This window comes from Gordionus sp. m RMFG-2023, chromosome 3 (assembly GCF_954871325.1).
Source record: "Gordionus sp. m RMFG-2023 chromosome 3, tfGorSpeb1-WG-v2, whole genome shotgun sequence".
Taxonomy (NCBI): Eukaryota; Metazoa; Nematomorpha; class Gordioida; order Chordodea; family Parachordodidae; genus Gordionus; species Gordionus sp. m RMFG-2023.
The window spans coordinates 35,317,503-35,461,681 of record NC_088777.1 but is presented as its reverse complement, the minus strand read 5'-3'; the positions used below and the strand labels follow the sequence as shown (position 1 = coordinate 35,461,681).

At 26.4% G+C, this 144,179-nt stretch overlaps 4 protein-coding genes and 1 long non-coding RNA gene across 9 annotated transcripts; 2 read left to right on the top strand and 3 right to left on the bottom strand.

Annotated features, from left to right (window-relative positions):
• Nucleotides 1–33,249: 33,249 nt before the first annotated feature.
• On the bottom strand, nucleotides 33,250–34,032 carry LOC135926929 (histone-lysine N-methyltransferase, H3 lysine-79 specific-like). The gene has a single exon (XM_065462861.1). It carries the CDS (start codon nucleotides 34,030–34,032, stop codon nucleotides 33,250–33,252), a length of 783 nt encoding a protein of 260 aa, XP_065318933.1.
• A 15,990-nt stretch (nucleotides 34,033–50,022) lies between these two features.
• On the bottom strand, nucleotides 50,023–51,996 carry LOC135926928 (ATP-dependent DNA helicase pif1-like). Its single transcript, XM_065462860.1, has one exon. It carries the CDS (start codon nucleotides 51,994–51,996, stop codon nucleotides 50,023–50,025), a length of 1,974 nt encoding a protein of 657 aa, XP_065318932.1.
• Nucleotides 51,997–58,075: 6,079 nt separating this feature from the next.
• LOC135927320 (E3 ubiquitin-protein ligase ZNF598-like) lies at nucleotides 58,076–119,266 on the top strand. 2 transcript variants are annotated; one of them, XR_010572039.1, is made up of 10 exons: nucleotides 58,076–58,257; nucleotides 58,572–58,841; nucleotides 75,703–75,878; nucleotides 81,910–82,002; nucleotides 84,273–84,370; nucleotides 84,677–84,983; nucleotides 86,647–86,938; nucleotides 87,112–87,390; nucleotides 114,939–115,068; nucleotides 119,109–119,266. XR_010572039.1 is itself a non-coding variant. In XM_065463284.1 (9 exons), the coding sequence occupies exons 1-9, from the start codon at nucleotides 58,195–58,197 to the stop codon at nucleotides 88,713–88,715; spliced, it is 2,025 nt and encodes a 674-aa protein (XP_065319356.1). In that variant the 5' UTR covers nucleotides 58,077–58,194; the 3' UTR covers nucleotides 88,716–89,067. The 2 variants fall into 2 exon arrangements, 1 of the variants encoding a protein (XP_065319356.1); XM_065463284.1 differs by lacking the exons at nucleotides 114,939–115,068; nucleotides 119,109–119,266 and adding an exon at nucleotides 88,269–89,067 and having other exon boundaries at nucleotides 58,077–58,257.
• LOC135927321 (small ribosomal subunit protein uS4-like) lies at nucleotides 113,696–114,506 on the bottom strand. The gene is made up of 3 exons (XM_065463285.1): nucleotides 114,236–114,506; nucleotides 114,005–114,191; nucleotides 113,696–113,957 (listed from the first exon to the last, which is right to left on the bottom strand). Exons 1-3 carry the CDS (start codon nucleotides 114,450–114,452, stop codon nucleotides 113,780–113,782), a joined length of 582 nt encoding a protein of 193 aa, XP_065319357.1. The 5' UTR covers nucleotides 114,453–114,506; the 3' UTR covers nucleotides 113,696–113,779.
• A 5,377-nt stretch (nucleotides 119,267–124,643) lies between the features above and the next one.
• LOC135926206 (uncharacterized) lies at nucleotides 124,644–128,789 on the top strand. Of its 4 annotated transcripts, none has more exons than XR_010571804.1 (10): nucleotides 124,644–124,789; nucleotides 124,842–124,901; nucleotides 126,260–126,334; nucleotides 126,378–126,489; nucleotides 126,534–126,696; nucleotides 127,438–127,717; nucleotides 127,763–127,925; nucleotides 127,971–128,146; nucleotides 128,386–128,440; nucleotides 128,483–128,789. It is a non-coding gene; the product is annotated as an uncharacterized LOC135926206 (long non-coding RNA). The 4 variants fall into 4 exon arrangements; XR_010571803.1 differs by having other exon boundaries at nucleotides 127,763–127,969; nucleotides 128,019–128,146; XR_010571802.1 differs by having other exon boundaries at nucleotides 127,763–128,146.
• Nucleotides 128,790–144,179: the final 15,390 nt, after the last annotated feature.

Sequence of the window (144,179 nt, the reverse complement as noted above, 5' to 3'; positions counted from 1 at the left end):
AAAATATACTGTATCAAATGTGCAGCCCATACGCTACAATAGGCTATTAATGATTCCCTAAAAAATAGTCACTTTAAAACTATAATTGATAAAGCAAGGGATGTTGTAAAATATTTAAGAACTCCCACAATTGTTAGAATATTAAAATCCATGAAAAGGCAAATGGCAATTTTAGATTGCACAACACGTTGGTCCTCTATATGTATGATGCTAGAGCGATTATTAAGTTTGAAAGATTTCGATTTTTAGGAGCATGTAAAATCATTTTGTCAGAAGATGATTGGAATCAAGTAAAAGAGCTTACTAGTGTGCTGGTTCCTTTAAAAATAACAACATTAAGATTCAAGCAGAACAATTATGTTTATTGGATTTTTATGGCATATGGTTAAGATGTCGATTAGAGTTAGGGAGATTAACAAGTTCTTTTTCAAATGAAGTATTAGAAAATATGAAAATAAGAGAGCAACAATATTTACAAAATAGTGTTGTATGTGCTTCGATATATTTAGACCCGCGATATCAGGTTTTATTAAGTAGTGAGCAAAAACAAATGGCTATAGACGATCTTGAAGATTTACCCAAAACTCTATTATTTACAATATATTGGAGGCTACAACAATATCTACTGGTTGTAGCGATAACAATGATAATGATAATGATATTGATGATCTGGAAATTTTACTATTAGATAGAGAAAAAAAATTTATATAATCATCTGATAGAAAGGAGCAAAAAATATCTATTGTATCTTTAATAGAAAAGTTCTCGGAAGTTAAGAGAATAAATAGAGATGCAAACAATATAAAATTCTGGGAGGAAAATTCTTTAATATATCCAGAATTATATACCTTGTCTAGAATCATCATGGCTGTACCGGCCACACAAGTACAAAAATTTATGTATTATAAAAATGACTATCTATTTTAGGTAAGCGTAGAACGTGGATTTTCATCGTTGAAATATATTTTGTCTAATTTACATAGAAATCTGAAGGATTATATTTTAGAAGATATCATGATTGTGCGATTGAATAAAATATTTAAAATATAAATTATCTCATTTCGAATTATAAATGTGTATATATTGAAGTATAATAAATAATGAATGAAAAAAAGTCTTATTTTGAGTCATTATTTTTATGTTCCCTCTGAACCCGGACCCGGACCCTTTTTTTTGTCGAAGGGTTCACATCCCTGGTATATTGCATTAAATAAAATGATGATTAAATGAAAGGATAACTACAATATTCGCAATAACGAATCTTTTGATATTTTAAATAATCTTAACGGTACGTTTTCCTTGATTTTGCTAGCAGACCTGTGACTTGTCCGCCACTTTTTAATACATAGGGAAGAATTCCAATGACAGGCCCGTTAACAGGGGCGTCACTAACACCATTACAATCTGGAGCTCAAGAAATTTTTTTAAATTTATTTTCAAAATTACCTTTTATTTTAGTTAACATTATCCAAAATTACCTTCTTTTTTTTAGATAACTATATCCTGAAATACCTTTTCTTAGTGTTATAAAAAATTCAAAAAATTTTGAGGCGGCTCTTCAACTTTTTCACAGAGCTCGAGCCCCTGCGTCTCCCCCCTAGTGACGCTATTGTCCATTAACGTTCATTAAACTGAAAATATATTTTATAATAAGACTTGCACCCAAATCTGTCATAATGGCATTCATAAGTTGAAGGTCGCGCTTACATTCAGCAATATTACACGGAATTGTGTTAATACAACTTTCTCTGTTTTTAAGAACCAATTGAAATAGGAAAAGGTTAGTTTTTGGAATTATAAATATATTACTGTTATGATTCCAGAAACATAGATTTATTTAAATGTAACCTATTTTTTTAAGGACATTTAATTTAAAAAACTATTTTATACATATTGTCATGAAACATATATTATTCATTCGTTTATTTATATTTTAAAAAAATCTTCTATGATTATTTACATTAATATATAAATTTTATTTATAAAATATTTTATAATGATTATTTCATGATAAAAAAATATTAAAATATGCTAAAATACGATAAAATAAAATAAAATTTTTTGGAAAGGGGATGACACTAATTTTTTTTATGCCTTCCACGATTACAGCCCTATAAATAATGAAGGTAATAAAATCTGATATACAACAGATTTTATTAACGCTCACTAAAGTGATAACACTTTTAATAATTGTCACCTGTATAAATGACTATTTTAATGAAATAGCCACTCAGACAACATCTGTATTTTATTGGGTAATAATTTTTTACTTATACATTTATTATCCATTATGTCAAACACTAATACAAATCTAATTCGATTTAAAAACGGGTGCTAACTTCGTTTTTGACAAGTTCTATATCATGTAATTAATTTTTTTTATTATAAGTAAAATAAATGTGTAAATGTATATTTAAAAAATCTTTCATCAATAGATTATCAAACTTTAAGGTTTTTCCTCTTGAAGTGTCTTCGAAATCCGATCCTACCATTTTATTTTTTTAAGTAAAATTTTATATGATTAGTAATTAATTTGTGTGGCATGATTAAGGAATAGCAAAAGTGTGCTCAGCACGCATAAAATTTTTTATATTCGGGCAATTGAGCTCTGCCTGCAATTTGGGGGTCTGAAATTTAAAAAATAAAGCAGTTCCGAGTTTAAATAGATTTATGTTTTTGAATTTTTTGTCAAAATAGAAATTAAAATGGGATTATGAAACAATAATTAAGGCTTCATATCTCATTTATTCTGGTAAGTAAACTATAAGGTTACGTCTTGTCAACAATTAAGATAGCGCACTTTTATTCGCATTAATTATTTTCAAGCGAAAATGGGTTTGGTGTGAGGTGAAAATGATTTGTAAAATAATTTCATAATTGTTTTACTTTTCTTACCAACTATACCTTGCTTCTTTTTTTTAAACTAGAAAATCGCGCTCTTTTAATTTCTTGCTATAACATAAGCTAATAAACATTTGTTTTTATACTATGATTTTTATAAGAAGATATATTAAAAGCTTAAAACATTTATTTTCACTATAAAAAACGATTTCATACAATCATTTCCAACTACTAATATATACATATAATAATCCCTTTGCTAAGCATTAGAGTAAAATATAAATTATATGTATACAAAAATTATCTTATTCACAAGCAAGCTTATACCTGATTCACATAGATTCGGATGATATTTCAGCTTCTCTATTTTTTATATAGTCACGTTATTTTAATCAATAAATCAATATCTGTTTTGAAATATTTAAACGTAAAATCTTTGGTACAGGAAAGAAAAACGAAGTCATCAATTCAAATTGTCTTAAAAAGTCTGTTGTGATGTTATATGGCCAGGTATATGCTAAGGAAATATGTGTACAATCAATAGAATTAATATTGATTAAGATATTCGCAAGTATTATAGGAAAAACTTCTAAATCATTCGAGCGTGATTTGCATATAAAGAATTAATCTTTCAGAAGAAATTACTCCATGCCAATCATCGAAATTCGTATTGATTTTTAATATTAGGGTTATGGAATAGTCTGCTTTTAATTCTAAGTTAAATCCGATATATCGGGAATTATAAAAAATAAAGAATCGTTCTACAAGCAAAGAAATAAAATAAAAGAATTAAAGATTTTCCAAAAAAAATATTCCAGGCCTTGATTCAATTAATTTTTTAATAAGTTATAAATGTTCAAAAATGCTTCTATTTCATATATTAATAAGCAAATTTTTATGTAGTTCATTTTATAATTCCTTTTTAACAAAGAGTTGCGTATCTAACATTTTGTTTCGGTGGGTGTGAAATAATAAATCACTAATATTTTAAATTATTTTTTAAATATTTTAGATATTTTATTAATAAAATCCCATTTCTATTTTTCAAGGGGGAGGGGCGCCGATTTCACACCCCTGTATATAGGCCCATTGGTAGCAAATATGGGAAAGCGGGGATCTTATGAGCCCCAGGTTCTTGCAAGCCTTGAGGTTTTTTCAAGATTATTCAACTCTAATGGTTTTAATTTTTTAACCGAATAATTATACATAGGCGGGTATAATTATTTTAATATAGGATCACATATAAAATTTTTATAACTATATGATTTATACCCTCAAAAGTAACTTTTTTAAATGCTGCACTTTATAAAAAATAAAAAATAATAAATAATAAAGGTTTAATTATCCAATAACCATCTTATATAAAAGAACCCTATTCTATAAAAAAATATTCTTTATTTGAACAAAAAAATGTGTCATATAATAATATAAGATATTGATGGTCTGGGACTACTTTTCAGAAGTTCATATGAGCTTTTTAAGCGTTATTTTTAAAATTTATTTTGCTTATTGAAATTTTAATATGTTAAGAAATCATATTAGAAAGAAGAACTAATAAATGAGGAAATCATTAATAAAATTAATTAAAATCTGTCATTACTAGCCTTTATGGAGAAAACAAACTTGGGTTAGACAACAGTTAAAAGATGTAAATCAAGATTAAAGAAACAACTTTATGTCTAAATCAAGATATTCAAGAAAGTGAAAGAAAATTATCTAATTAATGCATCTTTATTGGTCTTTGTCCCACATAAATGCACTTTTTGGGCCCATGGATCCTATTACAATTTTAACCTTTCTTTATTTGTTTAAATTGTCAATAAATTTCACTAATTTTTATAATTATTTTCCATTATGCCTTATTATTATCAATAAAGTAGTTGCAATAATATATATCATTTTTATATAATCAATATTAGAAGCTCAATAGCGCCTCAAGCTCATAGTTCTCCGGGTGTAGCTCATCCTTTCCAAAATATATTTTTCGGAAAGATTTATATTGTTAAAAAAATTATTTTTATGTATAACATAAAAGTAGATAAGTGGAATAACGAGATATTATTAGTCAATATTATCAAGTCATTTTAATTTTATTGTCGTTTGCCTTTGAGGGTTGGCATGTTTCCCTACCCTATTATAAAATATTAAATAAAGAATAATATTTTTTTTTATTTTGAAAATATATAGCTTAGAAAAATAATTGTGCTTGATGTTGGGTAATATGCTTATTAGTGTTTCGAGTCATTAAAAAAAAGTTCAGCCTCTAGGTGCAATTCTAAAATGGGTCTAGTCTTTAAGGGCGCTAGTCAATTTTTCTAAACCATTTTAGAGTAGACTAGAGCGGAGTGATTTATCATACAGCAGTTATTTAGTGTCCTTCTTAACCAAATTGATATGGCATCTATAAAATATTATAAATTCTAAAACAAATCTCACGGTATTTGATCTCATACAATTGGGTCATGAGCGCTTCGAAATTGGATTCCTTACCTTCCAACATCTTTCTTCGTTCTCTGACAATATCTACACTCTCTGATGCCTCCCTGTTGACTTTCTCGTATTTCATTTTCGCTAATTCAACCTTGGCATCTAAAGAAACCTTCTCTTCTTTCTGTTTTTGAATGTGGAGCTTAAGTTTGGCGTTCTGCTGATCCATGCCATTTATCCTATTTTCTGTGATTTCGATCTTGGCGCATAACTTATTTAGGGAACTTCTTAAGTCAACTATATCTTTGTTCAAGTTCTTTACTCCATGATTTCGTTCCATCGCTGTCACTTGTAATTGGTTGAGCCTAAGTATTTTATTTTATTGTAATTTGTTTGGTCGATTAAAAAACTTTGTTGAAAAATTAATGGAATCAAATATATATATTTAAAGTTGTTACGTATATTATGTATGACTTTTTAATTTTCCTAATTTTTAAAAATAAATTGATAAAAACTTTATCTTCAATTCATCGTTTAAAGCCGATAGGTTTTTGATAGTTGTTTCTAAATCCTTCAAATCCTGTGAATAATCGATTTTGATTATCGCCTTATTATTAACATCCAATATATTATCCTTAGACACCGTAAAAAAATCATCCCCTCCCTCTTTGATACATTCTGATGTACTGGTACTTTTTTGTTTACCTTTGTTGTGTAATAAATTTTATAGAAATTAGGAAAATTTCAATTATCAAATAAAATAAATTTATACGAATACCATATATGTGACTCTCATTAATTAGCTTATATAGTTGAATTTTAATAACGCAAAATTAAATTTTATTACGTTATAATTAATATATAAATAAAATTATATTTGAGAGGCCAATTGTTGCCCGCAGTGCCCCGTTGATCTTAAAAATAGCATGGATATCCCACCATGAGTGTTAGGAAGATGTCTGTTCTATCTCTGGGAGATCGTATTAAAGATAAAAGACAAAAAAACAAATGTCCTTAAAAATTGGTTGATTATCTAATAATACTATATTAGTTACTATATTCTTGTTTGAAAACCTATTAACAACCAAGAGGTTAAATAGAGAAACACTCTAGAATATCCAATGTTTTTATTAGAACATTATTTTGAAAGATTTCCCATGCCTAAGCCAATTGATTTTGTCTTGCGTATTAAACTTGAAACAGGCTTTTTAGCTGAAAAGCAAATGCTCTATAAAATTTTATTTATTATATATTTTTCAAATTTTTTATGGAATGATGTTTTGTATAAAAATAAGACTAAAATTTGCCTGAGGTTAAAGAAATTATAAAATATCGAACTATTTTTGTCATTTTTGAAATAGGATTCATGAATAAGCAGCTTAGAATATGAATTAGACAATATTCACGCATTATATTATTTAAAAAAATATAAATTGGTAATAACTAATAAGTGACTGAATTAGATATTCTTAAGTATAATTTGTGTAATATCTATATACCTTTCTAAAATTATAATTCACTTTTAAAATCATAATAAGCAAAATTTGGCAGCCACTATAACTGTTTAATTTTGGCTCTCTAAGCTGCTGCCCTGCTCACTTCCCCATATTCATGAGTCTGAATATAGCTATTGGAATATTTTTATTTATTGAAATGTTATATATTTTCAATCTACAGTGCAGTCGTGATTTTCAAAATTAATATTTTAAGATTATAGGTTTTAGTTGATCATTAAACTTCAGAATTATTGTAAATTAGATCACTGAATAATTTTATCCCAAATATAAATAAATACCCATCCTCAAATCTCTGATACCCTGATGCAGATCGACAGAAGACATTATCAAAATAAAGAGTATAAGGGCATCATAAATTAATTAGAATTAAAATTTAACTAACCAGTTATTACTATAATATCCATTTTTTAAAAAAATGAAGAAAAATATTTATAAGTTTGGTATGGCTTATTCAAATAAAAAAAATTATTGAAATTTTTAAGTCATTTTTCCTTGCGGTTATTGTGTTCCATCCCCCCTCATGATATCATTATAAAAAAAATTAAATATGTAATACAAATAATTTTAAATAGAGATAAAAAGAAATAGTTTGTGACGTCTAATTTTATTTAAAAAAATTAATTCAGCTTTTTTTTATAGTTTAAATATAAAATCGTCATATGAATACTTAACAAATTAGACGAGAAAAAGTGTTAACCTTTAATATCCTTAGAATTATTAAAGAATAATGGCATGTTGAAATTTTAAAATAATATTTTTAAGATAATATTTAGTTAAATATATTAATATTACTATATTCTAAAAAGGAAACTTGTAATTTTTTTTAGAATATATTAAAACAATTGCTTGATAATTTTATTCTTGAAAAAAATTTTAGAGTTGGGAGGGCGAAATAATAATTATTGTATTTATTCTTAAATAAACTTTAAATTGTAAAGCCCATTACTATTTTTTTCACTAGTGTTAATCAAAGCCCCCCCCCCCCCATCCTTTCCTTCTTTTATATTGTCTTATCTGAATTCTAAACAGATCTGAAAAGTCCCTAAACATAAGTTTAAATAAATAAAAAAAGTAGCTGATTCTAAGCCATCCTTTTTCTGTCATAGTCTTTTTTTAAAAAAAATAGATTAACGCCAAGGAGTGAGCTGTGCTAAAATTTCACAAGTGAATCCAATGCAATTTTGTAGCTCCAAATACTTCTTGAACTTATTTCAAGTCCTTAAATCAATGTATTATTCCACTGTGAGCATTGTAAATTACATGACTAGGGTTAAATTAATTAAAATGTTAAAAAACCCACAATTTCTTAAATCATATTCCCTACAATTGGAAAATCTATAGAGTTAAAAATATACATTTGGAAAGAATATAGACCAAAATAATTATTCATAATAGAAGAATGTTTTACAAATTGATAAAAATTATATAAAAATATGACTGATTTTTAATGCCCTATATTAATGAGTATTCACTAATTATAAATAAAGAATTTTTTTGTTTTTCTAGATTTATAAAAAATCGAAGATTTTTGCCAAATAAAAAAATTTGATTAATTTTGATTTTCTTAGGATTAATAAAGCATAGTTGTTCTATCTATTTTTTTTTAAATTTATTAAATTTTTTACCTTACTTTGTAACTTGAATAAATAATTTTTAATTAAACTTTTTTTTAAAGGTTATATATAATTAAAAAAATAGAAAATTTCAATATCTAAAAAAATAAACCAAATTTTTTTTATAACTAGATATGGCTAGTCATGTCAAACTTAATATTTACAAAAAAATTTATAAAATAATTATACAACAGTTCCACGTCAATTAGGCGTGGAAAATTCAGTGCGGCGTCTCGGTGCCTATAATACAGTTGCAATTTATTATAAATTTATCAGTATAAAACAAAAGGATCATTAAATAGAAGTCATGTTGAGGGTCCGTCCCAGGGATGCGAACCCGGCAACATTTTTGCCCGGGTTCGGTTCAGGCTCAGTTTAAGGTTAAAAAATAGGTGGGCTCGGTTCGGGAAATTAAACCCAAGTTTGGTTCCGGGTTCAGCTCGTGTTTTAAGAATTTTTGAATTGATAAAAAAAATTTATATTTAAATCATAATTAAAAAACTAGGCATAAATTTGGTATATAAAATTATTTTTTATTTCATTTATAGGCAAAATATAATTAAAAATACAAAGCATAGTCATGTATAGATTTTTAAAATTTTATTTATTTCTATAAATTAACAATATCCAATATAATAATTTTTACTTTGCCTTGTTTACTTTCATTTTCCTCTAATTAAGAATCTTTGAGAATAAGTTAAAATTTAAAAATAAATGTCGTAAATGAATTTAATTATTTAAAATTTATTGACATTCCAATAGGAATCTTTGAAAATAAATTTTAAAAATTTAAAAATGGAGTAAAAGAATTAAGTTGTTTAAAATTTATTAACACTTCATTTAATTTGAAATTTGAAAATATTATAAAATGTCAAGTAAATTATTAATATCTGTATTTACAATTATACAAATATCTTATATTAATTTAAACAATACACTGAACCCGGTTGAACTCGGGTTCAAATAAAATTCCCGGATTCGGTTCGAGGTTTTGAAAATTTTATAAACGGGGTTCAGGTTCGGTTCGGGTTCAGATTTTTTCCGCAAAACCCGGGTTTTCTTTTCCAGGTTCGGGTTTGGTTCAAACCTCTGGTTCGTCCTATTATTATATTTTTCTTTTTTTTTACAAAAATTTCAATTTTATTTACTAATTGTGTAATATCAATAAAATATTTAATAATATTTTAAAAAATTAATTTAATAAACAAATATTTATACCCAGATTTCTATGGTGGACCAATTTGCCATGTTATAAGATATGCTGATCCTTAAATTAATCTTGTTTTATTTCTGGTTTTTTGAAGAAATTTATATCGATTTGCTGTTTAGAATTCATAACGGTTCTTTTCGGTTCGTTCTGGTTTTTATAAATTTAATTTTTGGGAAAAATTAATCATAAAACATATATATATATATTTTAATCTTAATCTTTTTAATTTATATTTTTATAATTTCTTATTTAATTTAACCATGAAGATTATTACTAATTTAATTAACTAGTAATTTGCCTAATCTATATTAAATTGTGTATATAAAAGTAAAAACAATAAACTTGGTATTGATTGATATGAAGATAATTAGCGATATAAATCTAAAAAAATTTTAATTTTGAAAAGAAATCACGAATTTTAATTGCCCCCAAGGAAAATTAAAATTTCAAATTTAGGTTAATAATATAAAATTAATTATTTTTAAACCGTTATGAACCGGGCTAAATCGATTCAAAATATTTACAACAGTTCGGTTCACTCTTTTTATATTTTCATTATACGGTTACGGTTGAGAAAATTATAACGGTTTGTTACGGTTCACGGTTGTGTTCGAAACCCTGATTTAAACATAATATTTATTTTTTTAAATGATTAATAGTTATTTTAAGGATTCTTAATAAGGAAAAATAATTTCAAGTTAATAATTATTTTCTAAATTGATAAAATTGATAGGTATGATTGGAAAATGCCAACTCTAGCATGAGCCTTCTCTTTTGTTAATACTTTACAATAATTCTAAAAAATAATTTAAATTTTTTTTGTATCAACATTAATGTTTTTAAAAAACCGATTAAGATTTTAGCCAAAATAATATGTAAGATTCGATATAGAGATACAAACCTTTCTGCTATCTATGCACAAAATCTCCAGACTTACATAATATTATTTTGGCTAAAATCTTAATCGGGCCGTTTAACAATGACTATAGAAGGTAGTTATTTTTTTTATGTAATACTTTATTATAATTTTTTGATTAATTTTGACAAATTTTGAGTTTATAAAGTTGTGAAGAGCAAATTCTAATAATCTAAGACCAGTTGATAATTAATATTCATTAACCGTTATATTTTTTTGTTTAATGCAATCAAGGAACAATATAATTATCTAATAAATCTCGAATATTCTGGCAAATTACTAATGGATTAAAATATCATTCTTATTTAGTGAAAATTAATTATGTGAAAACACTATTATCAAATACTTATGTATTCTTTATCCTTCTTTATCCTTCGTTAACTTGGCGAGGTTTTATACGACCCCACCCCACCCCACTTTCTTTAAAATTACATAACAATCAAACACTTTATTATTTTGATCCGGTTTTGTAAAAGCTAAATATTTTGTTTAAACAATATTCATTCAAAATTTGGTCTATTTTTGATAAATCTTTGAGATATAAAGGTAATTTTTTAGTTAACATGATTTATATACATTAATATTTTGGTTGTGATGGACTCTTAGTTGTATATATATTTTTTACCCATGTCGAGGGCTAAATTCTAAATCTTTTATATATTAGATAACTAAACCTGAGGACAGAATATTAAATATAAATATATATTTTTATCTTAATTTAATTAAAACTAGATATGGCCTATGGTCAAGTTATAATATATAGTGTTTAGGTATATGAATGTCTTTTATAAAATAATATTTATTTATATATTTTCTTTGTTCCGAGTGCATAACCTTAGGGGATCGAAAAATATAGGCAAATGGTATCATTATCTGTTAATATTAATACTTTATTTGTTAAATAGTACATAATGTCATATATGATGACATATGTGATGTAGAATAGAAAGAAGAAAGAGGAAATGGAGAGCATTCATTCATGATAATCATGCGAAATTTTTGATAATTTTATAATGATGTTAAAAGAATTGAATATAAATTTTTGACTTACATTTTTTTATTTTTTTGGATGATAATTATAAACAATAAAGAAACAATAAAGAAACAATAAAGAAACAATAAAGATTAGTTTTGTTTTAACATTATATTAATATACTGTTCTTTATTTTCTTATATGTATATACACCAAATTGGTATATACATATAATAGATATTTAAATACTAGATAACTAAGCTGAAGGGCAGAATATTATTTATTGTATTTAATTTATCAAAATAGAAATGAGCTAAGTCCAAGATTTAATTTTTAATCTTAGTGGCTAGGTATATGGGGGTTTATGAAAAAATATTTATTAATATATTTGTCTTCGTATTCCCGTGTAAGGGGAGTAAATTTAAATATTGGCTAAATGTACTGCTTTGCGGTTCATACTAAAACTTGATGCAGATTAGGGTTAATCTATAAAGAAAAATAGTATATTTTATTAGAAACCTAACCCACCACAATATAATTAAACAGATTTGCTTTATCTTGCCAAACTACCCATTTAAGCTAAAACCTGTAACCAAGATTCTGGACTGCATTAGCGGTTATTTAAGGACTAAAGTACAAATATACGGGGTATAGTTTATATTAGATTATAAGATATACTATATTTTATTAATTCCAAAGTTTAAAAGTTGCCAGGTTCTCCATAACTGGGTGAAATAGAAAGAAAGTAAAAATCTCCCATAATTTCTTTCACATTTATGATCTAAATTTTAAGAAATTTAAGGTTATTAAATAAGTTTATGAAAGATATGTAATGGTTTTTTAAATTCTGAAAGAAATATTAAGAGTTTACCAACTAGATCCAATTCGTAGTTTGAAAGTTTATGATAATTAAATTCTCTAGAAAGAATCATGCAACCCCGTCTAATTGATCTTTGAAAACGAGTATATTCTCCTCGATATATAATTTTTTAAAAAGAAAGTGGCCTAAGAACCAAGATGCACGATTTAGCGAAAGGCAAATATAAAGAATCTCCCAAATATTCAGATTAAATGATTATGATAGGCTTCGGCTATATAGTGTTTTAAAAATTAATTAACTGCGTAAACATTTTATCCCTCAGCCGAATGTGAAAAGGACTTTTATCTTATGATTTTGATCATGGCAAATATACGAACGAGTTTAGGAGTAAATAATTCCTCATATTTAATCTTTGTGATGGATTCCAGATCCATGCATCAAAATATTTTTAAAAAAAAATACACCCCAAAGTAAACGAAGAAATGAAAGATTTATAAAATTTTTAAAAAATTGTATTTATATATATTTTATTTTGTATAGATATCGATGGTATTAAATTTGTTAAATTATTTTTAAACTATATAAAAAAATGGATTTATTCATAATTGTAATAAAAAAAATATATTTTATTATTTTTTGATAAGCTACGTGAAGTTGGCCAAACAATTGGAAGCACTAAAGATGAATCATATGAAATTTTTTAGTGCTTAGTTAGTGCTTATTAGTGCTTCAATCCGTATAGTAGCCGAATTTAAGGAAAAAAAGTTATAAGCAAAAATAAAAATTTGTGGCAACTTCACGCTTAAAAGTCGATTGGAAGCACTAACGATGAAACTTATATCATTCTTTAGTGCTTCGTTAGTAGAGGTTAGTGCTTCGTTAGTAGAGGTTAGTGCTTCAATCCATTTTGTAGCCAAATTTATGAATAAAAAGTTATTCACGAAAAAAACAAAAATAAACAAATATTGGCGACGTGCCAAAACAAAAACTAGAGTAGTACTTAACATCCGGTTTTCGCCATTATTTAGTGCTTAATTAATGTATTTAAATTCCATTATTAATTTAGTTAACCGCCATATGGAAAAAAAGTTATTAGCTAAATATATGACGTCACGATTTAAGCGTGAAGTTGGCCGAACTTTTGGAAGCACTAACGATGAAACTTATATCATTCTTTAGTGCTTCGTTAGTAGAGGTTAGTGCTACAATCAGTTCCGTAGCCGAATTTAAGAATAAAAAGTTATTCACGAAAAAAATAAAAATAAACAAATAATGGCGACGTGCCAAAACAAAAACTATAGGAGTACTAAACATCCGGTTTACGCCATTATTTAGTGCTTAATTAGTGAATTTAAATTCCGTTATTAATTTACTTAACCGCCTTATAAAAAAAAAGTTATAAGCTAAATAAAAACTATGACGTCACGATTTAGGCGTGAAGTTGGCCGAACTTTTGGAAGCACTAACGATGAAACTTATATCATTCTTTAGTGCTTCGTTAGTAGAGGTTAGTGCTTTAATCAGTTCCATAGCCGAATTTAAGAATAAAAAGTTATTCACGAAAAAAACAAAAATAAACAAATAATGGCGACGTGCCAAAACAAAAACTATAGGAGTACTAAACATCCGGTTTACGCCATTATTTAGTGCTTAATTAGTGAATTTAAATTCCGTTATTAATTTACTTAACCGCCTTATAAAAAAAAAGTTATAAGCTAAATAAAAACTATGACGTCACGATTTAGGCGTGAAGTTGGCCGAACTTTTGGAAGCACTAACGATGAAACTTATATCATTCTTTAGTGCTTCGTTAGTAGAGGTTAGTGCTTTAATCAGTTCCATAGCCGAATTTAAGAATAAAAAGTTATTCACGAAAAAAATAAAAATAAACAAATAATGGCGACGTGCCAAAACAAAAACTATAGGAATACTAAACATCCGGTTTACGCCATTATTTAGTGCTTAATTAGTGAATTTAAATTCCGTTATTAATTTACTTAACCGCCTTATAAAAAAAAAGTTATAAGCTAAATAAAAACTATGACGTCACGATTTAGGCGTGAAGTTGGCCGAACTTTTGGAAGCACTAACGATGAAACTTATATCATTCTTTAGTGCTTCGTTAGTAGAGGTTAGTGCTTTAATCAGTTCCATAGCCGAATTTAAGAATAAAAAGTTATTCACGAAAAAAACAAAAATAAACAAATAATGGCGACGTGCCAAAACAAAAACTATAGGAGTACTAAACATCCGGCTTTCGCCATTATTTAGTGCTTAATTAGTATATTTAAATTCCGTTATTAATTTTGTTAACCGTCATATGAAAAAATTGTAAAATGCTAAAGAAATTTTTAGAGGTCAAATTTCGGCTAGAAAATTATGAAAGCACTAACGATGAAACTTATATCATTTTTTAGTGCTTCGTTAGTAGAGGTTAGTGCTTTAATCAGTTTTGTAGCCGAATTTAAGAATAAAAATAAACAAATAATTACGACGTGCCAAAACAAAAACTATAGGAGTACTATACATCCGGTTTTCGCCATTATTTAGTGCTTAATTAGTATATTTAAATACCGTAATTTATTTTGTTAACCGTCATATGAAAAAATTGTAACACGCAAAAGAAATATTTAGAGGTCAAATTTCGGCTAGAAAATTATGAAAGCACTAACGATGAAACTTATATCATTTTTTAGTGCTTCGTTAGTAGAGTTAGTGCTTTAATCAGTTTTGTAGCCGAATTTAAGAATAAAAAGTTATTCACGAAAAAAACAAAAATAAACCAATAATGGCGATGTGCCAAAACAAAAACTATAGGAGTACTAAACATCCGGTTTTCGCCATTATTTAGTGCTTAATTAGTGTAATTAAATTCCGTTATTAATTTGGTTAACCGTCTTTATAAAATATTGTAATACGCTAAAGAAATGTTTAGAGGTCAAATTATTGCCAGAAAAATATGAAAGCACTGACGATGAAATTTATACACTTCTTTAGGGCTTCCTTAGTAGAGGTTAGTGGTTCAATCACTTTTGTAGCCGAATTTAAGAATAAAAAGATTTTTACCAAAAAAACAAAAATAAACAAATAATGGTGACGTGCCAAAACAAAAACTATAGTAGTAATAAACATCCGGTTTTGCCATTATTTAGTGCTCAATTAGTAAATTTGAACCATAATTAATTTGGTTAACCGTCTTTATAAAAAATTGTAATACGTTAAAGAAATGTTTAGAGGTCAAATTTTGGCCATAAAATTATGAAAGCACTAACGATGAAATTTATATCCTTCTAGAGGTTAGTGCTTGAATCATTTTGTAGCCGAATTTAAGAATAAAAAGTTATTTGCGAAAAAAACAAAAATAAACAAATAATGGCTACGTGCCAAAACAAAAACTATAGTAGTAATAAACATCCGGTTTTGCCATTATTTAGTGCTCAATTAGTAAATTTGAATTCCATAATTAATTTGGTTAACCGTCTTTATAAAAAATTGTAATACGTTAAAGAAATGTTTAGAGGTCAAATTTTGGCCAGAAAATTATGAAAGCACTAACAATGAAATTTATATCCTTCTAGAGGTTAGTGCTTGAATCATTTTTGTAGCCGAATTTAAGAATAAAAAGTTATTTGCGAAGAACACAAATAATGGCGACGTGCCAAAACAAAAACTATAGTAGTACTAAACATCCGGTTTTGTAATTATTTAATGCTCAATTAGTAAATTTGAATTCCATAATTAATTTGGTTAACCGTCTTTATAAAAAATTGTAATACGTTAAAGAAATGTTTAGGAGGTCAAATTTTGGCCAGAAAATTTTGAAAGCACTAACAATGACAATTATATAATTCTTTAGAGCTTCCTTAGTAGAGGTTAGTGCTTCAATCAGTTTAATAGCCTAATTTAAAATAAAAAAGTTAACAAAATAAACAAAAAATCTATCAGCGACATACATTTTATTTTTACCATTATTTAGTACTTATTTTGTAAAATTTAAACCCTAATTAGTTTGATTAAAAACCTCAAGTAATTAAAAAATGCATATTGTAACCAAGTCACAAAATATTATTTCCACTACTGTCTTAATAGGTCCATTGAACCCCATTCTTGTGTAATAATTATATAATTTTTATTATTTTATTGTATCAACTACATTTTTTCTCCACCATATAATATTCTGAGGTGTCATTGAATGATATGGTTTAAAACATTCTCAGAAATTTTTTATTCTTAATTCAAATTGTTCTTTTTACATAGTTTTATTTTATTCGAAAAAATTACGCATATATTTATTTCTATCATAAATTTTAGTTATATTAAGATCACAATATTATAAAGTACCCGTCGAACCGTGCTCAGACCTAATTTTTTTTAAATAAATCGGGTTCGGGCCTAATATTTTTTAAAAAGGGCCGGGTAGGGTTGGGCCTAGAAATTTTATTAAATATATCTAAATTTATCAATTATATATTAAATTTTTTTTGTAAAATAAAAATATTTTATTTTATTTATAGAAACTAGACAACATATAACATATGTCTTTTATTTTGAGTAATTTTAAAAATTATTTGCTATATTTAAATAAATTCGGGGATGACCGTGCCGGGTCAAATTTTTTTAAAAAAATTTCTGGTTCGGGCCAGACAGGCAAAACTTTTTTTAAAAAATTTCGGACCGCGCCGGGCTTGAAAAATTAGGCCCGGCAGATCACTAATACTTATGTAGGAATTCTGAGAGTTCCTGATTCGATAAATTACTGACATATTAATCCTTCAAATTTTCTGACACCTTTCTCGACGCCTAAGAAAATTTTAGAGCAAAACATTAAAAAATTATATTCGATTCGTAAATTTGACCTTCGTCTTTATTAAAGTTTTATTAAAAAATTTTCTTAAAAAATTATATCAAATCAAAATGTTTTTTACAATAATTATGGAAAGTTATTTAACTATATAAGAATGTTTCACATTATGGAAATGTGTTACATACTATAAAAATTTACAAGTAATCAAAATTTTTTGAGTAATATAAAAAATTAACCACAGAATTCCCCACATGTGATTAATAAATCAACACTCCGCTGTGAACCATATAATAAATAAAAGCCTAACAGCTGCACACATTACAAACAATCTTGAACCATCAAATTTATCTCAAGTGGATGGTTTAAGACCTGATGGTATGACAATCATACCTTGGGCCCTCGGCAAATCACTCATTGGGACTACACGTGTGTCTCATCATTCCCTTCAAACATAAATTTCAATTTAATAACACAGGCAGAAATTAAAAAGACAAACAAATACAAAAATTTTAAAAACTTCATATTCACTCCAGTAGTGACTTCTACTAACGGGCATTTTTTGCCTTCAACATTTATGTTTTTAAAAAATCTGCGAAAAAAATACGACTTTTCACAAATGAACCAAGAGAATTCCTTTTTATTCGACAAAAAATTAAAATAGAAATTTTTAGACACAATTATGGTTCATTTTTGAGGACTCAATTATAGAATTTTATTTTTAATTATATAATTATAAATTTTTTAATTAGGTTTTACATATTTTATTATTTTATATATTTTCATAATCCTTAGTGTATTACAATTTTTTATAAAGACGGTTAACCATATTAATTATGGAATTTAATTTACTAATTGAGCACTAAATAATGGCAAAACAGGATGTTTATTACTACTATAGTTTTTGTTTTGGCACGTCGCCATTATTTGTTTATTTTTGTTTTTTTCGCAAAAATCTTTTTATTCTTAAATTCGGCTACAAAAGTAATTGAACCACTAACCTCTATTAAGGAAGCCCTAAAGAAGGTTATAAATTTCATCGTTAGTGCTTTCATAATTTTCTGGCCATAATTTTACCTCTAAACATTTCTTTAGGCTATTACAATTTTTTATAAAGACCGCTAACCAAATTAATTACGGAATTCAAATTTGCTAATTAAGCACTAAATAATGGCGAAAACCGGATGTTTACTACTACTATAGTTTTTGTTTTTGCACGTCGCCATTATTTGTTTTTTTTGCAAATAACTTTTTATTCATAAATTCGGCTACAAAAGTAATTGAACCACTAACCTCTACTAAGGAATCCCTAAAGAAGGATATAAATTTCATCGTTAGTGCTTTCATAATTTTCTGGCCATAATTTTACCTCTAAACATTTCTTTAGCCTATTACAATTTTTTATAAAGACGGTTAACCAAATTAATTACGGAATTCAAATTTGCTAATTAAGCACTAAATAATGGCGAAAACCGGATGTATAGTACTACTATAGTTTTTGTTTTGGCACGTCGCCATTATTTGTTTTTTTCGCAAATAACTTTTTATTCTTAAATTCGGCTACAAATGTAATTGAACCACTAACCTCTACTAAGGAAGCCCTAAAGAAGGATATAAATTTCATCGTTAGTGCTTTCATAATTTTCTAGCCGAAATTTGACCTCTAAAAATTTCTTTAGCATTTTACAATTTTTTCATATGACGGTTAACAAAATTAATAACGGAATTTAAATACACTAATTAAGCACTAAATAATGGCGAAAGCCGGATGTTTAGTACTCCTATAGTTTTTGTTTTGGCACGTCGCCATTATTTGTTTATTTTTGTTTTTTTCGTGAATAACTTTTTATTCTTAAATTCGGCTATGGAACTGATTAAAGCACTAACCTCTACTAATGAAGCACTAAAGAATGATATAAGTTTCATCGTTAGTGCTTCCAAAAGTTCGGCCAACTTCACGCCTAAATCGTGACGTCATAGTTTTTATTTAGCTTATAACTTTTTTTTATAAGGCGGTTAAGTAAATTAATAACGGAATTTAAATTCACTAATTAAGCACTAAATAATGGCGTAAACCGGATGTTTAGTACTCCTATAGTTTTTGTTTTGGCACGTCGCCATTATTTGTTTTATTTGTTTTTTAGGTGAATAACTTTTTATTCTTAAATTCGGCTACGAAACTGATTGAAGCACTAACCTCTACTAACGAAGCACTAAAGAATGATATAAGTTTCATCGTTAGTGCTTCCAATCGACTTTTAAGCGTGAAGTTGGCACAAATTTTTATTTTTGCTTATAACTTTTTTTTCCTTGAATTCAGCTACTATACGGATTGAAGCACTAACAAGCACTAACGAGGCACTAAAAAATGACATATGATTCATCGTTAGTGCTTCCAATCGTTCGGCCAACTTCACGGAGCTTTTTTAGCAACATAAAAATCATAGCTCCCCCCCCCCACCACAAAATTTTTAAGCAATATACCTCTACTCTATATAAAGAAAAAATGGTATATGTATTTAAAATGATACAAATAGTCAATATAAAACCGTTTTTAGAATAAATTATACTCATATCTTATTTCATTCATCTTCTAGCTGTAAATGTATACCGGTCTTTTGGATATATTCAATTATATTAGACACCTCAGCAATATTTTTTAATTTTTACTACACAAACTTTCTCATTTTGACCTACGTTTTTTTAGTAGCCTCCTATTTTATGCCAAACTATATTCCTGAAAAATTTCATGCATTTTTATTAATATTGAAGATACATATTTTGAAGGCAAAAAAGGCGCATTTTAACTCTAAATTAAAAATATTTTATATTCCATGCTTTAAATATATATTTTTTTAGTAAACATACTAAATTTAGTTTTAAAGCAATTTACGATATTTTCATCATTCTTTACGAATCTCATAAAAAATTTTATTCCATAGTAAATCTTCCAAAATTTAAAATTTATAAATCAAAGGTTAACTTAATAAATGTCTAAAATGTAAAAGTTTAATATGGAAATTTTAGCTAGATTATAACCTATCGCGTTATTCATATATGTTTCGAGGTAAGATGGAGTATGAAGAGAGTAACTTTTTGCAAGGTTAGAGGAAATAGTGGTTAGACATGATAGCCTATGTTAGATACACGTGGTGAGGACATCGCTTATAGAATTTAGGTGAGAATATAATCTTTTAGAAAGGTGATAAACTGGTACTAATGGATGATGATTGGGATTAGTATTTTTTTTTAACAAGAAAATACTTTAAAAGATCGTGGACAAATTAACAAAACTAAATTTCGATTAAATAATTTAATTCTCTTTGTATGCATCATGTTGGTCCATCAAGAAATCAGAAAAGAAACGTTAAATATAGGACAAACATGAATTAAAAATAATCCATTTTATAAAAGAAATCAACTCTTTTCAAAAAAAAACGTTTTAGGCCATTTTCAGGCAGAACTTTTTATAAAAGCTGTTAACAATGCATCCTTTTCAAACATAGTATAATAATTTGTCAAATTAATTTTTTTGTATAATATAAAAAACTTATCTTGGCGCCATTTAATAGTTAATAAAAATTATTTATATTTTATTAACGATTAAATGGTGCCTGAAAAGAGCCAACTAAAGTGTTTTTTAAAAAATATTACATTATACTAAAAATTGATTTAACAGATTTACATCTTCATTTGAAAATTTAAACATATTCTTGGAAACACTCTTAGGAAACACTTTTGTTAAACGTTCTATCTTAGGCTATTTTCTAAATATAAAAAAAATTAGTAGTAATATATATATATATATATCAATTCACTCCCCGTAAATTAGACATTAGTGAATGAAATAAAATTCGAGGTAAAGGGCCTCTAAAGAGAGAAGATTCAAACAGATAGTTTATAGGATATATTAGACATTGGTAATAGTAGTAAAGCATTGAGGTTATGGTCCTTCGATAGGTTTATTGGTTCATGGGTGGTGGTGGAATCAAGTAAAAAATTTTATCTCCAGATAGTCCTTGCTACAAGGATTTGCCATTTTATCAAGTGAAGATATTATTAAAATGGAGTTGTTAATAATGAATTATTTTGAATAAAAAGTATCTGTATTTTTATACAATTAAAATCAAGTTGGGTAGATCCTCCTGAAAAAGAATCTAGATACAGATACAGATACAGATCTTTGTGAAAATATTAATCTTAGATACAGATACTATATCTTTTCCAAAATATAAAAAAGATACAATTTAAAAGTATCTTAGATGCAATTATCTTTACCAATTAAATTAGAATATTTATAAAATACAGTTTTTATTATTTATTTATGAAGAAGATAACATACGCATATAATAAGAATGAATATTTACAATAAATAATAAAATATTTAATGATGAGTTAATTATAATAATCAGACATTTTGATATAAGTAATAACCCATTCTTAGCATAGATAGGGCAGTGAGACTAGTATTTTTAATGGGAGTTGAAATATTAATTTGCAAAAAAGTATTTAAAATAGAGTCATTATTTTATAAAATAATCAAATTTTTCAAATAATTTATCATTAGTCCTTTACGGCCATGACTAAAATACATATTGCTATAAACTACGAATTGCCAGGTAAATTGCGAATTGTCATACTAAACTACGAATTGCCGTATATAATGATAAATTATCATAAAATTCTGTAAAATAGGATGACTAAACTACGAATTGCCGTATTTAATGTTAAAATAAAGTGACTAAACTATAAATTGCCGTATTTAATGTTAAAATTAAGTGACTAAACTACGAATTGACGTATTTTATATTAAATTAAAATGACTAACCTGCGAATTGCCGTATTTAATGTTAAAATTAAGTGACTAAACTATGAATTGGTGTATTTTATGTTAAATTAAATGACTAAACTGCGAATTGCCATATTTAATATTAAAATTAAGTGACTAAACTACGAATTGCCGTATTTTATGTTAAATTAAAATGACTAAACTGCGAATTGCCATATTTAATATTAAAATTAAGTGACTAAACTACGAATTGCCGTATTTTATGTTAAATTAAAATGACTAAACTGCGAATTGCCTAATATAATGTTAAATTTAAACTACGAATTGACATATTTAATTTTAAAATAAAGTGACCAAACTACTAAGTGCCGTATTTAATGTTAAATTAAAATGACTAAACTACGAATTGCCATATTTAATGTTAAAATAATGTAACTAAACTACGAATTGCGGTAAATAATGTTAAATTAAAATGACTAAAATACGAATTGTAGTAATTTAATTTTAAAATGAAGTGACTAAACTACTAATTGCCCTATTTAATGTTAAAATAGAGTGACTAAATTATAAATTGCCGTATTTAATGTTAAAATAAGGTGACTAAACTACGAATTGCCGTATTTAATGTTAAAATAATATGACTAAACTACGAATTGCCGCAATTAATTTTAAAATTAAGTGACTAAACTACGAATTGCCGTATTTTATGTTAAATTATAAAAAGGTTGCAGAAATCAAAAGCAGAAAATAAACGGTGTAAACGTATATTACGTGAATTTATTGATATTTAAATTAAAAAAATATAATGATCACATATTCAAAAATAGTTTGCTATATATATTGACAATGTAATTTATCATAAATTGATCTTTTTTTAAAAAGTTAAAAATAAAAAATTGAACATTAGTTTGTTAAGTAAATTGATTTATAAAATATAAAATTTAATATTAGTTTATAAACAAATTGATTTAAAATAAAAAAAGTTGTTTTTAACAAAAAGAAAGAAACAATTTTTATTACATTTGAAATATTTAAGTTACGCCATAAATGACTTAAGGATAAAAAAAAAATAATTTTTTAAAGTTAATATTATTTAACATTTCACACTTTTTTTTTATTTGCCCTCTGTCTATAATTTAGTTGTATGTCATTCTTGCTCGTTAACCCCTTCGTTGATCTTTTGTACGTTTTATCTATTTAGTTCATAAAATCTTTCATAGTTTCGTCTTGATAAATGATAGTTATTTTGGTTGTAAAATCTTATCTTGCCTTGCTCCCTCCAAATCTTTAAAAAAAACGGTTTAGTATGTGATTCGACTTTGTCATCCTATTGTTAATTATTATCATAATTTGTTATTGAATAATTTTAGAATATATGTAATATTGAATAAGAATCGCCAAATAATCGAAATAGAATTAATTTAACGAATATCGAATTTTGAATAAGAATAATTGAAGTAGAATAAATTAATCAAATGTTGAATAATCGAAATAATATGAATTGATTGGTCGCGTAATTTTTAATTTATTATATTATAAATATCGCGTTTTAAATAATAGCGTTTGATATAATAATTTTTATCGATATTAAATTTCAATTTTATTTATTTATTTTAAATAATTTTTTATTAATATTAAATTTCAATTATTTTTATTTTATTTTTTTTAAATTTTACTCCCTTGTTTTTTAAATCAAAAAATAACTCAAAATTACTGTTTTCTTTTATCTTCAATAAAAATAATGTTTTAAAGTGTTCAATATAACTTACACATGTTTTGTCCTTAAAACATAATTTAGATTTCATTGTATTTAAAATTTTAATTTTGAAAGATTCGTCCACTTTATCATTAATTATATAAGGTAAATGTTTATTTGTATTGTCTACTCTCTTGATTTTTTTTAAATAAATAAGTGTCAAGCTTTAATGATTTGGATTCTATTTTTTTTAAATTTTTGTGTATGGGAATTTCAACTATTACAGTTTCATTAATTTTTTCAGTACTAAGATTTATATCATTATTTTTACAATCATAATACTCTTTTAAAATTTCACCATGTGATCTTATGGGTATATTTATATTTTCATCATTTTTTATAATCACAAATGTTTTAAATTTTATTATATAATTTATTTCTTTTAGTTTATAAGGTTTTAATTCAATATCTAATTTTTTTATACTAAAAGATTTATAATTATAATTTCTTTTATAATAATGTGTTTCTTTATCCAATTTTCTATTTTTATAACAATTCTCATTACTAGATTTACTAAAATTTTTATTAGAACAATTTTCTTTTATTTCTGTAGCCGATTTATAATTACATAAACACTTTAATGTATATAATGTTTTATCATAACTCGAATTTAACTCTCTTGGAAACACTGCTTTCATGACTAAATATAATTCATCCGGTAAATTACCTATTAAGCTTAGAGTATTCTCACTATCATGAAATTTTAAATAATCATCTAACTTGTCAATGGACTTTGTTTTATTATTAGTATCCCAAATTGGTCTATTCATGATTTAGAAAAAAAAATTTTTTTTTTTTTATTCTTCACTTTTTTTAAAATTAATCATATCTTACGTGTTTTTAGAATAAATTAAATATTACATTCCAGAAATATTTTTTATCTAGTTGTCTACATTCTAGTAGCTAAAATCAATCGTGTCTGTGGATTTAGAATAATTTGTAAGTCATTATATCATAATTTTAGTAATCATTTCCATTATACATGATAGCTCCGTAGTTTGATGTCTAGGTTAACAATTCTCCTCATAGTTGATTGATCCATTTGATCTAATTTATATTTTATTTTTTTGAAAATAAATTAATTTAATTTAAAATCGTATATCCCACCGCTGCCACCATAAAAAGGTTGCAGAAATCAAAAGCAGAAAATAAACGGTGTAAACGTATATTACGTGAATTTATTGATATTTAAATTAAAAAAATATAATGATCACATATTCAAAAATAGTTTGCTATATATATTGACAATGTAATTTATCATAAATTGATCTTTTTTTAAAAAGTTAAAAATAAAAAATTGAACATTAGTTTGTTAAGTAAATTGATTTATAAAATATAAAATTTAATATTAGTTTATAAACAAATTGATTTAAAATAAAAAAAGTTGTTTTTAATAAAAAGAAAGAAACAATTTTTATTACATTTGAAATATTTAAGTTACGCCATAAATGACTTAAGGATAAAAAAAAATAATTTTTTAAAGTTAATATTATTTAACAAATTAAAATGACTAAACTACAAATTGCCGTATTATTATGTTAAATTATAATGACTAAACTACGAATTGCGGTAAATAATGTTAAATAAAATGACTAAACTACAAATTGCCGTATATAATGTTAAATTTAAACTACGAATTGCAGCATTTAATGTTAAATTAAAGTGACTAAACTATAAATTGCCGTATTTAATGTTAAAATTAAGTGACTAAACTACGAATTGACGTATTTTATATTAAATTAAAATGACTAACCTGCGAATTGCCGTATTTAATGTTAAAATTAAGAGACTAAACTACGAATTGCCGTATTTTATGTTAAATTAAATGACTAAACTGCGAATTGCCATATTTAATATTAAAATTAAATGACTAAACTACGAATTGCCGTATTTTATGTTAAATTAAAAAGACTAAACTGCGAATTGCCATATTTAATATTAAAATTAAGTGACTAAACTACGAATTGCTGTATTTTATGTTAAATTAAAATGACTAAACTGCGAATTGCCTAATATAATGTTAAATTTAAACTACGAATTGACATATTTAATTTTAAAATAAAGTGACCAAACTACTAAGTGCCGTATTTAATGTTAAATTAAAATGACTAAACTACGAATTGCCATATTTAATGTTAAAATAATGTGACTAAACTACGAATTGCGGTAAATAATGTTAAATTAAAATGACTAAAATACGAATTGTAGTAATTTAATTTTAAAATGAAGTGACTAAACTACTAATTGCCCTATTTAATGTTAAAATAGAGTGACTAAACTATAAATTTCCGTATTTATTGTTAAAATAAGGTGACTAAACTACGAATTGCCGTATTTAATGTTAAAATAATATGACTAAACTACGAATTGCGGCAATTAATTTTAAAATTAAGTGACTAAACTACGAATTGCTGTATTTTATGTTAAATTAAAATGACTAAACTACAAATTGCCGTATTATTATGTTAAATTAAAATTATTAAATCGAATTGCGGTAACTAATGTTAAATTATAATGACTAAACTGCGAATTGCCGTATATAATGTTAAATTATAATGACTAAACTACGAATTGCGGTAAATAATGTTAAATAAAATAACTAAACTACAAATTGCCGTATATAATGTTAAATTTAAACTACGAATTGCAGCATTTAATGTTAAATTAAAGTGACTAAACTACGAATTGCCGTATTTGATGTTAAATTAAAATGACTAAACTACGAATTGCCGTATTTAATGTTAAAATAATGTTACTAAACTACGAATTGCGGTAAATAAGGTAAAATTAAAATGACTAAAATAAGAATAGCCGTATATAATGTTAAATTTAAACTACGAATTGGCGTATAATTTCCAAATATAAAGTTAAATTATAATGACTAAACTACGAATTGCCGTATTTAATGTTAAAATAATGTGACTAAACTACGATTTGCGATAAATAATGTTAAATTAAAATGACTAAAATACGAATAGCCGTATATAATGTTAAATTTAAACTACGAATTACCGTATTTAATGTTAAAATAAAATGACTAAACTACGAAATGCCGTATTTAATGTTAAATATAATGACTAAACTACGAATTGCGGTAAATAATGTTAAATTAAAATGACTAAATTACAAATTGCCGTATATAATGTCAAATTTAAACTACGAATTGCCACATTTAATGTTATATTAAAGTGACTAAACTACGAATTGCCGTATTTAATGTTAAATTATAATGACTAAACTACTAATTGCCTTATTTAAAGTTAAAATAATGTTACTAAACTACGAATTGCGGTAAGACTAAAATACGAATAGCCGTATATAATGTTAAATTTAAACTACGAATTGGCGTATTAAATGTTAAAATAAAGTGACTAAACTACGAATTGCGTATATAATGTTAAAATAAAGTGACTAAACTACGAAATTGCCGTATAATATTAAATTAAAATGATTAAACTACGAATTGCGGTAACTAATGTTAAATTATAATGACAAAACAGCGAATTGCTAAATATATTGTTAAATTATAATGACTAAACTACGAATTGCGGTAAATAATATAAAATTAAAATGACTAAAATACGAATAGCCGTATATAAAGTTAAATTTAAATTACGAATTGGCGTATTTAATGTTAAAATAAAGTGACTAAACTACGAATTGCCGTATTTATTGTTAAATTATAATGACCAAACTACGAATTGCGGTAAATATTGTTAAATTAAAATGACTAAACTACAAATTGCCGTATATAATGTTAAATTTAAACTACGAATTGCCGTATTTAATGTTAAATTAAAGTGATTTAACTATGAATTGCCGTATTTAATGTTAAATTAAAATGACTAAACTACGAATTGCTGTATAAAATGTTAAATTATAATGACTAAACTACGAATTTCGGTAAATAATGTTAAATTAAAATGACTAAACTACAAATTGCCGTATATAATGTTAAATTTAAACTACGAATTGCCGTATTTAATGTTAAATTAAAGTGATTTAACTATGAATTGCCATATTCAATGTTAAAATAATGTGACTTAACTACGAATTGCCGTATATAATGTTAAATTATAATGACTAAACTATTAATTGCGGTAAATAATGTTAAATTAAAATGACTAAACTACAAATTGCCGTATATAATGTTAAATTTAAACTACGAATTGCCGTATTTAATGTTAAAATAAAGTGACTAACTACGAATTGCGGTAAATAATGTTAAATTGTAATGACTAAACTACGAATTGCCATATATAATGTTAAATTTAAACTTCGAATTGCCATATATAATGTTAAATTTAAACTACGAATTGCTAATATTTAATGTTAAAATAAAGTGACTTAACTACGAATACCGTATATAATGTTAAATTATAATGACCAAACTACGAATTGCGGTAAATATTGTTAAATTAAAATGACTAAACTACAAATTGCCATATATAATGTTAAATTTAAACTACGAATTGCCGTATTTAATGTTAAAATAAATTGACTAAACTATGAATTGCCGTATTTAATGTTAAATTAAAATGACTAAACTACAAATCGCCGTATATAATGTTAAATTTAAACTACGAATTGCCGTATTTAATGTTAAATTAAAGTGATTTAACTATGAATTGCCGTATTTAATGTTAAATTAAAATGTCTAAACTACGAATTGCTGTATTTAATGTTAAAATCAGGGTTGTGCATTTGACCGGTCAAATACGTTTCGGTCAATTGACCGATATTTGACCGGTCAAATATGGTCAAATGTGGTCAAATTCAAATATATATTTTTTTAAGTTAATATTCACTTTATTTTGAATATAATAGTAAAATGAATCTATAATATTAATTTTTTAAATTCATTCAATAACTAACGTATAGCTATCTGTATCAGAGTCTTGTTCTGATTCATATTCAATATTATCATTTTCTTTAATATTTTTTAAACAATTTTCCTGATATCTTAGATCTTAAATCGGGTCAAGTGACTGAATTTGACTGGTCAATAGACCGACTTACCAACCCTGGTTGAAATAATGTTACTAAAGATACGAATTGAGGTAAATAATGTATAATTAAAATGACTAAAATACGAATAGCCGTATATAATGTTAAATTTAAACTGCGAATTGGCGTATTTAATGTTAAAATAAACTGACTAAACTACGAATTGCTGTAATTAATGTTAAATTAAAATGACTAAACTACAAATTGATGTATTAGTGTTAAAATAATGTGACTAAACTACGAATTGCAGTAAATAATGTTAAATTAAAATGACTAAAATACGAATTGCCGTATATAATGTTAAATTTAAACTACGAATTGCCGTATTTAATGTTAAAATGAAGTGATTAAACTACTAATTTCCCTATTTAATGTTAAAATAAAGTGACTAAACTACGAATTGCCGTATTTAATGTTAAAATAAGATGACTAAACTACGAATTGCCGTATTTAATATTAAATAAAAATGACTAAACTACGAATTGCTGTATTTAATGTTAAAATAATGTGACTAAACTACGATTTGCGATAAATAATGTTAAATTAAAATGACTAAAATACGAATAGCCGTATATAATGTTAAATTTAAACTACGAATTGCCGTATTTAATGTTAAAATAAAATGACTAAACTACGAAATGCCGTATTTAATGTTAAATTAAAATGACTAAACTACAAATTGCGGCATTTAATTTTAAAATTAAGTGACTAAACTACGAATTGCCGTATTTTATATTAAATTAAAATGACTAAACTACAAATTGCCCTATTATTATGTTAAATTAAAATGATTAAACTACGAATTGAGGTAACTAATGTTAAATTATAATGACTAAACTGCGAATTGCCGTATATAATGTTAAATTATAATGACTAAACTACGAATTGCGATAAATAATGTTAAATTAAAATGACTAAACTACAAATTGCCGTATATAATGTTAAATTTAAACTACGAATTGCCGCATTTAATGTTAAATTAAAGTGATTAAACTACGAATTGCCGTATTTAATGTTAAATTAAAATGACTTATCTACGAATTGCCGTATTTATTGTTAAAATAATGTTACTAAACTACGAATTGCTGTAAATAAGGTATAATTAAAATGACTAAGATACGAATAGCCGTATATAATGTTAAATTTAAACTACGAATTGGCGTATTTAATGTTAAAATAAAGTGACTAAACTACGAATTGCCGTATATAATGTTAAATTAAAATGATTAAACTACGAATTGCGGTAACTAATGTTAAATAATAATGACAAAACTGCTAATTGCCGTATATAATGTTAAATTATAATGACTAAACTACGAATTGCCATAAATAATGTTAAATTAAAATGACTAAACTACGCATTGCCATATATAATGTTAAATTTAAACTCTGAATTGCCATATTTTGTTAAAATATAGTGACTAAACTACGAATTGCCGTATATAATGTTAAATTATAATGACTAAACTACGAATTGCGGTAAATAATGTAAAATTAAAATGACTAAAATACGAATAGCCGTATATAAGTTAAATTTAAACTACGAATTGGCGTATTTAATTTTAAAATAAAGTGACTAAACTACGAATTGGCGTATTTAATGTTAAAATAAATTTACTAAACTACGAATTGCCGTATTTAATGTTAAAATAAAGTGACTAAACTACGAATTGCGGTAAATAATGTTAAATTGAAATGACTAAACTACGAATTGCATATATAATGTTAAATTTAAACTACGAATTGCCATATTTAATGTTAAAATAAAGTGACTTAACTACGAATTGCCGTATTTAATTATTAGAAAACTGTACGAAGTAGTAGAGTTAAATACGAAAATATTTTTAACACTTTTATTTTTCAAAATTATATAGATTTTTCACGATTTTAAACAAAACATACAATAATCAACGCCGATTTTTACAAAATAATATATATTTCTCTTTAATATTATTTTTTATCAATTATTTTTTATTAATAAATAAATATTTATTATAATACAACATGTACCCCTTTTCAAGGTACTAAATGCCACATTTAACCATAACTATAATTTAAGAATATTTTTTTTTTTAGATTCTATTGATTCAAAACTTCGCATCATTAAAATTCACTTGATATCGACATTGAGCTAAGCTTCATATCGCTGATAGATTGTTTTGCTTCTCATCATTGAAATTATCTTGATATTGACATTGAGCGGAACTTCATATCGTTGATAGATTGTTTTGGTTGTTATCAAAAATTATCCTGGTTAATAAGTCATAGCTTGATCTATTCATTGCATCATTGGTCAGTCATGATCATTCTATTTTAAACTTGGTATCTTTATCCAGCATTATTGATTATCAATAACTTTTAATGGTCAATATATCATAGATCTATTGCATCATTGTACTTTATTGAGTTGATTACACAGAATATTACACAAAATAAGTAAGTCAAATTTTTTTTTTTTTAATCGCTTTATCATTTTTTTTACATAATGAACCCTTACCCAAACAACAACCTTATTATTTTCATTTTATTATTTTTTATTCTCTTTCTTCTTTTTTTTATAATGAACCATTACACCAAACAACAACCTTATTATTTTCATTTTATTATTTTTTATTCTCTTTCTTTTTTTTTTACATAATGAACTATTACGCAAAACAACAACATTATTATTTTCATTTTATTATTCCTTTATTCTCTTATCCTTATATTTTAAATGATTTCTCTATTTCACTCCAGTTGCTTTTCCACAATTTACGTTTCTTCTCTTCTCAATACCGCTCACATTTTATAAATTTTTACTTCTTAATTCTTTAATAATTAATTACTTTTTAAAGCCAACAATTTTAACAAACAATCCGAACTCAGATAAATATTTTATCTTCCCAACCTTTTATCATAAATAATCAAAAAAATAAAACACGTTAAACTTCAATACAACTAATACCATAATCAATTGACCCACATATTTTACTTCATGATTTTATTACTATAACATTTTTAAAAAAATAAAACAACTGCACGTGTGCATCTATTTTTTTTTTACAATTTTCTCATTGACAATAACATTAATCCAATTCTACAATTCCCTCAGATAATTAGTGTTTATATTCCTTATATACATATTCTTAAATTTTTCCTTTAATTCTTTCATTCCCCCTTTTTTTTTAAACTACATTTTCATACCCTTTTTTGTAAAAAATACTTTTTGACCTCCTTTATTATCCTCCACTCTCTTTTAAACAAATATCAACCTTATAATCTATGAAGCAACCCAATTTTTCATCAAATAAATTTTTATACTTATTCCTTAAATCAATCATATAATTCCTTAGTAGAACCAAATTCTCTTCTCCTTCTTCTACCACACTTTCATTTTTTAATTTTTTTCTCACAAATTTCACCGGAAAATTTTTCGATACAGGTAATTTTTCCCTCTCCAAATTTGAGTCTTTGTAAATCTCATCACATTTTATATAATTATTCACCATCCTCAATTTCCCTGAAATTATTTTATTGTCTATTTCCAAATTAAAATTTTCATCATCAATTCCCAAAATACTTTCCACTTTCAGATCAACCGAAATATTTTCAATTTCCAAATCACTATTTTTCTTAATTTCTGAATTTTTCAAAATATTATCAACTTCCAAATCAACCTAAATATTTTCAATTTCCAAATCAATATTTTTTTTAATTTCCGTATCAGGTTCAGGTATTAAACTTATATCAATTTTATTATCCAAAATATCAAGTTTTTCCTGACCCATTTTATCACTTATAATTTTTTCATTTTTCTGAACTTCCTCAGAATTATTTAATATATTTTTAATTTCATCATCTTTTAGTATTTTACTTTCCACAAATTCATTTTCTTTATTATCCAAAATTTTTTTTTATTATTTATCATCTCAATTTTATTATTCTCTAAAATTTCTTTCTTTAATTTATTACCCGAGTTTTTAACATCCACCTCTTTTACAGATTTTTTTAATACTTCAATATTTTTATTTTCATTTTTCCCCTGAAATATATTCAACAAAATATTTTCTAAACCAAATTTTGATATCCAATTCCATCCCAAAACTGTATCAATTTTTTCTTCTAATACCCACAAATCCAAATTTATTAATTCATTATTTATTAATACCGGTAAATTTACTTTTCCCAATGCCATAATTTCTGAACCATTCAATTGTTTTACCCTCATTCTATCTTTAATTATGTGTTCATTCGGCCATAACTTGTAAAATTCTTTATACCCTATCACAGATATTGTTGCCCCTGTATCCAATAACATCCAAATCTCTTTATTTCCTACATTCACTTTTACTCTGGGACATTGATCAAAATTTTTATTATCTTCCAACTTAAAGATAGGTAAATTACTAATATGTGTATTCTTTCGTGTTTCATTTTCCAACATATTTTTATAAATCCTATAAGTGTTATTATTTCCTTCATTTTTTCTTACTATTTCAATATGATCGTTTATCTTATTTTTATATATATTTTCTTTTAATAGATCCAACTCATTTTTTGATGTAACTCTTCCAAATGTTTTTATTTCACTATCATACAGTCATCCTACTGTACAATCCTTCGCATAATGCCCAATATTTCGACACTTATAACAAGTTATATCCTCTCTATTAATTCTTTTAACTATATTTTTCTGCTCATTTCCTACGTATTCCACCGCTGGAAACGCTTTGCAAACACCTTGTTCATTTTTATAACACTTATCCTTAGTATGTCCTAAATTCCCACAATTTTCACAATATATTTCATTTTTTTGGTTCCCATTCACTAATTTGTACGCTGGAACGTAACATTCTTCCGCATTATGACCCTTATTTCCACATCTTTTACATATCTTTGGTATAACTCCTGGATTTACCCTGGCATTACATTCTCTTTTTAAATGCCCAAATTTTCCACAATTATAACATTCTTTTTGACCTTTATAATTTTGTTCTATTCTTTTATTTACAATTTTCTCCTCCAACTCCTTTATTTTTATTTTCATTTCTGCCATTTCTATTTTCTGTATTTCCTCTTCTTTTTTCTTTAATTCAATCTTTTCCTTTTCTTCTCTTTCCTTTATGGCCATTTCTTCTATTTTATTCCTTTCCTCTTCCCATTCTATTTTCATTTCTCCTTTCAATTTCTCAATTTTATTTTCTTCTATTCTTTCAATTTCCCTTTCATATTCTTTTTTCTTATTTTCAATTCCTATTTCTTTTTTTTCTTGTTCTATTCTTTTAATTTCTGTCATTTCCATTTTCAACTTTTCAAATTCTATATCTTTTTTTTCTTGTTCTATTCTTTCAATTTCTTTCTTTTTTTTATTTTCAATTTCCATTTCCTTTTTTTTTTGTTCTATTTTTTTAATTTCATCATTTTTTTTTTTTTATTTTCAATTTCCATTTCTTTATTTTCTTGTTCAATTAGTTTTAAATACCTTATTCTATTCGCTTCTTTATTTCTATTTCTTTTATACCATAAATATCCCCCCATCCATAACACTATTATTACCATTAAACTTACATATATCTCTCCTTGTCTCAATTCTTTGAATTCAAAATAATTTTTCGTGGTAATAATTTTTTATTCCACATTTTATCAAAAAAAAATTTTTTTTTTTAAATATTTTTTAACTGTTTTTCTTTTTCTTTCAATTTTTTATATTAAAGTAGACTTATCAACTTTTACTAAAAAAATTTTAACTATTCTAAAAGAAAAAATTAAACATAAAGCTATAATTATCAATATAAATAAAAAACAATTCATTTAAATATATCTAAATAAATATTTTTACCTTTTTTTTTGAATTTTTTTTTTTTTAATACTTTTTGGCCTTTAATCTATATAATGGTAGTCAATGGTTTTCCACCTAACCTTTTTATAAAGTAGGTATCTTTAAATATTCACGGCACCACTATTAGAAAACTGTACGAAGTAGTAGAGTCAAATACGAAAATATTTTTAACACTTTTATTTTTCTTTATTATATATATTTTTCACGATTTTAAACAAAACATAATAATCAATAATCAACGCCGATTTTTACAAAATAATATATATTTCTCTTTAATATTATTTTTTATCAATTATTTTTTATATAATAAATAAATATTTATTATAATACAACAATAATGTTATATTATAATGACTAAACTACGAATTGCGATAAATATTGTTGAATTAAAATGACTAAACTATAATTGCCGTATATAATGTTAAATTTAAACTACGAATTACCGTATTTAATGTTAAATTAAAGTGACTAAACTATGAATTGCCGTATTTAATGTTAAATTAAAATGACTAAACTACGAATTGCCGTATTTAAAGTTAAAATAATGTTACTAAACTACGAATTGAGGTAAATAATGTATAATTAAAATGACTAAAATACGAATGGCTGTATTAATGTTAAATTTAAACTACGAATTGGTGTATTTAATGTTAAAATAAACTGACTAAACTACGAATTGCTGTAATTAATGTTAAATTAAAATGTCTAAACTACAAATTGCTGTATAGTGTTAAAATAATGTGACTAAACTACGAATTGCGGTAAATAATGTTAAATTAAAATGACTAAAATACGAATAGCCGTATATAATGTTAAATTTAAACTACGAATTGCCGTATTTAATGTTAAAATAAAGTGACTAACTACGAATTGCCGCATTTTAAATTAAAATGATTAAACTACGAATTGTGGTAACTAATGTTAAATTATAATGACAAAAGAGCGAATTGCCAAATATAATGTTAATGTATAATGACTAAACTATGAATTGCGGTATATAATATAATGACTAAAATACGAATAGCCGTATATAATGTTAAATTAAACTACGAATTGGCGTATTTAATTTTAAAATTAAGTGACTAAACTACGAATTGGCGTTTTAATGTTAAAATAAACTTACTAAACTACGAATTGCGGTAATTAATGTTAATTAAAATGACTAAACTACAAATTGCTGTAATAGTGTTAAAATAATGTGACTAAACTACGAATTGCTGTAAATAATGTTAAAATAAAATGACTAAAATACGAATTGCCGTATATAATGTTAAATTAAAACTACGAATTGCCGTATTTAATGTTAAAATAAAGTGACTAAGCTACGAATTGCCGTACAAAACTGAGAATTGCCGTATATAATGTTAAATTATAATGACCAAACTACGAATTGCTGTAAATTATGTTAAATTAAAATGACTAAACTACGAATTGCCATATATAATGTTAAATTAAACTAATTGCCATATTTAATGTTAAAATAAAGTGACTTAACTACGAATTGCCGTATATAATGTTAAATTATAATGACTAAACTACGAATTGCGGTAAATAATGTTAAATTAAAATGACTAAACTACAAATTGCCGTATATAATATTATATTTAAAGTACGAATTGCCGTATTTAATGTTAAAATAAAGTGACTAAACTACGAATTGCCGTATATAATGTTAAAATATTATGACTAAACTACGAATTGTGGTAATTAATCTTTAATTAGAATGACTAAACTGAAATTGCTGCATCTTATGTTAAATTAATATGACTAAACTATGAATTGCCGTATTTAATGTTAAATTAAAATGACTAAACTACAAATTCCCGCATTTAATGTTAAAATAAAATGACTAAACTACGAATTGCCGTTTTAATGTTAAAATAATCTACGAATTGTGGTAATTATTGTTAAATTAAAATGATTAAACTACAAATTGCCGTAATGAGTGTTAAAATAATATGACTAAAAAGTGTGAATTGCACTATATAATGTTAAAATATAATGAGTAAACTACGAATGGCTTTTACCGCTAATATATCCGATATGACAAATTAAGATATGAAATATTCGGTTTCTAAATCTTTACATGAAAAAGATAAATTATTAAATAAGTCTTTTGAAGATATGAAGGTTAATAATAAAATAAAGCACGATGCCATAGATGATAAATATACTGATAATGTAATATAAAATAAGAATCATTGTAAAGGTTTCACATTTACAGAACTATTGAACATGTTGTTGAAACCAGAAAATATTGTAGAAACTATTCCACAAAGGACTAAAAATAATACTTTTTTTATTGTAAACAATAGTATTAATTTAAAAAGGATGGTTTAAAAAGTTGTTTCCCACATGATTGTGGAGCATTGACAGGTAAAAAAACGGGAGGCAGTAACCCTTATTTTGATTTAGAGAATGACCAAAGAAAAGGTCCATATATAATGATAGACACAGTATTTTATATACTAAGAAAAATACATAGTTCCAATCATATATGTACAATAAGCCCTCAACCAAATTTGAATAATGTAGTTTGCTTAAGTCAATATAGTTGTACATTAATTTAAAATATAGAAAAAAAGCATCATATTTGAAGATATTGCAAGATGAAAGTTCTTTAAAAATAGAACCTAATTTCTTAGTAGAATACATAGGAATATATCCTGGCAAACTAACATGTAAATAGGAAATATGATAATATTATATATATTCGTACCACCTAGTGTTATAAAGAAAATTAAAAAATATGTTATAGATAAACCTACTAGAAAAATATACATGGAATTTATAGTTTCAAAAGATATATATAATATACCTAGAAATACAAAACAAATACGAAACTTAAAATTTAACGAATTACACAAAAATGATACCGATTATAGTAGGAATTTTGCAGAACAGGTTTTGTTAATTTTAAGCAATATAAAAGATTATCCGATAGTCAAAAATATATGTATACGACCTGATAAAGTTATAACTATAGAGCTTTATACTCCTTTTGCTTGAAAATATTAAATTTTGTTGTACGGGTAAGTAACGAAGTATTCTTAGCGTTGATAAAACCTACAATTTAAGCGAACTCTTTGTGACGCCTACTGCGTTCAAGCATATAGCTCTTTGTAAAACAGGTTTGTAAGATAAATTACATCCATTATTTTTCGGTCCAATATTTTTGCACGGTAATTCAGACTACCGGACATATAATATATTTTTTTCTGAAGTACAGGTTATTTTTAAAAAGCATCAAATTAATGTGGATAATATTATTTTCGGATCGGAAGAAGAATTTGCCATGGTATCGGCTTTACTTAAAAATTTTAATACTTCCAAACATTTATTATGTACTCTTCACATGAGAAGAAATTTGTCAATCTCTTTGAAAAATAGCCAAGGTGTCCCTATGAAATTAAGAGAATATATAAGTAATATGATTTGTTGTGAAAATGAATTAATACATTCCACTGATGACATTATGTTTAGAGAAAAAATGTTAAAATTTAGAAATATTTGCATAGTTAATAAATATGATAAATTTCTTAAGAATATGTTTAAAAGTTTCGAAAAAAAACTTTATGAATACGTGTATACACCTTTAAAGAACAAGTTTATAGCACAAGTTTATACTAATAACAACAGTGAATTAATGAATAGTGTCCTAAAGATGATGATAAAAAAGGTTGTTCCTTTGCATACATTTATAACCATTATAATCGACCAAGTCTTTTACTATGAAAAAGAATTAGAACGAGCAGTAATTGGACTCGGAGATTATTATATCGATTCTGATTTAAATAAACATGATATGGTATCCCTTTTAAAATTTATAAAGGAATATACAGCTGTAGCAAATAATCATAAATTAACACCAATCTCTAAATATATAACATCGTCATATGGTAAAATAACGCTGATGAGACCTAAAGGTTTGAAAAAACTATCTCAATTTAGATCTAGAAAAAAGAAAAAAAATTAATAAGGTTATATGTATTACTAAGAATTTGTTTTTTGCTAAAATGCATAATATGGCGTGAAGGATCACGAAAGATATATGTGCTTTTCATGGCGTGATAGGTCATGAGGAGAAAAAATAAATAATTTCCATGGCGAAAAAGGTCATGAAAGCACTAAAATATATTGTATGGCGGGATCGATTATTGGGACACCAAATAAATGCTTCTATTGGCGAACTATGAGGATAGAAAGATGACATAGTTTCGATATCTGTCGATTGACCCAGGCTGATTATGGCAATTAAATCTTGGTAAATTACAATTCTTATTTATTTTTGAATTAATTGAATAAAAAAAATATAGCAAGGTCAATATGACTTAATGGGCAAATTTTTAAATATATATTACGCCCACTAAATATTTAAATATATTGTAACCTGCCAGTAATAGAGTTCTATAATTATATGATTGATTTAATATTAGATTCATAGTTTAATTTATAAAATATTTTGAGATAATTTAATTATATATAAGATTACAGATGGTCCACAATTACGTAATCGTAGTAGCACAATATATATGTTTTCTATGACATATATGTATTCCATAGCGGTATAGATCAAAGGGACATCAAATAAAAGCTATCATAGTGAAAAAAAAATATGATAGGAAGATAGGCCATCGTGAATAGTTATAATATCTTGCACTAATTGAAATTTATGTGGCACTAACGATGATGGTAAATTAATTTTTAGTATTATCTAATATATATAATTTTCATAATCAAAACATGATCATTTTCCTATCTTCCTAATGTATTTAAAATTTAAGGAGACTATATAGTTGAAAAGAATAAGGCAACTAACGATATGGCGCGAGGTGCGAGTCAGTAAAAATATATTTTATTAACTAACTTCTTTTTTTTTTCTTAAGGTATATATACATTTTCTAAAATATAAATTAGAATATATATAAAAACAAAAAGTAAGGTTACAAAAAATAATAAGTAATATAAGTTGAATTACAAAAATAAAAAGTTGAATTGAAAAGATAAATTTGAATTCATAAAAAGTAATACAAGTTGAATTTGAATTCCCAACAAAATAAAAATATAATGAATGTATGCTATATAAATTAAAATATATTACTATTCAATAACCAATATTTTAATTTATTAATTCCTATAATATAACAATAGTGTAATGTTATTTTTTGCTTTCTACGAGAGTCGAACACAAGCCTCCCGTTTCAGAGTCGTATGTCTTTTGAATGCACCAACTTGAATATAATTAGATTTAAAATATGCTTATTTTTATAATTCTGCCGTTTATTACCATACTAGCTGACGATTAATTATTTAGTTTGTGTGTATAGTACTAAATATACTTTATTAATAAATTTTATATAAATATTAAAATTTAGGAGAAAAAGAGGTAAAATTGTTGCAATATATACCGTGACCATGTATTAGAAATCAAAATTTAAATTTGTGATGGAAATCATATTGTGTAAAATATAAAATAGAAATGCTTGAAATTTTTTTTATTTTAAATATGGGCTAGACATTGGCCTGAAATTTTTTTTTGCAGGAATCGCCAGGCCCGATTAAAAAACCAAGCCCATGCAACTTTCATATTCTGATTTTATTTTTATATGAATTATGACTTTTCTATATTTTATTTCAGTTCCAACTAACAAAATTATTATGGTCTTTGGCGGGCTTGAGAAAATTTTCCAAATAATATGGTTTTCAGAGATTTACCTATCTCCAGGCTTGGGAAAAAATTACAAAATTATTATGGGTTGGCCAGGTTTAATGTCTGGTCCATATTTAAAATTAAAAAATTTTCAAGCATATCTATTTTAAATTTTACCCAATATGATTCCTATCACAAATTTAAATTTTGATATTTCTAATACCCTTAATGCTCACGGGTTACATTGCAACAATTTTACCTCTTTTTCTCCTAAATTTTAATATAGAGCATATTTAGTGCCACATACACAAACTAACTAATTACCCCTCAACTCCGTCATTCTTGAAGAATTAGTAAATAAATATATGATATATAAAATCAATATAGTGAGGTTTATTATGATCTCCATCAGAGGTATTCATTGGGATAATTTCTAAATAAACCGGCTACCCCTCCCATAATATAAAAAGATAAATTATTCATATACATATAGGTTTAAATTATTTTACAATAATATTACCCGAACGGCTCACCGAATTTAATTTATTTTAACATTCATATTATCTATATAATTGATTAAATGTTAAATGCAAAGTATATTTCACAAGTAAAATATTTTAATAATTTGAGATAATTTATCAGGTTTATAGATATTAATTTATAATAAAGGAGAAATAAGGGGATTTTATTTACAAATCGTTCATTTCTATAGTAAACTATTTAGATTTACTAATTTAATATTTATAAATATAGATTGAGATAGAATATTTACATTTATGATTATAACTTTTTAATATGTTTATAGAACTATAGATAACCTGAGCTCACAACATGAGAAAAATTGCTATCGTAAAATTCCTCTTTATGAAGTTGATGGAACAAAATTATGAAATATCTAAATATATTACTTTTGTAATTTAGTCATAATTTAATGCATGTATATTTTGTAAGTTTATGAACTAAATAAATTATTTATAATATATATATATATTGAAATTAAATAAAATTAATTTTCTAAATATATATTTACATTTTTTTGATAATTAACTCTAATATCTTATTTTTAATAATGTCAATTTTTTTGAATAAATAGAGAATGATAATAATTGCAGCCTATATTATAAATAAGATAGAAAATTTATTATATACTTTATAATAGGTGATAATGATAAATTTTGTTTTCAGGCAAATATAGTAGGAGAGACTGGGGTTAGGTAAACCCCGGGGCTTGGCAAATCACTCAATCTCATTTTAAATTAAATACACCAGAAGGTTAAAATTTTATCCTAATAAAGTTTTTATTAGTTTATATCTATAGACAAAAAGATATAAAATTTTCAAAATATTACTACAGAATTTTAATTTTTATTAAAATATATAATCATTTATATGTAAATTAAATTTTAATGTCAATCTCTATAATTTGGGTAGGTTTTATGAGTATTTATCAAATCTAGATATTATTTCAATCATCATTTGCAATTTAGAGTTAGCGGGGTTTGCTAAACCATACATGTAAATTATGGCAGTTAATAAAAGAAAAATTTCAAAGTCTTGAAAAGGCAATTTCATTATGATTATATTTAGGATTTATATCAAGAAATCACAATCTTTCCTTATTTTTATATGTCCAAAATTATATATAATTAACTTCAATTTATAAATATTATGATTTTTTGAACAATAAAATTATTCTATACGTAGGTTTGGGAAACCCCTTGAAGTGGTTCCAATACCTTTTAATCAAATCTCACATCTTGAGAATTAATATATAGTTATATTAATTGTAAAAATATTTAGCTGTGATTAAATTTCAAATGCAAAGTATATTTCACAAATAAGATTTTTTAATAATTTGAGATAATTTATCAGGTTTATAGATATTATTTTATAATAAAGGAGAAATAAGGGGATTTTATTTACAAAACGTTCATTTCTATAGTAAACTATTTAGATTTACTAATTTAATATTTATAAAATCAAATCGAGATAGAATATTTACATTTATTTCGTAATTTTTGAATATGTTAGTAGAACTATGGATAACCTGAGCTTGCAACATGAAAAAAAATTGCTATCGTAAAATTCTTTTTTTATTTAAAAAGTATGAGATAAAATATATAAATTTATAAATGCTGTATTTAACATTTAGCGAAACCTAAGAAGTCCCCTATCAAAAATCGCAAGAAATCCAAATAATTAATGATTTTAAATTTATAAATAAAATAATTTATGTCTATAAACGATAATAATTGTAGCAAATTTTATAAATATAATAATAAATTTATTATGTATTTTATAATAGGTGTTAATGTTTAAATTTTGTATTGAGACAAATATAGTATAAATGTAGGCTAATATAGTTGATAAAATCTAATATTCAGAACCGATTAAAGCGATTAGCAGTTTAGTGATTATCATCATTTCTTTATATCCAAGTTAAGTTATCTTAATGTAATGTTAATTAAGTAAATTCGAAGTTTAGTCACTTTATTTTAACATTAAATACGGCAATTCGTAGTTTATATTTAACATTATATACGGTAATTTGTAGTTTAGTCACTTTATTTTAACATTATATATGGTAATTCGTAGTATAGTCACTTTATTTTAACATAAAATTAGGCAATTTGCAGTTTAATAATTATAATTTAACATTAATTGCCGCAATTGGTAGTTTAGTCATTCTAATTTAAGATTAATTACCGCAATTCATAGTTTAGTCATTTTAATTTAAAATAAAATACGTCAATTCGTAGTTTAGTCACTTTATTTAAACATTAAATACATCAATTCATAGTTTACATTTAACATTATATATGGCAATTCGTAGTTTAGGCATTTTAATTTAACATTATTTACCGCATGTTGTAGTTTAGTCATTATAATTTAACATTATATCCGGCAATTCGTAGTTTAGTCACTTCATTTTAACATTAAATACGGCAATTCGTAGTTTAAATTTAACATTATATACGGAAATTCGTATTTTAGTCATTTTAATTTAACATTATTTACCGCAATTCGTAGTTTAGTCATTATAAATAAACATTATATACGGCATCTCGCAGTTTAGTGATTATAATTTAACATTAGTTACAGCAATTCGTAGTTTAATCATTTTAATTAACATAATATACGGCAATTCGTAGTTTAAATTTAACAATATATACGGCAATTCGTAATTTAGTCATTTTAATTTAACATTATATACAGCAATTTGTAGTTTAGTCATTTTATTTTAATGTTAAATAAGGCAATTTATAGTTTAAATTTATTATATGCGGCAATTCGTAGTTTAGTCATTTTAATTTAACATTATTTGCCGCAATTCGTAGTTTAGTCATATTATTTTAACATTAAGTACGGCAATTCCTAGTTTAGTCATTTTAATTTAACATTAAATACGGCAATTCGTAGTTTAGTCACTTTATTTTAACATTAAATACAGCAATTCGTAGTTTAAATTTAACATTATATATGGCAATTTAGTTTAGGCATTTTAATTTAACATTATTTACCGCATGTCGTAGTTTAGTCATTATAATTTAACATTATATACGGCAATTCGTAGTTTAGTCACTTTATTTTAACATTAAATATGGCAATTCGCAGAGTTGGGCAGTACCGCGAATACTTGTATCTAAGATACAAGATCCTTTTGTATCTTCTACTCAGTATCTTATTGACATTTTTAATAAGATACTAGTATCTGTATCTAAGATCCTTTATTTTGAAAAGAATCTTGTATCTTTTTCATTTTCTTTAAAAAGATACAGATACAGATTCTTTTTAATATTCATATTTAATACTTTACATATCACACAATCTAACTTTATATTCTTCGTGAAATCTTGTATTATTTTCTGCTATTTAAATATATTGATAACCAAAATTAGTTGGAAATTTTACAGATCACAAAGATAGATAGATTAAAAATAACAACACCTAAACTAAATAAGTAAAGGTTATATTTTATATGTAATATTTTTTAATTTGTAGAATGTTTAACATTTATAGTAGTGAAGATGAAATTATGGAAATAGGTTCTCCAAATCCGAATCTTAAAATTCTAGATGGAAAATTTTATAAAGTAATTTATGTGAAAAAGGACAAGGTACAAGCCGAATGTCAAAATTGCACAAGTAAAAAAGTTATTAAAGGTTGAACAAACTCCTCTACAAACTTTGTTAAACATATTAAAGTATATTATACATTTTTATTTTATAATTATTAACATAATAATACCTATACTTATGTCCCTCTTAGATAATTGTTATTAAAATTTTTTATAGAAGATGGTTGATTATCAAATTAAAATCATTTTGGATATATAATTTTTAGAGGTGTACCGATACCACTTTTTGGAGGTGGATCCGATCCGATATCATATCTTATTTTGTATTCTGTAAAGATACCAATGGTTTTAATTTTTAATATACTTTTTATTAGTATAACAACTATAATTTAACTATACCATAACTTATGTCATTTAAATATATTATAATGATCAGTTATAGTTTATATTCAATTCAATTGCAATTCTAAAAGTATATAAAATATTTTTATTGTTAAATCACTTTTATATAACAAGTAATAACATTAATCTATATACATATTAATTAATAAACAATTATATTATGAAATTTGAAATAAATATTTAAAGTAATATTTAACATTAATATAGCGAAGATTTCTTTTTAGTACTACCAATATTTCCAATTTATCAGAGGTCAGCTTGCGGCGATATTAACTGTCAATATCACCAGCTTCACTAAAAACAGATTCTAAAAAGATTATTGCACACTTTTATAAACAGAATGCGCAAAAAAATAACAATATGGTAGAATGTTTATTAATTAAATATTATTATTAAAAAAATATACATAAAAATGGATTTCGATTTTATTTATAAAAATAAATGATTTTAGATATAACTATTTTTTTAAATTTTATAACATTTTATTTTTGTTAAAGAAGCAATTTTATATCGGATCAAATTTTATAATATTGACCGATAATTGATATTTTATAATGGGTGAAATATCGGTTCGATAAAAAATATCGGCACATCATTAATATATTTTATATTTAATTATTTTAGCAAGTTCTTATTAGAGGAAATATTTAAGCTACAATTGATATATAACATTATATAATTTTAAAAGGCTCTTAATAAAATAATTATAATAAGGTAGAATTTAACTTTATTAGTTACTTTTATTTATTTATAATATAAGTAAAATTATATTACAGTATTTATCTACAAAATTTAATCAATTTAAAATGCATTAAAAAAAATTGTTATATATTTAATAATTAAATAATATAATGTTATACATTATTTTCATATTTTTTATATATAATTAATGATTTTGCAAGAAATATATTAAAAAAATTTGAAAAGAGATTTAAATGATATTTATATATATATGATATTACAAATGCAAGAATTAATAAGTCATACTAGAAAATAAAACTAATTTAAAAAATACATAAATATCACAAACAAGTAATGATAAATAATTATTAAAGATAATGAATAAAATAAAACTAGTATTATTTTTTTTTAGAGATGCCATTTAGCCATATACTCCAAATATAAGCTATATTTAAAACAACATAAAAAATAACCTGCAAATTCTAATAAATCATTTGATTTAATTTTTTTTCTTATTTGCACATTTTCAACTCCCATTAAATATACTACTCTCCCTTCCCTGTTTAAGCTATTAATGGACAAAAATTAATATTAAAATCCCTGGTTATTATAATTAATTCATCAATAAATATTTTATTAATTATTGCAAATATTCATTATTATATGTGTAATACTATGTTCTTCACAAATAAATAATAAAAATTGTATTTTATAAACTATTCTAATTTAATTGGTAATGATAATTTGAAAGTATCTTGTATTTAAGATACTCTAATTTAGTAAAAGATACAAGTATCTTTTATCTTGTATCTTTTTGATATTTTGAACAAGATACTAGTATCTGTATCTAAGATTCATTTTTTATAAAGAATCTGTATCTGTATCTAGATTCTTTTTCCGGAGGACCTGCCCAACTCATTCGTAGTTTAAATTTAACATTATATATGTCAATTCGTAGTTTAGTCATTTTAATTTAACATTATTTACCGCAATTCGTATAATTTAACATTATATACAGCAATTCGCAGATTAGTCATTTTAATTTAACATTAGTTACCGCAATTCGTAAATTCATTTTAATTTAACATTATATACGGCAATTCGTAGTTTGGTCACTTCATTTTAACATTAAATATGGCAATTCGTATGTATAATTTAATATTATATATGGCAATTCGTATTTTAGTCATTTTTAACATTATTTACCGCAATTCGTAGTTATTTTAACATTAAATACGGCGATTCGTAGTTTAGTCATTATAATTTAACATTATATATGGCAATTTAGTCACTTTATTTTAACATTAAATTTGGCAATTCATAGTTTAAATTTAACATTATATATGGCAATTCGTAGTTTAGTCATTTTAATTTAACATTATTTACCGCAATTCGTAGTTTAGTCATTATAATTTAACATTTTATACGGCAATTTGCAGTTTAGTCATTATAATTTAACATTAGTTACCACAATTCGTAGTTTAATCATTTTAATTTAACATTATATACGGCAATTCGTAGTTTAGTCACTTCATTTTAACATTAAATACGGCAATTCGTAGTTTAAATTTAACATTATATACTGCAATTCGTATTTTAGTCATTTTAATTTAACATTATTTACCGCAATTCGTAGTTTAGTCACTTTATTTTAACATTAAATACGGCAATTTAGTTTAGTCACTTTATTTTAACATTAAATACGGCAATTCGTAGTTTCAATTTAACATTAAATATGGCAATTCGCAGTTTAGTCATTTTAATTTAACATAAAATACGGCAATTCGTAGTTTAGTCACTTAATTTTAACATTAAATACGGCAATTCGTAGTTTAGTCACTTTATTTTAACATTAAATACGGCAATTCGTAGTTTAGTCATTTTAATTTAACATAAAATACGGCAATTCGTAGTTTAGTCACTTAATTTTAACATTAAATACGGCAATTCGTAGTTTAGTCACTTTATTTTAACATTAAATACGGCAATTCGTAGTTTAGTATGGTAATTCGCAATTTACTTGGCAATTCGTAGTTTATAACAATTCGTATTTTAGTATCACTAGTAGATAGCCCGTCAAAAATGACGGAGAATGAGAATTTTATTCGTTTTTTTAAGAATGATGTTACCTTTTATTTAAAAATCATATCCAATTTATATAATTTTTAAATCCCCCCTCCCCATTTAGGTCAAGTCCAAGCAATGTCATTGAGTCCAACCCATTAGGACTAAGAGTGTAAACTATTATTTGAGTCAAAATATATTTAAATGAGCTTGTACCCAATACCAAAATTCTTTGTAAATATATTACTGGTTACATAAGACTAACATTTAACATTAAAAAATTTCAAGCCAGGTCCAAGCTCATAATATTTGAAAAAAATTTCCACGCGTTCAAGACCTTATAATTTATAAAAAAAATTCTCAAATCTAGCTCAACCCATAATAATTTTTAAAATTTTTTCCTAGCCCGGCCCATAATAATTTGTATAAGATATTCCCAAGTTAGGTGCAAGCAAATATTAATCTTGAGGAATATTTTTCAAGCCCAGTCCATCACATATTAAGTTTCAAAACTATTTCCCAAATAAATAATTTATCAACACATGAAGGGGAAATCTCGGATTTACCAATTAGTGGGTTAACTCCTTTTATCAAAAAATTTGATAAGGGCTATCTATATCTTTTGTTAAGTACAAAAAAATGCTATCTATTTAAATTGCAAAAATGCCATTCAATACTAATGAAACTTATATGCAATTTATTTATATATTTTTTAAGAAATTTGTTTTTCTTGCCATATAAATTTAGGTATTTTTTTTAAAAAATGCTGAGGATTAATTATTACTCTTTGTGTCTGGTAAAAATAAGAGCAAATCCTTTATGACATTTTAATTTTTTATGGAAAAAGCGACAAAATAAATCTGGGCAGTCGTCTGCAGAAGAAAAAATTGATGTATAATATCATCCCATTTAGGGTTATAGGTGAAAGTAATGAATAATGACGGATTGCCAAAGCAGTGTACAACACCTATTGCATCCTGATAAAGCTGAGGAGAAGAACGCGAAATGATATTTCTGCCAAAGTGTCAATTTTGGTATACCCCTCTAAAATAGAATCATGAACGACATTGTCAACTCAACCATAAAACGGTCGTAAGTATTGTTATAAAGGCCATGACAAAACTACCGCATATTTTCCCATTAATAATGTTAATGAAATTGGCTGCACTACACATTCACGTTTGAACATCTCTCTAAATATTCATGAAAGTTCCTCAGGGAATCGGATAAAATATTATTTATAATAACTCCTAATGAGGTGAATGATAGTGGAATAAAATGCTTATATTTTTTAAAAATTAGGCAGAGGTGGCATAGGGATTGTGGTAGTGGTGATAGAAATATCATTTGGAGGCAATTGGGTGTATAAAATAAATATAGATATAAAACATTAGATAAAAAACAAAATAAACCTCCAGAGGAGTTCACAGTGCCTTATTATCTTGGCCACCAGTAACTCTAGAACGGGTAAGGCGTTTGTTGAATCGCCATTTTTTCCTTTGCTTATCTTTAATAATAGATTCATCATGTTTGGTAGCAATGTGAGGGATTAGGGTTAGCCTAGACAAATAAAGGAATCAGGCAAAAATATAAATATATTGTTGAAATTAAACAAACATTAAAATAATGTAAAACCGGTAGAAGGGTCAATATTAGATGCATATTTCTAATAAGTTGGAGGGCTATCATCAAATAAAATTTTTGGGGGACTTATCAAGTCTATTATGATATTATAAAAGTTAAAAAATAACATGATAAATGTAATGTTATTAAGATAAAGGTTAATTAATTGTAAGGTAATTAAAAAATTAGATTAAAAAAGGGGGGAAAAAGAAGGTATAAATTATTATATTATATTATATAAATTAAAGGTGATAAGGTTTTGAGATATAGTGGTTAATAGATAATAGAGATAGAAAGAAAAGAATGAGATAATAAAATTTAGTGATAAATAAAAATGTTTATTTTTGTTAAAAAATAGGTGGAGGTGGCATAGGGATTGTAATAGTGGGATAGAAATATCATTTGGAGAACTGGGTGAAAATAAAATAAACATAGATATAAAACATAAGATAAAAAAAACCTCCAGATGAGTTCATTTCAAGCGTAGTTCTTTATTATTTTGTCTACCAGTAACTCTAGAACGGGTAAGGCGTTTGTTTATTCTTCATTATTTTCTTTGCTTATCTTTAATAATAGAATCATCATGTTTTGTAGCAATGTGAGGGAATAAGGTTGGGTTAGCCTAGACAAATAAAGAAATCAGGCAAAAATATAAATAAACATTATTATTGAAATAAAATGAAGATTTTTTGGAATAGATATAAAATAATATATAATATTATTTATAATAAAAATAATGTACTATGTATATTTTTTGTGCGTTATACAAAATAATCAGCAGGGATAATAGAGCAATGGTGGATCCGACAAAATGGTAAACTTTTAAAAAAGTAGGATCCTTAAAAATTGTTATATTCATTTAGTTAAATTTTAAAAATGTACTTTGATATAATTTTCAATTAGACAAAATATTCATCAGAGATAAAAGCGCATATTGAGCGGCCTGACAAAAGGATGCTTAAATAATATAAAATTGTTTAAATTATAAAATAATATCATACTAAGTAATGTTCATTCTTATTCGTATAAACCGGGATTAATCGGATATAACCTCATGATATACCACATTGGTAGTAGTCTTTGTTTTATCATTGGTTATAATCTTTAATTTATGAGGAGAACAAACTCGAGACATAGTCACATATAACTGTCCATGTGAAAAAACAGGATGAGGTAAATAGATACCAACTTTGTTCAACGTTTGTCCCTGAGCTTTATTAATTGTCATGACAAAAGCAGGTCTCACGGGAAATTGGCGGCGCTTAAAGGAAAATGGCAAGCCAGAATCTGTAGGAATTAAACTTATTATAGGAATGAGAACTTTAGTACTGAGAAAACTACCAGAAACAAATTCCGCCTCAATTATATTTGGTAGCAAAGAAGTTATAATCAATTTAGTCCCATTATTCAAACCAGAAGCAGAATTTAAGTTACGCATTAATATTATAGGTACCCCGACTTTGAGTAAAAGTTTGTGAGGTGGTAATCCTGATATACTTAAAGAGTTTAAAAATTCAGTGGGATAAAACGTCGCTTCATCCTCGGTTATCGTTTTATCAGCACTTATGTATGTAATTAAATCTCCCGGAATTTTGTTAATCAATTTAATATTTATAGAATCGACATCTACGTTTTTAGGGGTCAGGATTGCATTTTGAGCAAATGATGTTCGGTTAAATGATGAATTGTCTTTGTCTATATCGTAAACAAAAGCAATAAGATCCTCGATATCATTGGAAGCTATACAACAATCTTGAGGAATTTTTATTTTATCCCTGGAGCCATCGAATGTTTCACAGCCTTCACCAACTCTTAAAAGAAATTTTGAGTATTTATTATTAATAAGATAATTATTTGCTTCCTGGAATTGTAGAAGTCTCATATTAATACATAACCTTAAGGGCACTATATGTGACCATAAATAGGATCGTTTTAAGGTTGAGTTAACAATGTCGCATCTTCCACCACGTTTAATAACAGGTAAAATCTGTCTAAAATCTCCGCCAAAAATAATAATTTTACCACCAAACGGTTTGTCTAATTTCATTATATCCTGAAATGACCTATCCACGGCCTCGAATATATGTTTATGAGTCATTGAAATTTCGTCCCATATTATAATTACCGATTGTCTTATCAATTCAGCTATTTGGCTTTGGTAAGGAATATTACATGAGGAACTTTCATGAATACTTAAGGGGATGTTGAAACGTGAATGTGCAGTACGGCCATTATGAAGAAGAGTTGAAGCTATGCCAGAAGATGCAACAGCTATAGCAATTTTACCTTGAGCTCTCAAGTTAAATAATATTGTATTTAATAGAAATGATTTTCCAGTACCACCAGGACCATCTATAAAAAATAAATTATGGGATGGAGTGGAGGGCAAGGACATAATTTTGGCATAGATAATATTTTGATCCCGATTAAATAAATTGTAGTTAGCCAAATATTTTTTATACATATCATTAGTATCGTAGGAAATTTCCTCCCGAATAAGGTGACACCTAATATTAGCTGTAGTAGATGGAGATTGGGTGGATAATAAAGGGATAGGCATTCCCAAAAAATCCTTATGAGATTTACCATTTTGAATCAAAATTTGATTGATGTGGCATAGCGCGAGATTTTCGGTGATAAGGTTATCCGGCTCTGGTGATATTTTCTTGGAAAAATCTTCACAAAGATAAAATTTAAAAGAATTCCATAGACCTAGAGGATCTCTCGGCTCATAATGTAATAAAATAACAGAAAATAACTGGCGCAATTGATATGGCATCTTAAATGAAAGACCTTTCTCTAAACAATGGTTCCATTCCGCATCATCTGATAACAGACCACGTCGAATACATGCATCTTTAAAAGTGTTACTGATAATTCCATTAAAAGAGCGTAGATCTTTAAAGCATGTAGGCCCAGTAACATAATTAAGTAATAGTCTTAAATAAAATACCTCACCCTCTTTAGGAGAAACTGTGCGTATACGGCCTATAACTTTATTACCACCCATTTTTCGTTTTAACCACTGTTTAGATAGAGGTTTCCACACATAATATCTTACAAAATCTGCATAAATATAATGTCTGGCATCTGTGTCAAGTTGATTAATTTTAAACCATTCGGTTAATTTTGTACCAGGATTTTTAGTTAAGATATTATTTATATCAGTATTTGATTGAAAAAGGATTATATTGATTGGGTAGATGAAGGTCTAAACGATAGACTGCAGGAGAATGATCCTGCATTTCAAAATCCAAAGTACGCCATAGCGATTCTATGGCGGATATATATCGAGCATCAATGAACTGGGTAGTTTCATCAACATTATTAATGGAAACGGAAGCAGTAGTTCTGTCATGGCCTTTGTAACAATACTTATAAATGTATTTTATGGACTGGACAGATGAACAAATTTCTACATTTATATGTGCATTATATTTTTTTGATAAATGTTTATTATAAGGAATAATCTAACGGTTGTTAAATATAAATCCGTTTAATTTTTTTTGGAAGGTAACGCCATCATTTCGTCGCCTATATAAAGGATAACCATACTTATCAATAGAAGAGGTTTTTTGAGCATTTTCCATCAATCATGCAGGGACTATTAGGAAATGTTATACCACATGGCCCATGTGTATTAAAATTGCTAATAATTTGAAACAGCTTAGGCTCAGTTATTTTGTTAGGAATTTCAGAACAAACTACATCATCATAAGTATCAGCCGTTGGTAGCCTATGAGATTTATGTAGTATAAGGCACATATGACAATGAGGCAAACCTCTTTTCTGGAATTCTATGACATCTATATAAGCGATTACTTTGCCAAGAACATGATAATAGAGCAAATCCTTTTTTAGACATTTTAATTTTTGACGAAAAACGCGACAAACTAAATCTGGGCGGTCGTTTGGGGTCTGATGAGGAAATAATTCACGCATTATTTCATCCCATTTAGGGTTGCAGGTGAAAGTAATGAATAATGATGGTTTACCAAAGCAGCGTACAATAGCCATTGCGTCCTGATAAAGCTGATGCATATGCCTGGGGCCACCGGTAAAAGAAGAAGGCAAAATTATTCTTCTGCCAAGATTGTCAGCATTAGTATCTCCCTCTAAAATAGCATCATGTATGCCTTGATAGAGTTCGGCGCGTAATTTGGATTGATTATTACGTATAAAATTTAATCGAAGCGTTTCCTGTTTGGCATAACTGTCGACAATGAATTGGTGAAAAAGACGTTTGGATCTTAAAATAACATTCTCATCATCCTGCCTGACCATAAAGCGATAGGCATAGTACTCTCTGCAGGTAACATATTTATTAGTTGAGTTTCTATAATGAATGGATGGATGGTATCCAATATCGCCTCTGGGAAATAGAAGAACATATTGCAAGGGATCGTATGAGGAATGGAGCTCATTAATACGTCTTAAAGGACCAGATAGAGTTTTTAAGATAATATCTCTATGGACTATATGATCACTGCCATCACCAGGTAATAATACTGCTATTTCAGATGAGGTAGGTTTATTGCGATAACGTACGTCAAAACTTGTGTAGATTTTAAGTTTAAGGATATGCTAGGAACGCCAGTAACGATCATAGAAGATACTCTCAAAAATTGAGAAGCAAAGGGGTTGTAGGTGTGAACAATATCCTGCAATTTCATTAAAAGACAACGATCTAAAAACGGAACCTGGTTATGTCTGTTTTCTATCTCATTTAAAATATCATGTATATATAATTGGGCAAATTTAGGAGTCTCCCCTAATGTTGGTAGGAGTGAACCAATGCGATGATGAACCTGTCCATTAATTTGAAAGGTATAATTACCTGATCGCGAATTGGATAAATTATTATTTATATAACTCCTAGTGAAGTGAATGACAGTGCGGAATTATAAGCTCTTATGTTTGTTAAAAAGTGGGATGAGGAACAATGATTCCCGGTAAATAAACGTAATAATTTGGTGGTAATTGGAAAATTTTAGATAAAAATACCTTCCCATTCAAACAACATGTAGAAAACTGAATATTTCTACATGAGCTTTTTGATAATTTTTCTCCATTCCACATTTTAGCATTGCAGAAGGCGCATATTTCTGTCATATTTCCGATATCTAATATAGGTGAGTGGTGGTCATCAAATATATGTCGAAATATACATGGTAGAGGTGCCATAGGGAATGTGTTAGTGGTTATAAAAATATCAGTTGACGGTATCTGGGTTATTATAAAATAAACCTATATATATAAAACATTAAAAACCTGCAAGGGAGTTAATATCAGGCGTAGGTCCTTATTATACTGCATACCTGTAATTCTAGAATGGGTAAGGCGTTTGTTGAGTCGCCATTTTTTCTTTGCTTATCTTTAACAGAAATATCATGTTTTGTAGCTATGTGAGGGATTAAGTTTGGGTTAACCTAAAATAAATAAGGAAATCAGGCAAACATTTTTATTGAAATAAAACGAACATTAAAATACTGTACTGAACCTGTAAAGGGGTCAATATATGCATATCTCTAGTAGTTGGGAGGCTATCATCAAAAAATAAAATTTGTCTAGTTGGGGACTTGTCAAGACTATCGTGTTTTCTGAACATTTATTTTGTATTTGTTGATTATTAATGGTAGATATATCATTATTTAAACAATTATAAGGAGGAAATAAAGAAGGGTTTGTTATCTAAAATAAAAACAGAAGAATAATTAAAAAATATAAATGCATTGAACCTGAGGAGTCAATATAAGGTTCAACTCCCTAGAAATAGTGGGGACATTATCAGAAGCTAAAATAGATGTATTCTATAATATAAAAGAGTATAAAAAAATATATATGTAAGGCTAACTTTATTTTGAGTTGTTAGTAGATTTTGTAGGGCCTCGCTATCCCTAGTGCGTTTCTTTTTTTTAATGATCTGCCATCTTTTTCTTTTATTAATGAAGGATAAATCATCACCTGTACAATCATTAACTGAGGTTAGGACATGGCTTGTTATCTAAAATAGAAACAAAAGAATAAATAAAAAAAATAAAGCATTGAACTTGATGAGTCAATATACTTGTACAATCATTAAATATGGGTAAGACAGGGCTTGTTATCTAAAATAAAAACAAAGAATAATATAAAGAATATAAATGCAATGAACATGATCTAAAATAAAAACAAAAGAATAAATAAAAAATAGAGTCAATATTAGGTTACTCTCTAGAAATAGTGGGAATACAATCATTAACTGAGGTTAGGACATGGCTTGTTATCTAAAATAGAAACAAAAGAATAAATAAAAAAAAAAAATGCATTGAACTTGATGAGGAGTCAATATACCACCTGTACAATCATTAAATATGGGTAAGACATGGCTTGTTATCTAAAATAGAAACAAAAGAATAAATAAAAAAATAAATGCATTGAACTTGATGAGGAGTCAATATACCACCTGTACAATCATTAAATGTGGGTAAGACAGGGCTTGTTATCTAAAATAAAAACAAAGAATAATATAAAGAATATAAATGCAATGAACATGATCTAAAATAAAAACAAAAGAATAAATAAAAAATAGAGTCAATATTAGGTTAACCTCTCTAGAAATAGTGGGAATATCATCCATCATAAGCTAAAAATAGATATGATCATAAAAAATGAACAAATAAATTACTTCTTCTGATTTCAGGAATTCAAATAAAATGATAATCTCTAAAAATTGGTATCTGGCACTCCGATTTCAGTCAAGGAAAATGATAGTCTCATAAAAAATCAACAAATAAATTACTTCTTCTGATTTCAGAATTTGATATGAACATCTGTTTATAAAAAAATCAACAAATAAAAAATAAATAAATAAATACGTACCGATGACATGACGTAATGATGACATGACGTAACGATGACATGACGTAGCGATGACATGACGTAGCGATGACATGACGTAGCGATGACATGACGTAGCGATGACATGACGTAGCGATGACATGACGTCACAATGACGTAGTGAGGATATTGGAAAATTATAATATAGATTGGCCAAAACTAAATTGCCTTTCAATTGGAGCTGATATAGGTATTGCATTTTTATATCTATAAAAAATTTCCTTAATGGAAGGATAATAATTAAGCATATATAATGTATTTCGACTTCCTTTAATATAATTTAAACCTCCAGTTCAATGTTAATTGTATTATTGAACTCAGCAACATTTGTTTTACCAAAATAAAAATAACATCATTTTCTTTATTAGATGTTAAATCTATTGGTGTAATAGTTTGAGCTTGCTTATATACCTGGTACTATATTTAGGGCTTCTTTTATTAATACATTTTGAAAGTATTTTTTTTTATCATCGGACTCTATCCATAAGTTCTTAAAATATGGATTTGATATTGATGTCAAAAAAGCCCCATTATATTTAAATCATAGGAAAATATTTTCTTAAAATATTTTGCCCATACCATATTGGGCAGCTTTTAATAAAGGTAGACAATATTGTAAACTTGAATTTTTAAGATCCCCTTTTAATCACACATAAATAATATACTTTAATATGTTTAACGAAATTTGTGTTTAAACCTAGCCTGTTCATTGTCTTTAACTTTTATTTTTAAAAAATTTCCATATAAAATTTTAAGTTTGGGATTTGATTTACGAGAACTATTACATAAAATTGGTAATGATATACTATCGAGTAACTTTTATATATATAATATAATCTTAACTTATTCCGTTTTGGTGTGGTTATTTTTTACCTTAAGTAAATTTTCCAGCTAATTTTGATTGTCATCATATTTCAAATATTTTGGAAAAAAATAAGAAATTAATACAAGATTCTCGAGTGATATGTAAAATTTTTAAACATGAATATTAAAAAGAATCTGTATCTGTATCTTTTGTCAAGGAAATGAAAATCATATAAGATTCTTTTCAGCATAAAGGATCTTAGATACAGATGTGAGTATCTTATTAAAAATGTTAAAAAGATACTTAGTACAAGATACAAAAGTATCTTGTATCTTAGATACAAGTATTCTCGGTACTGCTTAACTCTGATTAAAATTTGAAAAATGTTTGCGTCTACATCTTAAATTTTTTTAGAGTATTTTTCATTTAAGTTATCTTTTCTGCAATGTAATTGTATTTAAATACTATTAAATGTTCAAATTCCCATCATCTACACTCTAATTTGGATCATAAGCAGAGCCATTTTGATAGGGGATAGGGGAAGCCCTATTAGGTTAGTTTTTTCACCATAAATTTTATTGGAGAATTTTAGATCAACATATTGCAGGCCATTGATCACGTTAAAATTTTTAAAAATTATTTTGGTTGGTTCAAAATCGCACTATGTTATATTAGACACTAATCCTATTTTTAATAAAAATGCTTTTATATAAAGTTTTAACTTATAGTAACTATCTTAAAAAATAATAATTTTTATTTATTTTTCTTTCAAAGTATTGCTTATAGGGATATATTGTATTCATTTTTGGGAAAGAAGAGGGTGCGGGGGAATCATATTACCTTAAAATTATATTTACTAGAATATACAAATTTCCAAAGGGAGGATTCAGCCTTGCCCCCCCCCCCCCGGTTACATCTATGGAATAAATGTGAATGGCCCCTATTTGGAGAATTTAGTTGCAGGAATCTAGTCCGATTTAACTCTCATTACCCGAGTCCAACTCAAATCGAAGTATATTTTTATGGTCGATCTTCTATTTATATAATTCCTTGGCTCAACCGACCTGGCTATATATTCTGATTATATCAAATTTAACTAACTGACAGGGCATTCCAAGTCCAAGCATCACATCACTATAAGATTTACTAAAACAGTTAATATATTTTATGTATGGTATGTTTAATTTGCTATAAATACTCCACCACAAAAGCACAATATTTATATTTGCAGACAATGTTATTTGAGCTTCATTAGTAAAACTTAAATGCATTAACAAAACATTTCAATTTAATCATTTTTTACATTTATATTACTATTTTTTTGGTGGATAAATATTTCGAATTAATAGGTTACGTTCAAATTAGATTTGCATTTTGGGGTTTATGATGAATAAATTCCCAAGATATATAAAAGAAAGTAAAATTTCATTTAGACCTGACCTCGATACTTGTATTATATGTTGTACACCAATAAAAATATTTTCTTACGGAAAATGTTTGCATAAAATATGTTCTAATTGTTCAATGCGAATGAGAATACTATGTGATCAATGTTATTGTCCAGTTTGTAGAACTGATTTACAAAAGGTAATCATATATAGAATTATCAATTCCATAAAATAAGCTTTATTATAGTATAAAGTTTATTTTATGGAGATAATTCATATTCTTTTTCAATTTTAAATACATTTCAAGAATATATTTAATATTAATTTAATCAAGTTTATCATTACGTTTTTAATATCTAAAGTATCAAGATTCTCTTCATACAGAGATTTTATAGATTTTTTTTCTTTGTTTATAATATATTTTGGTAATTTAAATTTTGTTACCCTTGTCATTCAAAAATCACAATTTTTGAATATTTAATTATTATTTTATTGAATTTTTGCTAATTATAGATTATCTACTCCTCTCAATATATTCCAGAGGAAATAAAATACTTGGAAAGCTTAAATAATGAAATGGATGACATGCATAAACCTAAATGGGGTATATATTATGAATCTGGTCAGATTAAAGATGAATGCACACAACTTTTGAATCATCCTTGCCCTGAATGTAGTTCAAATATAAAAACAAAATGTTTTCCTAGTCTTAAAATTTTGAAAGACCATTTAAAAGCTTTACATGATAGGTATTATTGTGATATATGCCTAAAACATTTAAAAGTAAAATTTTTTTTTATAAAATTTTTTTTGTTAATTTCCTTATTTATTTTTCTTTTCCCAATAAGAATCAGAGTTGCACTGATACTACTTTTACATTAGGTATTGGGCAATGTTTGGCCAGATAAAAAATTATGTTAATGGTGTTTATTGCGGGGGAGAGGGCAGGGGCTCAAACAAAGAATGATATATGATTTGCATTTTATATCTTTTAATTCAGGCCTAGGTATGAGCCTACTTTCTCCAAAACATATTCCTTTTTATTAGAATATTCAAAAGTTTTGCCAAATATATAATTAACAATATTTTATTTTATTCATTGATGTTATTTTTGTTGTTAAACGGCTCCACTTTTCAAAATCACTGGTCAAATATTTTAGTCAAAAAATATGCATGGCTGGAGATTTTGTTTATAGATGGCAGAAATGTTTGAACATCTATTAATGTAATCTCAAGACCTGCGTAATATTAATTTGGCTAAAATTTTAAATTATGATTATCTAAATTGAGCTGCTACTAGTTAATTTTTTATTTTAATAAACCTTAAAAAAGTAAATTATTTTTAATAAAACTTAATTTCTCAATAATATTAGCAGAGATATTTTTTATGCTTGATAATTGTTTATTCATGGCTTGCTCACTCGCGGTAACAAAAAATAATTGCACACCCTTTCACGCTTGCTGCTAAAAAAATTAAGCCTGACCTGCCCGCTCACAAAAAACAATATTTTAAACGATCAAAAAAATAACGATTTTTAATTTTTTTTTCTAAATTTCTCAAAACTTTATTACTGCTTAAAACGCTTTTTTGAATTTATTCTATCATTGTTTTTTTCTTTATTTCCATATTAATAACAAACAAAATAATTACCATTAGGTGTGTATCGATATCACTTTTTGGAGCTGATCCGATCCGACATTCTCGATAGATCGATATCATATCTAATTTTGTATTCTGTAAAGATACCAATAGTTTTAATTTGTAATATACTTTTTATTAGTATAACATTTATAATTTAATTATGCCATAACTTTTCTCATTTAAATATATTATAATGATCAGCTATAGTTTATATTCAATTCTATTGCAATTCTAAAAGTATATAAAATATTTTTATTGCTAAATCACTTTTATATAATAAGTAACAACATTAATCTATATTCATTATAAGTAATAAACAAATATATTATGAAATTTGAATAAATATTTAAAATAATATTTAACATTAATATATCGAAGATTTCTTTTTAGAAATACCAAAATTTCCAATTTATCAGAAATCAAACTGCGGCGATGGTAACTTATCACCAGCTTCACTAAAAACAGATTCTGAAGAGATTATCGCACACTTTTATAAACAGAATGCGCAAAAAAATAACAATATGGCAGAATGTTTATTAATTAATTATTAAAAATATATGAATTATAACATTTTATTTTTGTTAAAGACGCCATTTTATATCGGATCGGTAAATTTTATAATATTGGACTATAACCGATATTTAAAATAGGTGAAATAATTCCTAATTAATTACCATTGTATATCAAAATCTTTATTTAAAAAAAGAAAGAATGTCCATATTGTTTTATTTTAATTGTGTGGGTCTTTCCTCCAATAAGCGATTGGCTTATAAAAAATAGTTTTTCACTGGATTGCTGGGGCTAAAAAAATTATTAGCAAATTTTTTCAAATGATGAATTTTCTATGTCAGGTTAATTCAGCGAAGCTTTTATCGCGAAGGAATTTTATAGCGGTGATATGCGAAACCAATACCCTGAATTTTTTTCCGCGAAACATTAATAGCGAAGACAATATCGCGAATTTGTTTCCGCGAAACCTTAACCGCAAATACTTTAAGCAATTACATTTTAGCAAAACTTTTATCACGAACTTTTTATAGCGCATTTTTAAATGTTTTATTGATCTTTTGTTACCTATTGTTTATTAAGTAAGCATGTAACCTTATCTGATGTGATAAAAAATATATTAGCCAATTTCTTTCTTGTCTCATGCATGGTTGTAAATACGAAGGGGACATTTGGTTCAGGTTTTTACCCCAATAAATTTACCCCCCCTATCCTCCCCACATAAATTTTTAAAATGTGCTTTGATTAAAATTAAATTTTAACAAATATTCTGAAATACTTAGAAACTTTTCCAATCAAGATAAAAAAATAATGAAAACTAAGAATTTTTGCTGCTTTTCTCATTTTAAAAAATCTGCCATTAAAATTTTCTCAGAATTTTATTTAGTTCCGAGTTATTAAGACACAGGGTAAGGATTAATTTTAACAAAAAATCATTCTAAAAATTTCTGAGCGATATATTATATTTTTTAAATTCAATTCTGACAAAATTAAAATTTTTAGCCAAATCATCTTTTGGGAATTCAGTAAAAGTTACTTAAGTATTTTTAATTCTGAGTAATTAAGGGGAAAAAAATAATATATGCCTTAGCACTAATCTACCATATTGTAGTTAGGCATTTATTACTTATTGGCTTAAATTTCAGAATTAGTGTAAGAAAGAGTTTGGCAAATTTCATGCTTAAGACTGCCTCTTTGAACTAATATTTTATATCTAAGTTAACAGAAAAGATAAAAAAATATCTATTAAGATCATAAAATCATAAGATTCAAAATATTTTAGAAATCCCTTATTTCACATATATGTAGCTTATTTTTGAATCACCATCCAAAATTCGATGAAGATCTAAAATAGTTTATAACTCTTGGTTAGTGACTGGCAAAACTGATTGATAAATTTATAAATATTAAGGGCTTCGGATAATGAATATTGGCTTAATCTTGATATCAATTGCGAAGCATCTAGGTTTAGCTAATGAACTCAATGGTTAATATATTAATAAGCCTGAGTTTCTTTTGCGCGTTTTATAAAATAAGACGTGTGGAAAAGCATAGAGCAGTAGCAAAAAATTTATATCTTATAAATTTTATAAGCCAAATAGTTATTAATCACTATATAAATTTATTAAGGCTAAAAGAAAATTAGAAACTCTATCATTGAATCAAACTTTAGCTATTTTTGAAAAAAATATTATTCAATTAATATGATCATAAAAATAAATGTTTTAAAGTAAAATATAATTATTAGCAATTATCGCGATATTGACCTTGTGATTTTAAATTCACTATAATATCTTCGTGAAATAGTTTTTGCTATATTGTCTTCGCGGAATAGTATTCGCTAATGTGGATTCGCGATAAAAATCTCGCTGAATTGACATGGAACTAAATTTTCTTGCCTCCAAAACTTCGAAATATTTTCATTGTTATCTATTTTATGAACAATGAATCTTTTTTCATACTTTCATCGGTAGATGTTGTCACCTCATCAGAATTCTTGAAATGTGTTATTTAGAATATGCTGTTTTGGATGAATTAGAAAAGTTAAAAATGATAATTGGCATTAATCATTAAGCATTTTTAAAATTGTTTTATATATATCTGCCTTTTCATCGTCTTTTAAAAACTTTTTACTTTTGAAATTTGGATTTAGGATTAAGTCTACCTTATGTTAATGGCTGCATAATAAATATTATGTTGTACTGTTTCTTTGGGTTTTGATTATTACTGTATCACCTTCTGAAGGGTGATAAAATTTCATTAATTTTTGTTTCCATAAATAAACTTCACTTATAATGGGAGATTATCTGAGAATACTTTAAATCGTGATAAAAATTAACTGCCATATGATATTTATATCAATGGTCGATAATCTATTTAATTCTTGTTTGTTAAGCAGGTAAACTTGTATTTCATTTTATGATTTTAAGAAATTTTGTATCATGATATATCATAGCCCTATCTCGTTATTATATCTTGCTTAATGGAATGTCTTAGCTTGCTGTCTGCTGCAGATTGCTTAAAATATTGCAATTTTGCACCATTTATACTTTAAGCTATTTCAGATAAGGGTCATTCCACGTCAAATGAGCAAAAAAAATGAGATTTTCGGCCGACCCCCTTCGATTTTTTTAAAATTTGGTAAGCAAAGAAAGGTCAATGTAACTAAGAAATAGCCAAAATTTTAGCCTCCTAACATTTATATTTTTGAAGATATTAGGGTTCAAAGTGGCAAAAATGACGTATTTTTACCATTATCTGCCTTCATTCAATTAAGCATATCTTAAAAACTACATAATTGTAAATAACATATTTAATATCAAAATTACGTACAAAAATTCTACTTTTAGATAAAAAAATTTCCAATTTCCGGTCATTTTATTTAATATATAAGGACTAAAAACGATTTTTTGGAAATAATACGACCTTCAATTTTTTAAAAAAATTTAGTAGACATTATTAAACTCTTCCTTTATATTTATAAAAAAAAATTAGTCTGGGACGCGGCCATCTTCATTCTCAAAATCGATAAAAAATTTTGGAAAAGTGTATAAATATTTTCCCGAAAGGGGGCGTCTTTGTATAAAATTATATATTAATAAGTTTTTAATGGTTTTTCTTGAACTATTTGATATAATTAAAAGGATTATTCATCTTGTAAGTAAAAATAACAATAAATGGGGCTTTCATTCAATTATAGAAATTATCGATAAAAGAAATTCAATTTATTACTTTATTTATAATTTATTATAAAAATTTTTGCCCATATAACATATATTTAATAAATATTAATAAAATATGTTCAATTAAGTTTCGAGTTCTTGAATATATGAATCAGAATCTTGTGCATTTCATATATGGCGCCCTAAATATTAAAAAAATTGATATAATTTAAATTTAAACTCACTTTCAAAAGATTCTAATTTTTCGGTAGCGCATTTACTTTCTTGTGACGACAATATATAGTATAACTACGGCCAGTAGCATTTAACAGTGAAACTAATGTTAAGATATGACATTTGGGCAAGCAAAGAGTGTCGTCTATACTTGGAAATGTAAAGGAATTAGAAGGTCCGGATGGGTGTAGAAACTTTATATATATTTCTTCCTGCTTTTGATTTTTCACTAAAACAAAGCTAACCACCAATTAGAATCATAAGGATACGTTAGGTATCCTGATATTTCTTCAATAATTATACTTTCATCATTATATGATAACTATTCTAAAGTACTTTCTATTGAATTGGAATACATTTTACTTTTAAATTATGTAGATCTGTTGGAATCAAGGTGTGTATTTTGTGTGTTCCAGGTATAGATCTAGTTTTTGAAAATCTTTCCCTGAGTAATAGATCTTCGTAATCATAATTTATTTTGGTCATCTATTGAAAATATATGACATTAATATTTTCTTTAGCTAACTCGTACAATCATATGATGTGTACTTTGAGTAAGGCCTTGTAAACTAGCTCTAGCGGCTAATCTTTTAACAGTGCCACCAATCCCATCACAAACACTTTTCCCGTGTGCTGTAGCAGAAAAATGCCATTTCGCCTGTACCCCGAAATCCATCTCATGATTGCAAATATTAATAAAATTTTTACGATTTTTATACTGTGCAGCGGATCCACCGGAAAATAAAAAATTTTATTAATTAAAAAATTTAGCAATGTTTTTTTAAAATTATGTACTGCTATTGTATTGTGTTGCAAAGATTTGGATATCATTACATAATTTAGGCAACAAATATTGGCAAAATTATCTTTATAATATATAACAAAAGGGTGAACAGTGGATTGAGCCCTATTCCAATGATAATTTTGTACTTCATCCTAAAGTATAAAGCTATAGTTTTCTTAAAAATCACAAAATTAAATATTGGTCTTCGTCTAAGTTCAATTTTAGATTGTTTTGATACAACGATTGTTGCGTTGAAATAAAAAAATGATAAAGATTCCATTTTTTTAAAAAAGGCATTGATAAATTCACCTACTGGTTTGGTTATTGTTTCAAGAGTGGTTCTATCTAAGGATAGCCATTGTTTGTATGTTATAAATTCGATGTCCTTAGAACGAAATAATATTTCTATTTGATCGCGTAAATGTGTTGACCCTAAACAATTAGCACATTTGCCCATATAACTGGATGGTTGAGGCGAATTACAAATTATTAAGTGTAAATATGTTTGTATGTTTTAAAGGGCAACATATCATTAGTTAAATTTGATCCAATGATCATTAATTTAAATTTTAGTGGTAGCTGCAATCACATACTGTGTACCACTACCTTCAACGAGTATACAATTTTTGGGCGAATGCTTGCGAATTTCGAAAACAATTTTAACATCAGGCCTCATTTCTTTAAAAAAAATATAAATTTTTTTCAAATTATCTAAAATTAATCTCTTATGTATGGTATGGTATTCTTTTTTCCGTCTTTGGTCAAAATCGTAACGCAATCTTTCTTGCCTGGCATGATTCTGCTTATTTCGTCCATACAATAAAATTCTTGTACAATTTTAACTGTATATTCATCTACAGTTTTTTCAGGCTTGGGGTTAGGTGTTGATAGAAATCAAAATACCAAGAAATTTATTAAAAAATGAATTAATATAGTGAGCATGTGTTATTAAATGATCAAAACCCTTTCGCGCCCGAAATATTTCCCATGAACAAAAAATACTTGTACTTAGATATAATAAAATAATCATTTTGACATTTTGATATAATAAAATGATTTTGATAGGTTAATAATAAAATATGAAATAATAAATATTGTTTTATAAATTAATATCTCTAAGTACTAACCATTAGTTTCTTTAAATATAAAAATTAATTGATTAAAAATTTTAATGACAAATGATCTCGCTGGGCGCGAAAGGGTTAATCAATTTTAAAATTTTTATTTATTTTATTGATTGAAACATTTATTGTTATTCTAATTTAGTAAGGCTATGCCGATTTTAGAAAATCCGATCCAATATTTATACTGTTTTGGGTTATTTTATGATAATACTTTTATTTTGTATATAATTTCATAATAATAATAAATTAATATTTGTAATATTTTAAAAATATCAAATTATTTTAAAAAATTGAGTAGAGAAAATTTTGATATTATTTTTGGCGTCTATGAAATGAACAAGATTCTGATTCATATATTCAAGAACTATAAACTTGGTTGAATATATTTTATTAATATTCATTAAGTATATGTTATATGGGCAAAAAATTTTATAATAAAGTAATAAATTGAATTTCTTTTATCGATAGACAATTTCTATAATTGAATGAAAGCCCCATTTATTGTTATTTTCACTTACAAGATGAATAATCCTTTTAATTATATCAAATAGTTCAAGAAAAACCATTAAAAACTTATTAATATTTAATTTTATACGAAGACGCCCCCTTTCGGGAAAATATTTATACACTTTTCTAAACATTTTTATCGATTTTGAGAATGAAGATGGCCGCGTCCCAGACCAATTTTTTTTATAAATATAAAGGAAGAGTTTAATGTCTACTAAATTTTTTAAAAAAATTGAAGGTCGTATTATTTCCAAAAAATCGTTTTTAGTCCTTATATATTAAATAAAATGACCGGAAATTGGAAAAAAAAATAAAAAAATTTTTTTATCTAAAAGTAGAATCTTTGTACGTAATTTTGATATTAAATTTGTTATTTACAATTATGTAGTTTTTAAGATATGCTTAATTGAATGAAGGCAGATAATGGTAAAAATACGTCATTTTTGCCACTTTGAACCCTAATATCTTCAAAAATATAAATGTTAGGAGGCTAAAATTTTGGCTATTTCTTAGTTACATTGACCTTTCTTTGCTTACCAAATTTTAAAAAAATCGAAGGGGGTCGGCCGAATCGTGGTTGATTTGTCATGGAATGATAAGCAATTATTAAAAATATAATGCATTGTTATTTAATATATGGCATGAACATGGTATCCTTTCATCATCTTTGCATGTACTTGTATTCATTATATTTAAATACATCAATTATCTTTTAGATTTAGATAAGTAATTAAGATTTAATTTCCTTTTAATTTTGATTGATTATAATTTGAGTGCCAAATATTAGTATATAGTTAAATGAAAATAAAACATTTGAATTAAATTTTTTATTAAAATTCATATAAAAATATGATAAAATATTATTATTTAAAAATTAACATTATAATATAGAGAATATAATAAAATACAGTGTTGTGATGATTTAATGAGACATATTGACGATAAAATTAAAACCCATTCATATAAAATTATAATCTTTGCAAAAATAATTAAAATAACACATTTGAAATTTATAAAAAAAAATTAAAATATTTTTTTTCTTTAAAATTAATTTATTTTTTATCTGTAAACTGGAAGATTTTATGAAGGAGTTAAAAATATACAAATTTTTTATGGGTAAAACTTAAGGTCAAATTATGATAATTTTTAACTTAATTCTTCATTGTTTATTTTATTTTCTATCAAATTTACCTTTCTTATATTAAAGTTTCAAAAATGACTTGTGAAATCTTTATTTAATGTATATTTTATTTACATAATTAAAGATCAAAAAATATTTATTTTTCTATTTGTATTGCACATAATATAACGTAAAAATATATCTATATTATATAATAATCTAGTAATAATTTATTAAATTAATTGTTCAAAGGAATAGATCGGATTCCCTCTTCGATATACCGTATTATATATGAGTAGAAGGCTGTGAAATTGAAATTAGTGAAATTAAGCAATAGGCTAGAATTGCCTCAATTATGTGAATTTTGTTATTGGGTTTGGGGTATATAGAGCGATACTGATTTTTCAAAACGCCAAAAAATTCTCAATGGGGTTTAATTGAGGGGAATAGGGTGGAAGATATACTATATTTTGATAATTTTCTGTTATTATATGAGCTCGGTGAATGGGCCCATTATCCATTATTATTAGCAAGTTTAACGGTAAAATGGATGATAATTCATCCAGGTAAGTTTTGAATTTTATTGATGTAAATGCCCCGTCTATAATCATGTATTTTTTGAGACCATTAATTCCTATGGTACACAAAACCGATACGTTTTTCCCCTTTGAAGGAGGGAGTTTGACGGATGACCTCTTACCCAGAGGTGTTCATCCATAGTGGGAAATGACGTGAGAATTGAAGCCTGTTTCATCTAAATAGAATATATTTTGAAATGGCACGTTCATCATTTTTAGGCAATATTCTTTACGAATATTTATAACATTTAGGGAATTCCGTCTAATGGGTTCTTTTCCAAACCTTTTCCTGCTCCACCCCATTGATTTAATGCATCTAGATATTCCCGAATCACTTATTTAGAGATGAGGTGGTAAATTTTCCACTATATTTTTTATCGTCAATCCATTATTATGTTCTAGTAGCTGTATAATTTTAAATTTTAATTCTGAATCCTTTTTGTTCTTACCTCTTTGATTGATTATGTAATCGGCCAAGGGGTCACCGTAGTATTCGGGGAATATTATCCTTTTGAAACGGTATACCGAAGCAATGGATAAATTGAGATCTTGGGCCATTGTCTTTGCGCTTGCCTGTTCAAATTTAGGTTTACTAAGCCATTTTTTGGCTATGGCTATTTTCTCTTGACTCTAATTGCCATATTTCTTTTGTGGTTTATGATAGGTATCAGTTTGTTGTAGAACCAATTATTTGATTAGGTAAAGAAATATTTGTTATGTCAAATAAAGCTGAATGTGAAATATTTTGAGAATAAGTTGATTCTTCCTGTGAGGAAAATTCTAAAAAATTATATATAATAAAACAATATAATAATAAATATTAAAAACCTATAGATGTAGAAAGGTCTAAGATACGGGAGATAGTGAAATTATTCATAATAAATAAGTTAAGAAAAGTTTCAAAAATAATTTAAAGAAAAAGAATTGTTTTAGAATACAAAGGTGTTATTTTAATTATTTCTGCAAGCATTATACCTATACTGGACGGTTTTGAATTTAATCCTCAATATGTTTCATTAAATCATCAATATACCAGTTTAAGTTTAAAAAAACATTGATACAAATGTAAATTTTTATAAAAAGAAAAAAAAACATATTTAAAAAAAAAAGAAAAATATCAAATGGCGAGGTCGGGCCATGATGTTTTAAATATTTGATAATTAGATCTAATTATAGATACGGCGATTGTTTTAAATATTTGATAATTAGATCTAATTATAGATACGGCCATTTTCTGCTTGAGTTTGTAAAATGGAGAAAGGTATGATTTTTTTATTGATTTGGATATTATTTTGAATAAATCTAAAGCCGCTTGTCCAAAAGAGCAGGTTGATATAGCTGCTATGGGAACAAAGTGGTTATCACACATTAGGTGTGAGTATTTTATATTCTTTAGAGATTCGGCTCTGTTAAGGGGATCTTGGCAATTATAAGATGGAGCCACGGGATCAATGCAGGTAAAATCCCACATTAAAGGCTTTCCCATGAAAAAAGGTACGACGATTTTGCCGTCAGGGCGTTTTTTATCTAAAATGGATGTAGGTTCTAAAATTCAGGGAAAATTGGCTTTATTTAAAAAAGAAGCTATTATTGCATTTATTTTATCATGTCGGCTGATTTTTGGTATAAATTTACAGTGGAGAGCGTGTCTCTCATGCGCGTCTGCCGGCATTTAATGCAAATATAATGGTTTAGGAAAGGTATGCCCAAGCGTAAATTGATTGCATAACGAAAAGCGTCGTTATCTATTAGCTGGTTATTTAAAATTCTGGGATATGAATCTAACCATTCATGGCCAGAGTTGTTAAAATTAAGAGATCTTAGGGATTTATATTGGTGATCATCGCTCAAGTTGAGGTAAGCTAAGGAACGAGATACCAATCCTTGATCCCAATCTTTTTGTTTCGTTGAATCTGGTGGGGCTGTGTTTGGTAAGACATTAATATTCCAACAACGTAAGGCTATATCTAATAAATTATCTTTATCGATGGAAATAATATGCGAGGTAATATTTTTTACTGATAAGGTTGATGAGATGAAGGAAACAAGGGCTTTACTTAATACCGATCTTAGGCCTAGTCCTTCGGATTTCAAAGGAGTGTTGCTTGAAGCCATGAGTTAGAATCGAGTTTGAGGTTTAATAACTGTCATCATTTGTAGTATCTTTTGTTCATATTCTTTTAAAAGAATTTCAAAAGAGAAGGCGCCAGAAGTTTTTAAGCAATACTGGATCTGTGGTATTAAAAGGGCGTTTTTGAGAATGTAATATGCTTGATAGATGGGTAATTTTTTTAAGATCGATAGTTTGGGGAATAGTGATTGAAGATGTTTATTATTACCAAATATCCATTGCTGAGGAAAAAAAATGTTTATAGAATGCATAGTTTATTTTGTTTTCAAAAATTATTTCTTTTAAAAATTAAATTAAATTAGAAAATATAAATTATTATTATAAAGTTCCAAATTTATATTCATAAATTTAAAAATTAAAATTTCCGTGATTCACGGGAAATTTATGTTCACGCCCAATCACGCCCGGCGAAAATTTTGGGAAGATCCGTCACGCCTAATAATTTATATTTTATTCACACTTACGCCGCGATCCATTGTGTTATGGGTATTTCACCTCCTGCTCCCACCTCTAATATCGATCTCTTCTATTAATATATGAGAAAGTAAAGATTAATATAATCATCAAAATAATCTGAAAAGATTAATTTAATATAATTGGGCATCTCAGCCATTAATATAAAAAAAAATCAAAGACCTGCAGAAGTACCGTTTGCACGGCCGACCCGAATTTTTTTTAAAATATTTTGGCCTGGCCCGGATTTTTAAAAATATATTATATATTTTTTTAGTTTTATAGCTACTAATGGCGATTAGTTTAAGGCCAGGTCTGCAGGTCTCTGATAAAAATTGAAAGTATGCCCCAATCTCAGAGGAGCTGCATTTTTCTAAATTATGATAATTTTGTGTCCCCCATCTTTCCTTTTTATGTTATTACTTTAAAAGCAAAATACAATTTTAATATTGGGGGAAAAAGATGCTAAGTTTATATTTTGATATGAAAACGATTTTGAAGTAACTCTTAGTTACTAACCTATTAATGGGCATTGGATTGACTTAACTAGAAGGGAATGGGGCACCCTATCAAATTTGTTTGTTTTTGTAAATATCTTCTTTATTCTTCTTCTCAGGATTTCCAGGTCTACCCAAGCCATTTTCCCCTCTGATTTTCTTTCTCCATCATTTTTACGGTCCTGAGCATCAATATTTGTAAGATTCATTTTCCTCATATCCGCTGCTATTACCTTTATTCATGTAAAATTTATTTTTAGAATTAAAAAAATTTCAATATTTTTAATTAACAACTGTTTTAAATGTAAGCTAGATTCTAAAAATTGTCCCAAACCCATTAAAATTTTTTATGCAATTGATGGATGCTTTTATATATACATACACATTCAGATCGAAAATTTAAAAAAACCTAGGTCAGCTAGAAAATATAATATTAGCTCATACTCAGGCCAGCCCGGCCCATAAAGGTCTGCTCTGTTTTACCAAAAATGGTTTCATTGCAAATCTGCTCAACATATATATAATCTCTATTTTTTTTCTGGCTTCATGGCCCAAATAAAGCTAATTTTTTTCCCCAGACATTAATACTAATTTTGAAAAGTTAGCCTTGAATCTATTAAATTTAGCAATTGTTTAACTATCAGAGACCTGCAGCAGTACATTTGCACTGCCCGGCTCCTATTTTTTAAAAAAAAAATTTCGGCCTGGCTCAACCCGGGTTTTATATTTTCAGGCTCTGCCCGATTTTTTTTAAAATTTATTATATTTATTTTTATAGCTAATAATGGCAGTTGGTTTTAAAATATACAGCCTGGCCCAGGCATTTAAAAAAAATTTATAGGACCGGCCAGGGTATATTAAAAATTTAAATACGATACGGGCGGACTTAGGGCTGAATCTGCTGGTCTCTGAATTACATTATGTTATTCATATAAAAATTTTATTTTTAAGTATGAACCATATTTTTTTAATGCATTGGGACATTCCGTGACAAATCAACCACGATTCGGCCGATCCCCTTCTATTTTTTTTAATTTGGTAAGCAAAGAAAGATAAATGTAATTAAGAAATTGCCAAAATTTTAGTCTCCTAATATTTATATTTTTGGATATTAGGGTATAAAGTGGCAAAAATGACGTATTTTTACTATTATCTGCCTTCATTCAAATTAAGCATATCTTTTGTTATTATATTTTATTATATGAATTTACTAAATATCACATCAAATATAAAATAAAACAATATTATATAAAAACGGAGGTGGGACTACAAGTTCCCAAAAAACATGCGTAATTATATTTTAAAATTGTGATTTGAAGGTTTTGTTTTAAAAAATAAAATTAACCCCCCTTTGGAGTATATTCAACTATTACAGAATGCTGACTGTACTAGTGGTTATGAATGGTTGGAAGCATTACCAAGTCGTAACTAACCTCTTATCAGATGAACAATTAAGAGTTGCCATAGGCCATCGACTTGGATGTAACATTGTTCAACCACATACATGCATCAAATGTAAAATATTAGTTGACTCCAAAGGGAGACATGGTCTAAATTGTATATATAGTCAAGGCAGGCATGCAAGGCATGCAGCAATTAATTTAGCTATTAGCCGTTCTCTTACCAGGGCCCGAATACCAAACATCCTGGAGTTTATAAATTTATCGTTAGATGATGGCTTAAGACCAGATGGCTTAACTTCCGTGCCTTGGTCTTTAGGGAAATCCTTAATTTGGGACTTCACATGCGTATCTTCTTTCCCAAAAAATTTAAATTCTAATCCGGTTGATATAGCCGAGAAAAAAAAACAATGAAATATTCCAAATTCACAAATTATATTTTTACACCTATTGTCATCTCTTCCCTTGGACATATGCCAGCGGAACTTTAAAGTTTTTAAAAAATATAGGGGATAAGACAAGAGCCCTTACATCAGAACCTAAAGAATTTTATTTTTTAAAAAACCTTCAAATCACAATTTTAAAATATAATTACGCATGTTATTTAGTATTAAGCATATCTTAAAAACTGCATAATTTTAAATAACAAATATAATATCAAAATTACGTAAAAAGAATCTAGATAATTTCCGGCCATTTTATTTAATATATAAGGACTAAAAACGATTTTTTGGAAATAATACGACCTTCAATTTTTAAAAAAAATTTACATTACTAAACTCTTCCTTTATATTTATAAAAAAAATTGGTCTTAGACGCGGCCATCTTCATTCTTAAAATCGATTAAAATGTTTAAAAAGTGTATAAATATTTTCCCGAAAGGGGGCGTCTTTGTATAAAATTATTTATTAATCTGATTTTAATGGTTTTTCTTAAACTATTTGATATAATTTAAAGGATTATTGATCTTGTAAGTGAAAATAACAATAAATGGGTCTTTCATTCAATTATTGAAATTGTCTATCGATAAAAGAAATTTAAATTATTATTTATTTATAATTTATTATAAAATATTTTGCCTATATAACATATATTTAATGAATATTAATAAAATATATTCAACCAAGTTTATAGATCTTGAATATATGAATCAGAATCTTGTGCATTTCATATAAGGCGCCCTAAATATTAAAAATCATTGATATAATATAAATTTAAAAATCTAATATATAACTTACTTTTAAAAGATTCTGATTTTTTGGTAGCGGATGTACTTTCTTGTGGCGACAATGTTTAACTACGGCCAGTAGCAGTTAACGGTGAAACTAATGATAAGATGACATTTTGGCAAGTAAAGAGTGTCGTCTATACTTGGAAATGTAAAGGAATTATAAGGTTTGGATGGGTGTAAAAACTTTATATATATTTCTTCCTGCTTTTGATTTTTCACCAAAACAAAGGCTAACCAATTAGAATCATAAACACACATTATGTATCCTGATATTTCTCTAAAAATTATACTTTCATCATTATATGATAAATATTCTATAGTGCTTTCTATTGAATTGGAGTATATTTTACTTTTAAATTGATGTAGACCTGTTGGAATCAAGATGTGAATTTTTTGTGTTCCAGGTATAAGTTTAGTTTTGGAAAATCTTTCCCTGAGTAATAGTTCTTCGTAATTGTAATTTTTTTGGTCATATATTCAAAATATATGCGATTAATATTTTCTTTAGCGAACTCGTACAATTCATATGATGTGGTTATTTGCTTTGAGTAAGGCCTTTGTAAACTAGCTCTAGCGGCTTATCTTTTAAAAGTGCCACCAATCCCATCACTAACACTTTCCCGTGTGCTGTAGCAGAAAAATGTCATTTCGCCTGTACCCCGAAATCCATCTCATGATGGCAAATAATAAAATTTTTACGATTTTTATACTGTGCAGCGGATTCATCGGAAAATAAAATATTTTATTTGGCATACAAATTTTATTAAAAAATTTACCAATGTTTTTTGGGAATAATATTCTGCTATTTTATTGTGTTGCAAAGATTCGGATATCATTACAAATAGGCAACAAATATTGGCAAGTTTTATAATATATAACAAAAGGGTGAACAGTGGATTGAGCCCTATTCCAATGATAACTTTGTACTTCATCCTCAAGGAAGTATAAAGGTATAGTTTTCTTAAAAATCACATAAAATTTAATATTTGCCTTTGTCTAAGTTCAATTTTAGATTGTTTTGATAAAACGATTGTTGCGTTGAAATAAAAGAATGGGGTAATAAAGATTCCATTTTTTCAAAAAAGGCATTGATAAATTCATCTACTGGCTTGGTTATTGTTTCAAGAGTGGTTCTATCTACAGATAGCCATTGTTTGTATGTTATAAATTCGATGTCTTTAGAACGAAACAATATTTCTATTTGATCGCGTAAATGTGTTGACCCTGGACAATTATCACATTTGCCCATATAATAGGATGGTTGAGGCGGATTACAAATTATTAAGTGTAAAATATGTTTGTATGTTTTAAAGGGCAGCATATCATTGGTTAAATTGGGTAAATCTGATCCAATGATCATTAATTTAAAATTTTGGTAGTAGTTGACACATGCATTATGTGTACCACTACCTCCAACGAGTATATAATTTTTTGTGCGAATGCTTGCAAATTTCGAAAAATCAATTTTGACATCAGACCTCATTTCTTTAAAAAATATATAAATTTCTTTCAAATTATCTAAAATTAATCTCTTTTGTATGGTATTCTTTTTTCCGTCTTTGATCAAAATCGAAACGCAATCTTTCTTGCCTGGCATGATGTCCATACAATAAAATTCTTGTACAATTTTAACTGTATATTCGTCTATAGTTTTTCCAAGCTTGGGGTTAGTTGTTAATAGAAATCAAAATACCAAGAAATTAATTAAAAAATGAATCAATATAGTGAGCATGTGTTATTGAATGATTGATCAATTTTTATTTATTTTATTGATTGAAACACTCATTTATTGCTATTCTATTCAAGTAAGGCTATGCCAATTTCAGAAAATCCGATCCAATATTTATATTGTTTTGGGTTATTTTATGATGATAATACTTTTATTTTGTATATAATTTGTAATATTTTAAAAATATCAAATTATTTTAAAAAATTGAGTGGAGAAAATTTTGAAATTATTTTTGGCGTCATATATGAAATGCACAAGATTTCATATATTCAAGAACTCGAAACTTGGTTGAACATATTTTATTAATATTCATTAGGTAGGCGGGTTAAATTTTTTTAAAACAATGGGTGGGCAAGCTTATGGTCCAAAAACTCGCCCAATGCAGACCGCTTATGGTCCAAAAACTCGCCCAATGCAGACCTCTAGTCAGTTGTTAAGCTTAAATTGGTAGGGCATTTAAAATATTTAATTGATTTTACTACGCTATACTATTTCTCGACAATTTTTTTTAAAATATATAAATTTATTTTGCAAAATCGTTATTAGCTTTTCACCCAAGAGAGAAAAGTCTACACCTTACCCGAATTGACTCGGCATCTGAACGAAGGTGATACTAGTATGGGCGATACGTCTCAAAAAGGGCACCCTTCTTGCAGATTCTGTGCTAATTTGGAATCGGTGACTGGTCAGAAAAGTAACACCTCGGATTTTGTAGAAGGAAGGTAAGTATTGTATAAATCAAATTGATTCCCAAAATAAATACCATTGAAAAAAGATTACATTTTAAACAAACATGTACATAGTGCTCTCACCAAAACTTTAAAAAATTAATATTTAATACAAAAACACACAAAGAAATTTTATAATTGTAAAAATATTTTATTCTTTTAAAATTCTTAATGGCTCCATGCCAGTTCAAACACCTCAGAGCCGACATCTTTCAATTTTAATAAAAATTTGTAGGCACGTTATATATGTTCTAGAATATATTTTCTAATTCCATTGAAAAAAGTTGATCTTGGCCATTTACCCCCGGGGAAGGCTTGGACCGGCCGAAAAAAATTTTGAAGGTCTCTACTGTACATACCCAAAATATTCATAATAAAAAAAATTAATTACCTTTCAGTATTTTATTTGCAGTGGCTTAACACGACGATCCATAGAGTGCTAGAGGGTTGGTTTTAGAAAATGTAATGACCCCAAAAGAAAAGAGATAATTTTTTAAAATACTACTGTTCCACAGAAATATTTACGAAGGACTATTTGTTATTAGTAACACGGAAAATAATAAAACGTAAATATTTGTGCAAATTGTGAAAAGAAGATAAGTCAGAATTCATTTGAGTCTGATAAGGCTATTTTACTTATATAACCAAAGTAAATATATCGGATTCTTGTAAGGAGACCTTGCCAATCTAGGATACCATTTCCTATTAATCATAAAATTTTTAAATAAGTATTCGCTTATAATAAAAAAAATATATATCTGCTATCATTAAATTAAATGTTGCCTATTACGAATTACCTTTTTATTGATAGATGTAAATTTTTTAGTGACTCATCTTCAATCCTGTTTTACATAGTGATAAGTGGACAAAATATAGAAATTTAAAGGACCCTAAACCAATTGAAAAAAATATTAATGTGGATTAAATGGATGTTCTTTAATCAAGTTGATGAACAATTTAGATAAAATATAATTCTTCAATACTTTCGGATGATTCTAAATAATGAATCAAGTTTTCTAATAAATAAATATAACAAAGATTTAAGCAGTTCATTCCCAAATATATTGGTCTTCTTTCAACATTTTATAAAAGAATAGAAATAATTTGGGTTAAGATTTATACCGATTGAGCCGTTATATCGAATATTTATAATTTCTGTCGTGTATTTTCCACAATCCGACGACCAACTATGGAACATAGTTTTTCAAAGATAAAACTAATCAAAAATCATTTTCATAGTTATATCTCACTCACAAATGAGATATTTTTAGATATGATATGGAGCATCTCGAAGAGAAAAACTGCTAGATAACACGTCAAGATTTTCCCTTTATCTCTTATATCTGCCAAAATGTTTTTTACTCCTACTCCCTTAAAACGTAAGAGGCAAATAACCCCTTCCTTTCTAGACACTTATTTTGAGAATACTATCCCCCAAACTCTTGACTTAATAGAGATATAACAATTAGTGTTGTAAACGAAGTTCGTTTTTTTGAAAAAATGATGAATGGCGTTCCTTTTTTATGACGAACGCGTTTGAATTTAACGTTCGTTCAATTTTAAAAACACTTTATTTTTATTTACTTGAAAAATATAATGTTAATCCCAATTTTTTAAGAAAAAAGTCTTATATTTTATACAGCTGTTTTTCCTTTTTCACATTTCAATTTTTTTAACACAACATTATTATAGTTTATTAATCTGAATATATTGTTTATATTTTAATTTAATAGATTATCATAAGCATGGATATTATTATTTCATCATCATCTGATTCTGAAAATTCAAAATCATATGAATTAATATTACCATGGCTAAATATGATAAATATTTTACAGTAGCATCCTATATTGAAGGAACTAATTCAATACTTAGCAAGTGTAAACTGTGCCCAAAAATATTATATCAGTGTCAAAATCTTTAAGTTCCAATTTAAAACGACATTTGATTGTAATATTAATTATTTTAATACAGTATAACTAAGTAAAATCATTAAATTTGAAGAAAAAATGCTTGGGATTTTACTTCTACAATAACGATAGTTATTTTAAAATTAAAAAAATTAGTGACCTCAAATATGGTCAACCATTGATAGACGCAGTATTAAATATGATTAATAAAAGGTATTATAACCTATCACTATCAAATTAATTACATATATTTTATTTTTTTAAATATTTGAACATATATATGAAGATCAATATGTTCTTTCTGCAATTATACATCCAGAAGCTTCAATGGCCATGGATATAACTTCCACAGAATGAACCTATAAAAAATAAACTTATAGTGTTATTGAAAAAAATGCTTTGAAAACCTAGAAATAATAATGCAAGAACTGTTAATTTCTAGATATCCTTTTTTGACGATGAAGTAGAGGATGGTGGAGGAGGGTAACTTATCTCAATTTTTTGAAATAAAGTATAAATTTTAATACCCCTAGAGTTGTTAATTAAATGTAATACCGCAATCCCCTCATCTGCACCTGTAGATCGCGTTTTTAGTATAGCTAATGCCGTATCAACTGCCATTTGTTCCTGTCTATCAGTTGGAAAAAATAATTGTTATTAAAAATTATTAAGAAAGATTTTTTTATAAATAAAAATATCTTTTTATTTGCTAAATTAGATTGTATTTATAATTATATTATCAAAATAAAACTTTATTATTATTTAACATGCCTAATATATTGTGATAAAAAATATAAGACATTATTAAATTAAAAAAATAAATTATCATAAAATTTTGAACGAAAGTGAACGCGTTCCTTTATTTTTTGAAAGTAAACGTGAACGCTTTCGAATTTTATCAATGAACGTTGAACGCGAAGCGTTCGATTCTTTTAGAAATGTTTACAGCATTAATAATCAATTTCGCAAGAACAGAGCAATATCGAAAAAAATATAGCCCTATGCATTATATATATAACAGATCAACGCTTTATTTAGAAAGTCCATCAAACTATGATAAAAAGACGAAAAATAATTAAGAGAATGACTTCCACGTTTTTTTGGGAGGGTATAGTTAACTATGCTTGCAAGATACAAATTTCATTTAATAAATATTTAAATAGTCTTATTAATTTCTAAATAATAAAATTAAATCTATATATTACTTAATGGAATTATAAAAGAAATCATTCAGGGGGCAATCAAAAAAATTTATTTGTTCAAGGGGATATTAAGGAGCCATTAAAAAAAATTTTTGCTTCAGGGGGCTCGAGCCCCTTAACGCCCCTTCCCCTAGTGACGCCACTGGAATCAGGGATATAAAACTATAATGGCATAAGATTAAAATAAGAAATTTAAGGAAAATTTATTAAATAAGCATTTATTTAGGCTAATTTAATTTAAGAAAAGCGCATAGTCATACACAAACAGGCTAAATGCCGAGCTTAAATAAGGTTGAGGTAAGGAAGAATAAGTATATTGGTATAGGTTTAGGGATATGCATGAGCTAAATAGTACATAATGACAACCATGCCAACTCATTTCGCATACCCACTTAAAGTGTCGAGGTCTAGATTCAGGAATATTGGGTGTGGGTGGATGTAAAGGGCTAAGAAATTTAAGGGAAAGATTTATTATAAAACTTATGAGTAAATAATATTATTGAGAATTTATTAAATAAGTATTATGGGAATTCACGTTAATTTAAGAAAAAGCATATCTAGGTCATACAGAACTAGGTCATAAAGCCATATCCAATAGAGATTTTGGTATATAAAACGAATTGGGTACGTGAAGTGCAGCAACTCTATAGATCATAGAAACTATAACAGGTGTCCTGAAGAATAGGTATTTATTGGGAATAGTATAAATCGGATCAGGTTAATTAGTACGTATACTGGAGAAGGATAAATGGTTCAAGTGTAAACGAAAGAGTGATAGTGTGGCTAAGAAATTTTGGTTTAATTGTAGAGTTGACGAAAAGTAATATTAATTTATTAAATAAATATTAACGGGATTCAAGTTAATTAAGGAAGTAAACGTACTTATGTCAAAAAAGGTATAATTTATTTAGGAGACTTACATGTGGCTTACTAAAACTAAGGTTAGATGCAAACTCCTGTTGTAAAGATATAAATATAAAAATGAATGGTAATAGAAGAGGAATAATAAATGTTGCTCGACCTCTAACAAGAGGGATATTTATGTAAGTATATCTAATGATTTATGAGATAATTAATTTTTATGAATGCTCCAAAGGTATCCATGATTTTGTTCATAATTATATTAATAAACTTGGTGACAGGGCACACCCTAACTTAACACCTCTACGCACAATAGAAGACGGAGATTGAATGTTACCGTAGACGACTCAAACCCCCCTGCTTTCGATGACTACAGAGCTTCGTAGCATTTAAAGTTTTCATTGTATTAATAAAGAACCGTATACTAAATTCTACTTGACACCTACTGTTTAACAATATATGTGCTTGGAATTTAAAAATTATCTTAGACCAATCTTGGCATTAAAAATAACTTACAAATAAGTTATGAGTACAAGTTACCCAGACAGTGGTATTGACTATATAGTAAAATTCCTTAGCAACCACTTTAAAAATCTCTCGTCTACATTCAAAGTTAATAAAATTCAATCTCCGTTTTTTATTGGGCGTAGAGGTATAAAGGAGTCCTGTCACCTCTCTTCTATCACCATCCATATAGTTTTTATTTATATCTTTCTAACCTACATTTGCATCTAACCTAGTTTCAGTATGCCACACGTAAGTCGCCCAAATAAATTATATGTTTATTGAATTCATACTCTTCTTTGTGACATAAGTACGCTTCTTTTTCCTTAATTAACTTGAATCCCGTTAATTTTTAATTAATAAATTCGTAATAACACTTTTCATCAGCTTTACATTTATCTCACTTAATTTCTCAGTATTTCTTTACATACACTTGAACTATTTATCCTTCTTCAGTATACGTCCTACTTCACCTGATCCGGATTATATTAATTCAAATAAATATCTATTTAACGCGACATTTTCTATGATTTTATATGTTCTATTCAGTTGCTGCATTTTATGCACCCCTACCCGTCCTTTATATCCAAATCTCTATTAGGAGTGGCATTAGGTCTGGTACTGTATGACCTAGGGTATGCCTTATTTAAATTAAATTGAATCCCCATGATACTTATTTAATATTCTTAAATGATACTATTCATAAGTTCAACATTGAATATTTCACATAAATCTCTTAGTCTGTCCTTTTACATCCCCCAACTCCCAATTGATTCTAGACCTTTACACATTAAGATGCTATGCGAAACGACATTTGGCCTAGTTATATGACATTAGGTAAGCTTTTTCTTAAATTAATTTAAATACCATAATACTTATTTAATAAATCCCTAAATTATATATTTCCCATAAATTTCCCAGTTTGTTCTTGTGCCATTATCGTATCGCACATAGGATTTTTCATCTTTTCTCCTGTTTTATGTATCCGTGCACCTAATTAATTTAAATATACCTGTCAAAATTGTAAATGAACAAAAAGCGTTCCATTGTTAAATTCATGGAAGAAACTAGCGATGGAATATAAAATTTTCAAATATTTTTATTTTAAATTTAAGAGTATCGCCGCTGATGGCGATACCCCATAATTAATTTTCAATGATATTCTTTTTATTTTAAAATAAAGTAAACATTACAAATCCACAAATCATAAAGTGATCATTACAATTCTTTTTAAATGTAATAATAAAATCAATCAGCTCTTTCTAAATTCACTGTGTTAAGTTGTATCGGTGCATATAATCAACGATCGTATTTAATTTCAAATCTATTATACCTATAATTAATATTAAAATTGAAATATTTTTCCTTAACACCTTAATTGATTACAGACTCTGGAGTCAGGCTTTTTTAACCCCCTTTATTTGTTGTCTATAATATACTAATATTAAATATTCGAACTAAAATAAATTTTTTTATCAACATGAATTCAGGAAACTTTAGGTATATATTAGCAATGCATTCTTGAAAATAACTATATTTGATTGATAGGTATCTTGACGAGGAAGAATTGTTTAAACATCTTAGAAGGGATCACTTTTTCTGTCACTTTTGCGATGCGGATGGCATAAACGCTTACTTTGAGTAATATTATTTTATATTTATTTATAATGAGAAGACATATAGTCATTCGAGAGAATCAATCTAATTTCATTTTTACATTTCATTCCAAAATTTTTCTTTAACACTTTTAAATCAATAGACGGGTGAATTTTATCCAAAACTATGGTCGTGAGCTTATTTTTTATACAACGGTCGGGGTCTGGGTTGACAAACCTAAAATTAGAAACCTGTTACTTTGAAATGTGGGCGTCAATTTGCAGGGATCAAAACTGAACTGAAACCTGTATTAACCGTTATATTATTTGTCACCAACTATAAAATATTTTGTCCAAATAACCGAACTTATAAAAAATTACTAACTGGTTTAAACCGTTTGATATCACTAGCCATTTTTATGATAAATATTTATATTAAAATTAGTAAATACTGTTTATATATTAAAATTTAAAAACTAGCTGTATTTGATGGGCAATAATAATAAAATAGTTAGTAAATTTATGTATGGGAATTAGTAATAAAATTTTAAAATGCTTTTTTATTTATATTCTATCAGGCTTATATGCGAAAGTGTTCTAATCGGGTTTTTAAAATTTAAACCCAACCGCTCATATTTTTACAAACCGAACTTGAATCTTAAACGGTTATTTTTTATGAACCCAAACCGATATTCAACACGGTTTGGATCCCTTCAGATTTGTACATAAAGTTTTGTACTTTCTATAAATATAGGCGATGAAAATATTATATTATAAATAAATTAAGTAATAATATAAAGCCAAAGTAAATAAAATTATTTTCATTTCTCAAAAAAGGATGAACTAATTTTATCGAAATAAAATCAACTTGATAATTTAAGCTTAGCTAATTGATAAATTCCATGACATATCGACTGAAATAACGCGATTATCGGATCACCTTCATTAAAATAAATGAAACTGCATATTAATTATATAGTGTATATTTTATACAAATCAAAATTTTAAAGCTTTAGCTCAAATAAATCAGGAGTTAGGGCTTTCGCTTTCAAAGTCCAGTGAGAGCCTTTTATTTTAACGAATCTCTAAATACTCAAAATATTTTTAGTTTAAAGTCACAAGTTATATATTATTTTGTAGTTCGGTAAAACAAAAAAAAATTATTTTGAGAAGGACCTTGTGATTAAACACACCAAATATGTTTTTACCAATATATTTAAGTAAAAATATTAATGAAGAAAAAAGGAGTTTAAATTTTATTTTGTTTTTCTTAATTTTAGGAATAAAAAATTCAATCATAAAAGGCGTTTAAAAGATGAAACTTATAAAATCAGTTTATTACTAATATAAATAAATATTTAAGTAAAAATATTAATAGAGAAAATAAGAATTTGAATTTTATATAGTTTTTATAATTATAGGAATTTAAAAAATCAATTTACATAGTTTATATAATAATTTTATATAAATATTTATGGTCATTTATAATATTAAATGCATATTATTTTTGTTTATAAAAAATTTTTATTCGCAAGATTATAAAAATTAAATAAAATTTAAATTCTTATTTTCTCAATTAATATTATTACTTGAATATTTGTATATATTAGTAATAAACATATTTGGTGAGTTCAAGATAATTTTTTTGTCTTACCAGAAATATCAAAACTGAAAATATTTTTAAAATAATTTGTATTTTCAGGAGTATTTTAAGGGCTATAAAATGATATATAATTTGTGACCTTGGACTAAATATTTATCTAGTAATTTTAGATTATTAAAATCAAGATGATGTTCTTATTGGTCTTTGAAGGCCCATAAGTTCTATTTGAGCCAGAGCTTTAAATTTTTAATTTTTAAAAAATATACAATCTGATTAACCTTTTTACCAAATTTTATCCATTTTAAAAATGGTCGTCCGAAAGACTGGGTTATTTGTCGAATTGGGCGGAATCCTGATCCAAAGAATCGAATTAGACAAATTTATCCTGTTTTTTGAAATTTGATATCTATATCAAGCTTCTTTTTTTATTCACCTTAATATTTAATAAATAATATACTTTTTTGCTAACATCAAGTCCAACCTTACATTTGAATTTATATCAGCCAGGAAAAAATAAATGCATATTTTTTAAATTAACACAATAAAATTAAATTAGAGATTTAATGAATGATAAAAACAAAGTGGGGGAAATTAAATGTAAAATGGAACTACTTTTATTTAATATTATATCGAATTTTTATTCTCACTTACTTTAATAATGACTTATTGCTGTTTCTTTTAACAAATTGCACATTTGTAATATCTATCAAAAGCACTTATCCCGTACTCAGAGATCATTTTAGATCTGAACATCATCTATGCGAAGAAGGGGATTGCAAATACGAAAGATTTGTCACTGCTTTTCGCAATGGTATTTAAAAAAATATTACTGACTATACCCATATATATTCTAAATACTTAAAAGTAAAATTCAAAAATAAATTATTCAAAACTCTCCTAAGGTTTCACATAATCAAGGCGTGGATTAATTTGCTTTCTTAATATTTTGAGCTTTCCTCGTTTCACGTTTAGGGGTTTTTTCCCTCATTTTTATAGCGGGGTGCAATTTTATTTTTCTGTATTCGTTAGAATTATATATGACTAACAAATTTTAATTTCTTAACTAAATTAAATATATAATTTTTCATTCATTAAACTACTGTCTTTTCCATTAAAGAAATTGATATGAGAGCTCACAGGATTGAAAAACACTCTAAAACTATGGATAAGAATTCACAGAGGTTGCTTAGAAATGTCGAAATTTCTTTCACTAACGAATTGAACCCTATTATCGAGAATTTGAACAGGAATCCTGCTCGTTATACGAATTCAAGCGATTTTAATCAAAATTATAGCGGTTCAAGTAACCCTTTTCCAGATAGGAGGTTTGATAATGATAACAATGCAAATAGACACGGGGACAATAGAGCAAGAAGACAGCAGCCTTATTTAGATAGTGGGACCTTAATTCCAGACCATTTTGGGTTAGAAATTATTAAATTATCTCTTGTTTTTGAATCAATGTTATAAATGTCCAGGGTACATGTTTATGTCAATGCTTCTATATTCCTTACCATACATTTCTGCTTATTCTCTTAGCTTGGTTTAGATCCATTATTGAATCTTCTTTTTTTATTCTATCGGACATCGATAAAATCCTGATATACCTTAACTGTTATTTTCTCCTATATCTTTACTTTTGGATCTCAGACTTTTTACCTATGGATAATTCATGCTTGACTCTTTTTGATCTGCATATCACTCATTATAAGGATTAATATATGGTCCATACGGTTTAGTCTACATTAACTATACGATTTTCAAATCACCATTTAGTCATTTCTAATATATTTATTTTTTAGTCAAATATTGCCTTTCACAATTTTATAGTATTCATTTTCAATATTAATAAGATTTTGATAGTAGCGCTTTATTTTTCCTTACAAATAATACAATTTAAATTGATATATTTTATATTTAGTTAATTCTTAGATACATATATTATTAAATAAAGTTTAACCAGTTGATTTATTTTTTTTAATTTAAAATTTGAATTGGCAAAAATATTGCTCTGGCGGACTAAGCAGGACTCTGGTAATAGCAATATATAATTTAAGAACCCTTTAAATTTTGATATTTTATTACGCATACCAAATCTATTGCGTATAGATGATTAATAAAATACTTTTCCAACATTTAATTTAACCTTTTAGTACTCTAGTTAAAAAAATATATAATGTAAAAACACTTGATAGGATCTAATAAACCTTAAATTATTTTTCTGGCATCCCCTTCAAATGAATTTATCTCAATTATTTATATTTATTATTTTTCTTTTTACCTATCATTAATTAAACTTAAACTTTATAAATAAAAAATATTGAGCATAAATTACAATTACAACTTATGCCATAAAAAATTTTGTTTTTTTGTCTTAATAATAAGTAGAAATATTAATTGATATTATATGTTAGTGGCATGTGTTTTTCCCGGCAATGTGTTATTTTTTTTTATAACCTATTATCATTTTTTTAACTCGTTTTTTAATAAAACTGATTTTACTGGAAATATATTTCTGCATGTGTGGAGTTCCTATCTTATGAATTGTAGACAAATTTGCCATGAATCGTTAAGTCATTTATAATTTATATAAAAAATGTATAAAAAAACTAATATAAATTATTTTACTTACAAAATTTCATGGCGAAATTGTCTGAAATTTATAGGGTATATTTCTCAAACATGATGGAAAACATTTCCTTTTAAATCATATTTTTATTAAAAAATATGTTCAAAGAATGATTTAAAGTTATAATATAACACATTCCCGCTAACATGTATATATATATATATAACCTAGACATTTCAAATTAATATTCTTCAAAATTAGGAAATTAATATAAATAATTCATACATAAATTAAGATTTAACAAGCCCAAATCCACTCAACCAAAATTAATGAAATCTTTAGATATATTATATATTCTAAGGAATTTATTAAGCTACTTATGATTTTAGATCAAAATAAACCATTTTCAAATAATATTAATTCTAACACGCCTTTGATCCTCTCGAGAGTTCTGACTAGTTAAATTCTTGCTATAATTTGTAAAACTTTTTAACGCTTTCTCTTTCATTTCTGCTAAGCGTGGACTCGAACATTTACTTTAACCCTGAAGATCACCTTCACAGCAACAATCGCAATATCTTTGACGATTACAACGCAAATAATTTTCATCAGCTGACCTCTTCTGACTTCCCCTCCTTGTCTATTGGCAACAATCAAATGACTACCCTTTCTTCCAACTCCAACAATAGCATCGATAATAAATATCATTCGGAATATGACAAAATAAGTAAAAATAAAGAAGATGCAAACACTTTGACATCCCAGAATCTAGCACCTTTCTTGCCAAGGCCTTTCAGTAGAACCGTGCAAGTATATATTTATGTTAATTTAAAGAGAGGAGGTGCAAGTTACGATCTAAGATCAAATATCACATATAAAATATTTCTTTACAAACCATTATTTAATACCATGTTTAATTTTAAATATTCTATATGACCACCTGTATGAGTAATTATATATGGTATAATTTTGTTTGTCAAAAGGCTTCACCTAACCCTTGGCCCCACACTCGATTAGGATCTAATGTGGATGAGGCCTTTCCCGCTTTAACATCTTCCAATAAACCTCAAAAGAAAGTAACGTTATCATCTTCCACCTTTAACTCTAAATCTAATCAATCACATTCATTGTCACCAAAAATTGCTTCAAACTCAAAAAGTAGCAATAAATTTAACCTGCTCCAATCAACCACAATCGATCATTTTAAGAAAGGCGCTAAAACATCACCATCTAGTAATGCTCATTCTTCCAAAAAGACCAAAGTTCATTTTATATTATATAAAATTAAATCTTTTACCACATTTTTCTACTGTATCATTTTAATTAGAGCCTTGCATCTACCTTTTTTTTGTCACCCGTGGCCCGAAAATACTCTAAGATTTACGAGGACGACTTTGATTGGGATACTCGAACCTGACTGCTTTTGATTTTATAATCTAAAATTATATAACTAATTAGTGATGTACCGATATTTTTATCGGCCCGATCCGATCCGATAAAAAATGGCGTTTATAACAAAAATAAAATATAAAATTTTAAAAAAAAGTTATATTTAAAAACCATTTATTTTTATAAATAAAATCGTTTACATTTTTAATAATAATTAATTAATAAATATTCTGCCATATTGTTATTTTTTTGCGCACTGTTTATAAAAGTGTGCGATATTCTCTTCAGAATCTGATTTTAGTGAAATTGGCAGTCCCCATCGCCGCAGACTGACCTCTGATAGATTGGAAATTTTGGTATTTCTAAAAAGAAATCTTCAATATATTAATTTTAAATATTTATTTCAAATTTCATAATATGTAAATAGATTAATGTTATTACTTATTATATAAATATGTCATTTATTAATAAAACTATTTATATCCGGAATTGCAATTGAATTGAATATAAACTATAACTGATCATTATAATATATTTAAATGACATATGTTATGGTATAATTAAATTATATATGTTATACTAATAAAAAGTATATTAAAAAATCGGATCGGTAATAGGCCGATATCAATTTAATATAGGATCGGATCGGCCTCCAAAAAGTGGTATCGGTATACCCTTATTACTAATTTATAATCCCTTATTTGCAATTTAAATATAAAAACATTTTGTACCTTTATAAATGAATAAATAGAAATCGTCATCGAGTGTACCAAAGGTTCCTATTCTACAGATGTCAGATGATAATGAATTCTATAATCATCTTGACGATAGCGAAGAAAATGAATTTTGCCGTCTGCCACGTATTCAGCCCGATAACCTTATAGCTTCCTCCGAGTTTCCTTCTTTAAATCCTTCTCGCAAAAACAATTATAACTCTTATTCTGCTCAACATTCCAAATATGATAATTTATCATCGTACAATCAGCTATTTTTATCATCATCTAAATCGTCTAAAGCTCCTCTCCGAATTTTACCACCTCCACCTATCCCTCCGCCTCCCCCTCTTATACTTAACGAATTCCCTAGTCTTCCTACTGGGAAGCTTAAAAATTTAAATAGTAATAAAATAAAGGATATGGATGAAAAGAGCGTTAAATTGGCTCAGCTGGCGGCTAGACTTAACGGGATCGATTTATAAATCATCTTATTAATATAAATACGCTCAATTTAGAAAAATATCCATCCATCATTGAATTTACTGGATTAAATGAGATAGTTCAAAAAATCGTAAACAAACATCGGTTATCTAAAAATTAGTCCGGTTAAATAATTTTACTACTTTTCAAAACAATACCTTTATAAATATGTAGATTAAAATTTTAAGATGAATATAAGAATAAATAACATAAATTATCGTAATTAACACTGTATTTTTCGCCTATGTTTTTTTTGAGCAGGACTTTATTATTTATAATTTTCCTAATCAACCATAAAACACTGAACCTTTAACATATTAATTTTATATAAACAATAGCAAATGATGTCATGTCATTTGTGCCTTACATTAATTTTACTGCGAATTTTTAATAAAAAAAATGTTTTTCTTTCGATAAATAATTTTATTAGCTGAAAACACATATCACTACATAATTATTAGTCATTGTTTTGGTCTGTGTGAATGAAATTTATCAATAAAAATGTTAAATAGAATTTTTCACTCAGTATTTTTTTTTACAAATATAAATTATAAAACAAGTTAGTTTCGGTTCCATCTACTTTAAAAACTAAAAAGATATATCGTCTAAATTTAAAGGTAATGAAATAATTTCCTCTAATTTCTATCTCCAATATCTTCTATCAATATTTATTAATAAATCTTTTGCTATTTAAAAAACCAACCTTTCTCTTGATAGCTTTAAGGTTCATTTTATAAAAATTCATCTATTATGGTTAGGTAATATCTGAATGCCGGTTCAATCTTCAGGCGTCTGCCGAATAAATCCATGAACATTAAGGCGTTTAAATTTATATTAGTTTGTTCCAAATTTGAGCTGCTATCTTTTTAAGAAAATCCCCTAGGCCAAGGTGATAATTTTCGGTTAAAAACTTAATTTAGTTCATTTTTTAATCGGTTAAAAATTGTCTTAAACGGCTAAAAATATAGTAATTACCCGACTATAATTATGAGTTAAAGATGATCAGACTTTTAAAGTTAATAGCAAATATCTGGTATATTAACATCCCTTTATAGTTTAAATTGTTACTAACAAATAAATCTATGGATATTTTGGCCTGGTTTTTTCAACTATGTTTCTACAAATTTTATAAATTTTTTTTAAAAAATACATATAAATTTGAAAGCAAGTTTGCACAAATATTTTATTAATTAAAATTAATTACTGCACAAATAGATTTTAGAGTATAAATATGAAATATAGTGTCTAAATTTCTCATATAATTGTTATTTAATATTAAATCTTCATATTTTTTTATTTACAGTTAACTTAAGGATACCTTGATCAATATCATGACAGTTTAATATAAAATTTTTAATGAGATATAACAGTTTTAAAATGGAGGTGGGATATGCCTCTTTCACATCACTCGCTTTTTTTTCTACACCTTACCACTTACCCGTTAAGTAATTAGGAGTAAATGTTATTATAAATTCCTTCAAAATAAGAAGTAATATTTAAGATATATTAGATTTTATTTTATTTATAGTACATTGTAATAATTATTTTATGTGTGTTAGCTATTTTTTTCAACTTTAAATGATATTTTTAGTGCGCTTCTTTAAATCTTATTTTAAGGAAATGTATTCCAGCTGTTTAGAATACCTAACCTATTAATTTCATACAATTTTTCTGTTAACTTTTTAGCGATTTCAAATTTATAATATTAAAATTATATTAAGGTAAAAAGTTTGGCCAAATTTTATAAAAAGAGTAAGGTTTACTACACATACTGGAATAATTTTCCAGCAAAGTTATATTAAATTTAAAAAACGCACTCAAAAATTTATTTAAAGTTCAAAACATTAAAGCTAACACATGATAATTTACAATAAAATTGTGGGTTAATTTTAAATTCTTTTGTTCTTATTTGTAAAGATTTAAATTATTTAAAGCCATGTATGGATAAACAGTAATATTTTATGACGATTAAGATATTTTTCTTTTTTGAATTATATTATTATAACAAAAATAAATATTTTCCTCAAAAATTTTGAAAAGGCAGGTAAACATTATGGCAATTATCAACTTTCTGAATTATATATCACTAAATTAAAGCATAAAACAAAAATATCCATTTTTATTTTGGCAAAAATTTATATGAAAAAGTTTAAAAGTTTTGAACAAATTGAATCCTTATAAAATTTGATTACTTAACCTAAACCTTAATATTTTTTTCTTCCTGGGACTATAACCGAATCTAGATGTCAAAAGGTTCGATATGGTCAGAAAAAAAGAAAATTTCCAAATTGATAATATTTATTTTATTTGATAATAATTTTATAAAAGACAAAATTCAAGTTACAATTTTTGATCCACATCTTTGTAAACCAAAATGAACTGCCTGTTTTTTAGAAGAACTACTTTTACTTCTTAATTGCTGGTGTTTATTTATAAGGTATTGTGATAATATGCCCCTTTTATTTGATATTATTCTATAAATCATAGAACATGACAATCGTAAGATTTTGCTAATTGTTCTTTTGTAGTTTCCAATTTAGTAATAACTTCAAACTTTTGCTTAAAGGGTTAAAGTTTATTACCATCTTGAATTGTAAAATTAAGATCAGGCAGGAATAGGAAAAGAAAAAATGCAAATAGTGTTAAACTGCTCGATTTAGCTGATTTTAAATTAAGATTTTAGCCAAAATAATATTTTATAAGATTCGAGATTTTAATATATATCTAAACCTTTTTGCTATGAGCAAAATCACCAGGCTTATATAATATTTTTGGCGAAAATATTGGGATAGTCGAATCGAGTCATTTAACCTAGATGCTAAAGCAATTATTTTTTAATTAGTATTAATTTTAAATATAAAGATGCGAAAAATTTTTGTATTTATACGATAAAAAAAAATAGCTAGCAAATGAATGGAATTTCATTTTTAATTTATCCCGATATTTCATAATTACCCGATAAAAATCTTTAATATCGATTTTTTAAAAAATAATTTTAATAGCAAGCGGGAAAACATCTTCGATGTTTCTAAAAAATTATATATTTCGACTTATGCTAAACAATATCAAAGGTAATCTTTTAACAAATAAATCTTACATTTATTTATATAGCCCCACTGCCATAGTTATAATACATATAGATAGTTTCCTGTTTTCGAGTAGTGTCTGCCAGTAGGTGATTGCAAGAATAGCTTACCGCATAAATCTATAATCGTATGTTGGAAAGATCAATTTTTTTCTAAAACTACCCTAGGTTATTTTGTGCACTGTGTAATAAATTAATAGATCGGAAGCGACCGCATGAGTCCTTTAATATTTTTATATCAAAATAAAAATATCACATTTTGACAAATATTCTCGATGTATACCAAATTCTTATATGTTGACTTGGCATTTTTGACATTGACTTAATATTAAACAATAAAAATTAGTTATAGTCATATAAAGGGTTGCCATGTTTCTCCCCATCAGCGGGAGACTCCCGCAATTTTTTAGTTTACACGCAGACATCTCTCCCGCAAAACTACCGCAATTGGAAATCTACTGCAATTTTTTAATTTCTCCCGCAATTTTTTTTTTTAGTATTTTAACGTTTTTAATATATAAATACTATTTTTGAGAGACATTAATTGATTATTTTTAAATAAATTTTAAATATTTATTCCAAAAACATGTCTAGTTTGTAAAATCTCTTTCTATCCTGTTTTATTTTTATCCAATAATTAATCAACATCATTTCATTCATATAAGTCAGTACAGGGGAGTATATCAACATCGATTGCAATACAAAAATAATAAATAAAACAGATGCAACTACATTTGCGGAAATACAGAGCTTTATAATCACAATGTGGGTCGAATCTTTTTCTCATGATTTAACGACTCCAATATAAGTGCAAACCTTACTTGTGGCAGAACAAAAATGAGCAAAGCTATCACAAGTGTTTTAGTACCTGAATCCTAGAGGTCAATTCTAGACGATTTGAAAGATGGGCATCTATATGCAATTCTAACATACGCATCTAATAAGGGAAATATTAAAACATTTCCCTCGATCCTTCGCTATTTCAACAAGAATAAGAACATTTCAATAAAACTGTTACAAATAGTGAAAAATTCAACAATGTAGCTAGCCACATAATGGTAAATATAGCTGATTCAGGGTTATCAATGATTTGCATGTCAGCTTTCTGCGCTGATAATGCCTCTGTAAATTTTGGCAAAAACCAAAGTTACCGAATTGAGGCAGCACAATAATGTATTAATACCAATGGCTGTATATGCCATATACTATATAATTCTTGCAAGAAGTCAATGAATGTACTATCTGTGGATGTCGAAATTATTAGGATGAAATGTTTTAACGAATTTAGTTCATCAACTAAAAGAGTTAATGCATAGGCGTAGCTAGTGGGGGGGGGCAAGGGGAAATCCACCCCCTTCAAAAATTTATCACTTTTTGTGAATATCATCTTAAGCTAATAAAAAATATCCCCCTTAGTCCTTACCCCCATTCCCTGACCCTCAAAAATGTATGCATATAACTTAAACAATAATTTGAAATAAAGAATGTAATAAAAATATTTATACATTTTTGGAAAAAAGCATTTATATATAAAAAAATGAACCAAAAATGCTTTTTAAGAAATGGAATATAAGATAAGTCATAAGACAAAAGTGAAATGTATTATAATTACTAATAATTGATCCATAAAATTACTAAATATAATATATCAAATATAATTTTTTATAAAGTGAGTAATTTTATTTATTTATCTTAATAAAAGTAAAATATAATTATAAAACTATAGATAAAATTAAATAATTTAAGGACAATACAAACAGTGGAATATTATATGTCGTAGATTTACAGTATATCTAATTTTATCAATTATCATATGACAATCAAGTAATTTTTACCAATATAGCAAATTATATATTTTACAGAATATAAAATATTGATAAGGACATCAGAAAATATCTTTTAAAGTTATTGTGAGATAAAAAATATTATAATATTTTATTTAAAATAAATAGATGGCGTTAAATAATTGAATGCAAATTGTTGCTATATTAATTATCAAGAGCATTGATTAGTAAAATTTGTTAAAATATTTATATATGTTTGTAGAAGTGGAATTTTACCTAGTATTTTGTAACTAATTCTATATAATATAGAAATATCAACTATATGTTTACTTACTTTTTCTAAATAAATTTATTATATTGTTTGGAAATTATTACCATGCTTTTATAATAATGTATATACAAGTAATTTATTATATTTTATATAAACTAATAAAAATATATTTCATATTTGTTCCAGGCTTATTTTTTTATTAAAATTAACCTATCTTGTAAAAATATTTTATGACTATATATAGACTAAGGTAACCCGGCCGAAGGCCGAGCAAAAACGGGCCGAAAGCCAGCTCAAAAGAGGATCTGGGGGCGAAGCCCCCAGTAATTTTTTAATTCCCCCCCCCCTTCCTTAGGAAAATCTTGGTTACGCCTACGAGTTAATGAATTAAAAGAGTTGGTGAAGTGGTGTGAGTTGTTGCGATATATACCTATCAGGTTGTTGTCATTAATACCTGCCATCGATAGAATTTTAAAATTTTACAAAAAAAATACTTCTTAAATAGATTTTAAAAGCTGTCCTAAAATTTTGAAAAATTTTTGAAATGGCAGAAACATATTTGGGATTCGTTTCACATGTAGGAAATCTACTTCATGCAGTTAATATTCAGTTGCAATCAGAATATCTTTAATAAAAAAGATTCACAAAATCATGACAGCTCTGTTCATCTCTACAGTTAAAAATTGATAATAAATTTAAAAATATTTTATTAAAATGTTCAAATAATACTCTAATTAATACATTTTTAAATGAAGCAGATATTTTTATTAGACAATTTTAGAATATTTACAATCAAAATTTGATTTTAATAACTTTATTTACAAATGTATAAATATTATGACCTTGGAACAGAAACCATCAATTGATGATTTTTATAGTTTAATAAATATATTAAAAATACCGAAAGACATTGATGTCTTGTTTGAGGAGATTGTAATTCACTCTATTTTTTATGATTCGCCAAAATACTTAAAGTTAGATGGTCTAAAAGCAGAGGAGAAATGGGTAGAATTTTTTCGTAATAACGATAAATCCTCATGCTTGGAAAAAATATGCGAGTATGTCTTCTTCTCACCTCATTCTAATGCCTCATCCGAGCGCATTTTTAGCCTGATGAGGACTGCCTGGAAAAATGAGAGAAATCGGATTGCTTTAACAACATTAGAGGCCGAGCTAATGGTTAAACAAATATATAATGTCATGCCAGGAATTTTATAAATATCTCAATAACGACGGTAAACATTTAGTTCTATGATTTAAATTTCAAATAAAATATAATTAAGTTTTAGCAATGGCGCCATAAAATTTATTGTCAATTTTTAACTGTTAAGATGAATACATTTGCAGCATAATTTTATGAATATTTGTTAAATTTCTTCTGATTGCAACTACACATTAACAAATAATTATGATAAATATTTTTCTACAAAAAATCCTTATTCCAAAAGATCAAATCTTATTTATTAAACAAAAATCCTGGCCTAAGCAAGTACATTGTGTTATCATTTTTAATTAAAAATTAATATATATAAAAACATGTTTTTTTTACCTTTTAAAACCGAATTAACCTATAATTTCGATCCTGGCCACGAAGTACCATTTTCACCGAACAAAAATTTTACTCTTCCAGATTGATAAATTTTATTTCTTCAAAATCTAAAATAATAATGATCATTTATAAAAAAATAAAACAAAATCCAAATTGATTGACATTCATTATAATATATTATTATTTAATTGTTATTTTGATCAACTGCAACCTTGTGTGATATTATTTATAGTGTTATTAAATAGTCGAGCTCATTCAACCTTAGAGTCGGTAATCGATTTTCTTCACAACTCGAGCTATGAACTAGAGGACGAATATTTCATAATTACCTTAATTAAAAAATAATTTTTATTTTCGTTTTTTTAGAAATAAAATTAAGAATCTGGGAGGACTCGCCTAGCTAATTTTTTGGATAAGAACCCGCGGTTTCTTATGTGATAAAAATATTTAAATTATATAAAATATGATTTTAATATACTATATATTTGTTATTAGTATAAAATATGCTCAAAAATGTATCGATATTATGCCTTTTTAAATAAATTTGGGGGAAATGTATATCAGGGACCTGCTAAACACAGCCCCTCCCAGATTTAAAAAAAAAATTTACCAGCCCAGGTTTTATATTTTCAGGCTTGGCCCATATTTATTTTAAATATATTTATAATTTTAAAGTATTTGGCCTGACCCGGTATTTTTAAAAAAATTAAAATAAACAATCCAGCCCATGTACCAGAGCCTGCAGGTCCATAGGTACCATTTGCATGACCTGGCTTAGACTTTCCTTTAAAAAATCTGGTTATTGCCACTTTCGGGGGGGGGGGTATATTATTTTATTTTTATTATTTTTTTTATGTAATTTTTTTTTTAAAATTAATATATCAATTTTTTATTTAAGATATTTTAAAAAAGTTTTTCCTACTAAATTTTTGGTAGATGAAACTTTGCATTTTAAATTTTTTTTTGGTGTTAATACTATAATTAAAGGAAGATCCTATAAATAAAAAAATGTTTAGTAACTATAGAAAAATTACTTTTTTGAAGAGTAGGTGAATTTTGCCTATTTTTTTAAAAAAATTTTTTAGTTCCGATTATTATTAGATTATATATATATATATATACTAGTTGATAACCCGTCAAGTATGACGGGAATAAAAAAATCTTGAACTATTATATGAAATTTTTTTTTAATACCTTTTTTTTATAAAATAAAGGAGAATCTTCTGTGAACATATATATATTTTATTAAATCTAATGTTTAAAATATATGAACATAAAATATATGAATTTGTATTCATAAATGTAGGAAAATATGGATAAATAGGTATTGTATATCATTTCCTGAGGTCACATATAAATGGTGAGATAAAAGTATTATATTGACTTTTAATGTTCAATTGGCTAAATATAATTTAAAGTTATTTGTTGAATTTAAAATGTAATTTGTACTTAGGAGTAGTGACTTTGATTGGAATATTGTGGCATAGTTACAAATTTAGGTATTTGAGTATTTTTAAATAGATATATAGAGAGTCCATTTGCTTTTTGTAAAAATAAATCCTGAGAGGGTAAGATTGATGGGGATCATAAATGTTTTCACTATTATATGGTTTTTTTTAATATTTAAATATTTTTAATTGATATTTTAATAATTATTAGGTTTTGAGCATTTTAATTTCAATAAATTTGAGGGTTGATTAATTATTTTTTTAAATAATTGAGATGTCTACATGATCGAAGGTTTGACACTGACTTTTATTAATAGTAAGAACAAAATATGGGAGAATAGGAAATTGACGACGTTTAAATTTAAAAGGTTGGATTTTACTTAGTGCTAAATTGGTATTTCCAGAGATCACATATTAATGGTGAGAGAAAAGTTTTATGACTTTTAATGTCCAATTGGCTAAATATAATTTAAATGTATTTGTTAAATTTAAAATGTAATATGTACTTAGGAGTAGTGTTTGATTGACATATTGTGGCATAGTTACATAGTTAAGGTATTTGAGTATTTTAATTCCATGAAATAAATAGGTATATAGAGTCCATTTTACTTTAAATAATAATGTGTGAAATATTATAATTAAAATAAATTAGTTTATTTCTAATGATAAATCTTATACTTGAGAGGGTAAGATTGATGGGAATCATACATTTTTCCACTATTATATGTTTTTTTATATTTTTTTTTGATTGGTTAAATATATATCTTTATTTTTTTAGTTGATAATTTAATAATTACTTGGGTTAGTTTTTTGAGCATGAATTTTAATGTTCAATTGGCTAAATATAATTTAAATTTATTTTTTAAATTTAAAATGTAATTTGTACTAAGGGGTAGTGAATTTGATTGGCATATTGTGGCATAGTTACATATTTTAGGTATTTCAGTATTTTAATTCCATGAAATAAATAGGTACATAGAGTCCAGTTGACTTTAAATAATAATGTGTGAAATATTATAATTAAAATAATTTCGTTTATTTCTAAATATAAATCTTATACTTGAGAGGGTAAGATTGATGGGAATCATAAATTTTTCTACTATTATATGTTTTTTTATATATTTATTTTTTGATTGGTTAAATAAAATATATCTTTATTTTTTTAGTTGATATTTTAATAATTACTTGGGGTAGGTATTTTAGTATTATTTCCAATAAATTTGAAGGTTAATGAAGATAATTATTTTATAAATAATTGAGGTGTCTACATGGTCGAAGGTTTGACACTGACTTTTATTAATAGTAATAACAATAGTTTAGTTATTTGAGTATTTAAAGGTATGAGAGGGTAAGATTGATTTGAATCATAAATTATTCCACTATTATATGGTTTTTTTAATATTTATTTTTTAATTGGCTAAATAGGACATATTTTTATTTTTTGAATTGATATTTTAATAATTATTTACTTTAATTATTTGAGCATTTTTTTAGGTACAATCATAACTTTAGTATTTTTTGAGAGGTACATTTGCTTAAACCCACATTAAGTTTTCCATGGTAAAAAAACAGGTAATATAAACCTACATGATCAAAGGGTTGACACTGAATTAGGAAATTGACGACGTTTTAATATAAAAGGTAGTTGTATTTCACTTGGTACTAAATTAATGCGAGGTATAAAAACTTTGTAACTTTTGTTTGTGACAATAATTATTTCAATACCCAAAAATTCCATTGTACATATCGAAGTAGGATTATAATAGTACCAACTTAAAATTAAGTTAAAATTATTTAGTTTATTTGTAAAGAAAAATATTTTACTTGAGAGGGTTAGATTGAGGGGAATCATAAATATTTTCACTATTATACGGATTTTTTCTTTAAATTTAGTTTTTAATTGGCTAAAATAATATATCTTTAGATGTTGAATTGATATTTTGATAATTACTTGCATTGGTTATTTGAGCATTTTAATTCCTATAAATTGGAAGCTTAATTGATATGATTATTTATTAAATAATAGGGGTCAACTAAAAATTAAATTAAAATTATTAAGTTTATTTGTAAATATAAATATTTTACTTGAAAGGGTTAGATTGAGGGGAATTATAAATATTTTCACCATTATACGGATTTTTTCTTTAAATTTAGTTTTTAATTGGCTAAATATAATAAATCCTTAATTGTTGCATTGATATTTTAATTTGGGTTGGTTATTTGAGCATTTTAATTCCAATAAACTTGAATGTAAATTTATATGATTATTTATTAAATAAAAGGGGTCAACTAAAAATTAAATTAAAATTACTAAGTTTATTTGTAAAGGTAAATATTTTACTGAGAAGGTAACATTGATGGGATTCTTAAATTTTTCCACTATTATATGGTATTTTTTTTAGCCTAAATTTTAATTGGCTAAATATAAGATATCTTTATTTGTTGAATTGATAATTTAATAATTACTTGGGTTAGTTGTTTGAGCATTTTTATTCCATAAATTTGAACGGTAATTGAGATAATTATTTTTTAAATAATTGAGTCATATACTATATTTTGAGTGAAGTAAATAGCCTTGTGATTTTGAAGGTGCAATCATAACTTTAATATTTTTTTTAGAGGTACATCTACTTAAGGCCACATAAGGTTGACCATGGGAAAACACGGGTTCTGATAGGTATAAACCTACACGATCAAAGGTTTGACCCTGACTTTTATTAATAGTTATTACAAAAGCAGGGATAATAGGAAATTGACGGCGCTTTAATATAAAAGGTAGATGGGATTCACTTGGTGCTAAATCAATGCGAGGTATAAACACTCTGTAACCTTTGTTTGGTTATTATTTCAGCATCCAAAAAATAATTATGCATACCTTTTATTATTAAGCGAGTTCCATTGCATAATCCCGGTAATGGATTCATATTTCAAAGTAGGATGATAATAATGCCAATTTTAGGGATAATATGGAGGCATCCCTGAAGTGAGGGAATGGAGGAATTCTATAGGATAGTTATTAGAATCATTAATGTCATCAGAAATTATTGAGTCTGAACTATAGTAATGCCTAATTGGGGAGGGTACTTGTGATATTATATCATTATTTAGTGTCAAGGCTACATTATTTTTTGTTGTTAATATAATACGTTGAGATAGATAATCAACATTATTCAGTAGGTTAAGATCTCCATATATAGTATATATTAATGATTTTTCTATCATGGTTGGAGGTATTTCTATATAGTCTGAAGGAAGGGGGTGTAAGGTTGGTGTTTTGCCTTCCCCAATTTGTAAAAGCTATTCTATGTATTCAGAATCATGTAAGATTCTCATATTATCCTTCAATTTAAACTGAATAAAAATATTCCACAGAGGTGAATATTTTATACATGATTCCATTATAGATGTTTTAGTACCTCTAGGTATAACAGGAAGTGTTTGTCTAAAATCACCTCCTAACAAAATAACTTTACCACCAAAAGAGGTAGATGTTTGCATGATATCCTTGAGTAATAGATCTATACACCGTAAAGCGTGTTTAGTCATCTTACTCACTTCATCTATAATAATTAAATGAGCTTTTTTAAGGTTTTAAGCCTCTGGGGATTTAGGTTTGATGTGTGAAACCGATGTATATAAAATAGGTACTGGAAGCTTAAAACTGCTATGGATAGTCCTACCACCGTTTAGAAGGATGGAGGATATTCCTGTGGTAGCAAAGGGTAATACAATTTTTTGTTGCCCTCTAAGATAGTGTAGTAGGGTATTATAAAGGTATGTCTTTCCTGATCCCCCAGAACCATCTATATAAAAATATCTGGGAGTAGTTGAGGCATCCTCAATAGCCTGGATAATCTGATCAAACGCACGTCGTTGTAAAATATTTAGATTGGCCACCATTACCATTGCCAAATTTGCTTCTATTATAGGGTCATATAAATTAGATTGCGTAATAGGGTCAGGTGTTGGAAGATTAAAATCTTTACAATTGAATCCATGACAATTGAGCGTAGTTAAAATATCATGTAATGCTAAATTGTTAGCTATGATTTCTGTATTATTTAGCAAAAAATCTTCTATTAAAAAAGGTCGTATATTAGACCATAAAGCTAAAGGATTTAGTGGATGGCCGAAAACGCATATAAATGCAAAGGTATGGCGTAATTGATATGGCATTTGAAATAATGAAGCCTCATCTAAACATTTTTCCTACTCGTTATCATCGCATAATAGTGATCTACCAATAGCGGTTTCTTTAAAAGTTGTTAACAATACACCATCTACTGTGCGCAAAAATTCAAAGCTGGTAGCTCCAGGAATATGGAGAAGAAGTAGTCGAAGATAAAATCGTTCTCCACATGTTATATTTTAGAAAACATACGTGTTATTATAGATGTCCACGTTTGCGTTCTTGCCAGGCATAATTTTTAAAAATATAATGATAGGGTATATCAAATAAAGGTATTGTCTAGCGTTCGGAGAATGTTGTTTTAAAATAAACCACGCAGTAAGGGTGGTATTTTTGGAAATGGCTCTTTCTATAGCTTCCTTTTCACGTCCTTTATGAAAATAAATGGCTTGTTTAAATGACATATGTACTGCTAAATGGATAATGGCATGAGAAAGATCATGCATTGGGTTTTCTAATAAGCGCCACATGGCTTCACATGAGCTTACATAACGTGCATTTAAATGATTTTTTATTTCATCATGTTTAGTCATAGTAGAATCTACATTTAAAACAATATTAGCACAATCATATCCTTTGTATACATATTTAAAGATATACTTAACTGATTTAAGGGAAGTACAAATTTCAACATTTATATGAGCATTATATTTTAGTAGTAGATATGAATTGTAAGGTAAAACATATCTATTATCTACGGGTTTATTTGATATTAAAATTGTATCTAAATCTCTTCTTTTATACAAAGGATATCCGTCAATGTCAGATTTGGTGAATTTTTGATAATCTTTTGGAAAATTATTTGTACACACGCCTTTATCCATGCACGGAGAATGGGGATTTAAAATACCACAGGGTCCATGTATCATACAGCCTGTAACAATAGTAAATAATTTTGGTTGTGTACCTTTATGCGGTATTTCAGCACATACATATTTATCTATTTCGTCAGGTGTTACAATTTTATTGTCCTTACTCAATATAAGTAACAAATGGGCATGAGGTAGGCTTCTTTTTTGAAATTCTATAGTATATACATATGCTATACACTTTCCAAATATGTTATTTTTTAGAATATCCGATAGAAAGGCAGTTATTTTTATTTTAAAAACTCTACAAATTATATCTGGCCTATCAGTGGGTGTTTGACCGGCAAAAAGATTATCGGTTATTTCAGTCCAAGTAGGATTGCAGATAAAAGTTATAAATAAATCAGCTTTACCATATTTTAACACAATAGTCATGGCATCATGATATCATTCTTGCATATTCCTGGGAGATCCCTGAAATGAAGAAGGAAGAATAAATTGGCGACCTATCGGGGATTCTTTTGAAGTGGAACATGTAGAATTTAAATAATCCATTAAGCCGGAATATTCTTATACATGAAGCTTAAATTGATTATATTTTATATAGTTAAGGTTATTAGCCTCCACCTGTAAATAGGAATCAACTATATATTGTTGCGTTAGACGTCCAGCATTAAGAAGAGGATTAAAAATATTTTGGCGTATTGCAAATCGTGCAATTTTAAATTGTAACATTGAAATTTTAGATCTACATGATTTTTCAAAACCTTCAGCTATCATATTAGGGCACCAACCAGGTTCACCATGGGGGAAGAGTATAGGATATACAATGGGATATAAATTTGGGCTTAATACGTTAAGAATAATAAGATCATTCTCTTTAGATATAGGATATACCTTAATATCTCTTTTAAAAGGAGGTTCGCCATCATCATTGTTAAAAATCATAGCTACGTCATCCATAGATGCTAAATTATAACGGCGCCTATCGCTAGAACTATCTCTCTTAAAGATCATATTTATGGCAGGTATTTTTATATTGGAATTTGTTGAAAATTCTACTGCAGATTGTTGAACCTCAACTAACGTCTTAAAACTAAGAGCGTAGGGGTTAATTTGACGTATTAATTGATCTAAATGTTTCATTATGTCTATGTTATATTTGGTATTAGCTGGATGTTTAACCCGCCCAGCTATAGCCTGAGTCGTATCTAATACATATAATTGGGCATAGGTAGGATGAGTATTAGAGGGTGGATATAAGTGAGAAGTATGGTGATATATATGCCCATAAACTTTGAAACAATAAGGGCCACTACCTGAAAACTCCGATATTTGAGCACCCATTGAAGCAAATGCTATAGATGAATTGTAAGAACGGACATTTTTCATAAAATCTTTGTGTAAGGAATCCTGGGGGTTTTATAAAAGATTTTTTAAATACGGTGGGTAAGGTATTTGTGTAAATTTTACTTTCCCTTTATGACAACAATGATTGAATTTTAAATCGGAAGGTTTTTCATCTATAAAATTCAAAGAAAAACAAAATTGGCATATTGTATTCATAGGACCGCAAGTATGCTCAATTATTAAATTACTGTCATCATTATTAATTATAGAGAACATTTGTTAAAATTTTTGACGAAAATGTGTAGCGCAGGCGTGAATCATAGCAGTTTTATTTGATAAGTCAATGGGAAAAGATTGATGATAATTTAGCATTTTGAGGTTGAGGTAAAGAACCTAATTGAGGATTGATATATTTAGATTTTATTTGATTACGCATTTCAAGAATTAGTTCCTTAAAATAATTTAATTATTTTATAAATCATAAATAAATAAACTTTTGTTTGATTTAATTTAGCATTTTGAGGTTGAGGTAAAGAACCTAATTGAGGTTTGATATATTTAGATTTTATTTGATTACGTATTTCATGGATTCGTACCTTAAAATAAGTTAATTATATATATAGATCTTAAATAAATAAACTTTTGTTTGGCTAGAATTATTTATCTTTTTAGGCGTCGTTGTTAAAGGAATTGTAGAAATAAAAGTGTAAGGGAATTTTGTTTTATACTTTTGTATAAAACGGGCAGCGCATGCACGAATCATAACAGTTTTATTGGATAAGTCAATGGGAAAAGATTGATTTACTTTAGTATTTTGAGGTTGAGTTAAAGAACCTATTCGAGGTTTTATATATTTAGATTTTATTTGATTACGCATTTCATGAATAAGTTCCTTAAAATAATTTTACTTATTTTATACAATTAAATAAATAGGTAAACTTTATTTGGCTGGAATTGTATATATTTTTATGCGTCGTTGTTAAAGGAATTTTAGAAATAAAAGTGTTGGGGAAGTTTGTTTTATACTTTTGCCTAAAACGGGCAGTGCATGCACGCATCATAGTATCTTTATTTGATAAATCAGTGAGCAAATATAAATTAGTAGTTTGAGTGGTAGGTAATGAAACTAATCTAGTTTTGATATATTTGGATTTTATCTGATTACGCATTTTATTAATAAGTTCCTTAAAATAATTTTATTATTTTATACAATTTAATTAATAGGTAAACTTTTGTTTGGATGGAATTAATTATTTTATTATGCGTCGTTGTTAAAGGAATTTTAGATTTTTTTTCGACTTTAACGTATGGGTAGCGTTTGTACTAATCAAAGCAGTTTTATTTAATGAATAAGTGGGAAAAGATTGATTTAAATTTGCATTTTGAGGCGTAGGTAATGAAACTAATTGAGGTTTGTTATTTTTAGATTTTTTTTATGACGTAATTTATGAATATTACGCAATTTACGATCACCTTCCTTTAATAATAAAAGTTTTTATAAAAACTAATTAATAAATAAACTTTTTTTGATTTGGAAGAATTTCTAGTTTCCATTTTTCTTAAAAATCGTTAATAATCGCCGTATTATTTGTAATGTTTCATTCATTCCTAGTTCCTCATTATTTCACAATTTTGCCTATTTTGGCATCGGTCTATCCTCATTTATATATGTTTGTAATCTTATATTTATTAAAAATCGTTTATAATAACCGTATTATTTGAAATGAGTCATTCATTCCTAGCTCCTCATTATTTAATATTTTTGCCTAATTTGGTATCTGTCTATCCTCATTTATATGTCTGTAATCTTGTATTTATTTAATTTTTTTTCTTAATCTTTAAAGTGTCAATTATTTTTTACAAATCTTAAAAATCTTGTATTTCTTTAAGTTAAAACATTATTTATATTTATTTATGTTTATCTCATATTTTTTTATGAACGGGGTAAATATTAACCTTTTTTTAAAACTAATTTGTCATTTTTAAAAATTTGATAATTTATTTTTTTTTCCCCTGACGATTATTTTATTCTTAAAAATTTAAAAAAGGTTGTGATCTTCCTAAAAATTTAATTAAAAATGATTTTCAATAGTTTCCAAGTTAAATTTTATATAATTATACTTGATAGGGTAAGAAATAATTTTATCTTCTTAAAAATTTTAAAAAGGTTATTTCTTTAACTTAAAACATAATTTATATTTATTTATGCTCTTCTCATATTTTTGTATGAACAGGGTAAATATTGTCATTTTTAAATTAAAATGATTCATTCATTCCTAACTCCTCATTATTTCATATTTTTGCCTAATTTGGCATCTGTCTATCCTCATTTATATATGTCTGTAATCTTGTATTTATTTAATTTTTGTTCTTAATTCTTAATCTTTAAAGTGTCAATTATTTTTTACAAATCTTAAAAATCTTGTATTTTCTTTAACCTAAAACATAATTTATATTTATTTATGTTCATCTCACAATATATCTTGGCCATATTTTTAAGTTAAATTTTATTAATAAAATAATTATACTTGACATGATAAGAAATAATTTTATCTTCTTAAAAATTTAAAAAAGGTTATTTCATTAACTTAAAACATATTATTAAAAATTTAAAAAGGGTTATTTTTTACATGATTGAAGGGTTGACACTGATTTAGGAACTTGAAGAAGTTTTAATATAAAATGTAATTGGATTTTACTTGGTACTAAATATATGAACAAATTTTTGGATTGTATAAATATTTATATTTTCTATGATAATCTATTATTTCATATTTTTACCTAATTTGGCATCTGTCTATCCTCATTTATATATGTCTGTAATCTTGTATTTATTTACTTTTTGTTCTTAATATATAAAGTGTCAATTATTTTTTACAAATCTTAAAAATCTTGTATTTCTTTAACCTAAAACATAATTTATATTTATTTAGATTCATCTCACAATATCTCATGGCCATATTTTTAAGTTAAATTTTATTAATAAAATAATTATACTTGACATGATAAGAAATAATTTTATCTTCTTAAAAATTTAAAAAAGGTTATTTCTTTAACTTAAAACATATTCTTAAAAATTTAAAAAAGGTTATTTCTTACATGATTGAAGGGTTGACACTGATTTTAACTTAAAACATATTCTTAAAAATTTAAAAAAGGTTATTTCTTACATGATTGAAAGGTTGACACTGATTTAGGCAGGGATCCAAACCGAATCTGAACCGAACCGTTAAACCTCTAAAAACCGGTATTTTTTATCGAACCTGAACCGAACCTAAACCGCTAAAAAAATTCTAGCCGAACCTGAACCGAACCGATAAAATGCCTCTGAACCGGTTCGAGACTCATGATTTTATGCTTATAAAATAATGTGTAAGTTATTAGTATAATTGAAAAAATTTCAATTATAATCTAATTATTTTAAAGATTATCTTAAATCACGTTTGATTGATAAGTGTCGGTAATAATTTTTGTAAACTTTAGTAAATTGTCATTTAACACCATTTTCCTCTAAGCTTATAAATTATAAGGCTTAGAGAAAAATTAAATCCAAAATATTATTATAAATCACATATCAAATCTGATATCATATTGGCAGTGCAAGCTACCAGAGTTAGTGTGGATTATGGAAAGATGTTTTTCAACAATTAAATTTATAAGCTATCTCCTTATAGATGTAATTTGAGTGGGACGAATTTTGAAAATATATTAATTGTGTGGCTTAATAAAAAAAATTTAAGTAAAAAATGTCAAATATTGTTCATATTAAAATTAATCATTGATATTTATTTTTATATTTATAAATTAAATTTTATTTTATAATGTGCAATTAAAATAAAAGGTAGGTTTTATACATGTATTTTTTTAAATTAATGATAAATTAAAAAAATATTTTCCCTATACATAATTCGAATGTAGGTTTGATTACAAAAGTGTTCAAACCGGTTTTTAGAGGTTCGAACCGAACCGATATTTTGATTTTTTACGAAACGAACCTGAACCTTGAACCTTTATTTTTATCCGAACCTGAACCCGAACTGAACCGATATTTGTTTCGGTTTGGATACCTGGATTTAGGAACTATTTTATCTTCTTAAAAATTTTAAAAAAGTTATTTCTTTAACTTAAAACATATTCTTAAAAATTTTAAAAAGGTTATTTCTTACATGATTGAAGGGTTGACAATGATTTAGGAACTTGAAGAAGTTTTAATATAAAATGTAGTTGACATGATAAGAAATAATTTTCTCTTCTTAAAAATTTAAAAAAGGTTATTTCTTTAACTTAAAACATATTCTTAAAAATTTTAAATAGGTTATTTCTTACATGATTGAAGGGTTGACACTGATTTAGGAACTTGAAGAAGTTTTAATATAAAATGTAGTTGACATGTTAAGAAATAATTTTATCTTCTTAAAAATTTAAAAAAGGTTATTTCTTACATGATTAAAGGGTTGACACTGATTTAGTAACTTGAAGAAGTTTTAATATAAAATGTAGTTGGATTTCACTTGGAACTAAATATATGAACAATTTTGGCTTGTATAAGTATTTATATTTTCCATGATAATCTATATATATAATATTAAATTTTATTTTTATTAATAAAAAATAATTATACTTGACTATCTTCTTAAAAATATAAAAAAGGTTGTGATCTTAAAAATCGTTAATTAAAAAAAGATCGTTAATTAAAAGTGGTTGATTATTAATTAATAAAACAAAGAAAATAAATTTAAACCAATAAAATAGATAGAAAATAAATTTAAACCAATGAAATAAGACATATAAAACCAATAAAAATAAAGATTAATTAGCCAATAAAAATATAAAATATTAGCAAAATAATAAAGTATATAAGAAAGATTATATTACAAAATTTAATTTAGAAGGTGGTTGAGCGGTAAGAACGCTTGCCTAAATCGTTAAGTCATGGGTTCAAATCCCGTTATATACAAAAAAATTTCTTAAAATTTAACATTAGAGATATAGTCTCCATCGATTTATTTAACATTAAGAAGATAGGAAAGTTGATAGGAAAAACAAAAATTAACATTAAGAAGAAAGTTGATAGGAAAAATAAAAATTAACATTAAGAAGATAGGAAAGTTGATGAGAAAAATAAAAATTAACATTAAGGATATACGAAAACGTTCATTTCTTGATTAGGGTGATTATATATATAGATATAATATGATTCCTTCCATATTTTTAAAGTAGGTGTATGTACTCAAAATGATGAAATAACTTACTGAGTTTTGTCTAAATAACCAATTAATATCGTCAGGAATACAACATACTTGTTGCAATTCCATAATGATGGTTGATAAAAAAACAATGCGAAACCGATGCAATACGTCATTTAATACTATATTTCATGTATAAATTTTAATACAATATTTAATTTTATCATTTAATACTAGGGGTTTACCGATACCACTTTTTGGAGGCTGATCCGATATCATTTCTAATTTTGTGTTCTGTAAAATACCAATGGTTTTAATTTTAATATACTTTTTATTAGTATAACATATATAATTTAACTATACCATAACTTATGTCATTTAAATATATTTTAAAGATCAGTTATAGTTTATATTCAATTCAATTGCAATTCTAAAAATATATGAAATATTTTTATTGTTAAATCACTTTTATATAATAAGTAATAACATTAAACAATTATATTTATGAAATATGAAATAATATTTAACATTAATATATCTAAGATTTCTTTAAAGAAATACCAAAATTTCCAATTTATCAGAGGTCAGGCTGCGGCGATGCTAACTGTCAATATCGCCAGATTCACTAAAAACAGATTCTAAAGAGATTATCGCACACTTTTATAAACAGAATGGGCAAAAAAATAACAATATTGCAGAATGTTTATTAATTAATTATTAAAAAAATATACATAAAAATGGATTTCGATTTTATTTATAAAAATAAATGATTTTAGATATAACTTTTTTCTAAAATTTTATAACATTATTTTTGTTAAAGACACCATTTTATATCGGATCTGAAAATTTTATAATATTGGCCGATAACCGATATTTTAAAATGGATCTCGATCCGATAAAAAATATCGGTACATCCCTATTTAATACTATATTTCGATTTAATCCTTCACTACAAAGGTTAAAAAAATCATTTAAACTTCAAAGGAGGTTTCTATTTTACCCCTAATACAAAATTTTAGATTTATTTCCAGAAAAAAGTTTACTAATTTTCCTAATGTTACTTAAATTTTATTTATTTGATCTTCCTTTAATTAAAGTATTATCACCAAAAAAAATTTAAAACGCAAAGTTTCATCTACCAAAATTTTACCTTACCTCTATGATTCATATAAAAAACTTTGTAGGCTTTATCACAAAAAAAAGTAATTTTCCTAAAGTTGCTAAATATTTTTTTATTTATGGGATCTTCCTTTAATTATAGTATAACACCATCTATCAAAAATTTGCCTTATCCTTATCATTATCCCCCTTTAAAAACTTTGTAGGTAGGGCTGGGAACCAATAGTAAAAACCCAATATTAACAAAATATTGTATAGGTATAGCTATTGGTATTGGTAACTATTGGTTTATATTGGTAACTATTGGTTTATATTGGTATTGGTTTAAATTCAAATTACTAATTAAAAGAATAGAATATAAAACCCTTAATTTCTAATTTTAAATAAACATGGGAAAAAAAATCATGATAGCATAAAATCAGGGCTAAGAACCAACTCTCAAAATTTTACTGAATTTAAATTCTTTTTTTAAACTAGGAATTTATTAGGTGATGTGAATATAAAAAATTTTGATTTAATCATGTATTTTTTGTATCAACAATAATAAACGTATTGATTTTGAACCATTTTATTTATCACAAAGAACATAGCAAAATAAGTAAACTAAAAATGTAACATAACTGTCTATTTATACAAAATATAATGCAAAAGAATGATATAAAGAAGAGGTTTTATGTATCTAAGAAGAATCTTGCATGCGCTTCCATAGGCACAGACAAGCTTGTATAGTATGCTCATCTAATGAACAACGTTGGTCTGTTATAACATACCGTCCTTCTGAAAAAGCCCTTTCAGAGCTAGATGAGGTGGCCGGAATTGCTAGATAATCTCTGGCAATTTTTGATAATACTGGATATCTATTTTTATTTAATTTCCACCAATCTAATGGATTTGTATCATTGTAAATTGTGGCTTCATCTACGTATTTACTTATTTCTAAGTTGTTATTATTATGAGGTTTCACCTGATAAATTTTGTCATAAAAGGACAATTTTTTGTTATTTTGTGCTTCATTTGTAAGTTCCGCTGAATTGTTATTATTTATTTTATAAATATTGTATTCATTAGTAAGATATCCAATAAGAGTTTCCATATTATTATGCTTTAATAAATGACTTGATAGTTTAAATCTTGGGTCAATCATTGTTGAAATAATAAAGAGGTGTTTATTATAATTATAGTATTTATTAAGTTTTGTTAAGGCAGCTAAAGAAGCTGTCTTTAAAATAGCATTAGGATTATTATTATAACTCTCCACATGCTCAAAAATACTGGAATATAAAAAAATAATTGTTGAAATTGTTGGAGTATTAGCACATGAGGCCATCTCTGTAGCAAAATTAAATGGTTCCAGAAATTCTCGGTATATTTCTATATTATTCCAGGCTAAGGCACTAATATAATTTTCTTGATTGGTATTTTGTAAATGATTGGTATATGTTGTCAAATAGGGTTTGAGCAATATTGCTCTTTCAAGCATTTGGTATGTTGAATTCCAACGTGTTGGTATATCCAAAATTGGGTGAGGAAATTTTAAGTGTGGATTTTTTTCAAGATATATTTTTTCGAGTTTATTAAATTTGGATATAGAAAGTTTAAAAAAAATTCCTCATTTTTATTAAAGTTGTATTTAAGGGTTCCAATGCAGCCATGACAGCCAAATGTATAATATGGCAAAAGCATACATCAAAATTATCTTTTTGTTTTAAAATTTTCAGAAATGCTAAATTATTACTTGCATTGTCTAATGTAATGCAAAAAAAATCAATTTCAAATTTTACTTTTAATACAGAATTAAAAATATTAATAGAATTATGTGCTGATTTAAAAGGAATAAAATCTAATAAATGATTATTTAATTTAAAATCATTATCAATATAATGAATTGTTATGCCCATAAAGGGTATTTTATTTGGAGAGGACCAAATGTCCATTGTTAAGGAAAATTTAGATGTAATGTTAGAAAGTACAGATTTTAAATTGATAAAAGAACTATGATAATGTTTCATAATTTCTATTTTTAGTGTTTTTCTAGAAACTAATGTTAGTGAAGGGTTACAATATGCTATTAAATTTTTAAAAGTGATATCCTCAACTATTGAAAAGGCTAAATTATTTTGAATGAAAAAGTTTATAATTAAATTATTTAAATTAGCTTTATTATTTATATTATTAAGTAAAAATGATTTTATTGTCTTAATTTTTTTACTGCCAATATTTATTTGCTTACATTTCTTATATAATGTTGGGTGGATGGATTTAAGAAGTGTCCATAATCCTGAGGTTCCAAAATTGGGAAGTGATATTTTTTTTTACATTTATTACAAATTGCCTTTTTTTTATTATCACAAGTAGTATAAAATTCCCAGATTTTTGCTGAATTTCGTCTTTTATTAGATATTGATAATTCTTCTTGTTCCTTATCACTATTATTATTAGTACCAAAAGCATCTATATTTATTAACTCTATTTGGTCTTCATTTATTATAATATCCTAAATAAATAGATAAAATTGAGATATCATGTAAAAAATTTACTTCCATAATAAAAATAAACTATAATTATAAATAACAGAAATATTGATATCACAGTAGTATTTGGAAGAAATAACAGATGTAATCAGTTTTTGCAATGAAAGTAAAAAAAATACCACAATATAATTATCCACGATAAACCCATATAATTATGTTATTTTTAATATTGATATTGGTTAAAATTGTATTTAAACAATATATCAAAACCAATATATTTAGGTAATTGGTATTGGTTGTAAAAGCAATACCAATATTTAAATATATATTGGTATTGGTATTGTAAACCAATTTTATATTGGTATTGGCCCCACCCCTATTTGTAGGCATTATCAACAAAAAAAAGTAATTTTCCTAAAGTTGCTAAATATTTTTTTATTTATGGGATCTTCCTTTAATTATAGTATTAACACCAAAAAAAATTTAAAATGCAAAGTTTCATCTACCAAACTTTTCTAGAAAAAACTTTTTTAAAATATCTTAAAAGAAAAATTGATTTATTTTAAAAAATATATATATATAAAATAACAAGAAATAATATACCCCCCAAAAATCTTTAGACTAGGTCCAGGTATTTTTAAAAAATTAAATACCCCAGCATCTGGGCCTACAGGACTGATATATCTAAGGGTTGACCAAAATGGTGATTTTTAAAAAAATTCAATTGTGTATTTAATATAATATTTTAATTAGAGAACTAAGGATTTAAATTGAAACATGTCATAATATTTTAACACTTCAGGAGACCTAGTCAGAAAATGCTTAAAAAAAATACATATAATCTAATTTCATATTGTCAAATAAAAATCTATATATTTACAAATAATCAATTTTTTTTCACAAATAATACTAGTCAATATCTGTATTTCAGTGGGAAAGAAGATAAGTCAACATTACTGTACTTTGATTTAAACAGTCTTTTAACTTTTTTAAAAATGATGGTATTTTATTATTTTTAATTAGATATATTATTGATATTTCCTATCCTAATGCATCACCAAATTACTTATTTAAATCTTGAATATAAGTGATAATTGCCCCCCCCCCATTTTAGAACCTCCTTTTTAATAAAACATTTAGCTTCTAAAATATTTATTATAATAGTTTTAAACAATCAAACAAAAGACTTCTTTCATTGTTTCTTGGGTTAACACAAATTAAATAAGCAAATGTAATCAATTTCTAGAATCAAAATTTATTAAGAAATTAATTTTATCTTATAATTAATTATTACTAATGCTGAATGGTATATCTGATTTAATCACTTATATATTAAACTATTTAAAGTAATTTTGGTTTAATTAATAAATAAAATCAAGTATTAATTTAAATCACTGGTCTAAAAAATTGAAATGATATTGTGGTCATTTAGGCCAGATTTTAAGCCATCTTAAAAAAATATTGAAATCAGGCTTAAAAATATGATCAATGTAGGTTTGTAGTTTATGTTCTTAACAATTATTTAATAAAATCCTAAAACAAATTTTTAATATGGTACTTTAAAAAAAGTGTAGCAAACATTATTCAATGATTTTAAAAATAATTAGAATTCAGAAAATTTGTGAGGACTTAATATAAATACTCTATTTATGTAGCTTAATATAATTTCAATCTTAAATGTAACTTATTGATAATCTAAAACAATTATTTAACCATGTAGGTAACTTTTCATACTTTATTCATAAAATAATTTATATAGAAGCAAACAATTTAAATACATTTATATATTTAATTATTCGTCTTCTCTACTCTTCATCATCATCATCTTCATTTTTACCTCCAGTGGTAGCTTTTTTCATATTTTTCCTCTTAATTCTTCCAGGTCTGCCACCACCAAATGGTGATTTAAGTGAATAATCTATGTGCTTTTGAGAATCCAATCTAACTATAAAGGATGGAATATTTACAACTTGTTTTCGAACCCTAAAAAAATTATAATATAATAGCATTCAAGACTGAAATTTAAATACCTGATATGTTTGTGCCTTATTAAAATACGGGCATGGTGAATGCTTTTAGCCAACCCAAGTTTGAACACTTGGGTTTGTAATCTACGCTCCAGAAAATCCTCGATCCTTAAACCTAAAACGTAATCCAATTTCATCTTAGATTCATCTAATACCCCAATTCTAACTAATCTTCTGAGTAATGCATTACCTAATAAATTAAATTAATGGCCTACATTTAATTAAATTGAATACCTTCAAACAATCTTTTGGGGTCCTTCTCTTCGAGAGTCAAAAGTTCTCGAGCTGCTTTTCGAATTTTTGCCAATGTATATCTAACTCTCCATACTTCGCGTTTATTCCTTAAACCAAATTCCCCAATTAGTTTTAACTCTTGATCTAATCTTTCCTTCTCAAATGGGCGTCTAGGTGTTACATAAGTTTTGCTGTGTACCGTTCTTAGTCTAGGCATCTTACTATAACAAGCGGAAAATCATAATGTAATAATATATTTTAAGTCCACTAGTAAGAAGGGTTAAAAATCATCAATTATATTATTACAAATAAATAATCGGAAAAGAATGTTAATTTTTTGATTATTTCAACGGAAAAATGAATTATGAATTCAGTAGAACAATAAGATTAACTTTATATAAACTAGAAGATGAGATACAATCAACAAGAGTTTTTAATATGTTTTCAGGCGCGTACGCAAGAATTTGGTCTGGGGGGGGATAATAAATTTTTTTAAGAAATATTATTGTTTTTTAAAAATATCAAGCATAAATTTATTAGGACTAATAACTATTCCTAATACACAATTTTAAATTAATGTGAATTATAAAAAAATTATATGTAAAGAATCACTTAAATGACCCAAAATAGAAATTTGAATTTTTTGATCCTTTACACAAAATGTTTCTTAGGAATAATTGTATTTTGTATGTTATATATTTAGAATGTAAAATCCAATCTTCGTTGGGATTGAGCTAATTTTTCAATTATCACATCCTTGCTGGTCGTCAAATGCCTATGTATATCCAAAAGATCCAAACCTTTCAATCTGCTTTCAGATGTTGTACTTCTTGGTATGTTTTTCAGAGATCTGCAGGCCCAGCCCCTGGGCCGGACAATATTTTAATTTTTTTAAATATACCCGGGCCGGGCCCAAATTATTTTTTTTAAAAAACCCTGCCAGGCCTGAATTTTTTAAAAAAATCACCCTGGCCGGGCCTGATTTATTTAAAAAAACACCCAAGCAGGGCCTGAATTATTTTTTAAAAAACACCTAGGCCGGGCTGTATTTTTTAAAACAGTCTATATTTAAAATCATTGTTATTAGCTATAAACATCAAAAATAAATATAATTTATTTTTGTTATTCTTCTTAAAAAAGAGAATGTTATCTCATTAGTTTACTAATGGGATGAGTTTATAAACCCTTTTAATACATTGGGAATTTAATCTAAAATGTGTTTGAAATAATGCAGAGCATCCATAGCATTTTTTTGGGACTCTATCAACCATAGTTAATCTTATAAACATAGTATCCAGCTAGTAAGGCATCATAAGATACTTTATCGTCTTCATAATAAAAATCTAACAAATATTTTTTTTTCTATCACCATCTGAAAAAGGTTGGGTAGGCTTTTGTGGAAGTAATATTTGCAGATTAGTAAGTGCTGCATGATGAATTAAAAATTCATTTATTTGGGTTATATTAAAAATGTATCTGTATCTAAGATATACTCTTCTACTGATCCTATATTAATGTTTTAACGATAAGCTTGTCTTGCTACAAGTCGAGGGAGACAAATATTAAACACGTATATCTGCTTTTGACTCAACAATAAAATATAAAATATGTAATTCTTCATCAACATTAGCCCTAATTTCCTTGAGTTCTGCAAATGCTCTCCGCTATTCTCATCTTCTTAATCAAGTCAATGTCATGTTTTTGAAAAGTAATACTTAAAATAATTGTATAATTAAATAATACATTCTAATGAGAAATAAAATTTGGAATAAGCATTGAATCCAAAAATTTTCTTGCTTCTGAGGAATATTTCTTTCAGGCCATTGTGATATTTTAGTAATAGCAAATAATTGGCTCTTCTAACTCCTTAAAAGCTCTTACTGCTTGATGGCAGATACTCTATCTCGTTGGACAAGGTTGCAATTTCTTTTTCCCTGTTGGACCAGAAGTTTCAGAAATAATTATTATTTGACTAGAAATTTGAAAATGGTAGATAAATATTACGCCACTAAAAATTTGAAAATAATAAGTAAATATTACGCTGGAAAACTTGAAATCGAAATTAATTGATAAAATAACTTATGAATGTAATAATAAATGTAATTAAATATATATTTAATATGAGATACGAATAAATATTAACAAATATAAATTAAAATATACAATAATATTTTTGAAAAATATATCCGGCATCTGCATTTTTTGGCTTTGGGGGAGATTTGCCCCCCCCCTTCCCCCCGCTGCGTACGCCAATGTATGTTTTACATACAACGTGAAGGCAAGGCTTTCAATTTATTTGCATTACTAACATCGACACCAACAGAATTTACTTATTTAACATAGGTTTTAAGACTAAAATCACCCCATAAAGTAGTTAAATTTATTTGCAATTCTTTGCTTTTTCTTTGCCCATTAGTCTATAAATGTGCAAATAACAGTTATTAGACTTGCATACTAGTACGTGCAGCTTGACCACAAATTTATAGACCTTTCGTATAAATTTTCTCTGAAATTTTTTGGATATATAGTTTGATAGAAATGACAATGAGGAATAACTAGCATTTCTCTTTTGTATTCACATCTAACAGTGGTGTCACTAGGGAGGGGCGCGTAGGGGCTCGAGCCCCCTGAAAAATTTGAATAGCCCACTGAAGCAAAAAATTTGTTTTTTAATGGCTCCTACCTAAATAAAATAAATTTATTTTATAATTCTATTAAGTAATATATATTTAATTTTATTATTTAAAAATTAATGTGACTATCTTATTAGATTAGATTAATACAAATATATTATATTTTCACTATGTCAGCTTGCAATCAAATTCTATGTTAAAAACAGAATATCAATATCACTCACTAAATATTAATTTAGCATTTGAAGCTTAATTGACTTTTATTATTTAAATTATAATATAACCCTATTAAATTAATATAATCATTCTTTAATTGAAAATTAACAATTTTATATTGTTTTTAGCATAGTTCAAAATCACTAATCAACTATAATATTCATTTTTAAATTTAATTACCATGCCTCTTCCTAAAAATATTTTCAAGGTCCAAATAAGTATAAGAGATTTCTTTATAAAAAGTAAATAGACATATAGTTTAGATTCCTCTATTATATATATAATTGATTATAAAATATTAGGTAAAATGCCACTTTTGCAGACGTATTTGACAGTTATATAAAATATTACAATTAATGTTTTTATAAATTTTACTAATAAATACATTTGATAATAAATATAAGTAACAATTTGCATTCAATTCTTTAACGTCATTAATATTATTAAAAATTAAACATCTTATTATTCATCCCACAATGGATATAATAAATTAGATATCTTCTCTTCTCTTTTTTTACGTGTTCTTTGGAAAGCTATTTTTTTCTTCTTTGAAAAACAGTTTTGAGTTAAATTTTTAATACGAGTATATTTTTGATATTATTACAAACTACTATTATTTTAAGATATAATATACCAACTAGAGATGGTGCGACAATAATATATAAAATCTTAATTGCTTTCATCATCACTCTGGTTCTTATTTTATAGTCACTTCTAATATGGAATTCTTGCCGTTTAAATAACTCAAGCCTTCAATATATTTGCATAATTTCTTTTAATTATTTTTAGTGTTTCTGTTTTATCAATTTATCTAACATAATAAAATCTGATATGAGTTAACATTGTGGGTGTCATGGCTATGACTGCAAATTAACCAGCATCTATTATTTGTGTGCTATGTAATTTAAGATTATTACTATAGCTGCCAAGAGCATATTTTAGATAAGCAATAATGGTCAACTGTGTAGTCGTTTATATATATCATCAAAAATGAAAGATAATCTTTTAAAGATACATTATCTCACAAGGTTAGGCCTATAAATTTTTCCTTATTGCTCCATTCTATAAAACATTGTGTAAAATGGTAACAGAGAGTTATATTAGTTTCATGAGATTTTGTCAATGTAAGTTGCTAAGAATTATATTGCCTTATGCTTTAAAAACCATTATCAATTGAGGCAAATGTATGAATTAATTATACTTTTTTATCACTTGTAATTCTTTAGACACAAAATTTTTTATATACCAGCGAAAATATTTTATACTGTAATAAATAGATTTTGTATTAAAAAATATTATATTTAGAAATGTCTTGTATTGTTTAAATTATTTATATGCTAGTTTGTTTTGTATGCATAATATGATAAATGACAAAATATGAAATTCAGAATTATTTTTCCAAGTTATCAAATCTTAAATATGTATTATATATTAATATATAACCCGGCCGAAAGCCGGGCAAACACTAGCCCAAAGCCCGCAAATTAGATGGGTATTGAGCCCCCTGTGATTGTAAAGGCTAGCGACGCTCTTTTGTAACCACAACAAGATGGAGACTGTTGTAATATATAAATTCGTTAGATTTGTACTTTATATTTAATTTGCATAAAGAGTTCTTTTGGATTTATTATTATAACGCGTGATAAAAATATTATATTTGAATAGTGAGAACTGAAAATAATTTAAGTTATGAATATTATTTATAAAGAAGATTGAAAAAAGTATAAATACTCCAATTTTTACCATTGGAAATGATCTTTTATAATTATTAACTTTTTTGTATTTTATTTTTATTTTTATTAATCTTTTTATATTATTTTTACTTTTATAATTTTGTTAATTTGATAATGTTAAATAAAGGATTAAATTGATTTCATGATTTCGTGATTCCTAATTATTTTTAATTTCTTTTTATATATATATATTTGTTTTCTTTTTTTATTTTTAGGTCTCAAAGCCTTACTTTCAACATTCCTAATTATTATTAATTTCTTTTTTATATATATATTTCTTTTTATATTTAGGTTTTGATTCACTATGACTAATCTCCTCATTGTGACAATGGTGTGGAGAGAGGAGGCGACAGGGCCATTACATCTTTCAGTCTAATGCAAATCAATATATACGGTGGGACAAGGAGATGTGTCAAACTGTATTCTAATACAAAAAAAAAAATTCCAGAAGAACGTAAGAAAAATATATAAATAAAAGTGAAAAAGAAAAATTATTTTGATAAGATTATGTTTATGTAAAATACTAAATCTAAAATTAAAAACAAAGAATTATAAAGGTAGCATTCATAGTAGATAAGATATAAAGAAGTTGTGTTTAGTTATTTAAAGGTGATAATTAGGAATTTATATTTAGAAGTTACTGGTAAACTAAAAACCATTTGAATTTTGAAACTTAGACATATTTTAGATTTTAGAATTATTATTAATTGATCACTAGAAATAACTATGGCAAAGAAAAAGAAACATAAATTGCGAAAGTTAATATTAAACTAATAGTTTGCTAAGATAATTTAAAAATTCGGCGAATAAGATTCGAATATAAATTTATTGTTAGGAAATAGTTGATGTTGTAATTAAATTCTTATTGAAGATTTACGTTTAACTTTTATTTTAAGGGCTGCAAGAGATAAAACAGCCTCAAGGATTAATGTGAATGTAGTATATTAGGTTGTAGATTAACCAAAAATCTTCATAAAGAGAAACGGCTTTCGTCATTAGAAAATTTATGCCGCAATCAAGCTCAATTAGAGATCGGATTTTTATTTTTTTGAATCATAAATAAGATTCGAGATCAATTATGCAACATTATTTTAATAATAACAGAAAGAAAAACATGCTTTAGAAATATACATATCAGTTTTCAACAACGGTTGTGCGAAAAATTATAATGATTAGATTTCATAAGTTCTTCAAAGACGTGGGGTGAAAACCATAGTGATTAGAGTTAAAGGGTTGTTCATAAACGTGAGTATGAAAACTTTTATAATTAGATGTCATTGATTTCTCAACAACGTATGTATGAAAAGAGATTTATATATTTCAGCAGTTTTTTTTAAAGACTTGAGTGTCAAAGAGTACTTGAAGAAATAAATACACAATGATAATTTTTTTTTTTAAAAAAAGAAGATTTTGATATATATTTTAGAATAGGATTTTTAGATATAAATTTAGTATAGACATGGCTGAATAGAAGATGAGGATCAATAGCTAAAGGATGAGTACAAGTAAATTTTTCAATGAAAATATGGGTCTAGGCTTCATTAAGGGGAGAGGGGTGATAGAATTTGATATATTTATATAATTTATTATAGATATTTTTGCTACGTATTATAAATTTAAGATTTAGTATAATTTACGCCATTTATTAAAGGCAGAATTAGTTTAGAGGAGATAAATGTAGACATTAGGATAAAGTTGGTATATTTATATATTTTATTAGTATATTTGAATTAGATAGTTTATTTTGGAGAATAAATATAAAAAGTGATAAAATATTTCAGAAGTTATTTAAATAGATTATTTTAGGTAGAAGTAGATTAGATGTGATTACCTGAAACCTTAAGATAAAGTCGATATCTCAGCAAAGGCAGACTGTCGTAGAAGACCCGGAAGTCTAAAAAATAGATACGATTACAAGAATTAGAGGCAACAACCAATCGATTACAAGAGAAAGTAGAAAACAAGCGAATTGATAAAAAGTATGGTCAAGACGTTATGCTGCAATCGTTAATCGCTGACCAATAATAGCCAATTTTTACCGAGACTTTAGTCTAAGATACGGAAATCGACAATCATAGGAACAAGAATTCGTGAAAACCATCGGTTATCGCAGACCAATCAATTGTTTATCGAGATAAGAGCTAATCGTGGATTACAAGAGAATGATAGAAAACAAGCTACGATAAATTTGGAAAAAGAAACTGGATGTCATCGATAATCGTTCATCAAGCGTGGATCGTGGAAAACAGGCGTTTATCAAGTTCGTCAGTCGTCTACAGAGATAAAAAGCTGATCGTTTCCCAGGGTGACAAGCGACAGAAAATTCAAAAATTTCAAGCGATGATCGAATACAGACGGTCGTTCGAAACCAAGAATACTATACAAAAGTCAGCCTTCGTTAGAACTTAGAAGACAGCAGAGATTAAGAAGAATAGATATGGTGTATATACGAGGTCAGTAAAGTCGAAATCGAAAGAAGATTGATTATTCGCAGAATGTTGGGTCTAATTTTAGTGAGGAGGTGTTGTAATATGTAAATTCGTTAGATTTGTACTTTATATTTAATTTGCATAAAGAGTTCTTTTGGATTTATTATTATAACGCGTGATAAAAATATTATATTTGAATAGTGAGAACTGAAAATAATTTAAGTTATGAATATTATTTATAAAGAAGATTGAAAAAAATATAAATACTCCAATTTTTACCATTGGAAATGATCTTTTATAATTATTAACTTTTTTGTATTTTATTTTTATTATTTTTACTTTTATAATTTTGTTAATTTGATAATGTTATAATTTTGAATATAGGATTAAATTGATTTCATGATTCCTAATTATTATTAATTTCTTTATATATATATATATTTGTTTTCTTTTTTTATTTTAGGTCTCAAAAGCCTTACTTTCAACATTCCTAATTATTATTAATTTCTTTTTATATATATATATTTCTTTTTATATTTAGGTTTTGATTCACTATGACTAATCTCCTCATTGTGACAGAGACAAGTGTTTAAATTATCTACAAATTTACAATCGAATTTATTATTAATAATGGATAATAATTCTATTCAGAGTTGTACAAAAATCTTCTTTGAATATTTTTGAGCAAGGTCACCCACAGAAATTTAAGCAAAATCTTTAAAGATCGTAAAATTTGAAGATCTTTTATTTTTAAATTTTAAGACGATCTTCAAAGATCTCTATCTTCGAGGAGCATAAAATTTGAAGATCTTTTATTTTTTAAAAATTTTGAGAAAAGATTTTTTATATTTTTGATCAACAATTTTCACAGATCTTTATATTTTAAAATGTTATAGTGAATTATTTTTATGATATTTTTTTGAAGTAAATGATTTTAAATTAAAATAAAAAATCAGTGATGTATCATAAAAAAGTAACAATTGTCATAATAATTATTTTTTAATTTTTTTGATTTTTTTTGACGAAAATAGTTAAAATTTATATTATTAAGATGTAAAATTAAAATTTATATTATTAAGATGTAAAATTAAAACTTTAATGAAGATGTACAATAGAAAAGAAAAGTGACAATTATCATAATCGTTATTATTTTACTTTTTTAAATTTTTTTGACGCAAAAGGGTAAAGATATTTATTGTAAACATGTTAAATTAAAATTCCAATAAATATTACCATAAAAATGTGATAATGGTCATAATCGTTATTATTCATCTTTTTTAATTTTTTTTAACGAAATTAGGTTAACATTTATATTATTAAGATGTAAAATTAAAATTTCTATAAGGATGTACCATAGAAAATTTCAAATCATTATTTAACTTTTAAAATTATTTTGGCGAAAGGGTGTAATGTATTAATATAAATATAAATTGTATTTTGTTAATTTGGTTTTAAGCTACAATTTATTTTAATAGATTAAAGTGATAAACGAGTTTGTAAAAGTATATAATATGGATATATATTTTCTTCTTTTATATATACTTGTAGAAAGCCCGTCAAAAATGACGGGGAATGAGATTTTTATTCATTTTTTACGATATATGTCATGTAAGCTCACAATATTAGGAAGCATCCAAGATCTTATAATTTTAAAAAAGTTTATCAAGCCCAGCTCAACCCTTAATAATTTGTAAAAGATATTCCCAAGTCAGGTGCAAGCTAATATTAATTTTGAATTTCCAAGCCCAGTCCTACCCATTATAATTTTGAAAATTATTCCCGCCTTGTCAGGGTCTACATGAGCGGGAGGAGTTGGAACAGTTTGTATCCTATTTTTTTGAGGGGGTAGGGGGTAAGCTGCTTTAATGGGGGTAGGATAAATTTTTTGGGGTTATCTATTAAATTTTGAGATGAAATAGGACAAAATTTATTGCTGCAAAAATTAATACTTTTATTATAGTATTATTATAATACACTTCGTCGACCAAATCTATATATAATCTATATATTGCAAACAATCATACAAATTGTTTTCCAAATAAACTATCCTTTTAAATGTAATTTAAAAGGTTTAGATATTTCAGCAAGCTCATAATGGCATAATAATTAATTCATTGTAAATAATGGAGGTTTTAATTGAATTTATTATCTAAAAAATAAATTCTTTATATTCACAAAATATCGGTAGTTGGTAGTATAGATAGATTAATTTAAGTAATCCTTTATAAATTATTTGAAAAGAGTATCAATAAATAAATAGGTGAAAATAATTATAAAGAGATGCCGCCAAAGGGGACGAAAATTTTTTAGGGGGGTAGGCAAAGGTTTTTGAAGGGGGTTTGCATCCAGTGAAAATCCTGTCATGTAGACGCTGCGCCTCGTAGATAGTTAAATTTTTAATATCATCACATGAACGGGAAATATCTGATTTACCAATTAGTCTAATATGGAAAAAAAACATGGAAATTCCGTATTAAGGGAAACTGGGAAGGCCTGAGCAACCACTTATTAGAGAATCATGACAAATAAAATAAAAATAACCGACTTTTATACTTTTTTGTAATATGATCAATTCAAATTATATCTAAAAAATATGTTGTTTATTATATAGGGTTATTGTTATTTTTCAGATTCTTGCATTTCTGAAATTATTTGTCAAAGAATTTGATAAGGGATATATATCTTTTATGTTAATTTAAAAAAAAAATGCTGTCTATTTAAATTACAAAAATGCCATTAAACACTAATGAAACTTATATGCAAATTATTTATATATTTTTTAAAATATTTTTTTTTATTGACATATAAATTTAGGATAATTTTTTTAAAAAATAATGAGGATTATTTATTATGTATTTGATAAAATTAAGAGCAAATCCTTGTTGACATTTAAATTTTTGATGGAAAAAGCGACAAAATAAATCTGGGCGGTCGTCTGGAGAGGAAATAATTAATGTATAATTTTATATCATTTAGGGTTGTAGATGAAAGTGATGACGGATTAACAAAGCAGTGTACAAAACACATTACGTTTTGATAAAGATGATATGCCTATGCCTTGGGATACTGGTAAAAGAAGAACGCAAAACGATATTTCTGTCAATGCCAGCATTGGTATCCCCTTCTAAATAGAATCATGAACGACAATGTTAACTCAACCATAAAACGGTCTTAAGTATTGTTTTAAATGCCACGACAGAACTACTATATTTTTCCATTAATAAAGTTGATGAAATTGGCCGTACTGTACATTCAAGTTTGAACATTCCTCTAAATATTCATGAAAGTTTCTCAGAGAATCGGATAAAGTAATATTTATATTAACTCCTAGTGAAGTGAATGATAGTACAGAATTAAATGTTTATATTTGTTAAAAAATAGGCGGAGGCATAGAGATTGTGGTAGTGGTGATAGTATAATTTGGAGAACTGGGTGAAAATAAAATCAACATATGTATAAAACATAAGATAAAAAAAAACCTCCAGATGAGTTCATTTCAAGCGTAGTTCTTTATTATTTTGTCTACCAGAAACTCTTGAAAGGGTAAGGCTTTTGTTTAATCGTCATTATTTTCTTTGCTTATCTTTAATAATAGATTCATCATGTTTTGTAGCAATGTGAGATTAGAGTTAGCCTAGACAAATAAAGAAATCAGGTAAAAATATAAATAAACTATTGTTAAAATTAAACAAACATTAAAATAATGTAAAACTGGTAGATGGGCCAATATTAGATGAATATTTCTAGTAGTTGGAGGGCTATTATCAAAAAAAAATTTTGGGGGACTTATCAAGCCTATTATGATATTCTAAAAATTAAAAAATAACATGATGAATGTAATGTTATTAAGATTAAGGTTAATTAATTTTAAGGTAATTAAAAAATAAGATTAAAAAAGGGAGGAAAAAGAAGGTTATAAAAATTAAATTAAAGGAATTGATAAGGTTTGGCTATCATCAAAAAAAATTTTTGGGGGACTTATCAAGCCTATTATGATATTCTAAAAGTTAAAAAATAACATGATGAATGTAATGTTATTAAGATTAAGGTTAATTAATTGTTAGGTAATTAAAAAATAAGATTAAAAAAGGGTGGAAAAAAGAAGGTATAAATTATTATATTATAAAAATAATAAAAATTAAATTAAAGGAATTGATAAGATTTTGAGAAATAGTGGTTAATAGATAATAGAGATAGAAAGAAAAGAATGAGATAATAAAATTTAGTGATAAATAAATTCATTAAGAGAGGAAAAAAAAAATAAAGAAAGAGTTATTTATAAGGATTGGAGATTATAAATAGGTTAGGATAAGAATATTTGAATATACTTGGTTATCTTCTTAATTATTGGTTATGAAAGAAAAATATGAGTATAAAAAATTGTAATGTAAGTACTGACAAAAATTGTGAGTATGTTCAAAATAAATATACAAGTTGAGTATCTTGTAGAGATTTCATTAATGTGTAATTGATATGAGATGAAAATTGATAAGGTAATCTAAAAAATAAAGAAAGGATTAAGTGAAATAAAAAGTTTCATTTATACTTACAAAGTTGAGGGAATATTGTTTTTATCAATTCAAAGACGATTTTTCAACTCTCAATCCATGTTAGGTATGTGTGCACCATCAATTCTCGAAATTCATATTTTTGTATAAAATAAATAAATAAAATCAACAAATAAAAAAAATAAAAATAAATACGTACCGATGACATGACGTAGTGAGGATATCGCAAAATTATAATATAGATAATATACATAAGTAAATACTATCTGATAAACACTACAAAGGGTCAAGATATTTATTGCAAACATGTTAAATTAAAATTCCAATAAAGATGTACCATAGAAAAGTGACAAATTATATAACTTTTTTGAAATATTTTATATATAACATTGAAAAATGACAATTGCCATGTGTAATATTTTTAAACTTTTATAAAATTTAAACAAGGATATAACATAGAAATGTTGACGATTATTTATTTCAAATTATTGAAAATATATACCAGGTTTATTGTCAGAACGGAGCTGCATTTGGACAAAAATTCATCGTGTTGAGAAATATTAAGCACTTTTTTCGTTAGGTTATTTTCATATGATTTTTTTTTTAAATAAATTTTTTTAAAGTTATCACATCACGATTATTTTGGCTTATTGATATTTATTTTATACATTTATGCAATTAAACTAATTCAATCATTCAAACAAAATGCAATCAAGTGAGTTCACACAAAATGAAGTAATTTATTTATATTTTTATAAAATCATACATTTATTTTATAGGAACTAATAAAACTCGAAAGTCTAATAAAGAAATATAATATTGTTGTTCAAAATAAAATGCAGGGTGATATAGTTCTAAGAACATCCAATATAAGTTCAGAAAATGTGAGAAGCTTTGGAAGAAGCCACAAGCTCATCATTTATTGTTAAAACAGTCGTAAAAGTTAAAAATAATAATATACATATTTTTTTTTCAAGCTTATAATTGGGTGTGTTGAAATCACAGATTTAGTGTGTAAAGCCTTAATTGATATATATATATTAAAAGAATTCCTAATAATAAATCAAAATCTAAGGATCCATTTCTTTTTACAAATCCCCCAATGACTGGGTTAATAAGTTATAAATATATTTGACATGATGTCATTGGTGGATGTTAAAACATATCACTATCTAACCATTAGACTGGATAAAAAAAATGGAGCTTAGATTTAATTCCTCTATAAATCCAACTGAGTGACAAGCAAAATATTTATATAACCTGTGGATTACTAAAAATTATTGAACCATTATCGATCCAATAAAGAAAATACTAGAAAAGATTGATATTTAGGCTGCATTCAAAGTGGAGACGGATCCGGATTTTACATCCGTTCGGTCAAAAGTCAATCTCATTAAAAATGATATATATTGATTTTCATTTTTAAAAAATTATAAGTAACGTTATAACGCTCTAAAAATTTGCCGGATCAAAAAGTCAAAATGTTTTGACTTCAAAATTTGCCGGATCCGTTTTTAAGACGGAAGGTATCGGAACGGACACACTATGAACATATATATATTATTTTTAATGTGATTGACTTTTGTCGGAACGGATGTAACGGATCCGTCTCCACTTTGAATACAGCCTTATGCTGACAAAGGTATTTAATTTTAAATGTTAAAAAATTTAAATATCCATAAGGCATGAAAGTGTATGTAACTCAGGATTCAACTTGGAGTGTTTTGATTGTAACTCCAATAATGCTATGCACGCGTGAATTGGAAACTTCTCAAGATATTATTTTTATTGATTAAACTTCAAGTTGTAGCCCATTCCAATCTGACCTTAGTAATAACAGCAACCAAGGCAGGAGCACTGCCCCTCTATGTTTTAATACATGAGAGATATACAGAAAATAATTGTACACAAGCATTTCAAATGTTAATGGGCTCACTTTTCTACATGTTCTGGTGATAAGAAAGTATTTATTGTTACTTTAACACCATTTTTTTAAAGTATCCAAAAGTATTCATGACTGATGATTCCACTACTGAAAAAAATGCAATCAGAAATATTTGGCCTTTTTAAAGCAATTACTTTGCCACTTTCGTTTCCTTCAGGCAGAAATGAGATGGCTGACCACCAATATGAAATCTGAACTATTTACCATTATGGAAATATTTAGATCAGTATATTTTATGGGTTATATTATATATAGAACCTAATATTTTTAGTTAGTTTATGCACAAAAACAATTTTGATTTTTATCTTAATCGTATTAGGTGTTTGAATAATATAAAATACAATCAAAGAATTAATAAATTATTGAAAAGAAGAACTGAATGGAATGCTTAGTCTAGAAATAGCATTGTAATTGTAACAAGAAATCATAATAAAAATAATTATTCAAGTATTATTATTACATATTTTTTAGTTATTTAAATTAATTGTCAAGTAAAAACTTAAATATTAAAATTACAATGTATATAAAACTCATTGATATAAATAAACGTTCATCTAAATCATACTTTTATTTTTACTAAGAATCAATGATTAGGGTAATTAAGAACAATATTCTTCAAAGAATATAATATTTAAATGCTGCTTCTTTTACAGAAACCATCATTAGTATTTTTGAAACATATTTAGAATATAAGATTCTACAACGCCTTGGTATAAATTATAACCAAAGAGATATCATCAGGTTAATATGTTGTTAATATATTTGATAAATATTTTTATTTAGGCATGAACAGGTTGCCATGTCTCCCCCCATCAGCAGGAGACTCCCGCAATTTTTTAGTTTACATGCAAACATCTCACTCCCGCAAAACTACCGCAATTGAAATCTCCCGCAAAAATCTACCGCAATTTTTTTTATTTCTCCAGCAATTTTTTATTTTTTTAGCATTTTAATGTTTTTAATATATAAATAATAATTTTGAGAGACAGTAATTGATTATTTTAATACTAAAATAAATTTTAAATTATTCGAAAAACATGTCTAGTATGTAAATTTCTTTCTATCCTGTTTTATTTTTGTCCAATAATAAGTCAACATCATTTTGTTCATAATTTCATTGTGTTTGTAAATTTATCAAAACAATGTGAATATTTTAGAATTATAGATGAAAAAACAATCTTCAATAAAGAACTATTTAGACAAAACATATGTTTTTAACGGTTACATGTCAATACCGCGAAAATTTTAGTGCGAAATGTATTATCGCGAATGCATTATCGCGAATGCATTATCGTAAATGTCTATTACCGCGAAAAGATATTATAGCGAATGCATTATCGCGAATATAATATAGCAAATGCATTACCGCGAATGCATTATAGCGAATATAATACAGCGAAAATATTATAGCGAATGTATTAGCACGAATGTAATACCGCGAAAATGTTATCGCGAATGTATTATAGCGAATACATTACAGCGAATGAATTATCGCGAATATATTAACGCGAATGCATTATAGCGAATGTATTATAGCGAATGAATTATCGCGAATACATTATAGCGAATACATTATAGCGAATGCATTATAGCGAATCTATTATAGCGAATGCATTATAGCGAATGAATTATCGCGAATACATTATAGCGAATGCATTATAGCGAATCCATTATAGCGAATGCATTATAGCGAATGCATTATAGCAAATGCATTATCATATCGCGAATGGAGTTTCATGAAAGTTACAATTTTATATTTATCGACTTTTCGACTGACTTAGTTGAATATGAAAATTAAGTTAAAATGGGGATTGGCTCTAAAAACATTTTTTTATTGAAATTAAGGCTAAGGCTTTTCTTTTTTTTGACTCAAAATATATAAAAAAGATTCTAAGTAATAAAATAGATTTCTCTTTTTCATCTAATCATTTTAAATATTGAACATGAAAGTTACAATTTTATATTTATCGACTTTTCGACTGACTTAGTTGAATCTGAAAATCAAGTTAAAATGGGGATTGGCTCTAAAAACATTTTTTATTAAAATTAAGGCTAAGGCTTTTCTTTTTTTTGACTCAAAATATATAAAAAAGATTCTAAGTAATAAAATAGATTTCTCTTTTTCATCTAATCATTTTAAATATTAAACGTCAAGTTTTTTCTTTTTAATTTATTGAAAACTTGTAGGGGAGAACGGGGTTATGGCGAACCCTAAAGGCAAACCTTAAGAAAATTATAAGTACTTTTATTAATTTAAATATATAATTTTACAATAATGTATTCAATTATAATAAAAAAATAAAATAGCAAATATATATTTTTATATTATTTTATATTTTTTAGTAAAAATATAAAACTCTATAAGCAGCTAGCAGATTGTAATTGTATTCTCATATTATTATTATTAGATTTTTGGTTAGAAAAAGATTTTTGTGGCAATATAGTGAATTGATCTTTAATAATATATGAAGAGTTTTATAAATAAAATTAAATTCTATATATGAATTGAAACGCGAAAGTGAGATTTAAAAAAATTACTAATCAAAAATATTAAGGGTTGTAAACATTAATAAATTTTAATATAACGAGTTAGATTTCAGGCACTAGTCTTGATCCCAAGTTCAGTTAGGGTTCCAGAATTTAAAAAAAATTAAATTATTATTTTAGAGTAATAAAATATAACAAAATATGAGTTAATAAACAAGTCATGTAATCTAATTATAAATCTTATTTCGTAGTATCATCAATTAACTTATATAAATCTTTAAAAAAATTGAAAAAAATTATTGCACCTTTCATCTTTTTAAAGTAAGGTGCCAGAAGTAAATTATAGTTTGGTAATAACTTTATTTTTATCCATTTCCAAAAATGTCTAAAGATTTTAATAGAAAAATATTATTTCAGCCGCTGGGTTATTTTTGAAAGGATAGCTTTATCAACGCCAAAAAAAATTATACTTTTATTAATATTTAGCTATTTTTTACAGTACAGACAAAATTGAATTTAACATATTTCAATGTCATAATTAGTAATAAAATAAATATTATAAATGTCGTAAATTAATATACCTGTGTTCTTCGGGCTGCATTTTTAGCTCTGATTATTTAAAGCCCTGCCCTAAATTTTCAAATTTCGTTATTTTGAATATTTTCTCTGTATTTTATAAATTGTTTTATACGAAATTTAAGATAAGTAAATAATATTAAAGCATAATTAAAATGTTTTTCACTATAATATTAAACGGCATAAAAATATGGATTTGTGGCCTTCTGTCTCTTAAAGTTGAAATTGTTTTAAACCGTATCATGAATAATATACCAATTTGCACAGTGAGATTTAGAAATAATTAAATAGACAGAATATGAAATTAAAAAATCTTCTTTTCCCATTTCAGAAAGTCTCATAATCATTATGTTTAAAAATATTTATTGTAGGCATTCCCTTTCAGGCAGAATAATATGATTTGAAAATAACTTACAAAATATTAAATTTGAACTAAATTCACATATCATCTCTATTGAAACCACCAAAATATATAATTAAATATATTTTTTATCATTTTAAGATTTATATTTGAAACAGGAGTTGGCATTTATTATTTTTAAATTTAACAATGTTTAAATTTAAAAAAGATAAGATTTTATGTTTTAAAGCTATAAAATTAATAATTTTGACGATTACAAAAGATTTAATAAGATAGAGGTCTCAATCCAATGTTCCCCTTCATCTAATCTTATTTAAAAAATTTTTAAAATTATCAACATATTTTTTTAGCGCTGGAAAGGGTTAATCATATCAGTAACTAGGGGCTAGTAGAATTAGGTCGAATTAATTATATTATGCTTAAAAATATGATATAATAAGTATTCATTGGCTATTATAGCTTTAAATTCTATTTTTTCCCTTTAACTTTCACCTTTTCTGGTGGTTGATAATCAAAAGAATTAGAAAAAAAATTAAAAATATTCATTAAAACTTAAACATTTTTTAAAATAAAATATCACATTTTGAAATTTTTTATGAATTATTTATATACAAATGGTGTATTATTGATAATAACAATTATCCTATAGGAGACTTAATAAACCAATATAATCTACAAGCCTGGGGTTTGGGGCTTGGGGCAAAAATTAACTTTTACTAGAATCAATCTTAAAATATAAAATATTAAAATATTTATTAATAGGGTCTTTTGTAAAAAACGACTTAATCTAATCGTTAAAAAAATTGAGTATACCAAATTCCACATATTTTTTAATAAAATACGAATTTCATAAATAACAAGTGACGTGTTTTAGAGGTAAATAATTTTAAAACGCTACTTTAAATAAATATAGACACATAAGCTGGTTCTCTGGTTTTTTGGAATTTAATAAATGGGTTAAATATAATTTTATCAAATATAAATCACTATTGCATTGTGATAATGTTAGTTGTAATGCATTCGCGATATTGCATTCGCTATGATGCATTCGCGATAATGCATTCTCTGTAATGTATTCGCTCTAATACATTCGCTATGATACATTCGCGATATTGCATTCGCTGTGATGCATTCGCGATAATGCATTCTCTGTAATGTATTCGCTCTAATACATTCGCTATGATACATTCGCGATAATACATTCGCTGTAATGCATTCGCTATAATGTTTTCGCGGTAATGCATTCGCTATAATGCATTCGCGCTAATATATTCGCTATAATACATTCGCTATGATGCATTCGCGATAATGCATTCGCGGTATTACATTCGCTGTAATGCATTCGCTATAATGTTTTCGCGGTATTTCATTCGCTATAATGCATTCGCTAATATATTCGCTATAATACATTCGCTATGATGCATTCGCGATAATGCATTCGCGGTATTACATTCGCTGTAATGCATTTGCTATAATATTTTCGCGGTAATGCAATCGCTATAATGCATTCGCGCTAATATATTCGCTAAGATACATTCGCTATAATGCATTCTCGGTAATGCATTCGCTATAATATCTTTTCGCGGTAATCGACATTCGCGAAAATGCATTCGCGATAATACATTTCGCTGTAAAAGTTTCGCGGTATTGACGTGATACGGTTTTAACATGATGTATGATGAAAATTATATTCTGCGATATGTTGGTATCAAAACATAATAATGAATGATAATGATTTATTAAATCGATAATGACAATTTCCTTTCAAGACATTTCATTATATGGTGACTTGATTTCGTGACTGATTTAAGAAATTTATATGGGAATTTTAGGATTATCTAAAATTAATGGTGATTATGGATTTAAACATGGAAATTGGAACCAAATAATTATTACATTAAATGATGTCTTTCTACAAATATTCATTAAGGACACAAATAAGAAAAAAAAAAAATATATTTTTAATTTTATTACTTTCTTTATTTTACCTTCTTCCAAATTATTATAAAAATTACATATTATTTTAATAATCTTTTATCTCTAATACTATATTTTTTCCTTCTTTTTTAATACCTTAATTTATCCTCCATTTTTCTTTTTTACTTTACCAAAAAAATTTTTAAATTTATCCTCCATCTTTTCTTTTATTTTTTTACTTTACCAAAAAATTTCTATTTCTTAAATTTGAATTTAAAAATAAACAATACGATCATAGTTATCGAAATTGACTATTCTTTCCTACGATGATTTTCTCCAACAATTTCTTATATAAGGTCGTAGATAATGTTCTCTCCATTCACGGAAAATATCGTCCCTTTTCAATTCTCCCAAAAAAAAAGAAGAAGACATCTTGTCCAATTAAAATGTTGATTTCTAAAATATAATAATCTACACTCTTCAAAGATTATATAATATTATACCAACATATTCGAAATAATCAATTATCGCTCTTCCAACTACTTATCAACATTCGCGGAAAGCACAATTTTCGAGCAATAAAAAAAAAACAATAGTTTATTTATTTTTGAGCATATCTCCTCTTCCGGTTTTTATATTTTCTGGATTTTCTTATTCCCTGAGCCTCTACTAATGCCCGATCATAGTTATCAAAATTGACTATTCTTTCCTACGATGATTTTCTCCAACAATTTCTTATATAAGGTCGTAGATAATGTTCTCTCCATTCACGGAAAATATCGTCCCTTTTCAATTCTCCCAAAAAAAAGACATCTTGTCCAATTAAAACGTCGATTTCTAAAATATAATAATCTACACTCTTCAAAGATGATAATATTATGCCAACATATTCGAAATAATCAATTATCGCTCTTCCAACTACATATCAACATTCGCTGAAAGCACTATCGAGGGGGGCTTGCCCTATCAAAACTTTCTTTTTCAAATAGTAGAAGCGCTTAACTTCTTTTGTGTAACGAATAGTTCTAAGACAACCTTAAGATTTCCCTATTTTGCGGCCGTAGAAAAATTTCCTTAAGTTTGAATTCTTTTTACATCACCAATTTCCCCGACAAAGTTTAATTTTTTTTTTTGCATTCCTTGGTTTACCAGTATTTTCGATTATTTTTTTATTTGCCAATGCATCTAATTTATTATTATTTTAAATTTACCAACCCTCCTAATTTCGATTGTTCATAATCTTTCTTTTTTCTTTCAATTTTTGATTTTTTCTTTCCCCCTTTTTTCTTGTTTATACCCCCCCCCCCTCCTTTTTTTTTGTTCGTAATAATACTTTTTATACTTTATGTACCTAGTCTTATTTTATAAATATTATTGTTTATTTATTATTTTATTTTTTTCAAATTTACCAACCCCTCTAATCTCGATAATACTTCTGAAAGGATAGATCAGGTATCTTCCTCTCTTCCCAATTTTGGTTTTTTTCCCCCATTTCCCTAATTAATATCTTCTTTTTTTTTTCTTTCTTCCAATCAAAATGATATCCGTTAATATATTTTTTTTTTGTGTTTTCTCCCTTTCAAATCCATCTCATGGTTAACTCTTGTTGTCAACTATGCTTAAAAATAGTTTCGCTTAATTTAAATGGCGTGTTTAGGAAACATGGTTCACCCGTGTGCCACAATTCTGGAAAATTTCCCCTCTCTTACGGCCCAGATCCTTTAATTAACGCTCCTCACTCGTATGACCCCAGTCCACCTTGTTCCTCAAGCTCTGTTGATTTATTCCTTAATTCGCATAAGCCCCCAGTTCTTTCTAGGATCCCTATAGCCGCCCTAGAGTCTATCTCAAGGTTCCTCACGTCACTTATAAATAATTTGAATTCGGATTTCTCCTCACTACCCTTATGGTTAGACCTGGTTAGTTTTTGTTTTCGAGTCCTAGTTAAACCCAAAAATAAAATAAATAACTTATCTGCCTTAATTAAGGAAAAAGTTTCCAATTTTGGAAATACAATTATCGATGAATTTTCTCCTTCTTACGCTTTAAACCCCAACTCCTTCCGTCACAAATTGATCTCCGAAAAACTAGATCTTGGAGATATTAGCGGTGCGGCCCGAATATTGTCTTCCGATGACTCTATTTCACCTATCAACGTTACCATATTTAAACAACTTCTTGAAAAACATCCACGAGCGTCCCCTTTTAACATCCACCCGCATGCCTCCTCCCCTATTCCCTTTACCTGTGACGAAGTACTTAAGTGCTTAAAGTCCTTTAAAAAAGGGACGACAGGTGGGTTGGACGGCTTCAGACCTGGTTTCTTTGTGGAGCTAATTCAATGCTCTGATAGTGGTTTCATCGACCCTTTGTTGAAAGCATTAACCGAACTGTGCAATAATATCCTCGTACACGAAGTTCCCCTTTGCATTCGTCCTATTATTTTTGGCGCCCGTCTTGTCTCCTTGACCAAACCGGATGGCGGCGTTAGACCCATAGCCATAGGGTCATTCTTTCGTCGTTTAGTCGCCAAGGCTATTGTAAATAGGATTCGGCCTAAGGCCAGTTCCTTCTTATTTCCTTCACAGTTAGGATTTGGAGTGAGAGGTGGGTGTGAAGTGGCCTCACATGTTGCGCGTATTTTTATAAATACTGAGGCCGATAAGGTTTTCTGCAAGTTAGACTTCAGAAATGCCTTCAACACCATCCATAGGAGGGCATTCTTACCATCTTTTTTACACCATTTCCCAAAATATGGGAATTTCCTTAATTCCTGTTATGGATTCCCTTCGTTACTCAAATTCGGGGAATTTTCCATATCCTCCGAAGAGGGGATACAGCAAGGTGATCCTCTAGGCCCCCTGCTCTTTACTATGGGGATTCATGATTTGATCAAAAATTTAAAGTCTAATTTCCAATTAGACCTTAATTTATGGTATCTCGACGATGGCTCTTTTGGCGGTTCTTTATCCAATGTTATGTCGGCCATAGAGTACGTTGAAATGGAAGCCTCGAAAATTGGTCTTTCCCTAAATAGGAAAAAGTGTGAAATTTCCTCCCTCAACAATAAGGATTTTATTCCTCCCTTAGATTTTACAATCATTCCGCACGAGGAACTCTGTCTTTTAGGTTCCCCTATAGGTTTTTCAACCTCCTTTTGTCAAAAAACTTTTGACGATTTGATCCAGTCCCTTTCCAATTCACTCAAGAATCTTCCTCATCTCCCCAAGCATCAGTTCTTCTTTCTCACCAAAAAATGTCTTTTTCTACCTAAATTCTTACATTTATTTAAATCTTCCACCGTTTTCCAGTACAATACTCTCCTTAAGGTCTTCGAATTAAAATTTAAACATTTTATCGAATCCCTTTTAGGCTTAAATTTTTCCGATTTCAATTGGTCCCTCGCCTCTATGCCCGCTTACCGGGGTGGACTGGGATTGTCACCCCCCTTCCTTATGGCAATTGCGTGTTTTCTTTCATCTCGAATATCCTTAGCCGATTCTATTTCCTCGCTTATCGAGTTGGACGATCCCCTTCTATCTTCAGCTAAACAAGAGTGGCTTACTCTAATCACCCAAGGCTCCGAGCAGCCAATTTCCTGTCATCTAAAGAGCTTCCTGGTCCCTATGCTTCAATGCTCGTTTGAAAAACTTTGTATGTATCCTGAGCTAACTAACCTTCAACTGCTCAGAAACGCAAAAAAAAACTCTAACGGCCATGAATGGCTAGACTCGATTTCGAGGGGTAAAAAGGAAACGTTACTCACAGACGATGAGTTTCAAACTGCCATTGGCCATAGGCTTGGTTGCCTTATCCCTTCTGTGGACACCTGTGCTGCCTGTCACAAACAGGTTGATCCTTTCTCTAGACATTGTTTCTCGTGCCTCAAAGTCAGTGGCCGTTTCCTGAGGCAAACCTTAATAGGTTAATCGGCAAAGCCTTGATTTCGGCCGGTTTCCCCAATAGCTTGGAGCCATTGGGTCTCCTAAATGCTGACGGTAAGCGCCCTGACGGCATGTCTTTAACGTCTTGGCACGGCGGCAAAAGACTTGTCTGGGACGTCTCTTGTGTTACCTCCTTTCCGGCTAACGGAAATACCGACCCCTTGGAACTACAAGAAACCAATAAGATTAATAAATATAGATTCCTCCCTAACTCTTTTATTTTTATTCCCCTAATTTTAAGCGTCCTTGGAAACCCCGGTCCCCAATCCCTAAAGTTCTTAAATCAATTGGGTAGAAGAATTTCGTTAAGGACAGGGGTTAAAAACGAGTCCCTATCTCTTAAACAAAAAGTCCAATTTGAAATCCTAAAGGGGAACTACAAATGTTTCTTCGAAACACTCCCATTTCCCTCCTAGTTTATCAAATATAGTCATTTGTTTTATATTAAAAACTTTTTTGTTAATTTTATATATATTTTGCATCGCAACTATATTTAGATTTTAAATAAATAATTAAAAAAGTTTTTTTCTAATTTAGAATGCTATTTATTTATTTTTTACATAAAAAAACCTACTTTTTCCAAAACACGTTTTTTTCTTTCCATTACTATAAATATACCATGCTTTACTACTAATTTTCTAAAAAAAATAAAAATAAACAATTATATAAATTTTAATATTCACAAATAAATTTAGTAAATAAAAAATTAATTTTTTTGGAAGAAGGAACTTTTTCTATTCTTCTATTCTTTCCTTTCATTTGCTATACTCATTACTAACATATACAAATAGCTGGGATGTAGTCCCACCCTTTTTTTTACTTTCACTTCTGGGTTACAAGCAGGGTTGCCATGTCTCCCCCCATCAGTGGGAGTCTCCCACAATTTTTTAGTTTACCCACATACATCTCACTCCCACAAAACTCCTACAATTAGAAATCCCCACAAAAAGCTCCCACAATTTTTTAATTTCTCCCACAATTTTTTTTAGCATTTTAATGTTTTTAATAAATAAATAATAATTTTGAGAGACAGTATTTGATTATTTTTATATTTTTAAAATAAATTTTAAATATTTATTAGAAAAATATGTCTAGTTCTTTTATTTTATTTTTCCGCTCTAAAATATATTTTTTATAAAATTCTCCACTCGACATTTTCAAAATTTTTGTGTTAGAAAGAATAGAAGTTAGAACAGTATGTATAATTATTATAAATATATTTTAAATTACTTAATATATTTTATATCGTTATCTAGAATTGCAGTGCTCCACTCGACATTTTCAAAATTTTTGTGTTAGAAGAATAGAACTTTTAGAAGTGGATATTTAATCTCTAATTCTTTAAAATAAAGTTAGTGGTTGAATAATATTGATTAAATAATATTTTTCACTACTTACTTTTATACTATTCCATAAAGTATATGTCAAGCAAAAGATTATAAATATAATTGATATATTATTCAATTCAACAATAGCTCAGTTATAACAAACGACAATCTACCAAATATAATCATTTTAAAAATATGCGTACCATCATGCAAAATGCATATGCTATCTGTCATAACAATGTGTGTCGAATCTTTTCTCCATAATATTTAACGACTCCAAAATAAGTGCTAACTTTACTTGTGGTAGGACAAAAATGAGCAAGGCTATCACAAATGTGTTAGGACCTGAATCCAAGAGGTCAATTCTAGACGATTTGAAAGAAGGACATCCTTATGCTACTTTAACAGATGCATCAAATAAGGGAAATATTAAAACATTTTCCCTGATCCTTCGCTATTTCAACAAGAATAAGGGCATTTCTGTAAAACTTTTCATCCGATAGTGAAAAATCCAACGATATAGCTAACCACATAATGGTAAATATAGCTGACTCAGAGTTATCAATGAGTTGCATGTCAGCTTTCTGTGCTGATGATGCCTCTGTTAATTTTGGCAAAAATCAAAGTGTATTTACCGAATTGAGGCAGCACAATAATGAATTAATACCAATTGGCTGTATATGCCATATACTGCATAATTCTTGCAAGAAGGCAATGTATGTACTATCTGTAGATGTCGAAGTGATTGTGATGAAATGTTTTAACGAATTTAGTTCATCAACTAAAAGAGTCACTGAATTAAAAGAATTGGTGGAGTGGTCTGATTTGGAATGGTGTGAGTTGTTGCGATCTGTACCTATCAGGTGGTTATCATTAATACCTGCCATCGAGAGAATTTTAAAATTTTACGAACCCTTAAAGAAATTCTTAAATAAAGATTTTAAAAGTCCTAAAATTTTGAAAAATTCTTTCGAGGATGAAATGTCAGAAGCATATTTGGGATTAGTTTCACATGTAGGAAATCTACTTCATGTAGTTAATATTCAGTTGCAATCAGAAGATTCTTTATTGGTAAAGATTCACAAAATCATGCTACAGCTCTGTTCATCTCTACAGTTAAAAATAGATAATAAATTTTATGGCGCTATTGCTAAAAATATTATATTAAAATGTTCAAATAATACTCTAATTAATACATTTTTAAATGAAGCAGATATTTTTATTAAGACAATTTTAGATACAATCAAAATTTGATTTTAATAACTCTATTTACAAATGTTTAAATTTGATGGTTTTTGTAATTTAATAAATATATAAAAATTACCGATAGACATTGAAGCCTTGTTCGAAGAGATTGTAATTTTTTCCATTTTTTATGATTCGCCAGAATACTTAAAGTTAGATGGTCTAAAAGCAGAGGAGAAATGGGTGGAATTTTTTCGTAATAACGATAAATCCCCATGCTTGGAAAAAATTTGTGAGTATGTTTTCTCCTCTCATTCTAATGCCTCATCGGAGCGCATTTTTAGCCTGATGAGGACTGCCTGGAGAAAGGAGAGAAATCGAATTGCTTTAACAACATTAGAGGCCGAGTTAATGGTTAAACAAAATTATAAAATGTCATGCCAGGAATTTTATAAATATCTTAATAACGACGATAAACGCTTAGTTCCATTATTTAAATCTCAAATAAAATATAATTAACTATAACTATTTGACTTTCTATATTTTATAAAATCTTATTTATACATTTGCATAAAATCAAATAAATTTATTTTTTACATTGTAAAATTAATATTTTAAATATTTTGGCAAATCATAAAAATAAAAAAGCATTACAATCTCCTCAAACATGACATCATATTATATCTTATTAATAATTATCCGATAATAGTAATAATATTCTTACTTTGGTATTTCTGCAGCATAATTTAGTGAACCTTTATTAAATTATATTCTTCTGATTGCAACTGCATATTAACAGCATATAGTAGATTTCCTATATGTAAAATTTCTAAATATATGTTATGTTCTATCTCCCCACTTGTCCGGTATAACTTATTTCTTTTCTTTACGTTTTTCTCCACTTGTTTCTTTTGTTTTCCCATCTTCCTTTTTTTTTGTTATGAAATTGATATTATACTTTATCTTTATATTGCGAATGATTGTATCGCGATTATATAACAACCTTTTTTTTTCTCTTTGTTTTAAAAATTATAAAGGTTAGAAAAATACCTTTTTCTGGATCAGTGTTTTTTTTTGATTGTGTAATTTATTAAATATTTTTTTTGTCTTTTATGAAAATTTATTGTGCGTAGTTTTTAATTATTTTGTAAATTGTAACATTTTAACAATAAAGTTAAATTACTAAAATTACTCTGGATGATGACAAAGTTAAAAACCGGTCCCACGAATTCTGCCGATCCCTCACCTTATCCCACGGTAGAACCGCTCACGGTCGTGGCCCCACACACAACAATATACTTCTGCCATTTATTTTTGAAAATTTTTTTCAAAATATTAGGACAGCTTTTATAATCTATTTATTTTTTAAAAGTTTGTAAAATTTTAAAATTCTAAGATGGCGCGTATTAGGAGGAACCTGTCAACCAACATTATGCTGACTCAATTCTGTAAATACACTCTGGTTTTTGCCAAATTCACTGAGGAATTATCAGATCAGAAAGCTGCCATGCAATTCATTGGTAATGCCAAATCTGCCATATTTACCAATATATATGGTTAGCTATGTCTTTGGATATTTCATATCTGGAGAAAATTTTTTTAATAGTTTTATTGAAATGACATTAATTTTGTTGAAATAGGGGAGGATCAAGGGAAATGTTTTGATATCTCCTTATTAGATACATCTGTTAGAATTGCATATGTTTCCACATCTTTCAAATCGTCAAGAATTGACCTTCTGGATTTATATCCTAAAACATTGATGATAGCCTTGCTGATTAGTGTTCTACAAAGTATACTTTTTATTTATATTAGTCGTTAAATATTATGGGGAAAGATTCTACCAACATTGTGATGTTAAGTAGCTCTCTTAATATTATACTGCATGATAGGTATTTACCATTTCCGCAACTGTAGTTGCATCTGTATTATTTCTTATTTTTGAAGAATATTTTTGTTTTGCAATAGATGTTGATAGACATCCCTGTACTGATTTATGCTTTGAAGATTTTTGATGCCTCAAAATATCATATTCTCTTCCCCCATTGTATTAACTTAATAGTGTAGAACAACTTCCCCGCACTGATTATAATTATTTTTTATATTGTAAATTTAAAATTGTTTGTTTTTTTATAAAATCTTATTTATATATTAGCATAAAATATATTTTTTTACATTGTAAAATTACAATTTTTTTATAAAATTTTATCTTGTTTACATTCTTTTGTATTTAAAAAAGATCGTTGGTTATTATTTTTAAACAAAATTAATATATTATAATAAATCAATATGTTATTTTAATAATTAAGATAGTATTTAAGAAATTTTGTGTCGTACTATAATTACCTATTTTGAAAAATAGTTGCGTATTTTATTTTGGAAAATAGTTACCTATTTTATTTTGAAAAAGAGTTGGATATTTTATTTTGAAAAATAATTTTATTTTGAAAAATAGTTGGCTATTTTATTTTGAAAAATAGTTGGCTATTTTATTTTGAAAAATAGTTGGCTATTTTTTTTAGCAATTTTCATATTTCTCCCACAATTTTTATATTACTCCCACAAAATACCGAATTTCTCCCACAATTTGAAAATTTTGACCTGGCAACCCTGGTTACAAGGTTTGTTGGTATCCTTGAGTAAAAAATCGGCATAATTATATGAAGGATGGCCTTATAAGATAAAAATAACCTTAAACTTGTTATAATATTTAGTTATTTTTATTTCTTAAGCTTAGATTAAAGATGATGAGGATAATTATAATTTTTCTAAAATAAGCTCCATTGCTAATTTTTTAATGAAATTACTTCTAGTATTAATTTTTTTTGTATTTGCTGTATATAATATGAGAATTAATGGATGTTATGTTAAGAAGTACAAATATTCTTAAACTAATCAAATAAAATATCAAAAATGTTATAAGATTGCAGTTTTTATTGAAAATAATTTTTATATCTATATATTTAATTAAATTATACATGTTTTGTTGTCCAAAAAGCAACATCACAGTTACTATCATTTATTAACACTTTTACTACAACAGCAGGTTCAGAAAATCTTTATAAACCGCTCAGGGTATAAATTTCTATTATACTGTTTTGTTATTTAGTTAGAAATTATTTTTTAAAATTGCTCATAGTATAAATTTCTATTATTATGTTTAATTATTTTTTTTAAATTATAATATTGGGCAGTATTTATATATTATTAATCAGTAAAAAAAATTAAACTGTCATTTTAACTAATTGTAATGTACAGTATTTATCTGAAAATTGTTTAGCATTTAAAAAATATTTTTTTATATATCTTTACTAATTAAGAAATAACCTTTTAAAATTAATGACAAATATTCTAAATTTACATTTTAAAATAATTATAATGGAATAGAAGCTGAAAAGCGTAAATCACCGACATATTCGCCATCGATATCAGATTCGGATGAAACTGATAATTTTTCTGAAAATAGTATAGATTTCTAATAAGCATACAAAGATTAGGATATGTTTTTAGTTCATATAAATCATTTTTTAAATAAAATAGCATATTGACAATAATTTTTGTTTTAAATATCCAAACAATTGATTATCTTTTTATATTTTTATACTTTAGAATCCTGGAAGAATGATATAGATGGGAAAAAGAAAAGAAAATATTCTTGTAAATATAACAAATTATGGGAGCGTAAATTTATTTGGTTGATGAAGTTAACTGAGAGCCATGCCAATTGTAAAATATGCTTTACAGTATTTAAATACAACAGTGGGGGAAAATATGACATTTTGCGGCATCAAAAATCATTAAAGCATAAGTCAGTACAGTACAGGGCAGTATATCAACATCGATTGCAATACAAAAATATCCTCCAAAAACAATAAATAATACAGATGCAACTACAATTGAGGAAATTGTATACACATATCATTTAGTTCAACATTCACAGAGATATCTATCATCACAATGTGGGTCGAATCTTTTCCCCATAATATTTAACGACTACAATATAAGTGTAAACTTTACTTGTGGCAGAACTAAAATGAGCAAGGCTATCACAAATGTTTTAGGACCTGAATCCAAGAGGTCAATATTAAACTATTTAAAAGATGGGAATCCATATGCAATTTTAATAGATGCATATAATAAGGGGAAATATTAAAACATTTTCCTTGATCCTTCGCTATTTCAACAAGAATAAGGGCATTTCAATGAAATTGTAAAAAAAATTTCCTCGGGTTATCATTAATACCTGCCATCGATAAAATTTTAAAATTTTAATTTTACGAACCCCTTAAATAAAAATTTTAAAAGCTGTCCTAAAATTTTGGAAATTTTTTCTGAAGATGAAATGTCAGAAGATTATTTGGGATAAGTTTCACATGTAGGAAATCTACTTCATGCAGTTAATATTCAGTTGCAATATACAAAATAGCGTTTTTAACAAAAATAAAATATTATAAAATTTAAAAAAAAAGTTATATCTAAAAACCATTTATTTTCATAAATAAAATCGAAATCCATTTTTATGTTTAATTTTTTTAATAGTAATAATTAGTTAACATTCTGCCATATTGTTATTTTTTTTGCATTCTGTTTATAAAAGTGCAATAATCTCTTCAGAATCTGTTTTTAGTTAAGCTAGTGATATAGTCCCCATCACCGCAGACTGGCCTCTGATAAATTGGAAA

Coding starts and splice junctions, on each gene's coding strand:
- LOC135926929 (XM_065462861.1), bottom strand. CDS start 34,032: ATGGAAATTGAAAATAAAAAAAAGAAAGAAATTGAAAGAATAGAACAA.
- LOC135926928 (XM_065462860.1), bottom strand. CDS start 51,996: ATGGGTGGTAATAAAGTTATAGGCCGTATACGCACAGTTTCTCCTAAA.
- LOC135927320 (XM_065463284.1), top strand. CDS start 58,195: ATGCGAATGAGAATACTATGTGATCAATGTTATTGTCCAGTTTGTAGA. Junction 75,879..81,909: donor TCGGATTTTGTAGAAGGAAG/GTAAGTATTGTA, acceptor TTTGATTGATAG/GTATCTTGACGAGGAAGAAT. Junction 87,391..88,268: donor ATTCTTCCAAAAAGACCAAA/GTTCATTTTATA, acceptor ATGAATAAATAG/AAATCGTCATCGAGTGTACC.
- LOC135927321 (XM_065463285.1), bottom strand. CDS start 114,452: ATGCCTAGACTAAGAACGGTACACAGCAAAACTTATGTAACACCTAGA. Junction 114,192..114,235: donor CCCCAAAAGATTGTTTGAAG/GTATTCAATTTA, acceptor TTAATTTATTAG/GTAATGCATTACTCAGAAGA. Junction 113,958..114,004: donor ATAAGGCACAAACATATCAG/GTATTTAAATTT, acceptor TAATTTTTTTAG/GGTTCGAAAACAAGTTGTAA.